The sequence below is a fragment of the Lissotriton helveticus genome, chromosome 7 (genome assembly GCF_964261635.1).
Source record: "Lissotriton helveticus chromosome 7, aLisHel1.1, whole genome shotgun sequence".
Lineage (NCBI taxonomy): Eukaryota > Metazoa > Chordata > Amphibia > Caudata > Salamandridae > Lissotriton > Lissotriton helveticus.
Genome location: NC_136068.1, coordinates 1,303,391,140 through 1,303,535,318, shown reverse-complemented (window position 1 = coordinate 1,303,535,318; position 144,179 = coordinate 1,303,391,140). Strand labels below are relative to the sequence as shown.

At 45.7% G+C, this 144,179-nt stretch overlaps 1 protein-coding gene across 1 annotated transcript; it reads right to left on the bottom strand.

The window, feature by feature from the left end:
* Nucleotides 1-46,275: 46,275 nt before the first annotated feature.
* On the bottom strand, nucleotides 46,276-132,055 carry UBALD2 (UBA like domain containing 2). The gene is made up of 3 exons (XM_078654582.1): nucleotides 131,801-132,055; nucleotides 118,978-119,040; nucleotides 46,276-47,787 (listed from the first exon to the last, which is right to left on the bottom strand). The coding sequence occupies exons 1-3, from the start codon at nucleotides 131,918-131,920 to the stop codon at nucleotides 47,458-47,460; spliced, it is 513 nt and encodes a 170-aa protein (XP_078510708.1). The 5' UTR covers nucleotides 131,921-132,055; the 3' UTR covers nucleotides 46,276-47,457.
* Between the last annotated feature and the right edge of the window lie 12,124 nt (nucleotides 132,056-144,179).

Below are 144,179 nucleotides of genomic sequence, written 5' to 3'. Positions count from 1 at the left end.
TCTTTGTTGCTTCAAGGGGCCCTAGCATCTTGGGGGGGCTGCGAAGACACACCACGAGGACCGGGTCCTAGCTTATTCCTCACTAACTACCTTCGCCCCCTGGAACATCAGAGGTCTGAAGGGGAACACCACCTGTTGACTTTGGCATTGCTGAGGAGGGTTTCTCACTGGAGGCGAGCATACAGGGGGTAGCTGTCCTGAGTGGGCCGTTAGTGGCGTAGCACTTCAAGGAGCCCATTGATCGGAGCTAGGGCGGTTACTCTTCGGGCACAGTGGGAAACAAGCCAATTTCTACGTCCCTACCAGTCCCCCCAGCTGTGTTGTGAAGCGATAATTACAAAAAGGGGGTGGTGATGGACAGAGTATCTGAGTTAATCAGAACACTCCTACCCAGTCAACAGATCAGGGCTTGATCCATCACCGTTTTTTAGCTCACTGCACCATCCCAGTTCAGAACCTGGCTATATGCAAATTAGTCTGTCCCTGGCCCAGTGCATCATGGGAACAGAGCAGACCAAACTACCAAGCCAATTCTTCACTGGAAAGGAAACAAGCTTTCGGGGTCCCTTGCTCATTGCACCATCAGGATTCAAGCAAGCCGGGCCGACAACGCCTGAAATGGCAGAAACCGGTCCCCGGAAGCTTGTTTCCTTCCCAGTACAAGAATTGGCTTGGTAGTTTGGTTTGCCCTGTTCCCATCATGCACTGGGACAGGAACAGACTAATTGGCATATAGCCAAGTTCTGAGCTGGGATGGTGCAGTGAGCTAAAAAACGGTGATGGATCAAGCCCCGATCTTTGGACTGGGTAAGAGTGGTCTGCTTAATTCAGGCACTCTGTTCATCACCACCCCCTTTTCTGAATCGTGTTGTGAAGCGGGCTCTGAGAGGTGACAACTCAGTGCCCTGAACTACTGCTCCTCTGAGTTACTAATCCTATGGGTACCCCCTGGGCCTGGACTGTGTTCAGACCTGAGTACGCACCACAGCGTGGCGAGGTAGGTGCAGCTACTTTCTCGCCCCTGACATTACATTGGAGCCCTTGTGATTATGTCCTCAGCCAGGACGAGGAAGCAAAAATCACTGAAAGAGCTTTTTGAGAAAACCTCCTCCTCCTCCTCCCCCGCTCCCCCTACTTCCTCGGCCCAGATGGTGACTCTGTAGGCTCCGCCGGTAACAGGAGATGCTCCAATCACAAAATCATTTTTGGAGTCGCTTTTCAATACCCTCCGGTCCGACATACAATCTGTGAAGACGGATTTGACTGCTGAGATGCGGGAAATTCGTAGGGACGTGGATAGTGTGGGGGAGCGAGTGGTCACCTTGGAGGGCAGGAGTGACAACGCGTCGTCGGAGCTGACCATGTTGCAACAAGAGGTACTTCGCTTACAAGATCAGCACATCGATATGCAGACCCACCTGGAGGACTTAGAAAACAGGTCACAAAGACACAACATTAGGCTACGGGGAGTGAAGCCGTCAGATGACACTAAGGACCTCTTCGCATTCATGGAGGGCCTGTTCTGCCACATCCTGGGGACCCCAGCAGATACTTCTATTGTTCTGGATAGGGCGCACTGGGTAGGCCCACCCCGCTCACCTAATGCTCCCCCACCGACATCATTGTCTGCCTACAGGATTTCAAGACTTAAGAAGCGATACTGGCTGAGGCGCGGTCTATGCACCCTATTTCCTACCAGGGCCACTCTCCAGTGCTTTACCAGGACCTTGCCTTGCTCACACTTCAACGCAGGAGGCAGTTTCGCCCTGTGACGGAATACCTCAGACAGCAAAACATCACATACTCCTGGGGGAATCCATTTCGCCTCATCTTCCGGTTTAATGATAGGCTGCACCAGATGCGCTCTCTTGCAGATACATGTCAACTGTTGGGCTTGGCGGCTCCTCAGGAGGAGGACGAGCGACGGGGCCCTGACTCGGAGCCGGAGATTTCACCCTCGGGGTGGCAGCGGCACTGGCGGAGATGACGATTTTGGAAGCCAAATAAACAGGACATTGCGAAGGGGCAACAGGAGGCCCTCTCCTCCGCTGTTGACGCACTGGCCGGGCAGAGTGTTGAAATGGGGTGACCACACTTCTCGTTCCCCCTTTCACTTCGAGATGGTGGCTCAATGAACTGTGGTGGGCGACGGGGGGTTCCGGACCGTCACTCTTGTCCACACTTTGAACCCCGATATGACGACTTCCTGGACTCCCTGGGAAGGCGGACATTATTATGAGATCACTGGTTTCCTGTTTCGACTGGACTTTTTGAGTCCGGTTGTGTTTTTGGACTTGTTTAAGGGGATGTGGGTTTTTCTTTTTGGGTTGGGGTTACCTCGTCCACCTTTTTTGTTATTTCTCCGCTGCGCCCTTCCTCCCTCCTTGATGCGGCCTCACTGGGTCTGGCTACCTTGGGTACCACTGATGCTTTACTTGCATTTGGGCCTCTTGTAGTGTAGTTCCTATATTCCCAATAGGCTCTGCGCATTGGAATAATATAAACAGCAGTGTAGACGTAGGACTGAGGTCGACTAGGTCTCTACTGACTATATTAGACTTAATTAGTTTTGCCAGCTAGCTCAGAGGTCACTAGTAACTTTCTCGAATAAACAAGGAGGAGTTTAACTTCCCTGGATAGACAAGAAGGGATTAGCTTCTGACAACCATAAAACATGACAACTTTGCTCCCTCAGAATAAGAGTGTATCTCTAGAGTCGTGTGAAAACAATAGACAGCTATTTTACTCAGTCAATCGTGTATACTTAGTTTCACCAGAGTGCAGAGAATAGAGAGACGGGCGTTTTCAATAAAAGGTGTTATTTATTGAGCAGTCTTCTTTCTCATGCAAGAGAAATGAATTGCCACAATTGCAATACTTAACAAAGAAAAGTGCGTACAGTAAAAGGAGTATTATAAGATAATACTGTAAAAGCATTGATATGGTTTCTTAGCCATATGATACTTTAAAATGGATAAAATATATACGTACATATATACATTGACTAACGTACTCAACTGGTGCTTCTAAATACGCCTACCCCGGTGTACCTGACCTAAGCCTAATACGTGAGAAGGAGTAAGTAAGTAGCAGTTTAAGTTAAGTTGGTTTTGCACAAGAATCTGAATCAAGAATTCTCTTTAAGGGTTTAGTCAGCTCCGTACCTGGGTAATAGAAAGCAGGAGGTCTGGTATCTCTTTCTCAGGACTCGATATCCCAGCAACCCGCAAGGGCGGCTGGAAACACCGGAGCTGGATTTCTCGGCAGGAGAAAAGACAGCGTCTCTCTCAGTGCGTCAAAAGGGAGGGGCGGCGTCCGTGGGCTCTCCGCATCAGCTGGGCTCTCGGGCAAGTATATAGCCGCTCTGCTCCATACCACCGTGTGTTTCCTTAAGGCAACGTTGGTATATTTATACCTGAAAGGTGCCGGGTTTGACGTAAGGTTGGACATAAGACGTCACCAAGAACTAACAGTTCTTTCTGACTCTAGGATGTCTTGTGCAAATCAAAACAAGAGCAGGGGGATTTCCCGGGCTGCTGGAGGCATGGTTTGTTTAAAGAACGTGTTGTACTTTCTAGGAGTCTAGCGGAGTAGCCATGCTGTATTTGGACTGCATGGGTTGTTACTAAATATGGATATGATTCTTATGCCTTTATAAGGATATTATTTATTATAACCACATAAGGGCATAAATCAGGAATATCGAATTAGGGTCCTAGATAGAATTACAACACCCACTCCACGATCTAATGTCCCTCATTACTTAAAACTAAGCAATAGTAAACATATACTGGTGCATGTGTTTTCCAACCCATCCAAAAATACATAATTCGCATTTGAAATGGTATATGGCAAATACACGAAAATGAGTATTGGTACTGTACGTTTTTCAAGCAGTGGTATCATTCAGTTAAAAAAGGCATATATATATCAGCTGAATGAATTGCGAAAATGTACACATGAAATGGCTCTTGATACAGAAGAGAAGGTCGGGACCATTCCATCACATAATAATATAAATGCTGTACATGTGCTAGAGGCTGAGGTAAAATATTGTCTCTAGAGTTCCTAAAATAGAAGCTCTGTTCTCTAAGAATAGTTTTACTTTAAGCAGAGTACATGTGCCAGAAAAAGGTAAATATTTTGGAATTGAGAAAAAAATAATTTCGCTCTCAAGGGGAAAAATAGTTCCAATTGTTTTCAGTAACTTTTGTTTTTTCAAAGCTGAAGGCCGAATTCAGAGTTCAGGGAACGCTGTGTGCTTGTTGCTTAAAAAGTTATTCTTTCTGTTCAGGGGAGAACATCATTTCAGACAGACTCGCAAAAAATTGGTCTACGACATCAGGTGAAAGTTCGGCCAAGTTTGAAAATGCCGAAACAGAGCAGTCATGAGAATGATTGCTATCATCGATGTCAGGATCAGCAATGCTCACTGAAGGTTGTACCTGTGTGATGCTGCTCTCATCTCATACTCCACTGCCACATACTCATAGTGGTGAAGTCTCAACGAATGCCGTCATCAGAATAGGTAGCCACTGGGGACAACACGATGCATGAGCCGTTACAGAACCTAGCAAGGTATCTGTATCCATTGGTACTGCTGATGGTAGTGTAAGCCAGATGTCCAACACGCATTCTTCTCCGCATAGCATACATCGAAGCACAGGTAAGACAGGTAAGATGCAATTTTGCCAGATAGGTCTGAATGAAAGAAACCAGGTCATATTCAGATCTCTTAGCCGGGCTAATCCAAGGACTTTAGTTATGCGGTCCCGATAGCGTATAGCTAGGATCGTTTCTTCCATCGTTGCTGGAGTCTTGTCTGCGACTTGGCTTGCCATATCGGAGCAGTAGAATCAAAAATAAAATTCCTGCCACTAGTCACAGAAGTAGAGGTAGGCCGACAAAGACAGAATGGACAAAATTGGGGAAGAGGCCCAGAACTGTTTCAAAGGGTGTTAACAGTCCCGAAAAAATTGTCTTAAATACATGTGCGATGCCACTGGTATCTGACATGTTTAGGATTTGGCTTAGCATTTCTACGAAATGCGCGGGGCAATTTGTTGATAAAAGGGTATGTATCTCTGCCGTTGTGCTTGTGACTTGCAGATCATACGTTTCCTTGGACGAGGTCAAAGGCACGGTTGTCTGTAAAAGAATAGACTTCATTCTGCTTAAAGTATCATTTTGAATAGAAGAGATATTCAAACGAGGCCATATTGCCGCCTCCATATCTGGAGTGCTGTTTGGATACAATACTTGCATACAGCAAGTGACCATGGAACTCACGCTTACGAGATAGGCTTTCCCTGGCACCATGCCACAACAGCTGTGGTCATTTATTAGAATATAGCTCCCGTTAAAAAGCTCTCTAAAGAATGGCTCTATCTGTGTTGCAGGAGTGCCGTGCAGGTGACATGAAAGGTTATTCGAAGACCCTTCGCAGGCTCCATGCAAGTTAATACCTTGACACAGAAGTGTACCGCTTAGTGATCGTTTACAATTTTTACCACTAAGAAATACCTCCTTTTTCTTTTCACTGTAACATGTGCAAGTGTAAGGTAATTTCCATGTTGACTTGATGTACCCTTTACCCAACCTTTCATACTGGGCCGCTGGTATATATTCTTGGCAATATTTAAACTGGAAAGTTGTAATCGGAATTGTGATTATTCTGTGTATTATTCATTCAATGACAGGTCTTTCTGACATTGTCAATGGTAATCACTCAAGTTTTTCAATGCTCAGAATCGTATAGTCTGCTCCTTTTTGTGCCAAACTGATTTGTTTATCAGTAAGGTTAAAGATAGAGAATAATGACGTTGTGTTGATTAAACGCCATGGTACGTAGCCTGAACGCAGATTTTGCAACGTCCAGCCAAGCTGTACAATAGAACGTAATTGGGACTGACCATGTTGTAACATTAGTAAGTCCTGCTCTATTATATCAATAGCAGATGATACGATACTGTCCAGTGGATATATTCTGGAGGACAGAGTCGTTAACCCATTGTCCACAACAGAAAGTGATTTTTCCAAATTAATACGATCGATTTCTCGTATTTTCTCTGCTGTTTCAATTTGCATTACTTTCCAAGCTTCGTTGTATGCAGCGTATATACCGGCCGCTATGAAACGTTTTTGACGCTGTTTGCGTGGTCCCAATATGAAATCACGCAAGTCAGCACCGTCTTTAAGTAAAGTGTTGCTTAATTTCTGCCAGTGTGGATTTTTGTAGCCATTCGAGGCATAGTTTCCCTACACTGTATGTTGTAACTATCCCTGGATGTTGTCTCTGCGAGTATCTTGGGTCTGGCCTGGTCATTTTGAACCCCTGTATGTTGTTCAGGAATCTATCTTGACAGTTATTTGTGTCTGTGGGCCAGATCAACCATTTTTTCCAATCAGGATGTGTTCTGTTTTGGTATAAAATATGGGATACGTCTATCTGCATATCAGTAGTGCTATTACTATCAGGTATGGGCTTTGGAATAGATGGTTTGTGTAAGTCTTTAATCTTGGCTAGGCCAATACAGGTAGTCTGTTGAATGGTGTCATTAAAGACTATTAATTGTTCTGGGATCATGCAGGCTCTAAATAATGCTTCTTAACCTTGGACCTGCCATTCTTTTGTACCCCAGATGGTTTTTGTTTCAATGTTGTTTTTCCAAAATTCAAAACCAAATGTAATCATTTTTTCATAAAATGTTTCAGAATAGATCAATTTAGTATTTGTCAACATTGTTTTCATTCCTGTCTTATTTAACATTTTAAAATAAAACGTTTCTGCATCACTTGTGTTAAACCCTGAGAAGTATGGGAATTTCTCATAGAATGTTTTCGAGCTGCTTTTAGGTGGAGTTGCACAATGTTCCCATTGATTATAACTAAAAACATTTCTAGGTTGTGCAGATTTATGCAAATAGTGATGACCAAAGTGATTATAGCAGTACATTTCTTCATAATTTGATGAACCCTGTAAATAATCATGTTCTGTTAATTTTGCTGACATTACTAAATCTGACATCATATTGTTAATATTTTCAAAGTCCCAATCATCCGAAAAAGTACTTGGTGTTACAAAGTCACTTAATGAAACCTTGAACTGATGTGGATATTTCAAGAGCTCAATCGGACCAAAAATGTCAAAATCAGTTCTGTCCCATGCTACCCCACTGGGTATTTGATTGGCTTTGACGTTCACTGATGATAGTTCTCTTTTCTCGATGTGAGATGACTTGTGAGGCTTTAGGAGCAAGTTGATGTTCTGACTTGCTGTGTCCATTGTACTGTATTTTCCTTCAATGAATTTTCCCAAACAAAGAACCATGATGAGCCAAAGCAGGAGGAAAAGTACACCTAACACAATCCAAAATTCAATCCATGGAGAAATCAGATAGGTTTCTTTGAGTTGATGAAAGAGTTCAGTTACTTTGTCTTTGAAAGTTTTTGTTGCTGGCGTTTCTTCATGTTCACTTGGATCATCAGAAAAGTCATCGAAATTGATGAAGTTGCCAGATGCAGTTCTGTCAATTGTTGGAATAGCTTTCGAATTTTCATTTGCTTTTGGAATTTTCTTTGTTTCATTAGCATAGTTTGAGGCTACATTGTTGTAGACTTGTGTTTCTTGACGAACTGTTGCAATTTGGGTTTCAAGAGGCACAAGTTCCATGGCTTTGTTGCACAGTCGTTTTTGTATTCACTGCAGATTTATCAAATCTGATTAGTCTCTCAGTTTGAACCTCTTGTATTGTAGCAAGTTTTGTTACTTTGCTATTTCTTGGGAGTCCACTTGGCCTACTACTTATTATTGGCCACATGATTGTGGTTTTACCAGGTCGATGGATACAACTCGGTTCTCCTTTTTACCAGCAAGGGGCGGTAGTACAACTGATCTTGTTCCGCTGACAGCTAAGACAGGTACTGCTTTTCTGTAAGAAGGACCAAATTCCTTCTTCACCGCGATCTTCTTTCTGACCAGATCCCCAATCTTTGGAATCCAGACAGGTCTTGCTGGGACAGGTGGTTTTTCTTCAGTGGCTGTTGGCTGTTGCTTTAACTTTATGTTGCTCAGGTTTCGTCTTGTTTCATTTAATTCCTGTAAAACAGCCAAACGATCTTTGATATCAAAGCATTTTTCTTCTACCACTGAAGTGTGACTATCAAGGTCCTGAATGTGCATTCTAGTACCGAACAATAGTTCGTACGGACCGAGAACTTTTAGAGAATACTTGGCAGATTATTAAGACTACGTTGGACACTTGTTAAATGTTGGACCCACCCATCACCCGAACCTAATACCCTCGCCGTTATAGATTGCTTTATGTCCCGGTTTTTTCTTTCCACTACCGCATTTCCCTCAGGATGGAATGGACAAGAGTACCGCAATGCAATGCCCATGCTGCTCATGGCCTCCTTATAAGCTCGAGAGCTAAAAGCAGGACCCTGGTCAGAATGTAGCATGCCAATTGCGTATGTGCCGATAAAGACTCGCAAATCTTTTATAACAGTTCTGGCGTCAGCCGAGCGCTGGCGTCTACATTTTAAGTGAATCTAGTCTTAAATATAAATGGGACGCATTTCTCCTATTGGATTTCTGCGTATAGATAGCCTTATGCTTTCTAAAAGAAGGGTCCTGGCAATACTCCGGTCGGTTCGCGACTGCGATCTCTGTTGCAGTTTGGACAGCCAATTACAAATTTGTAAAATTGCAGGCTCATCCCCGGCTACCAGTATTCTGATTGTAATTCTTTCAGAGATTCCTTGATCTCTCGGTGCCTTAGACCTCCACCCATGTGTGCATCTGCTATTAACAAGACTCTCCTGTTCGTGTTTGGAATTACCCTATCCCCCACTCCAGGGATTTGAGCAAAAGGAACGGAGTTTGCATCTATTACGTATGTATAATTGAGTGGATAGTTCACAGGTAATGCTGCACAGTCGCCTTTCAAAGATGCTTTTACCGTCAGTATTGTTTCCCTGTCTATGTATTTTTCTGAACGCTTATTTGTGGCTACGGAAGCCGGTTGAGCTGCTTCCGCTGTGGCTCTGAGAGCCAATGAATTCCCTGCAACGTGAACGCCATCACGTTGATGACTCAGCGTATGTATAAAGCTTTTTATGCTTTATTGTGACACCTGTGTCATCTTTGTAATCGTTTTGAACCCAGTTCTGCAAGTCATTATTGTAAGATTTGACGCAGTAATGCGAATCGCACACTATTAGAGTGGGAAATTCGCGATCGGCATTTTCAAGCGCCATCGTTAAAGATCTTATTTCAGCTCGTTTAGTTGAGCAGTTTGAGTGATTCAGTTTTGGTAATTAATGGTCTGAATTTACCCAAGCGCCAGCGACCTTTAACAATCGCGCACGCTGCGTTGTAGGATTTTTTCTCTACATTGTAGTGTTGTGCAAATCTGTCCATATAGATTACACATGTGTATTGTTCGAGAGGCAGAATTTCGATTGGCAGAGGATATTCTTCTTCATATTCTAGATTTTCTAGTTTTTTCATTTTCAGGTCAAAATAGTACTTCACGTCTTCTGCAGCAAGAGAATTTTCCCATTGTATCCATTTTGGATCTAATGCCACGGTAGTCAGATTGCGTGGGCTTGTTAATGCCTCAAGGGCTGATTCTGCTGTTAAAACAGTTATCCTTCTGCCTTGGGCTTGGACTCTTTCTTTTGCTACAGCAGTTTGAACCGCAAATTTTTTCAGTACAACTGAATTTCATTTCAGCTTGTGTGTACAAGTGTGATTTGTAAGCTATAGGTACCGTTTCTCCCTCATTGGAGGTCAGGTACGTGAATCCGCATCTTCCTGGGATGACTCGAATTACAAGGTTGCGTATTTTTTCACTAGTTTGTAATTTTGTTTTAGCTAACATGTCTGTTTGCAATGATCTTAAAATTTCAGTGTGTTTCTGAGTCCAATTGATTGGTTTGAAATGAGGTTTTATTAATTCATAGAGGTTTAACCCTCGCTGCATAATTTAGAATGTATGTTCTTCCGAAATTCAGGAAACCTAGTATTGATTGTAAGTTCTTCAGCGTTTTAGGTGCTTGGAGTACAGAGCACTTCTCTAAGAAGTTATCAGCTAGGCTTTTGCCTTCACTTGATAATTCATATCCTAAAAACAGGACAGTTAGATGGGCAATTCGTGACTTTTTAAAGTTGAATTTGTAACCCTCAGCTGCAAACCCAAGTATTATGGTGTTTACTCTTTTCAAGTGAGTATCCAGGTCATCATCTGTGAGATAGATGTCATCGACATACGATAATGCCTCATCATCATATATTTGTAGTAACTCTGTTACCATTGCTGAGAATAATCCCGGGCTATTCTTGAATCCCTGTGGGAGTCGACAGAAGTGTTTTTGCGACCCCATTATTGAGAACGCAGTCAAATACCTGCTCTCAGGTGCAATGTTTTGACAAAAGAATCCATTAGAGATGTCTAATGTCGTTTTGTATTTTTTGCGCACGATGTTATTCATTAGTGCTGCACTGTGTGAGTTTTGTACTGCAAATGTTTTGCAACATGAGTTAAGGTGTCTGTAGTCCAAAACTAGACGATATGAATCATCTGGGTTGGAGACAGGAAACAAAGGATTGTTCATTTGTGAGGTGCATATTTCAATCACCCCCTGATATTCAAGTTGATCTAAGATCTCCCTGACTTGCTTTTTAGCTTCTTGTTTAATTGAGTACTGCCTTTGTGCAGTAGGTTGACATTTTAACTGGATTTTGTGAGGAGGAGAGTCCTCATCCCATCCTACATGATTTTTATATAATGCAGGAGCTTGGGCAACTGCCCATTTTCTTGAATATGTATATTTTCTATGAATTGGAATATGTTTTGAGAAGGCAGGCACAATCATTTCTTCGCCATGAGGGCATTCCCTTACAAACTCTGGTGGCCAGTCTTTCTCAGCTAAGAGGATGTCATAGCCTTTCGAAAGGTTATCCCAAAAGAGACCCCTTACTTTCCTTGTCTTGTTCCCCTCTATACGCAATGGTATCTCGTATATTTTATGAGGTTTGCTAACTCTGGTATCTGCAGTTTCCACCTGAATGTATTCATTCGTGTCCACTGTCTCCAGAAGATTCATCAAGATCTTGCGAGCTATGGTCACTTCTGCTGCGCTGTCTAGCATTGTCTGGGCCCACTCTCCGTTTTTCAGTTGTGTCCTCAGTATCCTCGGCATGTTTAATTATTTTAATACTGGCTAACTTCTTTCTTGGAAATTGTAATTTTTTACTTTGATGAGCAGGTTCCTTGTCTTTGGACTTGACGTGCTCTTCCTTGTGTTCTGACCGTCCTCTTCTTTCCGATTTCTGTGAGGAAGTCTGAAAAGATCGAGAGGGACGTGTATCAATATCTTGATATCTATCAGGCTTTCTTAATTTATCCCTATCTCTAAGGTTGTATCTTTTTTCAGAGGGCTCCCTCTGAGGAGACTTGTTTCCTCGGTCCGGAGATCTTTCTCTCCGTTGAGAAGACCTTCCTCTGGACTGGAATCGTTTTTCTCTGGGAGTGGATTGCTTATTTCCATCCCAACTCTTTTTTGGAGTGTTTAGATTATTTTTAATTAATGTTTTTTCAGGATTTTCGAGTAGTTGGTGTTTTACTGGTGTCCCACCCAAACTATCTCTTCCTAGTTCTTTATAGGATTTTTTTATGATTCTGGCAAGTTCAAATGGTTGTTCTGCTATATGTTTCTTTCAATTTCTGGCGGATCGCCACAGATGCTGCTTCTCCTTTTATGTTGGCTTACAATAGAGCCGAGACCTGCTTGAAATCTTTCAGTAATTTCATACCCAGAGTTAAAGCAGGTTCTGGACCGTATTCATTTTGAATCTGTCTTAACACATCTGGTATTACCGCCATGGACGGAACACCATGTGTTTTTGTGTAAATGGAAGCAAAGACTGTGCCCCAAGTGTCACAGTCCTCCACATGTGGTGCGATCCCCATTGGAAGACAGATAGTCAGAATTCTGTGTTTCTCAGTGGGCGTAGTATAAGAAAATACTGCCTCTACTTGAGTGATTTTCTGAGCTAACCAGAATGGAATTTGTTCCCGTTTTGCGGGTGTTTTACCAAGACATGATTGTATGTTGTGTGGTGTAATTTTGTTTGTGTTCCCCTGATGAGGGGTCAGCTGTGGAATGTTAATTGCTGGTTGGACTATTGAGTCCGCATTACATATTGGACCAATTGTCTATGTATTTTAATTAGTTGTTTTAGTTGTGCTAAAAGTTCCTGGTTTGACATTTTTTCAATGTCTGGATGTGGTGTGTAGCTGGCTAGAACCGGCCACGTTGCTTCTGGTCTACCTAGTGGACCGAGCCTGGTGATGTGATTTTGATGTTTTAGGGCGCCTTTAAACCAGAGCAGGTGCTCATGGTAATTTAGTGGGATTTCAACTTCCTCGAAAGGAGTGTTTTCATCCGGAGGTTCCTCTATTTTATAATAGTGGAATTCGTGTGTTACAGCGTTTGCTGCAGGAAAGTTTATCCAGGAGTAGAATACCTCTGTCTGCCGATATTCATGGGCCTCTACCACGAATATGACTGTACCACCTCGTGATGTCAGTCCATTTTCAATAAGTTTAATAGTTATAGTTTTCCTTACATTTACCGGAATGATTATAACATTCGGGTCGTTTTCTTGGAGACTTGTGTGATCCGCTAGGAGTTGAGCTGCTATTCTAGCTGCCTCCCTTTCGTCTTCACTTTCCGTCATTTTTAGTAACAGAAAGCTTTTTGTTGTAGATCAAGTTTCAAGGGAAACAAAGATTAGGTGCACAATATTTTGGAACACTGTATCCTTCAACGTTGACTAAACCAAAAACTATACATAGAATTCTCATCCTACTAAGTTCCGGCGGATTTTAACCTCTTACCCACTCCAGACGTCTTTTGGAGTATTTACGGGAAAAAGGGTCTGTGTGAAAAAGCACGACTGAGTTACTCTAGCGTCTTGCGTTAGATTATCGCCTTACCAAACGTTGGGCGCCATGTAGTGTAGTTCCTATATTCCCAATAGGCTCTGCGCATTGGAATAATATAAACAGCAGTGTAGACGTAGGACTGAGGTCGACTAGGTCTCTACTGACTATATTAGACTTAATTAGTTTTGCCAGCTAGCTCAGAGGTCACTAGAAACTTTCTCGAATAAACAAGGAGGAGTTTAACTTCCCTGGATAGACAAGAAGGGATTAGCTTCTGACAACCATAAAACATGACAACTTTGCTCCCTCAGAATAAGAGTGTATCTCTAGAGTCGTGTGAAAACAATAGACAGCTATTTTACTCAGTCAATCGTGCATACTTAGTTTCACCAGAGTGCAGAGAATAGAGAGACGGGCGTTTTCAATAAAAGGTGTTATTTATTGAGCAGTCTTCTTTCTCATGCAAGAGAAATGAATTGCCACAATTGCAATACTTAAAGTAAAGTGCGTACAGTAAAAGGAGTATTATAAGATAATACTGTAAAAGCATTGATATGGTTTCTTAGCCATATGATACTTTAAAATGGATAAAATATATACATACATATATACATTGACTAACGTACTCAACTGGTGCTCTAAATACGCCTACCCCGGTGTACCTGACCTAAGCCTAATACGTGAGAAGGAGTAAGTAAGTAGCAGTTTAAGTTAAGTTGGTTTTGCCAAGAATCTGAATCAAGAATTCTCTTTAAGGGTTTAGTCAGCTCCGTACCTGGGTAATAGAAAGCAGGAGGTCTGGTATCTCTTTCTCAGGACTCGATATCCCAACAACCCGCAAGGGCGGCTGGAAACACCGGAGCTAGATTTCTCGGCAGTAGAAAAGACAGCGTCTCTCTCAGTGCGTCAAAAGGGAGGGGCGGCGTCCGTGGGCTCTCCGCATCAGCTGGGCTCTCGGGCAAGTAGATAGACGCTCTGCTCCAAACCACCGTGTGTTTGCTTAAGGCAACGTTGGTATATTTATACCTGAAAGGTGCCGGGTTTGACGTAAGGTTGGACATAAGACGTCACCAAGAACTAACAGTTCTTTCTGACTCTAGGAGTTCTTGTGCAAATCAAAACAAGAGCAAGAGGGTTTCCCGGGCTGCTGGAGGCTTGGTTTGTTTAAAGAACGCGTTGTACTTTCTAGGAGTCTAGAGGAGTAGCCATGCTGTATTTGGACTGCATGGGTTGTTACTAAATATGGATATGATTCTTATGCCTTAATAAGGATATTATTTATTATAACCACATAAGGGCATAAATCAGGAATATCGAATTAGAGTCCTAGATAGAATTACAACACTCTGGCTTTTGTTTACGCTCCCTCATGCTGCTAGCTCAGGCTTTGCACGACAAGTTCGGCACCACATACCGCATGCAACATTGACCCCAGACTTGTGATGGCATTTAGTTCTCTCACGATTCTCACCCTTAACGTGCGAGGCCTGAACAACCCGATTAAATGCAGGGCCATACTACACTACCTTGAGAATTCTGGGGCCGACATCTGTTTGCTCCAGGAAACACACCTCCTCGCCAAGGACCATCACAGGTTGAGGGCTAGGGCATTCCCCATACAACTGTTTTCCTCCAACTCTACGAAATCTGCAGGGGTGGCCATTCTAGTTTCCCGGACCTTTTCTGGGAGGGTTCTTCAGAAACAAGCAGAGATAAGGGGTCGCCTACTGACATACCAATTTTCACTAGGTAACATGACCTTTGTAGTGGGATCTATCTATGCGCCTAATAAGGGGCAAACGAAATTTCTTCTTACAGCGCTACGGGAAGCGGCCGCTGCGGTGGATAGGCACTTACTCCTGGGAGGGGACCTTAATCTAGTCTTTGATAACGATATGGATCGCTCCTGTCAAAGGGCCACCCAGGCCGGGGTGTTACTGTCCTCGGGCCAAGCGTTACTCCGGGAGCTGGGACTATCCGACCTCTGGCGTCACTCACACCCCCGCAGCTACACCTACTCAGGGGCACACAAAACCTATGCTCGCCTGGACTATCTCCTGGGTTCCACCTCCCTTCAGACGTATGTGTCTAAAGTTGACATCCTGACGGCCTCTCTGTCGGATCACTCTCCGGTCCTGGTTGACCTTCAACTCCCATGCCTACCACACCCTTTCAGACATTGGCGGCTACGCGACACACTGTTGCAGCTACCTCAAGTTCTTGCTCAAATCCAGAAGGCCATCGCGGACTTCCAATCGCTGAACTCTAACCTTGACACCCCCATAGCTACACAATGGGTAACCTTGAAGGCTGTTCTCCGGGGGGAATTTATCGCGATATCCTCGGCCCAAAATCGGGAGAGGGAACAAAAGAGGACTGAACTCACTCAGAGGGTTTCAGAGCTTGAACAGCTACATCAGAGGATGGGGGTCTCCAGGGCTTGGCGCCAACTTTGCACTGAAAGGAAACAATTTGCGGCCTTAGACCAAGAGAAGGCAGAATACGCAGCCCTCAGATTACGACACTATTATTATATGGGTGGGGATAGGTGCAGCCACCTCCTAGCCAATAAACTCCGAGAGACCCGGCAGAGACAAGGGGTGACCATTTGCACCCCTGAAGGCACGCCAGTCACAGAGGACCCGTCCATAGCCGAAGTCTTCAGAGATTTCTATGCAGATCCCTACACTGGGGAACCGCTTGACCTCCAGTGCAGCGCTGACTACTTGGCTGGGTCCGGCATGCCCTCCCTCTCCCCAGCACAGGCAGACTATCTAGACAGGGACATACAGGTGGAGGAGGTCATATCAGCAATGTACCGCCTTAAAGTGGGTAAATCCCCTGGCCCAGACGGCTACACGGCGGCCTAATATAAAGTCTTTTGCAGTCACTTGGCTCCCACTCTGACGCGATTGTTTAATTCCTTTGAGCTAACCGGAGCCGTTCCCGGGGAGATGTTGGAAGCGGCGGTGGTCGTGATCCAAAAGCCTGGGAAGGACGCCACGGCCTGTAGTGCATGTACACCCATCTCATTGCTTAATATAGACCTTAAATTATATACCAACATCTTGGCGACTCGCTTAGCACCCTATATGTCGCAACTGATCGAACCTGACCAGGCAGGATTCATCCCCCAACGGCAGACTAGTGATAACACGAAGCGCATACTACATCTCATAGAGAAAGAAACCCGCACACAGGGCGAATACATGCTCCTGGCTATAGATTCCGAAAAGGCCTTTGACATAGATCACTGGCCATATTTGGAGATGGTACTGATCGCGGCTCTCCGCACTCTCATTCTAAACTGCTATAGATCGCCTATGGCGACAGTTCGCGTCAATGGCCACACATCCTCCCGATTTGCGATTGAGAGAGGCACTAGACAGGGCTGCCCCTGTCCTCTTTGCACTTTACATGGAACCCTTTGCGCTCAAAATTCGCCACCACCCCCTAATAACCGGGATCAAATTTGGGGGGGATACCCACACCATCAGCCTTTATGCTGATGATGTCTTGTTGTCCCTCGCGGACCCGATAACGTCCGTGCGAGCCCTCTTCGCAGAATTACACAGGTTTTTCCAAGGGTCAGGTTTCAAAATAATCTGGATAAATCTGTGGCTCTTAGTCTCTCCCTCTCACCTACCCTAGCCTTTCTCCAGGAAGAGCACCCAATGCGTTGGTCCACGGAAGCGATTCCGTACCTAGGCACAGCTGACCACATTTCCATCGCCGCTCACACCTTTATTTGGTAACCGGGAGTTTCACTCAAATACAGAGGCCCGCTCCTTTCAGGCTTGGCGTTCCTCCTCCTGCAGGTCGCTGGGACACCTTTTAGACTTGGAGGGTTTTATGCCCTTTCCGCAGTTCAGGGAACACTATGGCCTCCCTGAGACAGAGCCCCTGTCATACCTCCAGATCGGACACTGGGTGCTTCACCCACATGTCAGGCCACAAGCACAGCGATTACTTTCCCCATAGGAAAAGTGGCTGATCACCCCCACCTCTGACAAGAAACTCATATCAGACATCTACCAGATGCTCCATCGACCCACCACACACACCTACAATGCTGGTCGCACACGCTGGGAAAGGGATCTTGGAAGGACTCTTGACCATAAGGAGTGGGAGGGCATTTACCACAGGGCACGACACTCGGCGTATCACATGGGCCTCAAAGAGACGTTGACAAAGATAGTTACCTACTGGTACTACACACCGGAGCGTATACATCGCTTTGACCCACGCCGCAGTGATCTGTGCTGGAGGGGCTGTGGGGAAAAGGGCACGCTGGAACACATCCTCTGGAGTTGTACCTACTTACAGCCATACTGGTCCCAGGTTCTGGATGACATAGATCTTCATCTCGACACTCAGCTCCCCCGGTTTCCTGCCTACATACTTCTAGGACTGCCCAACCCACTAAGTACCCACTCAAGTCCTGCAGGGGGCGTCTGATAGCAATTGCCATAGGAGCAGCTTTGCAGAACATCCTAATCCACCGGCGTACTACTCAAATTCCCAGAACATCCTAATCCACTGACGTACTACTCAAATTCCCACACTGTCTGGCTGTCTCCAACGGTTATGGATGGTGCTGGGAATGGAGAAATTGACACTAACATTGACTGGGAGGGGGCGGAATTCCCAGAGCTGAGGAGACCGTTTCTGACACTACTAGTTTCCGAGTTTTGGGAGCTGAAATGCCCCAGATACCTCAGTCCACTGCGTCAACCAGACACACCGATCCCAAATGATGACGCCAAAAAGGATCGTAAAAAGAGACGCTAAATCGAGGTGGTGCACTCCCCTTTTTATTTTTTTTACCTAGCCGTTTCTATTTCCTGGTGGACGAGGGATGGGTGAGGGGAGGTGGGTACGGAGGGTGGTTGGGGACTTCTTGTTGATATTTTCTCTGTATGCTTTTGACCCGCTCCATGCTTATTACCTTGGTAACACTGTGATTACGACCTCATGGTCCCTTTTACATCTGGACACGAGAGCTGAGGGTCTTGTTCCTGTTCTGTCTAAACTCAATAAAAAGATTTAAACCATAAACCGCACAGGTTTTTTAGGGGATATCCCTAAAACACACCGAAAGAGTGGTGCAAAAAACTTTGACAAAACTCAATAAAAGTAGCCCAAAAAAAGACAGGTGGCTCTCTGCGATGAAGGCGCGGAAAGAAAAGAACGGATGTCAGCTTGCTGGGATGGTGACTATATAGGTACCACGCACCTCACTTCTGGTGTAGAAGATGCTGATTGCGCCACCTACTGGCATGCAAAGCTACTGCTGTGGCTAGAAATTTCTATCAGATATATTTCGATTCCCAAGTAAGTTTGGTTTCACGCCCCTTAGACCTATATCAAGTCAATCATGAATCTTGGCTAACAGGGTAGCAGATCCGAACGGCCACAGAGATCACATCTCAGCATGAGCCTAATACAAGTGACTTACCTTTGGTTACACTCTTTCTGGTGGATGCTATATTTACCCACAGATCATATGTATTTTCAAAATTGGCCTACAACATCTGGAAATAGGCCGTTCAAAGACACAGGCTTGGTGGGAGTACACTTACCAGGGGTACTAAATATAGAGGCAGGTAGACTAAGCAGGCAGTGAAGTTTCTTTTCTAAATGAGAAATAAAAGATCAGGCCCTACAAGGAGTTGGAGTATAATGTTATAATTCTGCTGTCTGCCTATATCTTTTCCCCAGAATCCGAGCTTGAAAAGCCTTTAGGGCTAGGAAGACTGAGTTCCAACACATTTATGTATTTTACTGCTTCTGGAGAGTTCCATGTCCCTCCGATGTTTAGGTGTCTCATGTGAGATATTCTCCCCACTCCCCTTCACCCTCCAGAGTGTGAGATGTGGGATTTGGGGACTTGAATAGTCTTCCTATTGTGACATTTTTTTATCTTACACCACTGTCTCCTTCATAGTCTGCATGGCAATCAGTAGATCCTCACAACTTCCGGTGACCATTTCCTTACTACTCTCGGATGGGGTGCATGTGTGACCTGGCACATGAAATTGTGGTATACAGGATGCCATCATGCTCATTGGTTTCCTCACAGTTTTCAGTCAGTGACTATTCTCTCTTGTAAAAGTGAGTTTGCTCTTTCAAAGCCGGAGCCCTTTTGTATACTGTGAATGCACTTGCTTCCCTTCGCTTAGAAATACCTTTTCCTGTCCTAGTAATGGATATGATTTCTCCAGAGTTATGGACAATCCTGGTCTATGAAGCATTTGTAATACTGTTATCTTTGAATTTATAATGTATCTGGTCTGGGACTAATCTGAGGATCTGCTTGTATTGGTGGTTCATCGAAATATACAGGCATGTGCTTGAGGTTTTTTGTGGTCATATAGTTTCCATTCTTCAACAGTGGTATGACCTCCTGCAATGTGGTCGTTCTTAATCGCTAGATCTAGGCTTTATGTATTTGTTTAGCAGGCTTAAGTCTAGTATCAGTCTAAAGGATTGATCTGCTTATAGCACAAAGAAATATCCTGGGACACCCCCCTTGTTAAACTGTACTCCGAAAACCTTCTCTAAAGTGTAGTTCTGCAGGAGGTCTTGCACTTGTTGAAGAAGAGATAATGTTCTGCTGTATTTCAGTCTTTGGGGGCACTGTTTGTGGTCTTTTCATTAGCTTGAGAGTATATCTGTGTCATATAATTCAGAGTATACAGTTGGCTGAGGTGGCGGTCTCCCACTCGGTGAGGAATCCCCCATATCCCTCCACCCCCCCACTGGTAGTGTGTGTGGAGAGAGGGGAATGAGTGAGTCACTTAGCTCAGGACCCCGAGCCCTTCGGGGTCTAAATTCGTCCTCTGCCACAAAATAACGACTGTGGTGTTGAGGGGAACTGCCACTGGGGCACTGCTCCTTGCAAGCTTCCCATTGGCTAAATGGCACCTGAAGAGTGCTGGACAGGAAGGTGCCCCTACAGGACGGTCTTCAGATTGGAATTGTACCTCACTTAAAGGCACCTTGACAGTGCAATGCACTCATTGCTTTAGGGGTTTCATTATCTTTTTAGGTCTCGCGCCTAGCGTTGCAGTGCGCAGCACTGTTGCGCGAGACCTCTTGACGGGGTTCTGGAAGCTGACCACACACTTGTGTGTGTGATCAGGCTTTCACCCGCTGCTATTGGCTTGCACGTTGTTTTTTTTTTTACAGAAATAAGGCATGCAATTGGGCAAAGGCAGGAGCATGTCCCGCCTTTGCTCTGCCCATTCCAGACGGTGGCTGCACATGCAGCAGCGCGCGTTCGCCTTGCTGCCGCGCTCCCTCCCCCGCTCCTCTGTGTTGCGCGTATTATCAGCATTTCTATGGGTAGTTCTTACGTCTCTGTTCGAACTACGGTGTGTCCTTCCTTCATTTTTACCCCCATCATGTGACGCAGGTTACTTCTGAGTGTCTTCCGCGTTTTAAACTGTCTTTCTTCCGCTTAGTGTTAAACGCTGACTTAAAATCCATCGTACTGAATTCACACTCATTTGTGATACTTTGGCATACTAACAGTAAGATTTGTGAATTATTTATCTTCGCACTCCTGAAACACTCTTGGCTGATAGATTGTCACATTCCTTTAGCGCTAACTTTGAGTCCATTTTTGCACAGAGGACCCCATGTTTTATTCGACCACATTGACTTATACCTCTTACTAGGAGGCCATTGCGTCTGGTGCAGTGAGCGCACAGCACTGTTTATTACTCCTTTTTGTTTGTTTATGAACAAACTCCAGATTTTCACAATGGGTCATCATGTCCTAGTTTACAGCAAGGCTATTCATCTCCTGCTTTTCCGTATATAATAGGCATAATCCATTATTTGCAATGGTGAGTTTTTTCATTTATTTTCTCATTGTACCTAATAGCTCACCGCCACGGCCAACTCCCACACACGTTGGTGCTCGGGTCTTCCTATTATCAGTTCCGCCCCATGACACTTTCTTAGTTGATGTCAGCTAAGCCTTCATGTTTTACACTCACAGAGCTTAGGCTCATGTTTTCAATGTTCACACCAAGAGCAGGATTTTCAGGTTGGCGACTACCCCTTCAATTAGAATTCTTTCCTAGCGCTTCTTTCTTTACTTATTTTTTGTTCAAACAGGCCTTTGACTAAGCCTTCTGTCTGCTCCCGCTGGTGCCGTGCCTGAGAATCGCAGGGGCGAGTGAGTGCAGGCCTCCGCTGTGACAGCATTACTAACACCCAAGAGAACTGGGCTCATCCCATTAGCAAAAGAAGGATGAACAGCAAAGTTGGGCGAACTGGCACCTAAACTTAACCCCTGCATGTCTCGCTCAAACCCTGGCATCAGAAGCATTAACCCCCCCTCCAAGCTACAGCCCAACTCTCACTAGACTCCGTGCATCTGCAGCTACTTGACAAGACGGCACATGGCTAAATATGTCCTTGAGCAGAGATTGCGGCCAAACTGCACTATGTGTCTCCTTTCGTAGCCATTATTAAGCCCACGTCATTGGAGGAAATGAACATACTGTGCTCATAAATTTAAGACTCAGCTGGGAAATGCAGTCATAAAATATCGGACACCTCAGGGTCAAGGCTGAGGCTATATGTGAGAAAATTGAAAAACATCCTCACCCCTGCTTTCGAAAGAAGGGGTAGCAGTTCCAATCACTCTTTGTCTTGTTCTACCTAGGTAACGTTGTTCAAGTCGGCCTATTGTCCTACTTGGAAAAGCCACTGAACAATAAAGTGGAACATTTGTTTCCCAGCGATCACCTGACGTAATAATAAGGTTCCAGAGAATGTAATTCTGTTGGCCCGACAGTTTTTGGCTACCCTCTCTCTTGAGTTCATATACACATATGATTCTAAAGCCAAACCAAGACTGGTTGAGTTTTGAGCTGAGGCACAGATGGAATTATGAAACAAAATCTCTGAATCTTTTCGTAAAAGGAAGCTCGTCCCAGCGTCAGGCCTTGGCTGTCCCATTGTGAGTTGCTTGGCCGGGATCAAATTGATGCTCCAGTTAGTTAGCTCTGTAAGGCATTGTGAATGTCCTCTTGTTCAAGACTGATAGTCTTTCAGGTGAGGCCCACTATTGTACACCAACATAAGTGGTGTTATATGATCGTAGGATCTGTGTTATTTCAGTCTGATAAACAGGAGCAAGAAAATAAGCTGACACACTGGTTGTAAATCCGGCAGATTATGCCAATTTGAGTTCAAGATCATTAAGTGGGACATCTGGAAGTGATTCTAGTACAATGCACCTCACCTCCTGACTGTGCCTGCCTTCTGTCTGAGTCAAATGACATCACATCATAGCAACTGCATGTTGCAAACCTCGTTATTTGCTTTGATTGCCTGCTACGTAACACTAGGGCACCAGTCACCTGGCTGACAGTCTGCTGATAGCCCTGCAGCTGAGAGGTAATCAGAGGGGTGGAGTGTTGCACAGGGAAGAGACGATAACTAGGACATCTGTACAGATTCCTTCTGAAACAATATGTTGTATTGTCGTTTATGTTGCTTGTCCTTGCAGGCGCTAGACTTTGAACCTGTCCATTGTAGGGGTCTACAATTTGGGCCGTAGATAGATAATATAATGACGGTTGACCCCTTTTGTCGGTGGCACATCAAACTATCATTCACTCGTACTGTAAATACCTTTTTAGAAGCTGTTATCTGTGAAATGCTTCTTTGCTAACTTGCAGGTATATGAACTAAGGCTCAGATATCACATTCTATACTGTGCGCATGTGACCGGAAACATCCTGTAGATTAAGATTTTAATCTAATTTCCAAAAGTTTGTTTTGATTGTGCAGCTCTGTGCACCAAGCAGGGTTGTGCCATTCTGTATTGGTTTCCTTCTTTTTAATCGTTTCTGTTATTTTGAAGTAAGAAGTCTTTTGGTAACACTTGGTGCACTGGAAAAGAGGGAAAGAAAATATAATGATTTAGCATAGTGTCGTTTTACAAATCCCCTCTTGTTCTTCTATAAGATAAAGGATGTTTGCAAGTCCTGATCTCACTGTGGAAGCTGGTAGAGGGTTCACTTTAAAAGACCCCATCCAGCCCCTTTGAATTTCTATCGGGTATGCCTCAACTGATAGTGCTCAAAGCTTTGATTCCAGTTAAGGTTAAGCATTTGGTCAACTTTGACCTATGTGTTATTTTATTGTTAAATGTGCTGCCCATTTGTACCCTCTTATTGAACTGTACTACCCTCAATGGGTGGCACTTCTGCACGTGGATTTCTATACGGTTTTGCACTAGGCCAGGAACAGGCCCACTACCTGATCCGTGTGGGCACACACTTTAAAGACTTGCCTTATATCAACAACTTAAAGTGCCTCTCTTCTACATTGTGGGCCCACTGAAAACAAGCATTTGCAATGCAACAGGTCTCGCATTATAAAAGTTTGAGCTGTTGGCATTGCTAATAATAATGCAACACTAGAAGCTCAATGATTCAGTAATGTGAGACCTATTGCATTGCAATTGTATTTTTGTTGTTGTTTTATTTTTATATAGCACGAACTTGAGTGAAAGGTGTGTATTTATGTTGCATTGAGTACAGTGTAATTATGTGTTGTGTTATTATGTGGCACAGATTGGTAGGGTGTGGAGTGTATTTCTGTTGCATTAAGTAGAGAGTAATTACGTGGTGTGTAATTATGTAGTGGTATGTGGAGTGTATTTATGTTGTATTGAATACAGTGTAATTATGTGATGTGTAATTATGAGGTACTGAGTGGTATTATGTTGAGTGTAGTTATGTACTCTACTCAATGCAAAATAAATACACCCCTCATACCACTCAGTACCATACAGTTACAAACCACATATTTACACACTAATTAATGCAACATAAATACTCTCCACATCATAACACTCAATACCACATAATTACACAACACATATTTACAACACATATTTACACTCTACTCAATACAACATAACTACACAACATAATACTACTCAGTACCACATATGCTTGTTTCAAGGGTTGTGGTCAGTTTCAGATATTGTCCTGCAGTTAGTTTCAAGTACTGTGATCAGTTTCAGGTATTGTGGCTGATTTGAAGAACTGTGGTCTGTTTCACGTTGTGTAGTTAGTTTGAGGCAGTCAGTTGCAAGTGTTGCATTATTATTGGCAATGCCAACTGCTCAAACTTTTATAATGCGAGACCTATTGCATTGCAAATCCTTGTTTTGATTTGTTGCAAGGTTAAGTCTACTGCCGCTCTAAACAAACGTGAGGGGAATGTAGATAAAAGATGCTTGGAACTTTCGGCTTGAAACAAGTAAGTCTGAGAAATGCGTGTCTCATCAGTGTGGTCCCAGCACACATCTGTCTACTTGCAGGGTTGCAGGCTGACTTTAGGCGTCTGGTTCCTATCATCTTGCCCACTTGTAGGACTGCTTTTGCTCTCTTCTGATATTGTTTCAGGAGATGCTGCATCAGATCTTACATTTCCTCCCATTGCTAGCGTCATAGCAGTTGAGAAGTGTGTTAGAATCTGCAATCCTTCACAGAGTGGCACCCACCGTTCCATTTTTCTTATATCCATAGGCCAACTCCCCGGACAATTAATAGTACTTTCCTTATCATGGGGTTGGCCAATGGATGCAGTGTTGCTATCCTCTCTTCCTGGCTCTAGTGAGGACTATTGAGTAAAACACTATGTTGACCCTGATAGATAGCGGATCATGGATTGGGTGCTTATATTGCTTCTCGACTCAAGAAGCCCCAGCCTTCAAAGAAGCAAGTTTTCTAAAGGCATTTGCTCTCTGGTCCAAAATGCCTGGAAGCAGTGAAATATATAGATGCTTTTTCTGGTGCAGCATGAGGGTCTGCAGAAAGAAGCAGAGCCTCGCCGATTTCTTTTCGGGCTGAACTTCGTGTGCCTACAGCGCATGTTTATCAGAGAGTTGTAGACTGCTATGTCGTCCAGCAGCTAAGCCATCGAACCCAGTCTCTTCTGGGCAATTGGCGTTGAGGTCCTGCCACACCTCTTCTCATGCGGTATCGTAAAAGGCCATGTCTTTGACGTTGCAGTCATCTGCATGAAGATACTCTTCCTATTCCTCATCACGTGGTTGGTATTGAAAATAGAGCTCCCTTTGCTCTTCCTTGACCCCTTTGGCCTCCTGCGGCTTTGAAGGAATATAGAATCCTTTCAATGACTCAAAGTCTTTCTTCTTTTATGATAACAGGGCTTCCATTCCGGTCTCAAGTTGACGTTTCTTGCGCCCGTTGATAGTCAGACTTCATCTTCAGTGTCAAAGTTTTCTTCTCCTTTGCCTCCCTCTCTAGACTTCCCTCAATCGCCTTTCACCATGGATGCTGCCTCCGAGGGGTTGCCTCCTGTAGTGTATCTGGTTTTGGAGTCCTGGGGCTCTTTATGATTTTGCTGCCCTTTGACAGTGTTGCAGCATTGGGTGGTTTCTCAGAGACTTCAAGGACATTTTAGCCAGCTCGGACCAGGCACGCAAGCACTGTTACTTGCTGGTGTCTCTTGGTTTTGCCATCCTTCAACCCCTTTCTCGCTCCATTCAGCTTCTCAATGGTATCCCTAATCGAGGTACGAGTCCTCTCCAAGTGTAAGTTTGGTCTCATCAGTATTAGCACCCTCGTTGGCTAGTCTGATGTTCTTCAGTGAGGTCTCCTTCAATTGTATCACAGCTGCTTCAATTCCATTCCAATATTATAATGTGCCCCAAGTTACTGCTCTCTAGCTTTCAAAGATTTAGGCTGTAATTAAGCACTGGCTTCACAACCTTTAGCGCAGTGATCTTTCAGTAGGAGTCAGTTGCAAACTTAGTGACTATCTTTTTGTGCAAACTTGTGGCGGCCCTACAAAACATAAAAGGAGTGTTTCTTCCCCGACACACCAAGTACCTGTGTACACTTTCTCCGACTGGGTGGTTGGGTCTTAGATGTAATCTTTAATTGGAAAACCAGTCAAGAGGGTGATCCCTCTGATTTTCTGTGGAGTTTCAACTCAGTTCATCCTTTTCTCACAGTCTTCCATGACTATCTGTTGATACGCTTTCTGAATGTTCGAACTCTGCCGCCTTGCTTCCAGACACAACAGCAGGAAAAAGAATTAGAAGATGGCAACCATGCAGAAGGGCTGCCGGGACAAATGTTTGAAGTCACAAGGGGAAGAACCTGTCACCAAATGGTCCCCAATGACGATCAGCAGCAAATAATTTTTTTCTAAAATTGGAGAAAAAAAACAAGTGAAGAATTTCGGATCCAACCACTCGATGGCAGAACAGGCTTAAGAATTAGCAGAGACAGAAGGAGAGCCACCAGGCCAGAGAAAGACATAACTGGAAGCTCAATGAAGGATTTCACAGTATTAGGCGGAACAGAAAGCCTAAGTGTATGCACCACACTCATAGACCAAGCGGTATCAAATGTGCTAGGGTGCAATGTGACAACACTACAGAATCCACAGAAGAGCTCTGACCTTTAAAACTGCTCTCAAGGAATAACTGTGCACTGCAGCTGAGCTGTGGTCATGTCTTTCTCAAGTGACTACCAGGGCCAGGTGAAACAGTGACAAGCTAAATCAGGCGCTGGCAAAGCCAATACGTTTCGCCTATGCGATTGCCTTTTGTTTTAGCCATTATGTACACAAGTGTGGCTGCTGTTCAGCATGGCTAATGGTTAGTGATGTGGAGTGGGGTAGGGTAGAGTTGAGTACAGTGGAATGGGGTAGATGGTGAAGAATGGAGTAGGGTAGAATGGAGTGAGGTGAAGTGGAGTCGGGTCGATTGGAGTGGGGGAGTTGGGTAGATTATTGTGGCCGACTGGGGTGTGGTAGAATGAATTGGGGTAGATAAGAGTGGGGTAGATAGGAGTAGGGTAGATTGAGGTTGAATGGAGGGGAATATATTAGGGTAGATTGGAGTAGAGTGGGGTGGAGTAGCCTGGGATAGATTTGAGTGGGGTAGATTGGAGTGCGGTAAATAGAAATAGGGTAGAGTGAGGTAGAGTGGAGTGGGATATATTGGTGTAAATTGGAGTGGGGCAGATTGGAATGGAGTCTGGTAGACTGGCGTGGGATGGAGGGGGTAGATTGGAGTGGGGTAGATTGGGTGGATTATAGTAGGGCAGAATAGAGTGGGGTAGACTGGGGTGGAGTTGCATAGATTGGGTTAGATTGGGGTGGGGGAAATTAGGTGGAGTGGGGGAAATTAGGATGGGGTAGATTGGAGTGGAGTAGATTGGAATGGGGAAGATTGAATTAGGACGGGGTAGAATGGTGTGGGTTTTATTAGAGTATATATGAGTGGAGAGGAGCCGATTTCGGGAGGTTGGAGTGGAGTTGGGTAGGGTAGATTGGAGTGGGGTGGAGTGAGGTAGTATAGGAGTTGACTGGCATGGAAAGGAGTAGATTAGGGTGGAGTGAGGTACATTAGAGTGGGATTCGATTTAGTGGATTACGGTAGGATAGATTGGAGTGAAGTAGATTGCAGTGGAGTTGGATAGAGTGGTGTGGGTGGATGGATGGGGTGGAATAGATTAGAGTGGAGTAGATTGGGTTAGACTGTAGTGGGGTAGATTGGAAGACCTAGATTGCAGTAGGATAGTTTGGGGCAGGGTAGATGGGAGTAAGGTGGAGTGAGTTACAATGGACTAGAGTGGTGGAGATTTGGGTTGCATGTGGTAGATTGGAGTGAAGTGGATTGGGGTAGATTGGGGTAGAGTGGAATGGGGTGTGGTAGATTGGGTAGGGTGGAGTGGGGTAGATTGGGTGGTTTGGAGTAGATAGATTGGAGTGGGGTAGGTTGGATGGATTGGAGTGGAATCGAGGTGGGTGGAGTGCAGTGGGGTAAATGGGGGGAATGTAGTGAGGTCGATTAGGTGGAGTGGGGTAGATTGGAATGGAGTAGGGTAGATTGGAATGGAGTAGGGGGAGTGGAGTGGGCTAGATTTGAGTGGGGTAGACTGGAGTGGGTTAGATTACAGTGGGGTGAATTTGAGTGGAACATGGTAGATTGTAGTTGGGTAGATTGGAGTGAAGTGGGGTAAAGTGGAGTGTGGTAAAGTGGAGTGTGGCGGAGTGGGTGGGTTAGAGTGAAGGGGAGTTGGGAAGATTGTAGTGGAGTTGGGTAAATTGGAATGGAGTAAATTGGACTGAGGTAGATTGGAGTAGAGTTGTGTGAAGTGGATTGGGGTAGATTGGAGTAAATTGAAGCATAGTGGGGTAGATTTGAGTGCATGCAGGAAATTGGTGTGTAGTGGGGTAGACTGAGGTGGGATTGATTGTGTTAGATTGAATGAAGTGAAGTAGAGGACAGTGGATTAGAGTGGGGTAGAGTGGGGTGGGGTAGACTGGATTGGAGTGAAGTGAGGTAGATTGGGTTAGAGAAGGGTAGATTTACGTGGTATATTGAAGTGGGTTAGATTGAGGTGGGTTGGAGTGTGAAAATTAGGGTGGGGTATATTGGAGTAGGGCAGATTGGAGTGCGGTAGGTTGGAGTGCAGTAAATTGGGATAGACTTTAACGAAGTTGAGTGGGGTGGTGTACACTGGGGTACATTGGAATGGAGAGTACTGGGGTAGAGTGAGGTAGATTGGAGTGGGGTAGAGTGGGGTAGATTGGAGTGTGGTAAAGTGGAGTGAGATACAGTGGGGTAGAATGGAGTGTCGTAGTAGCGTGGAAAAGTGTGGAAGTGCACAGAGTGGAATATGTATGGCGTGGTAGTGCAGTGCCATTACAGACAACACATTTTTGATTGGAATGACCATTACATTTGCACCAAAATATGGTTTTACTGCACACAAACGATGTGTGCAAATGCCATCACTCAGTGCATTGATTGTTTTGATTTAATTAAAATATTTACTTCCACCACCCTTCAGAATTGAAAGGGAAAAAAGTGCTTCATTTGTACTCTCTCTGATCTTCTGAAACATCAGTGCAGTTCTTTTTCTTCCTGTTGAGTGCTAGCGAAAAAATAAAACACACACCCTCTTCTCTTACATTGATGCTCAGCGGGACGGTCACATAAATTCTCTCACTTTGAAGTCAAAGAAAGAAAAGTACACCAAGTTGCCAGCCAGAGAAATTGACATTTCACCACTGCCTTTGAATTCACAGCAAATGTGACAAGATAAAAAAAATCATTTAAAGGCCCATTTACAGAAAGAGTTCGTGGAAGAATACAGTAAGAAAATGAGTTACTTACCTGTAACTTCGGATCTCCAGAATTGGTATTTTTCATAGATTCACATGCTTGAATCATCCGGGTCGTCGTAGTAGGAGTCCCACGGTATACATATAAAAGCAGTAGATAATACTACAATAGGCTACAATGCAATAAACAGTCACTGCAATAGTCTATCCATTTTCTTTTGTAAAAACGTAAGTAGTTGCCAATCAGGCGACAGCACCCTCTAGAAAAATCCCAAGGAGGCTAGGTTCCTCAGATTTTCAAGCACAAGTGTGAAGCTTTATACCTTGAGGAAACAAGGGAAGCCTCTCAGGGGAGGAGGGTACGCCGCATGTGAATCTATGAAAGATACCAATAATGGAGAAGCATAGTTACAGGTAAGCAACTAATTTTCTTCTCTAATATTGAATCTTTCATAGATTCACATGCTTGAATCAGAGTAGCTAGCAGTTGCATAGACACACATGTATAGAAACAATCCAATATATACATATCTATCTTTACAGGATGGTGGGTAAAAATATATATGCATATACTGAAACATATATAAGATATAATGTAGCATATATTATATATATATATATATATATATATATATATATATATATATATATATATATATATATATATATATATATATATTCACTGAAAAAACCATAGGTTATAGACCATATATAGTTAGGTATTAGCATTTAGAAAACCTTATTTTACTCACACAAAACCATTGAAATTCCATATATAGTTAGTTGCACTAACTATATATCGCGCACCCGCAATCCACTGCTGATGATGTCACATATTACATCATTCATGACATGGTCAGTGACATCACTGATGACATCTCAAATGACATCTCAAATGACATCATCTAGTGTCTGTGTGTTTTTGTAAAGTTTAAATATGTTTTACATATTGAAGAATGAGTGGATGTATGGAAGACTGAGTGTGTGTGTGGCTGGCTGGGAGGTGTGTGACTCTGTGCATATCAATGTGTACTTGTATCAGTGATTGTATAAGAGAGTAAGTATGTGTTAGTATATGTGTGAAAAAGTATGGTGTTCTGTGTTTAACTGTATAGATGAGGAAATCGAAGTGTGATTGATTCTTCACAGGACTGACTAGGTGTATGAGTGCATATGATAGTGTTGTAATAATGAGTGACTGTATGTATGAGTGATTGTATGGGTGAATGAGTGAATGTGTGTGTAGACGTAGGAATCAGTGAGTGCGTATGTAGTAACTGGTATTGGTGTGTCATGATGTCATCAGTGATGTCATTTGAGATGTCATCAGTGATGTCATTTGAGGTGTCATCAGTGATGTCATCAGTGATGTCACTGAAGTATGGTGTTCTGTGTTTAACTGTATAGATGAGGAAATGGAAGTGTGATTGATTCTTTACAGGACTGACTAGGTGTGTGAGTAACTCCATGGATGAGTGGCAGTGTGTGAGTGTCTGCATAGGTGTATGAGTGCATATGATAGTGTTGTAATAATGAGTGACTGTATGTATGAGTGATTGTATGGGTGAATGAGTGAATGTGTGTGTAGACGTAGGAATCAGTGAGTGCGTATGTAGTAACTGGTATTGGTGTGTCATGATGTCATCAGTGATGTCATTTGAGATGTCATCAGTGATGTCATTTGAGGTGTCATCAGTGATGTCATCAGTGATGTCACTGAAGTATGGTGTTCTGTGTTTAACTGTATAGATGAGGAAATGGAAGTGTGATTGATTCTTTACAGGACTGACTAGGTGTGTGAGTAACTCCATGGATGAGTGGCAGTGTGTGAGTGTCTGCATAGGTGTATGAGTGCATATGATAGTGTTGTAATAATGAGTGACTGTATGTATGAGTGATTGTATGGGTGAATGAGTGAATGTGTGTGTAGACGTAGGAATCAGTGAGTGCGTATGTAGTAACTGGTATTGGTGTGTCATGATGTCATCAGTGATGTCATTTGAGATTTCATCAGTGATGTCATCAGTGATGTCACTGACCATTTCATGAATCATGTAATATGTGACATCAGCAGTGGATTGCGGGTGCGCGATATATAGTTAGTGCAACTAACTATATATGGAATTTCAATGGTTTTGTGTGAGTAAAATAAGGTTTTCTAAATGCTAATTCCTAACTATATATGGTCTATAACCTATGGTTTTTTCAGTGAATTTTCAAGGTTTTGTAAATGCTAATTCCTAACTATATATGGTCTATAACCTATGGTTTTTTCAGTGAATTTCATTGGTTTTTTAACAGCTAATATCTGTAGCTGTAAAATGTATTCTTCTTTAAATCCAAAAATATATTTCATATGTTTATGAATAATTTTTTTTTTTAATATTTTTTTTTCTTCGTTCCCGCTTCGCGAATCGGGAAGCTTCCCGTTAGCTGACCTTGATGCCGCGAAATAGACCGCGAGCCGGTAAACGTTTCTTTACCGCAACTGCCGCGTTAGAAAACAACATCGTGACGCCTCCCGTCCGCATGACGTTTCACGTTGTCGCGTGATACGTCATATGACGTGCTACGTTAGCGAACTGGTACACGAAGCGAGTCGCAAAGCGCAGGTTTCTGGAAGCAAACCGGGAGGCCCTGCAAAGCGCTTAACGTAAACACAGCAGGTCATGTGACTTGGTAATAACACTTTTCATTGGTTCATTTCACTTTTGGTTTCCTAATGATGTAAGACTAGGTCATATAATCTAAAATGAACACTTTTCATTGGTTGAGAACTCTTGTTTTTCCCAAATGATGAAAATCCCTCCTTCTTTCCTCACTCTGACTTTCATCATTGTGAGAGAAAGACCCTTTGTGATCACTGAGCAATGGCTTCTTTAGTAGCTTCAGCTGGTGCTTCCCCACCACCTCCACCACATCCAAGGAAGAGTGGACCACCTGCTCAAGTTATAATTCAACAAGAAGAGGAAGAAGAGGAACAGAACGACGAGCACGAAGAGAGGCAGTTTTTGCCTGAGGAGCCCAGGACGTCTCACCGGAAAGAAAACTTCATTTGGCAATTTTTTAAAATTCCCAAAGGTCAGAAAAAAGTAAATGCAAGATACGTAACTTGCCTTATATGTCAAGATAGACTGTCCAGAGGAACCGAGAAAAAATACAGTTTCGGAAACTACACAATGCATCGCCATATGACTAGGTGGCATCCTAACAACTACAGTGCTGCACAGTTTCGGAACGACCTAGATAATCTCCCTATTATGGCCAGAAGATCTGTTGTACCGGAAGTAACGGGACCAGAGGGCAGGGAGATGGTGCCAAATATACAAATGAGATTTGGTGAAGTAAAACACATCTGCGTATTTTGCGATGGATTCATTTGCTACGGAGAAAAAAGCATCACTCTGATCAACAGAGCTATTGACTATCATATGCAAGTTTGTACGAAACGCCCAAAATAATAAATACTTTTTTTTTGTTTTGTTGCTCCTGTTGAGCCCTTTACAATGAATCGTTTTCATTGCCCCCTCCAAGAAAAACCCAAAAAAATATAAAACTGTTCAGAAAAATTCAAAAAAAGTAAAAAAATGTTCCGAAAAATAATAAAAAAAAATATAAAACAACAAAAACAATAAAAAAAAAAAAAGTTCTTTTCAGAACTACCTCCCCGTTATTAAAAAATTGGTACAATATTTGGAACTGTGCCAACCTCTATTTCTCTTAGTTCGCTTCCCAGTTCGCTCGCCGGTACGCGAACCGGAAGCGAACCAAAAACAGTAAGTATAAGGGAAGGAAACAGACACTTATGTTAAAAGAAAGACAGCTATAGGGGAGTAAACTAGAGATACTATTACCCGTAATCCACTGCTGATGATGTCACATATTACATCATTCATGACATGCTCAGTGACATCATCAGCAGAGGATTGCGGGTTTTTTGGCAACGTGCCTTATCCACGGTTTAATAACGCTGCCTTTTACTTTATATAAGTTTTCAAATTGTATGAAATATATACCAATAGGTCGTTATGAACCTTTAGGTAGTGCTTTTCTTCATGAGGTCTGGTCGCTTCCATACACATACAGATGTTTCAAAGATGATCAAGAAGTTTATCTGAATGGAGAGGAATGCACTGAGACGCCAGATCATTCACTAATGTGTAGGCACATACAGTTACACGGTTCATGCAACAAACACCGACCAAATATGGCTTGCGTGTTGCAAGGCACGCCAGTTCCTGCTATCATCCCCACGTTCAAGTTGTTGGAAAATGGTAGTTATTTGATGCTCAATAATGAAGATTGTTCTGGGTTAATTAAAAGTATTCCTTTTATCGTAACAGTAAGTGAACGGGTTATTTGCTGCAGAAATGTTCTATTTCCTCCCACACATGAACATAGGGAGTTTTCAATCTTGCCACAAATACCAACCTTGGGAGCAGATTTCAACGGCATGGCAAGAATAAGAGCTCTTTTGTCTCAGAGAGAGGTGGCCTTGAGTTCGGCCCGTGAAACTTTCGTGCTTCACATAGCGAACACCCGTACAGAGGTGCAGACCCTTTTCAATTCAGATTTGCCTTTCCATTTCAGCAAGATGGTTCGGACTATCTTTAACGCATCCTCCACAAAGGCCCTGGCGCACTTTTTTAAAGTTGTTACCAGTGGTCTCGTGACTTCATTTGAGAAAATCTTTGGAGTCATCCCTGCTTTCTTTCATTCTATTTTTTCCACTCTGCTTCGTGGATTGCCATTTTTACTTGCATTACCAGCGGACGCTCTTGTGCTTTTTTACATTTTTAAATATGGATGTCCCTCCTATGCAACCTCCCGCCCTGCAGCTGCTGACACTGTTCCGCAATCGCATGCTAGAATATTATGGCACAATGCCGTTGGCGATATTAAGCACGGCATATGGATTATCTTTTCGATTCTCCTACTTCACCTGTGTCCAGCCTGTATTTCACTGCCTGACCTGTGATTTCGATTGGGCCATTGATTTGTGTCTCTGCGGACCGGTTTCTCCTGACGTCGACTTTAATCAGCTGATGACTCCTATCATTACTCACGAGTTGGTTTGTCCTGGCGAAAGGATTATGGCTGTGGCATTGATGCATGGACTAATTGGTCCCTGGAATTTACTGGCGGCAACACAGTCTTTCTTGGAACAGAGCTTTCTTGAAAACCCACCGAGCTGTCCTCTGATGGTGATAGAGGATCCGGTGCTGGGAGAGCACGTATGTTCTTTTCCGCTTTTAAATTGGATGGCTGAACTGTTTTCGGATGAAGACGGTGACTTCCTATTGGAGGCTGTTGCAGCTTATTTTGCATACACAGTTATGTCATAGACCTTTTTCATGTTTGATATGCTGAGTACTAGCATTTCATTGACAATTCATTGACTTATTTGTCAAGTTTTTATTATTTACCTTGCCTATTGGCTTAAGACTCGATAAAGTACTTGGCTGTTTTATTTTTCTTTAGCATTAAATTTTCCTAGTTTTTAATGCTTTACCTTGCGGACCGTCCACATATAAACTTGCAATCTGCTCTCATGAGATGGCACTTCTATTATCTTATTCAGTTCGTTTCCGGATCATGGGGAGGTGTCATCTAGGTCCTGGATATCTTTACACCGTGTTAAGTTAGCATGGGCTCATTACCGGTTTAAACGCCATTTTTCCTTTTTTGCAACTTCTGCACACGACACTTAGTTGTTGCTTTAGCTTTCAACCTAGTAGTTCATCGTGGTTTACATGAGAATAATATGTTATTGCTCTACTATCTGCTTTGCTTGTTAAACTATATCTGTACAGCGAGTGCTAAAGTTTCAAGAACAACACGATACAGAATTGTTATGAGGTCTGATCTCCACGACTTCATACTCATAACATAAGTGCAACTTCTGCCAATTCTGGGCATGAGGCGGGTTTTATATTGCTTTGCCGAACACACATACACAACACTTGATGCGGTTCACATGAAGAGAGAGCTGGTGTATGCTGATGTGATTCCTTCAAATCTAAGACACTAAAGTATGGGCACGCCCTAAACCAACACAAAGAGACCTTCTTAGCAAATAATATAATATGTGTATTAGGGAGGGTGAGATATAAGCAGCCGCGGGCCGTGGAGGGAGTTACGGTGAGGCAGGGAGGCGGGGAGGGGGAGAAGCAGGGTGGAGCCCTCTCCACCCTGCCCCTCCCCCTCCCCGCCTCCCTGCCCCACCGTAACTCCCTCCACGGCCCGTGGCTGCTTATAAGTGTTGCTAACTCTTATTCATTTACAGCATGTTAACATACTGTCACCATTCGCTTTTTATGTACTAGTAACTATGCTGGTAATTTTGCTACTGATAATATGTGTACTTGTATTATCTAAGATACTACGCCTGAGAAGACGGCATTAGTAAATAAACATTTCAAATACACATGTGTTCTTCTTAACTCCATGTTCTGGTTTCTAAGAAATATATAACGACCGACTGTTCATGAGTTCCATGTATCCTGAGGTACTATAAGTTCATATTCTGGATTGTCTAAACATTGAGAGTTTGTTATATCCAATGTGACACTGTACCTAGCTTGCTAAGGGGTTTTTGATTACTAAGGTGAGTTTTGGGACACCCTAATTCGCCGAGGTTCCAATCCTCTGTCCACAGTTCTGTGTGAGAACAGAAACCCTGCGACAGGGGCACCCCCGACCCTTGCTGGAGCTTCATCACACTTGCGATACAACTCCAGCAATGCGCCACCTTTACGGCACAGATACATCACGCATCTGTGCTGTTTTTGCCCCATGATGCGCCGCATTGTAAATGCAGCACACCATAGGTGACAGAACAGCGGCACAGAATGACTAACACATCCCTGGTGATGCGCCAGTCATCATAAATCTATCCCTATGCTTCTTATCTTGTTAGAGATGAACCGCCATATGTATCATCAAAGTTTTTTGCATTTCCTAAATAGCGAACTTTAAGGAATAAATAGCGATTCTTTACCATTCCTAGTTTGCGATGAGCTATTTGCTAATTACAAATTACCCATTCATTTCCTTCATTTCCATAGGGCGGTTGGACTCACTTTCAGCTCGAACGGCTGAATGGATTTCCACGAAACTTGGCAAAATTGTAGGGACTGGTAGCCCGATGTGCCTTTGCTATGTCTCAAGATATATGCTCCAGTGGTTTTTACGAAAATTAACTTTGAAAAATATATATTGGGCTACATTGGCCTATATATATGTTGGAGCCCAAATGTAGCCCAATGTAGCCCAATGAAGCCCACTGAAGCCCAATGTAGCCCAAAGATGGCCGCCAGAGACGAAAAAAAACAAATGTAGCCCAAATATCAGCCAGATGTAGCCCAACTATAGCCCAGTGACAGAATGACCAATCAGCTTCGCAAACCTCCGTTACGCGAAGCGGAGCGCTGTTACAGATATATATCTTTTTTTGAACGTTAATTTCTCAAAATCCACTGGAGCACATATATTGAGACCTAGCAAAGGCACATCGGGCTACCAGTCCCTAATATTTTACCAAGTTTCGTGCAAATCCATTCAGCCGTTCGATTATTATTATTATTTTTTTTTTTTGCCCCGCGGGGCCCTTTTAAAACCTCCACATCAAACCTAGGGGGTCAGCGAGGATCGACTATTCCCCCTTATGGTCATTTGCCCCTTCGCTTTCGCCTCCTCTTGTCTCTCGATCCTACCGAGAGACAAGATGTCGGCCGCTACGGACTGTTTGGAATGTTGACAGACGCCGGAGAACCAATCAGCTTCGCTTCACAAAGCTCCGTTGCGCGAAAAGTACGCGTCCTGGAGCGCTGCCCGGTCCGCTGTTACAGATATATATCTTTTTTTAAACGTTAATTTCTCAAAATCCACTGTAGCACATATATTGAGACCTACAAAAGGCACATCGGGCTACCAGTCCCTACAATTTTGCCAAGTTTCGTGCAAATCCATTCAGCCGTTCGGGCTAAAAGTGAGGCCAACCGCCCTATGGAAAACTCAATGTTAAAAACACGTTTTGGGACCCCCCTTTTTTCTCGGCCCCCCCTTGATGAACCCCCCCCACATTTTCAAGGGCTGCTCAGAAACAAAATGTGCCATTTTCCTGAAAATTTCAGCCAATTCCGTCCACAAACGCCAAAGTTATTAGACATAGAATTTTCAAAAATCCCATAGAGAAAAAATCCTAACTATATATACCTACTGGCGACCGCCAGTAGGTAATATATATATATATACAAACAAAATTGCATAACATCATTATAAGCTGGTAAAGACACATAATGCGAAGGAAAAAACACCTCCAACAGTAGAGGCTTACCTTATTGAAATAGATGACGTAGAATCACCTGTCCCCCTGCTGCTTCGCTGCAAGTTGCCATATTCGGCAATAATGCCACATGAAGGTATGAGAAATCTTCCATGTGGTGGCCCAGCAAATCATGTCCAATGGTACTCCAGCGAAAAGAGCAGTAGAAGATGAAACTGCTCTCGTAGAATGTGCCTTGGCCTTGATCGTAAGCAGTTTACCCGCCTTAGTATGACAGAGCTGAATAGCAGCAGAGACCCATCGTGCAATAGTTATTTTTGTGAGAGCAGAACCCAATCTTAAAGGCCAATAAGATACTGGCAGTTTATCTGTTCTGCATAGCTGCTTCACGCATTGCAAACAAAAGTTAAGGCATCGTTTGACATCCAAAGAGTCAACAATTTCTCAGTCGGTGAAGAAGGATGTGGGGAAAAAAATGTGCAGAATAACAGGTTCATTAAGGTGAAACTGAGATGGGACCTTCGGAATGAACTTAGGGTTTGTTCTCAGTATAACAGTCCTCTGTGAAGAGTAAGTAAGGTTCTTTTATGATTAAAGACTTGGATTTCACTTACTCTCCTTGCAGAAGTAAGCACGAGAAGCAATGCCACTTTCCATGTGAGAAACTTGAGCTAAATTTTGTGAATTCGCTCAAACAGTGGTTTCATTAATTGAGACAGGACCACAATAATGCGTCATTCCGGCGGAGGAGGCTGAATGCGGGGAAAAGTCCTGAATAATCCTTTCATGAACTGCTTGATGATGCAAGAAGAGCAGAGAGAAGATGCATCGGACGTGTGTCTGTATCGGGAGAGGCCTGCGAGGTGGACCCTTACGGACCTATACTCCAGACCTGATTTTGCCAGATAAGAGGTAAGGCAAGATTTGTTCTGGAGAAGAGGGTGAATGTCATTCCGAAGGACCAAGAACAAAAACGTTTCAATTTTAGTCCATGCATTTTAGTAGTAGAATCAGCTCTAGCTCTGGACAATATATCTCTACAGACTTGAGGAATGACTATTGTACTCGTGTTCCAGGAATGCAATTGAAGAGAAGCTGGGAGCAAATGCAGGATTTGCCCTTTGCTCATGGTTAGCAGAGTGGCTGACACTGGCAGGCGATAAGTCTTGGACTGTGACAACAGGAGTAGCTCCATGAACCAATTCTGGCAGGGGCAACATGGAGCAATGAAGAAGAGCTGGCACGGTTTCCGTTTCATTTTCATCAGCACTCTGGAGATGAGAGGGCATCAGGGAAGGCGTATGAAAAGATTCCTGATCATCTTGCCGAAAAACGCATTCCCCATGACCCTCACTGAAGTTCCCTGCTGGCGAAGAACCGGCATTTCTAGTTCCATTGAGACACAAATAGGTCTAAGTTGGGTTCTCCCCATTTCTGGAATATGGAATCAAGAATCAGCTGCTTGAGTTCCCACTCATGATTTGTTTGACATAATCTGCTCAAGGTGTCTGCCAGGTTGTACTTTACTCCTGGGAGATGATCTGCCTTGATGGTTATGTGATGCCGTAGTGCCCATTGCCAGATCCTTTGAGCTTCCAAAGACAGATTGGAGATCTCGTTCCTCCCTGCTTTTTGAGATAATGCACGCAGGTGGTATTGTCTGTGCAGATGAGGACTGAGCATGCGCGTATCCTTGGGAGAAACGACTGGAGGGATAAAAAAATTGCCCTCAGTTCCAGAAAATGGATATGCATTTTGGATAGAGATAGAATCCATTTGCTGCTTATTTGGAGGTCCCGAAAATGAACTCCCCATCCTTCCAATGGCACATCTGTGGTCAGAACGAACTCTGGAAGAGGAGAGGAATGACAGTCCCAGTTAGAGATTGTTGGCGGACTGCCACCAAGGAAGAGCATCTTTCATGATCGGTGTTATCTTAATGATATCGATGAATGATCCTGCTATCTGAAGCCATTGTCTGTCCAATTGCTCCTGAAAGAGTCTCATCCTTAGACGTGCGTGAGCACCAGGAGGTTGGCAGAAGAGATCGTGCCGCAAAAGGATTTGAGGAGACGGACAGAAGCAAACTCTCTTTTGTAGGGATTGCAAGCCAGCGATAGAATGGTATTCTGTCTTTCTGTTGATAAGAATGCCTTGTATTAGAGGGTATCCAATGTTGCTCCTAGAAAAGTTATCCGTTGAGAAGGAATGAGACAGATTTTCGATGATTGACTGCCAGCCACAGAGAGCGGAACAGCTGTAGGCAGAAGGAGATGGCCTGAGAGGCCTGATGAAGAGAAGGAGCATTCACTAACCAATAGTCGAGATATGGGAAGATCTGTAGGCCATCTAATCGTAGGTATGCTCCCACAGGAGCAAAACACTTGGTGAAAACCCGAGGAGCTGAGCGAAGGCCAAAGGGAAGCACCTTGAATTGACAGTGCATGTCTGCCACAGTGAAACAGGGGAATTTTCAATGCTTGGGATGAATAGGAATATGGATATATGCGTCCTGCAAATCCAGGAAATCCGAATGGATGAGAAGCTGTACTATCTCCTGGAGAGTTACCATTCGAAAGGATTTCTTCTGCAGGTATTTGTTGAGCCTTCTGAGGTCTAGAATGGGACGCCATTTTCCTGACTTCTTCACCAGGAAGAAATGGGAGTAGAAGCCTCTTCTTTTTTGAGAGCAGGATACACATTCGATTGCTCCCTTTTGGAGCATAATCAATGCCTCCTTCTTTGAAGATGGGGTGGTATAGATTTTTTGAGGCGGATGAGGAGGTGATGCTGTGGAAAGCTCTATGGTATGACTATATTTTATTATATTCAGGACCTATTTGTCTGTTGTGATTTTCTTGAATGAAGTAATCGAGAGAAGAGCAGGCCTCGTCACTGTTTTCTGACAAAATCTCTGGATTTAACTTGTTGTTTCTGCCTTGGCTGTGTGGAGTAAGCAGCCTGTGGTGGCGCACGGTATTGCTGCTGATGTTGGAAGGAAGGACGAAAAGAGGCGTTAAGTCAGAGGCTGGTATCTCTGATAACCACCTCGAAATTAATAGGCTCCTCTGCCATGTGCTCCACGAAAGGGAGTCTTTCTGTATTGGAGCATGCCCAAAGCTTTAGCTGTGTCAGTCTTAATAGTTTGTAAGGCGTCGTCAATATGCTTGCTAAAAAGTGGCTCACCATCAAATAGCGGGAAACATCCTTTACAACGCAACTTTTACCACGCAGTGCCTTTACGACGCAACCTTTACAACGCAAACCATTACAACGCATTGCGCTGGGGGGCGCTCTAGGATAGGGAATACGTTTAATTTACTATCCAACACCTTCCCTAGTGTCCACTGGGACTGGAGTTGGAATAGTAAATTAAACTATTCACTATCCAGCACCCCAAAGCGCTATGCGTTGTAAAGGTTTGCGTTGTAAAAACCACGTTGTAAAGGCATGCGATGTAAAAGCATGCGTTGTAATGTCATACATCCCAAATAGCATGTCCAAAATCTTGCTTTGCACCTCAGGGCGGAACGTTGTTGCCTACAGCAAACCCCGATGCCTGAGGACAGCCGCTAAAGGCCAAGGAAGCCACATCCATAAAAGCATCAATAATTTCTGATGCAGATCTTTCTCCTTTATGAGGAGCTCTATACTTTGTCAATCCTGGGCAAGACTGGGATAACTGTAGAGGGTGTCTTCATTACTTTTACACGTTCGGGCCAGATGTGATCTATAATATAATATATATAAATATAATATAGTTTTTCTGGAGAAATCATAGAGAAAACAGTCAGACTGCTTGACTGTCATTGACAAACGAAAACGAGAAGCCGCTCTATCTATTAGCCCGTGGAACCTGCCAATGTCTTCTGGTGGAGAATCCGCAGTTTGAGGAGACAGAGAAGCAGGCGTAGATATAACCCAGTCCTCCCACTCATCACCTATTTGTCCATCTTTCTGAGGTTGACTCTCCTCAATTTCTCAGTCATCAGAAGTGTCCGGATGTTGCTGGGGCAAAACAGTATCCCTTGCAGGGGAAGCCGTAGGGGAAGTCTCAGACCTATGTGGAGGAGAAGCTAGTGGCAAAGGAGCAGGTGGTGGTGGGGCAGCTGTCGAAGGAAAACACGTGTGATATTCATGCAACAAGTTTTGAAGGTCCTGAACCAAAGCCACAGGAAGGTGGACCATAGGATCACTAACAGGCTCCATATATTGAATTCTTGCATGTGGAGGGTGATATTCTTGCGGATAGTAACCTTTATAGTCATCATTATCAGCTTGATATTTCACATGAAGCTGAGAGGGACTGTGAGAAGGGCCAAACATCGCATCTTCGTAAGACTCTTCTAAAAATTTTGAAGGTGGTAAAGGTGAGACTACTGCAGGATTCTGGAAAAAACGTCTCGTAGGCAGTGCCGTCGACGAGAACATCGATGGCGGATATATAAGCATGAGTTGCAACGTTGATGGATGCTTATGACCAGGCATGGGATACAGCATTGTCACCGTCGTCGACAGCAACATTCTATGTGTTGTCGACGAAGACATGATAGGAACAGATGAAGAAATAGTCATCAGCATCGCCGACTATGCCAAAGAGGTAGTCGTCGACGTGGTTGTAGACGAGGAGGTTGTCGACTGAACCAACGTCCTCAAGGACGCGGAAGAGAAGGTCGTCATCATCGTTGTCCGAGTCGCCGTCAATGAGGTGCCCAGCTGTGTTGAAGCCTTCGTAGTCGCTGGAAGCGTCGTCGACGGCCCGTCGTCATTACCGTAGTCGTAGCCGTTGTCGACGATGTAGGTGAAATGTTCTGAAGGTGATTTTTGTGTCGATAGGGACCCAGATGATAACGCCGTTGACGATATAAGCTTTCTAGAGACTGGAATCTTCATGAATGGTTCTGAAGACAGTTTTTCATGTTTATGGCTTTTCTCTTCAGTAGGAAATGAATGCTTTCCTTTTAGTGAGGTGCCTGCATCTTCCTGACAAGACTTTTTAGAAGACTTTTTCTTAGAAACTTCAGGAGATTCAAAAGATCTTTCTCTCCTTTGAGATGTTTAATCAAAAGCCTGTGAGTTAGAGTTCTCCTCTTCCTCAGAGACGTCAGGTTTATTTTTCAGTCTCTATAGCCAAATCAATGACCTACCCATTCTATCCTTAAGGGTTTTGGTTGAAAAAGTCTAACAAATGTTGAGGGTAGAGGCAGTAGATACAGTTTTAATGGGGATCCTCAGCATGCAGTCTCTTACTGCACGATCCACATGACAGGAGGAGACCTTTCATTGAATAATCCGACATTTTGAGTAGAAATCTGGGATATTGAAGAAGAAATTGAGCAAAGCTCAGGGAGACTCCCTTTCACATGACGCGCAGTAGAAAATCTGAGGAACCTAGCCTCTCTTGGAATTGTTCTAGAGGGTGCCGTCGCCTGATTGGATTCTACTCAAGTTTGGTTCTTCTCTACAAAAGAAAATAGGCTATTGCAGTGACTGATTATTGCATTGTAGCCTATTGTAGGATTATCTACTGCTTTTTTTATGTATACAGTGGGACTCCCACTACAACGAAGGGTATGATTCAACTATGAGAATCTATGAAAGATCTAATACTGGTGTAACAAGGTTTGGGTAGAGGGAGGGACGAGCTCAAGCAGGACAGCCTAAAGCAAATAAAGCCAGAAAATGTGAGTTACGAACCACAAAGCCAATGGTAAGCAACAAGCAAAATGCATTCCTAGGTCAGCTTTCTGAATGTCCCCAAGATATCCTTAGCAAACAAGACAGCTGTGTTGCCTGGTAGGCTGTGTCCTAAAGAACCCCAAGCTCCAATCAACATAGACCAGTACAGCAGTAAAGACCTGAGGAGAGAGGAAATGGGCCGAGGCAGGGCAGTAGGAGAGAAGATGAAAGTGGCTGGCGGACAAGAGGGAAGCCATCAGAAAATGGCTGAACAAGAAAAGCCAGCGAGCAAGCCTTCAGAAGCACAGGTGGTGAAAAAGCTCAAATAGGTTGAGCAAAGACAAGAGGGGAAAACATACACACAAATGTTGCCAATATAGGTGACAGGAACCTCAGGCATGGGCTCGCCAGAGACCCCTCAGAGCTTTAGAAACCACCTCTTGACTCTAAGAGGGCTCCCAAGTACAGTAGCATCTCAGTAAAACAAAATAGACTTGAAATGGCTCTCCGGAGCGTGGGCCAATAGCAATCCCCCAAAAGACACCTCAGAAGGGGGGAGCCCGCAAGGACACTTTGAAAATAAAGTGGCAATTTAGCGCTATATTTGAGAACCCAAGGGTATACCAAAATTAGGGTAAACAAAGGCAGTTCAGGCATAGTCTAACGAAAAGTCTCAGAAGCTTGTGGAAAGAACCTGTGAGGTCTACAGTCCCTCTCCGGTAAGACTTTGAGTAAAGCCATCGAGTGTATCTCATGAAAGCTCCAATGACGGGTCCAAAAGCGCTGCCTGAAAAAATACACTGCAAAGATCTGGGTCAGCACCACGTTAAAGGCACATGAAGAAACCTTGTGCAAACCCAGTGAACAAGGACTGGCAAATTTACCTGTGGTACTGCAGGAAGCATATCAGCTTCATGAAAGAAGCTTGATTAGAAGCATGCAATGGGAATTTGGGTCAGGGATCCATTGGCGAAAGAAAGAGGAGCCACCCCATGCACCTTTAACCCCACCACTTTGAAATGCTCCTAGTAATTCAGAACCTACGTGAAATCAGCATGGGCAAAAAGAGTGAATTCCGCAACTCTAAAACAAAAGATGGAGCAAGTGAGTGCTAGGTAAAAAGACCTCAACATCAAATAGCATAGTGAAAATTGCATCAGGAAGCCTAGGATGGACCTAAGAAGAGGGGAGCCAGAAATTTGCTATAGTGAATTTTTTGTATTTTTTTGTAGGACATTAGTGACGGTGGCAGAGGCCTACATAAAAGAGTAATGTATTAGCACTCGTGCATAAACATGTTCCAGAGTACGACAATGACCTCTCTCTATCAAAGCATGTTTCTCTTGGAAGCCTGATGAAACGCTTGCCTTCATATACCCTCTTTTATATAATAAAATCGGATTACCAAAGATATCTTCACCAGAAGAAAGTAGATTTGCCATCTATGTGGTGACAAAGTGGGTGGAATGGAGAAGAGCAGAAGATAAAACCAGTTTCTGGCCTCATAAGACTCTGGCATCTTCTAGAATCTGTATTGTTTTTAGGTAGAGTCTGGGCAGCTCATGTGCTGCTCTGCGAGGCATGCTGTATTCAGATAAGGACTTGAACTTCCGCCCACTCTCCGCCCATCTTTTCAATTGGCTCCTGCTACTGTTTTTTTTCTAAATGGTTGCTTCTGATTCTTTAATAGGCTTATTAGTCCCACCTTAGTAACGTCTTGTCTGCATTTTTAACCACCCACGAGGACTCCACTTTTTACTTGTGTTGTAACTCTGTTTTAGCTACAGTCTGTGAGCAGTATTTTCTTTAATGTCTTTAATCTAGCTGCTTTTCCAGGCACGACAGGCTCTCCCAAACCCACCCTGTTTTCATGACAGCGCGGCGTCTGATCATGAACGCTGCGCTTTATCTTTCAAAAATGCTCCCTGCACAGCATGGCACTTCTGCGCGCGCTATATTCAACAAACGCTTTTTATTTTTTAAAGCGCTCCATACCAAGCTTTTACTTTAATGGCGGCCGCACCTTTCTTCAGACGAGATGAGTCTTAAAGAAAGGGGCGTGGCCGACATTAAACTGAACGTGCGGCATGGGGCACTTTTACAACAACAACAAAAAGTTTGTCAGCTTGATAAACAATTTGGTTTTTTGTAAAAGTACCCCATACCGCGCTTTCACTTTAATGGCGGCCTGCACCTTTCTTTAGATGTGAGTCGTCTAAAGAAAGGGGCGTGGCCGCCATTGAAGTGAAAGCGCAGCATAGAGCGATTTTACAAACAAGCATTTGCAATGCAATAGGTCTCGCATTTGCTAGTTTAAGCTATTAGCATTGTAAATGACCATGCCTTTTATTTATGTTTTAAAAACCAAAAAATAAAAGGCATTGTCATTTACAATACCAAAGTCTCAAATTTGCGTAGATGCTAGACCTATTGCATTGCAAATGCTTGTTTTGCTATGCTATTAGAGGAAGGGGATATGGGCAAGAGAGGACACAGTTATGTTGCTCTTCATGGAACATGCATCATCTCTTTAGGGGAGTTCCTCTGGAGCTCCAAATGCTTCAGAGCTGGAGTAGCAATACCACACCGATAGTAAACGGCAACCTCCCACTTTAAATTAACGGTGGGCTCCGTAGAATTCCCAGGCTGTTTTATTAAGCACATAAATGGGTAAAAGGTCAGTGCTAGGACCATTATGCAGAGCAAGAAGAACAAATGTAGGTAAAAGGTTGTGTAGCTACCTAAGCCTAAATTGGGGTACACTGGGGAACATAACAGTTGAGAGAATGATTTTTTTTTTATATGAACCTATAGGAAGAATTCAAGAAATGAGGGCTCACCCCTCACTGATCACAACCTACAGTCATCTTGGAAAAACAATGCCTATTACTGCCCGGGAACTAACTCAGTCATCCTAACAACTGCCTTGGTGCGCCTCATTACTGTAGTTAATATTTATAGAGCTCACTCCCAATAGGCATCATGGCACTAGAGAAACCGAGCCTACTAACTGACAAGAAAAAAACATGGAACTACTATTAAAAGAGTACAAAATTAACTAAAAATCTGCATAGGGTATTTGTTCTGGAAAAAAAAATCTGCATAGGACGGTTTGATTTAAGAAAAAGAGCATGGTAAATAAAACTACAACTTTCAAACTATTGTAGATAATGCAAAAAAGGCAAATCATCACGCAGAGCTATTCTCTTTTCCAAGTTGGTGATGCAGTTTAATAATTTCCCAAACTAATTAAAAAACATGGTACAAAAAACTCACCAACTTTCAGCAGGAAAGTGAACAAAAACACTAAATTTAACTGAAAACGCACCAGACATCGCTGGAAGCCAGCCCCACATGTAATTCTCATACAAGATGCTTTCTTGGATTCCTTTGTCCACTTCTCACACCTGCATTTCCTGGTGTTTGCAGGCATGATAGGCACCCCCACCCCCTTTCTTGGATACTTTCACAAAACAAAACCCACTGCTTCATGGACACGTCAGACACCAAGTCAGCGAAGTTTCCATCAGACATCCCTTACATGCCAGGTGTGCTGAACGTGTTATCACCGATGAACAGACCAAAGTTCAACCCACATGAAAAGCAGTCAAAGTACAACATTTTACCCAATTCAATCCGTAATCCACCAGGGTGAGAGCTAGAAAGTCAGGCACTCGGCTGCTTCAGGCCGAGGTGAATCACAAACCTTCCACACTTTTCAGTTATATAGTTCTTTTCAACAGAGTTAAAGCCAGCTGCTTCGTGCTGTGTTAAAAAAAAAAAAAAAAAAAAAAAAAACAATCAGCCCCACCTTCTTCGTGTGGGTCAGCGGGCACAAGGAGCTGACCCCCTGCTCAGTAGTGTCAATCTCATTGCGCACTTATGTCGAAGTGGTGACAGGATACGCATCAGTCACGTATGCAACCCCTGCTGGAACAACTCATCTGCAGCTAGCAGGGCACCACTGAAACCGAAGAAGGACTGCAGTAGAAAAGCAAAGGAAGGTGGTGTAACTTACAAGCATTCCTCCTGCTCAAAACGAGACCCGTGTCACGCTGCCTTTAATGGTGGTGGGGCATCCACAATTATCTTTTAAGAGTAGCTTCCTCACGCTAGGAAGTTCACACACAATTGTCACTGAAAAGCCACCTCCCTTGCAATGCAGGAAAGGTGCGAATTCCTTTACATTATATATACTTATATATTATAGTTATATCTCTTTAAAAAAAAAATCTGTTTTTCTAACCTTATGGAAGAAAACTAGCATGATCGCTTTTGAAAAAATACAAAATATTCCAGTTCATTTTTTTTTGCAGGAGGCGTGGCTTGCAAGTTGATTTCACTCCCGCCAGGCCCTTTCACCCAACAGGCCCTCTCAAGGGCTGTGTCTTATCTCTGACCGTCCATTGCGGCCATGGCTTTCTGCTGGCTGCCCCCTTGCTGTGCTCCTGGGGGCCACATAGGTTGCTGGTGATGCAGGTGGTGGTGATGATGGTGCAGACTATGCCCTGTTGGCGAGGAGGGTGGGATCCATGCAGGCTGCTGACTTGGTGGAGAGGATGCCCAGAAGGGACTAAAGCTGCCTGGTGGAGAACATGCCATAGAGGCTATAGGACTGTTACCACCCTGCAGGCTTTCCGAGGTCCGTAGCTTGGAAAACATGGCCAAGGCATCTGGGAAGTTGGGCGGCGTAGCTGGTGTGTTGCTGGGGGTACACATCTAGGGAGAGAAGACAAACACAAGTTAGCACAAACCATCCATCTGTGATGATAAACCTTAAAACATGTCCTCATGTTGAGACTGGCCATGGAGAAGAGTGGATACAATGGCTGTAGTAAGGAGCCGATAAATTGAATCTGGAATAGGAGCGCAGTGACAGGGAACTCTAATTAGGTAATCAGCAAAGGTGGTATAGGAGTGCACCCAATACCAGGTGCTACATGTCAAAGCCAACGAGCCACAACTTCCCAGCTTGCAGACAAAAAGCAGTCTAGCAAGTTTATCAACCACATATTTGCACGTCTCATTTCATTTGTATTAAACTTTCTAATTTCCCCTCAGATACCCACAGCCTGCCAGCACAGACAGCCTACTGAAGAATAGGTTTATGAATGCAGAGTTGTGGCATGATGCAGACAGCTAAGTTAAGGTATACTTAATACACTGGACTGGGAACTGTTCTCCCTCCCCTGGAAGTGCTGGAAAAGGCAGTGATTATCCTAGCCATAGTTCAAACTAGTCCAAGACAAGGTGCTGTCAAGCTCGTCCCCATTTTTTTTCTTTTGATTGTAAACAATGACAGGATTCCGCTACCTAAACCCACAGGTCGAATCGATCAGGGACTTACAAGGGAGTTTCAGCACTTTTCCAAATCAGCATCTGTCTTGCACTGAATATCGAAGGTGTTCCCCTCAACTCGTACCACCTCCTTGGAGCTACTAATAAGACTCATAACCTGGACGAGGGTTTGGATACGGAGGCTGAATAAATAATAAAAAAAACAGGGCTCAGAGCACAATAAAGAAAGATGATCGATAAAAGGAAAAAGAAAAGCCAATAGTAAAGTGAGTGAAGGCAGAAAAAGCAAGAAAGTCAACATGGCGGACAAATCAGAAGAAGGAAAAATAAAGAATAAAAAAATACAGAAAAGAAAAGCAAAAAAAACCTGAAGGGGGAAGGAGAAAAAACATTAAATAGATGGCGAAAATAAAGTATTGGCAGTAAAGAGTAAGAAAATGAGGAAAGAAATAAACTAAGGAAAAAAACAAAATGGAGGTCAGAAAAGAAAGAATGAAGAAACCATAGCTAAATAGCCACAACACCAAGAGTGAAAGAGAATGAAGTATGAACGGGATAAAGCTGGTGGCAGTGTTAAAGTGGAACCAGAGAAAAACAGGTGTCCTCTGCAAAATGGTGAAAAGGTAGGTGAGGGTAGATTAAGACAAAATGGTATCGGTATGAAGGCGAGGAAAGAGAGGAGGCAAGTAACGGAAATAAAGGAAGGTAAATGGTTAAGTATTTAAAGAAAGAAGGTCAGAAAGGAGAATAAACTAAAAGATGGCTGGAGTAATAGGGTGTGACAGAAAGGAAATCTATTTTGTGTTTTTCAGTTACACAAAGTGGGTTTAAAACCCAATGTATGCATTAGATCGAGCAGCTGTCTGTCTTTCTGGAGGATCCGTATGGTGTTGGCAAATGGCTCCATTTACGATTTCGGCAAATTCTGAGTGGATTGACATGAAAACCCTTATTAATAAAGTTACAGATTTTTTGCCAGCAATCTTTTAGCAGCGAGCTGTTGTACAGAATATTTGCCATGTCACCCGTATCTGATGCAATTCCGGCATTTGGACTGGTCTTTCATCTTCATTTTAAGTAGGCGATATGGAGTCATACATGCTTGTTGTATTACCGTAAAATTCATCTGGTCTATGGATAGTATGACTATTTCTAAAAGGGGAATCCAAGCTTTCAGCCAATTAATTTGTGTTGTATTATAGCATTGATTATTGGACATATCAAACTCCCATTTAGCTTGTAAGCAATTTTCGAAGACTGGGGACAGAGGAGAGACTAGGTTTCGGAGAGTTGATGGCCTCCATGATATAATTTAGCTATAAGCTGACAAATTAAGGGCTCAGCATTTAAGTTTGAATACAGTAGCTTTGAGTCTTAGTAAAATAATGCAATTGGCATGAGAATGCGTTTTGGAGATTAGCAAATGTGGGGGGTTCTTTATGAGAACCAAGAGGCTTGTCCCAGAAAATGCCTTTCATCATCCAGTGGTTCCAATTGAGGGTAGAGCCACTTATTTTAATGCTCTCATTTCATTTTCAAAAAAGTAAACTACAGTCAGAGTTCTTAACTTTTGTTTCAAGTCTATCTTCAAAATGGCATATTTGGTGCCATCTAGAATGATTTCGGAGCATACAGATGTTATTTCGTTTGGTGTTAGATAGGAAATGGAAAATCAATCATCCTAAAAAAAAATTCAAATTAAATCCACAGTGGATACTTGGAAAGGACGATGAAACCCACTGTGTCCCTTGCTTAAACAATGATGATTATCGAAATGTGCCAAGTTAAGTCCATCTTGGTCTTTGGGGAGGCATAATTTGAGCGAGATTCTTAGGTGTTTACCTTTTTAAATGAAAAGGTTCAAGGTTTGTCTGATTTGGAGAAACAAATATTTAGATAAGTTAATGGGGATCATGCCAAGGTAGTTTATTTTAGGCGTTCTATTTATTGTCTCACCTCTAACTTTGCAGGAGAGGAATTGGACACACAACCCTTTTAGTAGGTCGTAAATTTTATTTAGTTTATTTTCTTCATTGTGCTTTTTAGATTCAGATATGTAGTCCTGAAATTCTATACCAAGATTTTAAGAATTCAGATTGCCAGGCTACGCCTAAAATGCTGAAAATGTCTTTGGAATATAAGAGGTTTAAGGGTCTTACTTCGGATTAATCCTAGTTCAGGGAATATCCCTCAACCTTTGAGCAGAAGTCAAATGTGATCATTAAACATAAATGGAGGAGACATCATTCTTGTAAATATATTAATGTCGTCAACAGCATAGTCTTAACTTGCTTATTTTATATAGTTACATTTTCTACCCCAGATGTCCATTTTTTTTTATGGAGCTTAGTAATGGATCAATTAGTAATAAAAACAAGGCCGGGGAGATAGTCTGATAATTCTCCTCCCGTTCTTACCCTGGCTATAGGGTCAGTGTTCAAGACCATTACCATTTTAATATAGTTATTACCTAATTTAAATGTGTGTATGACAGCCCTAAGAAACAGGCGAATTACTTTGTTAAAGGCCTTTTCTGCGTCTAATACAATTACTTCCTTTGGTGTTGTGGTTAGTCGTGCTCCTTCTTTAATGAGGGAAATAAACCTAGAGTTTTCACTGGGAAGACTGTTTTTCACATATCATAAAATTGTTTCCAACCTACTGGTCAGAGTTTTGGCATAAATGTAACTGTCCAGATTTACTGAGGATATAGGTCTACAGTTTTTGGTTAGTGTCATATCTTTGCCTTCTTTTGGTAACACCAATTAAAGCCTCTGCGCCTCCAATTTCTACGATAGTGGAGAAGTGATGGAATCGATCTAAAATTGGATTATGTAAAAGAAGTCAGGAATTTTTATAAAATTGTGAGGTAAATCTGTCAGGTACAGCCGCCTTGCCAATTAAGTTGTCCAATGATAGTTTTAACCTCTTCTGAATTGGTTGGCATTCTCAGTGTCGGTCTCTAAAGAGACATTCACTCAGAGTGGGGAGATTTAGATTAGTTCGATATTGTTCACAATCTTGAATATTTATCATCTTATCTAGGCAGAATTCAGTTTAGAAATACCTGACGGTTCAGCGATCTTTTGATGTCCATTGTGGACTATGTCCATTTTGCCTTTGATGGCAGAGATATTTAGGGTGTTACGTTTTAATTTTATATTGTAGGACAGTCATTTCCCAGCTCAGTTTGCTTTTATTAACTACACTAATGTTTGCCTAATTATCCAAATACCAGCTCAGGTGTTTAAAACCTCATTATATTCATATTTCTTTCATTGAAACCAAGAGATTGTTAATTGTTTACCACGTATGTTGCATTTCAAAGTGTTTAATTTAATTTTTTACATTTTCCAGGGGTTTCATTTCTGATTTTGATCACATTCATTCTTATGAAGATTAAAACACCCTGGATGGTTATGGATATAGCAGTATACAATGGTCTTAGGGGAAGTTGGAAATTGCTAACTTTATATTTTTAATTTTCTCTTGGGTTTTCAGGATTTATTTGTTCAAGCTCCACATTTGATTTTTGTGAGGTGTTCCATGTAATGGATAGAGTTATGCAAGAGTTGTCTGAAATAAGTCTTCTTTCAAATGTTGCATAGTGTACAGATTGGAGATGATTGCCCGAGTTCAAAAGCCTATTACATTCTAGAGAAAGACTGATTAAGTAATGAGAAGTGTGGTCAGTCTGGATGTTGTATCCTCCATGTATTTTTCAAATTATATTTAGGGCAAAGATTTTTTTTTAAATGTTGTATGTCCTTTGTGGGAAAACTGCACTTTGATGATCTTTCTAAAGTACAATACACCAGTAAGTTAAACTCTCCGCTTAGCAGTATTCATGTGGCTTGAAGGATCAAATTCACCTCATTACTTAGGTTCGGCCAGAATTAGGGGCGGGGGTAATCATCAGCATTTTTTAGCATGTATGTTAAAGAAATAGAATCCCCAGACATCTTTAGCGAGTCTGGAAACGCTTTGCTTTTTCATCAATTAGGTCTGATTTGACCGTGATATTGGCTTTCTTTTTATTTTTTTATTAACTATGGTGATGCCTATTTTTCTTATGTCCGATGGAGAGCACGTAACCGTTATCAAATCCATCTCACAGCCATAGCTTCTTTCATGCTAATTTTAGTGTCATGTAAAGGTATATCTCCTTTTAATTTGTAGAGGTCAGACATGTTTATTTTTTATTTTTAACAGGGTGATTCGTGTGCTTAGAATAAAGGGATCTAACATTTTTACAGTTCATAGTTGCAACCAGTTGTCTATTGTTAGTGTATTGATCAGAATTTTAATTGGAAGCACTGAGTTTTAGCGGCAGTGAATGCGTAATACTAGCCAAGAGAGTATCCAGATTAAGCTTGGAATTTCTAGTGCTTGGGTAAGCAAGTATTGCGGTAAATGAATGCATTCAGGAATTGTGTGTGCTTCATTGGGAGTTGGTTGAGGAAAAAGGAAGCAGGAAAGCAAAATCCCCCGCACTGTCCTTGCATATAGCCCCTCCACTGCTTCCACACTCTTTTTGGCAAAAACATACCAGAGCTTTAATTGGAGCCACTAACTGTTCATACTACATTCTAATTTCTGTACATGTGTTTGTGCCGAGAGTCAAGCTAAGGGTATATCAATTTCATTTATAACGTCAAATTTCTTCTCATATACATAGCATTGTAAAATGTGCAATTTTATATTTTGCTTTATGTATACATGCTGTATTAATCTGCTAATAATATTTAGTTTCTATACAGTCGCTTTCCACCTGTGTAGATGCTTCAGACCAGTTGAAGAGCCACAGAGGTGCATTGAAAACTAAATCCATTCTAGGCACTACTATTTTTTTAAACAACTAAGAATACAACGGTATAGAGATATAAATTGATTTGATTAGAATCTCTCAATTCGGTCCTGAGAGGAAGCTGAGATTCTATTAAAAGGCTGGTGTAGATAGTAGCAAGAGAACAAAAAGTAAATGCAGGAAGTAACAAGCATTGGCAAAGCCAACAGGTATTGCCTTCTTGACCTAATTTCTTTGTCAGTGTTTTTTGCCGATGAGATTCAGCTTCAGCAAAATGGTAATGACTGGATAGATGAAGCGGAGGAGGTAATTTCAAGTTTCATCGAAATCTCGGAGGGGAACTGGTTTTGGAGGATGTTTTGAGTCTAATATCTACTTGTGAATGGGGTTCCCTGTCAGTGGGTGGCTCAAACGCTGCCATACCTCAGAGCTGAGGTCAAAGAGAAAGCGATTAAAAATTCTATAACTGCACCCAAGATGACAAAAAAACTCACGTGCAGTCCCATCTGCCTTTTTCATCTACCCCCCACCCCACACACACACCCCAGAGACCAAAACAAGATACTTTAAATAATTCAGATTCGAGGTTTAGTTCTATTTCAGAAACATCACTGATTCACTTTCAAATGTAAAGGGAACGTATTTTAGTTGCATCCTGCTAAGGACCCCTCAATCCACCATGGGGAGTTTTTCCCGTCACACCAGAAAGCGGTTATCACTTCACAAGCGAAAACTAAGTGTTGGCAGTTTCTATATTCTGTGTACTGGTAGAGGAATGTCTGGCATCTGTATGTGGAGCCCTCGGGGGCCACAGGGAGCTGTAAGAAACGGGTGGGTTCACCGGTGTCTCGTGCTGGAGAATAGGGCTTCGGTGATCAATTGTGGAGAATAGGGCTTCAGTGATCAATTGTGGTAAGTTGCAAGAGCATCCGAATTCAGCACTCAGGTTCGAGTCTTGCACAAACTCACAGGAATTTGAGCCACAATCACTTACTCTCCTAGCCTTTGACAGGAAAAAAGAATGTGTGCTAAAAAAATAAATATATATATGACCTCGTGTGATGTAACTGATGGTAATGTAAAGCGTTCAAATACCATTTGAATCGAGTTCGCGCTGTATGGAACTGCAAAACAATATGTATTTTATGGAGGTGAGGAACCACAACCTCCTGGCATGTCTGTGTTTCAGACAGGTTCTCGGTCCCGCCGAGCAGAAGCAGCCCCTCGCTACTGGCAGGTGGGCCGCCCCCTACTCCGTCTGTACAAAACGCACAAGTCTCTTGGTCCTGCTCCCTTCACTCCCACATCGGGAAACCCCGTGCATCTTCCCCACCACCACTGGCGGCGTCACACTTAAGAGAATACACTGGCCCTGGCGCTCTCAGACTGGCTGCTTTGAGCATTCATAAAGTTTATATAGGCCGTCTAAATCCCTACTAGCGACCCCTGCTTCATGAAAACGCAGGGAGGGGGTGTCATGATGTGGCTGCTGCCTGCTGTAGTACAGCACGGATAGGGAAAGTGGTCGAACCATGTAGGGTGAGGTTTAAAAGGAGGGTAAAACTGGGATTGCAGTGAAAGGTTTAAATAAAAAAAATAAGGATGAAAAACAAGCGCAGGATCGGGAGACCAAACGATGCAAAAGTCGGGAAAGTGAAAGCGCGCATGGCACACCGAATGCAACAATCGGGAAAGTGCGCATGAATGTAAGGAAAGCACGTCCCTGCCTGCCGAAGGGCAAAACTCATTAAAGAAAGTAGTGCATACAGACTTAAGATGTACCGTGTAACATCGGAAGTAAAAGGGCCTGTCATTTTCATTTATAATCTTTAATTCGGCACAATAGCGCCATAAAAGATACATAAAAACAAGAATCACAGCCAATTCTAAATGACGGATGACGTTAGGAAATCGCAACATTAAAATGTTAGTTTAAATAAGCTTAAAAGGCATCTAGTTAAAAGGGCCAGTCGCCATGGAAGGTTTCAAATGAAGACAAGGCGGTAGGTACTAAGGAAGGCGAGGAAGGAATCAGAAGCCAGCATTTAAGAAGTACAACCACACAAGCCAATTACAAATACTGGTGGAGAGTGGGCGTGGCTTCACATCCCTAACTCAATACTACATGCTGGAGACAATTTGCATTGTCATTATTGTGGTTTCCTCCATAACCTACACCATTATACAAAACGCATACAAATATATATTTCCCTATCAAAAGGGATGTTCTTAAAAAAAAAAGAAAAAAACATTAAGGAAATATTTTATACCAAGCTATTTAAAAAAACAGTTATTTGCTGACCCCCAAGGTTTGTAACAAGACCTGAGAAAAACAGAAGAGATTTCAGATGAAATTTGGTTTTTATTTCAGAACTTATACAAAACATAAGCAACTAAGTGCAATCTTTTATTTTCTCTGTCATTCAAGATAATAAGTCATACTATAGCCTTATAGCACGCCATAGCGGGCTATACGGCTATTAAAGACCTGCTCCCACGTTAAAGGCCCGAGCAGAAGGCAAGAGACTTTAGCAAGGGACCATGACTTTAATAGCCGGTATAGCCCTGCTACGAATGGCTATACGTCTATTAGAACATTCTGCCACTAGAGGGCAGAATGTTCTAACAAATAAAACAGAGGCCCCTCGAAGCTCAAGGGGATCTAAATCCCCTCGAGCTCCCAGAGGCCTTAGTAAAACATTTGAATTTGCTCTGCTGTCCTTTACCGGCCCGTAGAAGCATGGAGCACTCCATTGTCTTCAAAGAAGCTCCCAATATTCCAATGTTCTAATTATTGTTTAAATACGATATGCCTATATAAAAGTAATTTATTCAAAACTATTCACTGGTGAGCATTGGTAATACAGCTGTGACGTGTTCTTGAAGTTCTGGCCGTGAGTCACTTCTCTTTTCGGTTTAAGTATGATCTTTAATGGGGCAGGGCCTTTTGAGTTATGTTGATGCTAAAGGAATAAATGGCCAAGGCAAACCACTGAACGAATATACTGGTATAAGCAGCAACGCAGAGATGACGTCATAGTTAATTTTCCAGCCTTGGATAAGGCAGTCCGAAATGACCGGTGAGGTCATCAGTAGTGCTTCAGCATAGTCATAGGGGAAGACATTTTATTCTCACTTTCCAAAAACCCAAGAGAGAAACAGCATTGTAAATAATAGGCAAAAACAGCTGGAAACAAAAACTTTATGTAATTCCCAAGACGTATTTTCTTACTGCTACCCAGCTGACAAGCACAGACATACATTGGTCAGCAAAACAAACATTTACAGAGTTCTTGAGTGAGACGTCCGCAGTGGCAAGCCCTGAAAAAATGGTTATGTGATGTAAGGCATGAATGAGTTGCCTGTACAATGGAGTGGACCTGATTTGCAAGCAAGGATGGGGAAGTGGGGTTTGGTATGGGCAAGCAACAAGGACTGAGATGAGTGGGGACAGGGTGAAGCAACACAGACGTGGTGGGTGGGTGAGGAAAGAAGCACCACTCACAAAAGGGAGTGAGAAGAAATAGTATCTCAATCACAGCGGCAGATAGGCACTAGTTAAGCTGAATCAGTCTGTGCTTGGTCCATGCTCCACAGAAAGGAAAGAAAGTGACGCTTGGCATATGCTGGCCAATTAGGAGGCAGCAAAGAAAGTGGTAATTAAGCCAACAATCAATAAGCATTGGTTTGGATCCATGCCCTTTTTGTAAACAAGCATGCAAGGTTGCAGGCGTGACCTAAAAAGGAGGTGAGGATGTCAGAAGTAGATGAAATTGATCCGCTGGATTACAGCGATGCATGGAGGCAACTGAGACTAAAGACAGTTTACCCGAGGGGGTATTGGTACATCGCAAAAGTAATTTGGTATTGCACAATGGTAATTCTTGTGTTCAGGACCATCTTCGGACATACATCCTGTGCCTTAAGCTTACCCTTCAAAGCTGGCAAAATCTATCAATGCAATTCCATGTATGCACTACACTCATGCCATTAAAAGGTACTCAGGAAACTTTTATTTGTCTCGTTTCAGCTATGTCGGATGTCGCTAGGGGTCAAAAGCGCAGGGATGCTCTAGGGTAACCGGGCGCTATACAAAACCGATTAAAAAAATTCGTTTGAAGCATTCTAATAAAATCTTCCAATATGTCCATCACATTAAGGGTGATTCATAACCTGTGAAATAAACAGTTTGAGGCTTTTCTGATTTTTGGTGCACTTTTTAAATAAATAATTTGATTTAGAAATTTGTTAAATGCAGATTTGTTTTCTACTAATTGCACAGACGACCAGGCAACCCTCCTGCCACCACAGATATGTTTTTAGCTGTCTCTAAATGAAGCAGCCTGAAAGATGAGAGCCTGAGGTGCACATTAGCAGACTTTTCAAAGCATGCCAACAGACTCTTAGGACGTAGGTGTAGTGTCAAACAAAATAATTTACCTTAATCTGCACCGCTGTCATGGAAATGGCACGCCCATGCTGCAGTTACAACGCTACTTCAGTGTGTGATGGCGAAGAAAGACATGCCTGTGCAGCTTCCTTCCAAAACTTGCCTGTGGCAAAGAGGAATGATTGTGCAGTCTGTGTTTAGTCTCAGACATGCTGCACCACAAGCGGCACAGCAGGCACACAAAAAATTGTTAAGCACGTTTTGTGTCCTTATTCGGCACCAAGGCTCCTTTGTGTTGGAAAAGAACATGTTCTAAATTAGTTGGATTTACTATATAAAAAATGTGCGCAGCAGGGGTCTACACTAGCAGCCATCATGATGGGTATTAAGTCAACAAATGGCTGCTCTGCTGCATGCAAGAGCCTGGACATGTACTGCACAGACCACATTACAAGATGGAGCTGGGGACCAGGGGGTGCCACACTCAGTCATAGCGCAGGATACCTCGCCCAGGCACGATAGCCAAGATTAGTAAATAGACACTTCACTAATGGGAGTACTATGCTAGGAACAGGCACATTATTTAGTGTCTCCATTGCAACCCTCAGTACTAGAATACCCAATCCACCTATTGCAAGCACACAAACTATCTATACGGCTTAAAAAAGTGTATATCTCACGCAATATATAATGACATTTGCACTGTTCAGCACCCTCGGATCTCGGCAATGCAGATGCGGCGAGGAGAACAAGAATTTCAGTGTGTTAAGAGCCACATATGTACAAGTAACTTGTCACCCTTTTCCGTGGAGTGGTCGCACATAGTTTGAAAACCCCGAAGGACAGTGACGCCTGCGTACGTCTACTTAGGAATGACACAGCCCCCAACAGTTGCCATTCACTTAGCTCTCACGGCGGGCTTTATAGTAAGAAGCACTTTGGAATTCTAGAGAATGAAGAGACCCTCGGGGGAGCTCCTGTCATTGTCTGAACACGCCAGGAAGACCAACAGGAAGCAGAGAAACCAAGAGTGGTCATAACCGGATAAGCACAACAGCGGGTAGGAGTCACCCCAACACACACACACACACACACACACACACAAGAGCGAGGCTCCTTCTGTTAAACTTATTTTTAGAAGTGCTGGTGCCCAGGGCGGAGAGAGAGAAATGCGTGCTAGCAGCATGTGAGCCGAGAACAAGAGCCAAGACTATGCTCCTGGAGGGCCTGTACTCACAGCAAAGAGAACCCAATTACGTATTCAGTTATTGGCTAGCCTGGGTATCAAGTGTATAACCAGTATTACTCGGGCACTGCCCCGACAGCTCCTGTTTAAAGTCTGGACTACACACACACAAAATAAAAACTTTACAAAAAAAATCTGCAAATCAAAGGGCCAGTGACGCAAGTGGACAGTTGACCGATGGCAGAGCGCCTGAAGCCTGGGTGATAATCCCGGGCGGGACACTTCATTCGGTTTTGCGTTGCTCTTTTAAGGCAAAATTCCTGCCAAATTTCGCCAATTGCCACGGAGTGGAATTTTCTTGCCCAAGAGATCTAGAAATGCAAGCGAGATTTGGCGTTGGCGGTCACGGTCAGAGGAAAGCTTCTTGCGCATATTTCCTACTTTAGCGGCAGCAAAATCAACTCGAATAGCCGCGCATTCTTGCGTACTGCTTGCCACCATTCCTTCTAGTTTTTCAGCACAGAACACACTACCGGCGCGAAATCGCAGCACCACGTGCATAGTTCTGCCCGCTGGCGAAACTTTGTGGAATCTTGGTGAATTTTTACATAATTTCGCAAAATACCATGGAGTGAAATTCTGCGAGTTACGTCCATCCCTATTGCGTACCTAGAGTGCACAAAGTTAGCTGCAACCAAATATTCACTTATGCTGTGCATGGATCTATACTATGGTTCCTACGACCCCTACTTTCTGTGGAACCCCATGCTGTTTGTAACACTACTCGTCGAGGTGCCATCAGCAATTCTGAAGTCACTTTATGCAAATACCAGGTCTTTGGATTAAGACGGTATGAAACGTTGCTGGCTGCCCGAGGATAAGGGAAAGGCGGTCCATGTTCAGCTTCTCTTTTCCATTTAGCGCGGTGTCACTGTAGATTATGGTTTTACATTAGCTCTCAACAAAATGGCACCTTTTTTGTCAGTCTCTCTGCTGAGAGGCCAAGCTTTTCAGCATGGGATCTAAAGGCCACTAACCTGCCGAGCAGGTTTTCGTCACGCCGACAGCCAGCCTCAAGAAAGCCTGCAATGCTGCTGCAGGGGACGTGTGGCTCTGGGCAGTGCTGTCAAACCGGCCTCACACCAACAATATACTGAACTGTATTCACTCGAGTGCAGAGGGCAGGAACTGGGTACGCAGTAGGTGCTGCAGCACATCCAGATAAACTAGAACGAGTTCAGAAGGAGGATGAACAACAAAAGGTTGCTTTTCAAGTGTTTTTCCCAAGATAAATTATAATTGTAATTTAAGCAGAAAAGGCCAGATTTTTTTTCTTGAAAATTGGTACTTGTTATTTTATCATTTAGATCGATACTTACATTGTTTGAAGATCCAGATGCTTAAACAAACGAGTGGTAATTTTTAAGAAAGTGTTTGTCTTAGAAGCTCTGTTTTTAGTGCATGTCAGGCTAGCTCATACTATATTATAATACATTGTTTGTTATGTTCTACCCTATTAGGGTATTTTGCCATTTGTGCAGTATGTAAATTAATTTACAACCATACCCTTCACTTGGACTCGCATTCTAGTCTACAACTCCTTCCATCCAGTCGGATTAAATCCCTGAAAACTACGAAAAAGAAAATCTTATACTCTTTAGATTGCCCGTACAAAGGAAGTACAAATTCAGGGATGTTGCAATGGAATGCATTTTTAGCAAATGCAATTGACTGGCAACGTGTGGGTTTGTACTCTGGCCAACATGGAAATGTTTTTGGCATTGTGCAGGATGACCCGTGTTGTGCTCTACTCATTTTATATATGCTATATCTCAGGATATAATGGTGCAAAAGGAGTAAGAGATAGCATGCTTATACGCAGGTTTCAGTGGAGAGGTGTTGGGGAGTGTAGAGTGGTCTACGTGAGACATGTTTGGGGTGCGTGATAATTTGTATCACTGCAAATATGTAGCTGTGCTTAAGCGTGAAGGAGAGTCAGACTACTGTGCAGGTGCTCGTGCCTACAATCCTTAAGGAACATTTGGTTCCAGATCATGGGTAGACACGGTCGTAACAACTGTGGCGGACGTGAACGTACTATACAATTGTGTTTCTATAAAATATGGTTACAGAAAGTAAGACAAATATTTTCTAAAACACGGTTCAGCCAGAAGCTTGGGCCCTTATTAGAAGTGACCCATTAAAATCCCTGCTATGCCTTCACTGCTGAATTACCGTTACACTGGGTATTAGAAGGAGCAGAGTTAAGAGCGAGTTTATTAATCAGGGCAAGGCTTGGAGTTACTCTGGATATTATCAACAGAAGCCATCTGGTACTAAAGGTAGCATTAAGAATACATTTTGGAATATATCGTAATGAGCAAAAAGTACAAATATCAGCATTATAGAGAGACGCCTTATTTTGCAAGTCTGAGTTGTACCTGGAGTAGAGGTCAGAGTGAGTCTGCTATTATTTAAAATGAAGTTTTGAGTGGCTCGCTGTATTATCGTTATCAGAGGTCCGAAAGAAAGGCGCCTCACTTTCTATGGTAATCATTAATATTATATTTCTGACTGATTCTATGGGAGTTTTAACAACAGAATTCTTAGTACGTCACTGTATTATCAAGAGTAAAGCGAAGAGTGAATTTAGGTACTTGCGGGGATAAAGCAAGCTTATGATTCACAAAAAGGACAAATAGTACATTACATTTTCAGTGTTGAACCCTCAAATCATTAGGCATCTTATCTGAGCCTGTATAGATACCATGAAGAGGCAGAACTGAAAAAAACCAGTCACTGGTGAACGACCTGACAGTTCCTCAATAAGAGTCCGAGGTGGCTGTACCATGCCAGTATATAGTCTGATAGCGATAGGGGCAACACCAACACAAGAAATCTAGGAGTCATCCTGGACCACAAGCTCAACAGGATGGCACAAATTACGAAAGCGAGCACTGTCTGCTTCCACATCCTATGGATGCTATGAAAGACTTTCAAACCATCACGCAAGCACTCGTCACAGACGAACCATCACGCAAGCATTCATCACAAGCAGACTCCACTCAGCAATACAATAATCTGGAATCCTCAAGCACCCCGTTCACAGCCTATTCAAACTCATCGCACGCACAAAGCCTTGCACAACACCAGACCAGCAGACCTACACTCAGGCTCACTGTCACTCACACACCCCCCCAGTATTGACAAAATTAGAATAAGCGGTCACTCGTTCTCCTACATCACACCCAAAACATGGAACAACCTCCCACAACACATCAGAGCTTCCACTTCACTTGCTGAGTTCCACAAGACGCTGAAGACCTGGTTCTTCGAATAACTCTGTGAAGGCCACACGCCTACACACCGGCTGAAGCGCCTGGATATCCTCGCAGGTGATTGCAATATGCACAACAGATAGATAAAAGACTATCAGTCACAATAGTACTACGCACGCACACTTATGGACTCAACATTCATTAAATTAACAAGCTACAAAAATGTCTCGGTCAGAATGAGCTTCTTAGAAAAATTACCCAGTTAGTGTAGTTGTCTCTGCCTCTGGAGGACTCCACAGCAGAGAAAGAAACAAGCATTTACAATGCAACAGTCTCGCCTTTGCAAAAGTTAGAGCTATTGGCATTGTAAATGACAAATTTTATTTATGTGTTTGTTTTTAAAACAGATAAATAAATGGCATTGTCATTTACAATTCCAATAGCTTAATCTCTCGCAAATGCTAGACCTATTGCATTTGTAATGCAATAGTTCGCATATTTACGCGACTTTGAGCTATTGACATTGCAAATAACGTGTTTTATTTAGGTTTCAAAAACACAGACACACACAGTCGCACACACAGAGCCCCACACACAGAGCCCCACACACACAGCCACACACACACACACAGAGCCACACACACACAGAGCCACACACACAGAGCCACACACACACAGTCACACACACACAGTCACACACACACACAGAGCCACACACACACAGAGCCACACACACAGAGCCACACACACAGAGCCACACACACAGAGCCACACACACAGAGCCACACACACAGAGCCACACACAGAGCCACACACACAGAGCCACACACAGAGAGCCACACACAGAGAGCCACACACAGAGCCACACACAGAGCCACACACAGAGCCACACACACGCACACGCACACACAGAGCCACACACGCACACACAGAGCCACACACACAGAGCGACACACAGAGCCACACACACACACACACACAGAGCCACACACACACACAGAGCCACACACACACAGCCACACACACAGAGCCACACACACAGAGCCACACACACAGAGCCACACACAGAGAGCCACACACAGAGAGCCACACACAGAGAGCCACACACACACACAGAGCCACACACGCACACACAGTCACACACACACAGTCACACACACACAGAGCCACACACACACACAGAGCCACACACACACACAGAGAGCCACACACACACACACAGAGCCACACACACACACAGAGCCACACACACAGAGCCACACACACAGAGCCACACACACACACAGAGCCACACACACAGAGCCACACACACACACACAGCCACACACACACACACACACAGAGCCACACACACACACACAGAGCCACACACACACACACACACACACAGAGCCACACACACACACACAGAGCCACACACACACACACACACAGAGTCACACACACACACACAGAGCCACACACACACACACAGAGCCACACACACACACACACACACAGAGCCACACACACACACACACACAGAGCCACACACACACACAGAGCCACACACACAGAGCCACACACACAGAGCCACACACACAGAGCAAAACACACAGCCACACACAGAGCCACAGCCACACACACAGAGCCACACACACAGAGCCACACACACAGAGCCACACACACAGAGCCACACACACACACACACAGAGCCACACACACACACACACACAGAGCCACACACACACACACACACACAGAGCCACACACACACACAGAGCCACACACACACACACACACACACAGAGCCACACACACACACAGAGCCACACACACACACACACACAGCCACACACACAGAGCCACACACACAGAGCCACACACACACACACAGAGCCACACACACACAGAGCCACACACACACAGAGCCACACACACAGAGCCACACACACACAGAGCCACACACACACACACAGAGCCACACACACACACACAGAGCCACACACACACACACAGAGCCACACACACACACACAGAGCCACACACACACACACAGAGCCACACACACACACACAGAGCCACACACACACACACAGAGCCACACACACACACACACAGAGCCACACACACACACAGAGCCACACACACACACAGAGCCACACACACAGAGCCACACACACAGAGCCACACACACAGAGCCACACACACAGAGCCACACACACAGAGCCACACACACAGAGCCACACACACAGAGCCACACACACAGAGCCACACACACAGAGCCACACACACAGAGCCACACACACACACACACAGAGCCACACACACACACACACACACACACAGAGCCACACACACACAGTCCCACACACACACAGAGCCACACACACACACACAGAGCCACACACACAGAGCCACACACACAGAGCCACACACACACACAGAGCCACACACACACACAGAGCCACACACACACACAGAGCCACACACACACACAGAGCCACACACACACACAGAGCCACACACACACACAGAGCCACACACACACACACAGAGCCACACACACACAGAGCCACACACACACACAGAGCCACACACACACACACAGAGCCACACACACACACACAGAGCCACACACACACACAGAGCCACACACACACAGAGCCACACACACACAGAGCCACACACACACACACAGAGCCACACACACACACAGAGCCACACACACACAGAGCCACACACACACACACAGAGCCACACACACACACACAGAGCCACACACACACAGAGCCACACACACACAGAGCCACACACACACACACACAGAGCCACACACAGAGCCACACACACAGAGCCACACACACACACACACACAGAGCCACACACACACACACAGAGCCACACACACAGAGCCACACACACAGAGCCACACACACACAGAGCAAAACACACAGCCACACAGAGCCACAGCCACACACACACACACAGAGCCACACACACAGAGCCACACACACAGAGCCACACACACACACACACACACAGAGCCACACACACAGCGCCACACACAGAGCCACACACACACACAGAGCCACACACACACATAGCCACACACACACACAGAGCCACACACACAGCTACACACACACACAGAGCCACACAAACACACACACACAGAGCCACACACACACACACAGAGCCACACACACACACACACAGAGCCACACACACACACAGAGCCACACACACACAGAGCCACACACACACAGAGCCACACACACACAGAGCCACACACACACAGAGCCACACACACACAGAGCCACACACACACACAGAGCCACACACACACACACAGCCACACACACACAGCCACACACACACAGCCACACACACAGAGCCACACACACAGAGCCACACACACAGAGCCACACACACAGAGACACACACACAGTCACACACACACAGAGCCACACACACACAGAGCCACACACACACAGAGCCACACACACACAGAGCCACACACACACAGAGCCACACACACACAGAGCCACACACACAGAGCCACACACACAGAGCCACACACACAGAGCCACACACACACACACAGAGCCACACACACAGAGCCACACACAGAGAGCCACACACAGAGAGACACACACACACACAGAGCCACACACAGAGACACACACACACACACACACACAGAGCCACACACACAGAGCCACACACACACAGAGCCACACACACACAGAGCCACACACACACAGAGCCACACACACACAGAGCCACACACACACACAGAGCCACACACACACACACAGAGCCACACACACACACACAGAGCCACACACACACACACAGAGCCACACACACAGAGCCACACACACAGAGCCACACACACAGAGCCACACACACAGAGCCACACACACAGAGCCACACACACAGAGCCACACACAGAGAGACACACACACACACAGAGCCACACACAGAGCCACACACACACACACACAGAGCCACACACACAGAGCCACACACACACAGAGCCACACACACACAGAGCCACACACACACAGAGCCACACACACAAAGCCACACACACACACACACAGAGCCACACACACACACACACAGAGCCACACACACAGAGCCACACACACAGAGCCACACACACAGAGCCACACACACAGAGCCACACACACAGAGCCACACACACAGAGCCACACACACAGAGCCACACACACAGAGCCACACACACAGAGCCACACACACAGAGCAAAACACACAGCCACACACAGAGCCACAGCCACAGAGCCACACACACAGAGCCACACACAGAGCCACACACAGATCCACACACACAGAGCCACACACACACACACACACACAGAGCCACACACACACAGTCACACACACACACAGAGCCACACACACACACACACAGAGCCACACACACACACACACACAGAGCCACACACACACAGAGCCACACACACACACAGAGCCACACACACACACAGAGCCACACACACACACAGAGCCACACACACACACACAGAGCCACACACACACACACACAGAGCCACACACACACACACACAGAGCCACACACACACACAGAGCCACACACACACACAGAGCCACACACACACACACAGAGCCACACACACACACAGAGCCACACACACACACAGAGCCACACACACACACAGAGCCACACACACACACAGAGCCACACACACACAGAGCCACACACACACAGAGCCACACACACACACACAGAGCCACACACACACAGAGCCACACACAGAGCCACACACACAGAGCCACACACACACACACAGAGCCACACACACACACACACAGAGCCACACACACAGAGCCACACACACAGAGCCACACACACACAGAGCAAAACACACAGCCACACAGAGCAAAACACACAGCCACACAGAGCCACACACAGAGCCACACACACAAAGCCACACACACACACACAGAGCCACACACACACACACAGAGCCACACACACAGAGCCACACACACAGAGCCACACACACAGAGCCACACACACAGAGCCACACACACAGAGCCACACACACAGAGCCACACACACAGAGCCACACACACACAGCCACACACACAGAGCCACACACACAGAGCCACACACACAGAGCCACACACACAGAGCCACACACACACACACAGAGCCACACACAGAGAGACACACACACACACAGAGCCACACACAGAGCCACACACAGAGGCACACACACACAGAGCCACACACACAGAGCCACACACACACACAGAGCCACACACACACACAGAGCCACACACACACACACACAGAGCCACACACACAGCCACACACACACACAGAGCCACACACAGAGCCACACACACACAGAGCCACACACACACACAGAGCCACACACACACACAGAGCCACACACACACACAGAGCCACACACACACACAGAGCCACACACACACACAGAGCCACACACACCGAGCCACACACACCGAGCCACACACACCGAGCCACACACGCACACCGAGCCACACACACACAGAGCCACACACACACAGAGCCACACACACACAGAGCCACACACACAGAGCCACACACACACACACAGAGCCACACACACAGAGCCACACACACACACACAGAGCCACACACACACACACACAGAGCCACACACACACACACAGAGCCAAACACACACACACAGAGCCACACACAGAGAGCCACACACGCAGAGCCACACACACACACACACGCAGAGCCACACACACACACAGAGCCACACACACACACACAGAGCCACACACACACACACAGAGCCACACACACACACACAGCCACACACACACACAGCCACACACAGAGCCACACACACACACACACACAGAGCCACACACACACACAGAGCCACACACACACACAGAGCCACACACACACACACACAGAGCCACACACAGAGCCACACACAGAGCCACACACACACACACAGAGCCACACACACACACACACAGAGCCACACACACAGAGCCACACACACACACAGAGCCACATACACACACAGAGCCACACACACAGAACCACACACACAGAGCCACACACACAGAGCCACACACACAGAGCCACACACACACACAGAGCCACACACACACAGAGCCACACACACACAGAGCCACACACACACACAGAGCCACACACACACACAGAGCCACACACACACACAGAGCCACACACACACACAGAGCCACACACACACACACAGAGCCACACACACACAGAGCCACATACACACAGAGCCACATACACACAGAGCCACATACACACAGAGCCACATACACACAGAGCCACATACACACAGAGCCACATACACACACACAACACCAAGCCACCACCTTTCTTTGACAGTGTTAACTAATTTAATTTTGTTTCTCCAGAAAAGGGCTAACAGGATAATAATATGATGCTTCCTTATCTATTTAAATAGGCCTCTCACTATTGCACCAATATTAGGATTTTACAATGAGTGAAATGCATTCTGGCTACATTTCATTGTAAAGGCAAGCCAAGATACAATGGATTGTTGCAAGGGAAAATATGAGCTCCGCTATCATAGCTTATGAATCACTCAGATGAACCATGGTGCGTTCCCACGTCCAGCAGTAGGCGTGAGAGTGTACTCGTAATTATGAATGTGTGACATGACATCATAATTGACATCATACGTGACATGACTGGTCATGTCACGACATCCTTAGTGAAGTAATCAAATACATTATACACATGGTATTATTCCTAAGTAGAGGAGTTGCTGAAGTTGTGAGAATGCTCTTTACACACACTCCTGACATCCACCTATACATTCTACACAACTATTGGTAGCCACACATTTTAAGCAACTCTATAGTCAATTACATTACTAAATATTAATTGTAAGTGCATGCACGGCAATTTACAACGATATCGTTTGCTTCATCAGACAAGTGACTCCAAGGAGGAAAGAAAGGGTTAAATCACCTGCACATGCCACCGCTGCTGGAGTAAACAGAGGCAGGCAGGGGGGAGTGCTGGTGCTGGAGGGGGATTTACAGTGCGAGGTCTCTCTGCCATGAGCAACCCACAGCTGTGTCTGTGTTCTTGCAGGGTGTGGGAGGGCTCCGAGGGAAGGCACAAACAGGCAGACTCTCCTTTGAACCCCAGCCCCGCCTCCGAATTCCTGCGTGCCCTCGCACCCTCCTCCAGCGCCCCTCCCCCTTCAGACCAATTTACACATCCTCCTAACGGCTCAGAGGGAGGATTTGACTTAAAGAAATATTGGTTTAGCTCCGAGAGGCCCCGGCTTGGGGGGCACCGTTAAAGGGCCGACTGGAAGAGTTCGCATTTGTGATGTTTAAAAACACAACTTTCAGGGGAAGCCGTGGTATACAGCTATGGTTTCACAGAGAGCGCACAATGATGCGTCGTGATGAAATAATAATATGATTAATACTCAAGATACAAACAATTTTAACACCTAAATAATAAAAAAAATTACAGGTACACGTTTGTATATTAAAGGAACGAATTAGAGCGATACGAAAACATTGTAAAAGCTGAAATACAATTATTCAGATCATTATTGTTAGTAAAGGCAGCCGTGTTATTAATCATTATAATATCGTACAGTGTCATTGTTGCTAATATTATGTTACTGCATGGCGCCCCTTCTTCCTCTGGTATGGGGGTCGGGGGCACGAGCGTTGATTACACAGTCCCACGAAGCGCCTCCCGCGCTCAGTCCCATGTAGCGTCTCCTCAGCGGTTCCTGCTGTGAACCCCCCTGCCGCCCCATGTCCCCTCTCAGTCAGACTGCGCCCTCCCTCCCTTAGCTCTTCGTGATATTTCCCCGCAGCAATGATTCGCACCCTCCCTGCAGCAGGTCTCCTTCCCAGCGCCGGAAAGCAGTGATCGAGGCGCTGTGCTGGACATTTTGAAGGGCGAGCGCTCCCTCTTTACATAACTAGAACAAGAAACACCACAGCGCACTAGCTTCAACGTGGAGGTTCCAAGGCGCAGAAATATTTACATCGCCCAAAACTGTGGTAGTGACTTCGTTTTTTCCACGTTGGTTGTATTTGGAAAAAAAAAACATTTTATTTTCCCTCTGACCTGAAAAGCGCATTTGCTGTCACTTGTGTCAGAACCTAAATAATGAATTCTTCCTTTAGTGACCCCCATTATAAATTTGCACAAACACACACACCAGGGTGCAGTTGTAACGTAACACCTTGAAAATATCGACTGTGAACATCCCCCCGCCCCCACCTACCATGTATTCTTTCAGTCTACAGATGACCTTGTTCACTTTGTGACCAGGGGATCCGACTTGTACTCCCGGCTTCTCACCCGTTCACATAAGTGTGTGATCTTGAGCAAGCCTTGACTGTGTTCCACTATTTGCCACCGCAGCCTGAGTCATAGGCAGCGCGAGGACTCTTTGCACCAGCCGGCCTCTTCCACAACAGTGTGCGTATTCATGTTGAACACATTTAAACCCATCTGGTTTACAAACACGTCAGCGCAGCGTTAAATCCGTTTCAACAAAGAAGAATTAAACAAGAAATCGCGCACAAGCAGAGAACAGAGGACACTACCATCTTTCTCCAAGGTGATGCAGAAATGCCTCGGAGAAAGGCAGCGTCATGTTTGGATTCGGGGGCGAGTTTTTCTTTCTCTCCTCTTACCATTGGCTGGAATGTAAAATTCCAGCCAATGGGAAGAGGAGAGAAAGAAAGTAAAAAACACACCCCCGAATCCCAAAAAGACGGGGCTTAAATGGACAGACACCCCTCTCCTCCAATGGCTGGCCTCCGTTTAGGAAGCCAGCCAATGGAGAAGAGGGTTGGGTTCAAGCCCCACTCTGTAAAACATAAGATCTCCCCAGCGAGTCTGCGCAAGCGCAGCCTTTCGCAGGCGGAGACCTAAAAACTGGAGGCGGCCATGGGCCAGGAGGAAGGGATAAATAATATCCATAATGTGATTAATGCAGCTCAAATTCCATTCAGCAAGCAAGAAGGAACGCAAAGCATGGGCAAGCAGCTGCAAGAAGCATAGCAAGGGTATGGAGAAAGTTATCTGCTCCCAGCAGAAGAGGCTGATGTTTTCCTACTCACAAAACTGCTAACTAGTAGGCATGTTTCAGCTAAAGAGGGCGCTTGTAAAAATGCCATCACTGTTGGCAGCAATAGCACAACACTAATCCCAATAACCACTGGACTAACCACTAATCTTGGGTTCTGGAGAAGTGTACTGCCTGGTGGAAAGAGCTTCAATGCCTTGTCAGCTGTATTATGCACAAAACGCCATATAAATGAAATTACAATACACTCCTGGGGCCAGCTGCCACTTCAAGAGAAAAGCACTATAAAGACCTTTGCACTAAAAGGTCTTTCAAAACATAACACTACAACACTGAGCTCTCTGCCACTGAATTCAGTACCACACCCCACACCACTCTAGGACTCTTCACTATGCAGTACTCCACTATATGCCCCTGTAGTTTATGGAATTATTCTCTACTCCATACCACTCTACGCCACCACACCATGCTCAAGAGAGCGGAGGAAATGCATTGAATCAACAGTAACACCAGACAATATCTCACTAAGCAATACCCCCCCGACGACCTAGACTGTACATGCTGCCAAAGGTGCATTAAAGTATAGTGGATCCTCCCTTTAGGCCGATAGTATCAGGATGCGAGTCTTTGCTTGAAGGTCCAGGAAAATACAAAGATGCTCAACTACAACCTCTAGTGCAACATTGGACCACATACATTGAGGACACTACAGACTTGCTCCGACAACTCACAACTATTGCTGACGACGACGAAGAAAATTGGCTGCTATGCACAATAGACGTGGTAGAACTTAATACTTCTATACCCCACTTGAGTGGCATAGAGGCAGTTGAATGGGCTCTACTCAGACAACACAATGAAAACACTTCAGAAAGTTATGTGATCGAACTCTTGGAATTCTGTTTATCACACAGTTACTTTGAATGGAAAGAGGAGTACTATATTCAACTTAATGGAACATCAATGGGATTTTCTGGAACGCCAGCATATGTGAAAACGTTTATGACCAAATTTGAGCATGACCATATTCTGACAATTCCCACCTGGCAGGATGGGCTGATATTCTTCAAAAGATTTATAGACTAGGTCTTTCTCATTTGGAAAAACTCTGAAGAATCTTTAACAGAATGCATACGGTTGCTGAACATGCAGGATCTCAGAATTCAAATCACACATACCATACAGAAGAATGTATGATCATTTTTAGATGTTTGGATTGAACTCAAGTCCAATAAGATCACCACACGATTCGTCAAAAAACCCACGGATAAAAACAACTCATTGTTCGAATGTTTCCATCCACCATCACTCATTCGGAATCTACCAGTATCCCAATTTCTCAGGACCAGACGGATATCCTCCGAAAATACTACATGTATGGAGACTCTCACAACACAAAAGATGAATTAAATGGCAAGAGGATATCCTGAAGAATTGTTAAATAAACACATGGAGCGAGCTTTGACAGCTAAAAGAGAAGATTTACTTAAAAAAAGCGAAAAAAACATCTAATCAGGCAGTATTTGTTTCCAAATTCTCAACAGTTTCAAAAGAGATTAAAAAATCATCTGTAAATGCTGGGAACTATTAGAATCAGAAACAGAATTTAATGGGTTATTTCAGGACAAACCTCTGTTCGCATATTCAAGAGCACGCAACCTCAAAGAGTGCCTCTCAACCAAGAAAAGGCAGAAGCTACCAATGGGTAAAGCGGGCACCAAAAAATGCTGGAATTGCATACATTGCAATCATGTTATACCAGGAGACGTACTATCACATCCCAGAACAGGGGAACAAATAAGATTAAATGGCATCACAGACTGCAATTCTCAAAACGTGGTGTACGCCATTAAATGTCCTTGCGGATTACTTTACATTGGTACGACCCAAAGGAAGAAGAAAGTCCGACTGACAGAGCAGAAAAGCAAGATTAGAGATAAAAATCCCAATTCCAGCCTTGCAACTCATTGGGAACAGAGCAGACACACCTTGGCGCAACTTAACTTTCAAATCATTGAGCAAGTGTCCACACAAGATAACATGGACAATTCCTGAAAACTGTTACAAAAGGAGGTATTTCGGATAAAACGGCTTAATTCTCTAACACCGAATGGGCTTAACAACAGATTTGAAATGGCTTGTTTTCTTTAATCACACTAACATACCCTTTACGCATAGGGATGCAGTCCTGAGATGCATACATATACAGTGAATAGTAAGAGGTCTTAATGTTTGTGCAAAAACTTGATACAATATGGACTGTTGTCCTCGAATGTCTATGTGTTGTTAAATTAATATTTTATTTTCATTTGTTAACATAATCTTTATGCACAACAATCATCAGGAACACTACTTTAAGATGGCACACATCGACAGTTGCGCCTTGGGATTGATTGGGGTTCAGCTGTTGGCAATTACCACTTGAATTTTTCAGTTATGTTTAATACGGTTAAGACAGTTTGGATGGATTGAAAATGATGTTAATCTACATAATCCTGTTTGGTTATGGAGCCGTTTCGTGATATCTACTGACTGTTGGACACGGCCTCGTGGCGTGGCCCGACCCCGTCTGCCTGGAGGGCCCAGGACGACATCGGCCCTCCATTTACCTACTATCGACCCCCCTGACACGCATCTTCACGAACCATCGGCGCGGGCAGCCTCCCCGGCCACCGACAGCTCTCCCCCTCCCTGGTACCCCGGCGGAACCTGCTCGCCAACGCTGCCAGCCTGGCACCCTGACCAGGCCACCCCTTCCGGCCCGACTCCATCTTGGGACCCTCACGCCCCGAACACGTGGCCGCAGCCGTCCCGGTGCCGGCTCCAGCGAAGCCCAGACTTTGCGGCACCAGGACCCTCCTAGGTGGTAAAGTGGCCACTCGACCAGATCCCGGAGGAGGGGAGTCCCGATGGGCCTTCCACCGCCCCCGGACGCCTGGTATCGATCACTCTCCAGGCTCCCTGGGCGCTGGCGCCGCCCCCCTGCTGGGTGTCTGGACACCTTCATCCCGGCCCCCTCTGACCCCCGGGCGCGAGGGTCCGGACATCAAAGCCCTCCAGTCCTATATCTGGGCCAACCTCGGATCAAGACAGCAGTTGTATCTGGAGTCGAAGCCCTGCTGACCTCGTCGCGGCTGGTCCTGATCCGAACTCTTGCACCTGGAACTATCTCCGAGGCCCTGCTGACGCTGTCGCGGCCTGACCAAGCTAAACCACCTTCGAGGCCCTGCTGACGCTGTCGCGGCCTGTCCAAGCTGAACTATCTTCGAGGCCCTGCTGACGCTGTCGCGGCCTGACCAAGCTGAACTATCTTCAAGGCCCTGCTGACGCTGTCGCGGCCTGACCAAGCTGAACTATCTTCGAGGCCCTGCTGACGCTGTCGCGGCCTGACCAAGCTGAACTATCTTCGAGGCCCTGCTGACGCTGTCGCGGCCTGTCCAACCTGAACTATCTTCAAGGCCCTGCTGACGCTGTCGCGGCCTGACCAAGCTGAACTATCTTCGAGGCCCTGCTGACGCTGTCGCGGCCTGAACCCTTGAACTACCCACGCAACAGTGGGTGCCAAGACTGTCCCGCTACCCCCTTTCCCCGAGACCACGACATTACGGATCCCTCGATCCTTGCCGCTACCCTGCCAAGAACTTGCTTTGATTACTCACATAAAGATTCTTGTGAATATCCTTCCTGTGTGGTGTCTATCTGTAAGTAGTGTGATTGCTCTGCGGTTACGATTGTAGGAGAGGAGCCTCGCCAAGGAGGCCTCCCTACGGCGCTCGGCCTATTCCACAGAGAGAGGTGGGACTCGGGGCGGACAGTCAGACACCTTCTGTCTCCCCTGGGGTCGCCTTTCCAACATTGGTGGCAAGCGACGGGATCCGAGCCCGCGCAAATCGTACAGCGAGTAACCCGTCACTACTGACAGAGACCCACAGCCACGATGACTACTAAGGAAGCCGGAACGACTGCAGAATTCCAGAAAGACCTGTTAGAGGAGTATACCCATAAAGAACTTAAACAATTTTGCAAAGACTTGGGTATCACTACCACTGGACTAAGCACAAAGGATGATTTCAAAGAAGCGCTGCAAACCTGGGTGGAGACCAGAGAGACCCCACCCCAAACGAACGATGACATTGTCCGAGAAGTACCCGTGAGTACCGTCATAGCCCCCATAGAGGAAAGAACCGCCAACAGGGACCCGGGCCTCTCCCCCGAAGACGCCCGGGAGCGAGAGAGGAGTCGGCTCCATGAACTAGAGCTCGCCCGACTCCGGCTGGACGGAGAACTCCAATTAGCAGAAAAGAAAATGGCCCTTGAACAACTGCGATTAGAGGGAGATCTGGAAGAGAGGCGGCGGCAAAGAGAATTGGAAGAAAAAAAACTCGCATACGAACACGAGCGTGGCCTCAAAGAACTCGAAGTCAAAGCCAAACTCGAAGAGGCTGGCGCCACGGTAGCCCGGAACCCCCCACCTCCTGTCGACCCAAAGGTCCACATCCCGAAGGATATCGTCAAGGAGTACTACAAGAATGACGATATCCAGCAATGGTTCAAGGCGTACGAAGTTGCCATGACCGCGCACCGCATTCCGCGAAAAGACTGGGGTGCCGGCTTATGGGGGAGATTCATCAGCGAAGGAAGAGACACCCTGCTGGAGCTGGCCGACGACGTAATGTCCTCCTATGACCACATGAAGGACGCCCTGCTTGTCCGGTATGGCCTCACTCCCGAGATGTACCGGCAGAGATTCAGAGACTGCAAGAAAATCCCCGGTACCACGTGGGTTGAGTACGTGAACTTTTATAGCAGGGCCCTGGAAGGATGGATAAAGGGCAGCAAAGTGTCCACCTACGAGCAGCTGTTCGACCTCATCGTTTGGGAGCACCTCTCCAACAACTGCTTTGTCGAGCTCAGACAGCATCTACTCGACAGCAAGCTATCCGAGCCCCGGAAACTCGCCGCCGAGGCGGATCGATGGGTGAGCACCCGGGTCCCCCGAACACCGATAGGAGAAACCGGTCAGGGCGGCCGGGGGCACCCCCGCCAGCGGGGAGGCGGAGAAGGACAGAACCAGAGCCGCAGCTTCCCGCCGGCCTCGGGCCGGGGCCCCCCTCCAGGGTCCCCCCCGAATAACACTTCGCCGTCCCTGAAGAGGGACCCCCCAGCACGGCCGGGGCCCCACCCGAACATTACTTGCCACAGATGCCAGCGGACCGGTCACTATGCCAGTGACCCCCTCTGCCCCATGAACCAGCGTCCCGGCACCACTGGGCCTCCGACCCGCCAGTTCGCTGCTGCAGCTCTGGGAGAAGAGGGAGAAGAAGACGTAGAGGTCTACGAGGAAGGTCAAATCGAGTATGAACCGGCCGCCATGGCCCTAGCCTGCCTGGGCAATAGAAACCTGGTCCCCCAGGCCCCGCTACCGAGCAACACTCGAAAATACCGTCAGTGGGTCCACATCAATGGACGACGGACCGAAGCCCTCCGAGACACGGGAGCCAGTGTGACGGCCGTCCGCTGCCACTTGGTGACCCCCGAACAGATCATCCCGAACGTACGCTGCCCCGTGAGGGCCGCCGACAACTCCGAAACTCTATGCCAGATGGCCAGAATTCCCTTCGAATGGGGGGGGGGGGGGGTGGTGTCGGGCACCCTCAAGGTGACCGTCCGGGACGACGCCCCCGTGGACTGCCTCCTTGGGAACGACCTCGAGAGCTCTCCCTGGGCCCAAGTCGAGCGGAGAGAGCATCTAGGAATGATGGGATTACCAGAGTGGGTCTGTGCGACGACCCGATCTATGGCGGCCCGAGCCCCGGCAGCGACCGAGGCCGCCCCGACCGAAGAGCCGGAGTGGCCCGAGCCACCACCCTCTGCCATCCATGAAGAATGCGACGCCGAGACCAGGCCCTCGGAGCCCGGAAACCACCACGAGCTCCGCGACATCCCCGAACTCGCCCAATGGCGCCAAGAGGGTGGTCCCAACCGAGAACAGTTTCGGCAGGAACAGAAGACCTGCCCTTCCCTCGAGGGGACCCGCCAACAAGCCGCTGCCCAGCTACCGGGGACACCTCAGGGTCCCACTGGGTCTACTGGGACCACGACCTCCTATATAGTGAACAGAAAATTGCCGAGCTGGGGGCCAGCCGAGTGCTAGTGGTTCCCCTGCGATTCAGAGACTTCCTTTTGAACCTGGCGCACGATGTGCCCCTCGCAGGGCACCTGGGGCAGGACAAAACTTACAGCCGCCTGGTGACCCATTTCTACTGGCCCAAAATGCGCACTGATGTACATAACCACTGCCGCACCTGCCCGACATGCCAAGCTAGCGGAAAGAGCGGGGGGAAGGTGAAGGCCCCGCTCCAACCTTTTCCAGTAGTGACCACCCCCTTCGAGCGAGTGGGAATAGACATTGTGGGGCCCCTGGACCCTCAAACCTCGCAAGGGCATCGCTTCATACTTGTCCTGGTGGACCACGCCACCCGCTATCCTGAGGCCATCCCCCTCAGAACCATCACCGCTCCCGTGGTGGGGCGAGCCTTGATGGGGATCTTCTCCCGAGTAGGATTCCCCGGGAGGTCGTGAGCGATCGGGGCACAAACTTTATATCTAAGTATATGCGGTCCCTGTGGCAACAGTGCGGGGTCACATACAAGTTCACTACCCCGTATCATCCCCAAGGGAATGGACTTGTGGAGCGGTTCAACCGGACACTCAAGGGAATGATCCAGGGCCTAGAAGAGCCACTACGACGCAAATGGGATGTCCTGCTGCCCTGCCTCCTGTTTTCCTATTGGGAGGTGCCACAGAAATCCCTGGGGTTCAGCCCCTTTGAACTCTTGTACGGACACCCTGTCCGAGGTCCGCTCAGCCTGGTCAAAGAAGGCTGGGAAACTACCGTCCAAGGCGCACCACCGGATGTCTACCGGTACCTCCTGACCCTCCGAAACCAGACTCGGAAGTTTTGGGCCCTTGCAGAGGCCAACCTGGAGGCCAGTCAGGAGGACATGAAACGCTGGTACGACCAGCACTCCTCCTCCATCGAGTTCGAGCCGGACCAGCGGGTCTGGGTCATGTCCCCGGTCGAACCATGTGCCCTCCAGGACAAATGGTCGGGGCCCTTCAAGGTGATCGAGCGCAAGAGCCCCGTCACTTACCTCGTGGATATGGAGTCTCCCCGGAACTCCCTCCGGGTTCTGCACGCCAACCGGCTCAAACCTCATTTTGCCCGCACAGAACTGAGCCTGCTACTCGCTACCGACGATGGGACCGAAGACGACTCCGAGCCCTTGCCCGACCTCCTAAAGTGCACTGAGAAGGACGGCTCCGTCGAAGGGATCTCTCTCTCCCCCGACCTGACCCCCGCACAGCGCCGAGACTGTCAAGAACTGTTGGGACAATTCACAGATCTGTTCTCACTCACCCCCCGGGGTTACCTCATGGTGTGTCCACGATGTCGACACCGGGGACAGTCAGCCAGTACGACACCGGGCCTACCGGGTCCCCGACCGAGTTCGGGCCTGCATCCAGACGGAAGTCACCAAGATGCTGGCCCTGGGGGTAGTCGAACCCTCCGACAGTCCCTGGGCCAGCCCAGTGGTCCTGGTCCCCAAGGCCGCCGCACCTGGCACCCCGCCAGAACTCCGGTTTTGCGTCGACTACCGGGGGCTGAATGCTGTTACGAGAACCGACGCACATCCCATCCCCCGGGCCGATGAACTGATCGACCGCCTGGGGGCCGCCAAGTACCTCAGTACCTTCGACCTCACCGCCGGGTATTGGCAGATCGGCCTCACCCCTGGCGCCCAGGAGCGCTCCGCCTTCTCCACACCCGACGGCCACTTCCAGTTCAAGGTGATGCCCTTCGGCATGAAAAACGCCCCGGCCACCTTCCAGAGACTAGTAAACAAAGTACTGGCGGGGCTGGAAGAGTTCAGTGCCGCCTACCTAGACGACATTGCGGTCTACAGCCTCCACTGGGCTGAGCACCTGAAACACCTCTGGGAAGTCCTGACAGCCCTCCGCCGGGCCGGGCTAACTGTGAAGGCCAGCAAATGCCAGATAGGCCAAGGGTCCGTGACCTATCTGGGGCACCAAGTGGCGAGCGGCCAAGTGGCTTTCCTCCAACCCAAGATCGACGCCATCCTAGCCTGGGAACCCCCGGTCAACCAAACCGCCGTCCGAGCCTTCCTGGGGCTCACGGGGTACTATCGGCGTTTTATCAAGAACTATGGGAGCATTGTGGGGCCCCTCACGGAACTGACCTCGAAGAACCGGCCACAAAAAGTGCAGTGGACACCCGCGTGTCAGGTGGCCTTCGAGACCTTGAAAGCAGCCATGTGTACCGCCCCTGTGCTCCAGGCCCCCGACTACAGCCGAGAGTTTGTGGTCCAGACCGACGACTCGGAACACGGCATCGGGGCGGTCCTATCGCAAATGGACGCCGCGGGAACTGACCATCCTGTGGCCTTCATCAGCTGGCGGCTGCTGGCCCGAGAACAGCGATGGAGCACCATCGAGAGAGAGGCCTTCGCTGTCGTGTGGGCCCTCAAGAAACTCAGGCCCTACCTCTTCGGCACCCACTTCCGGGTGCAGACTGACCACCGGCCCCTAAGGTGGCTGATGCACATGCGTGGCGAAAATCCCAAACTGCTGCGATGGTCCATCTACCTCCAAGGCATGGATTTCACTGTGGAGCATCGCCCTGGCAGTGACCACGCCAACGCTGACGGCCTGTCCCGGTTTTTCCGCCTCGACGAAGAGAGCCCCCAGGAAGATGGGTGACTCTCCCCGCCTTCAGCTGGAGGGGACGTGTGTTGGACACGGCCTCGTGGCGTGGCCCGACCCCGTCTGCCTGGAGGGCCCAGGACGACATCGGCCCTCCATTTACCTACTATCGACCCCCCTGACACGCATCTTCACGAACCATCGGCGCGGGCAGCCTCCCCGGCCACCGACAGCTCTCCCCCTCCCTGGTACCCCGGCGGAACCTGCTCGCCAACGCTGCCAGCCTGGCACCCTGACCAGGCCACCCCCTCCGGCCCGACTCCATCTTGGGACCCTCACGCCCCGAACACGTGGCCGCAGCCGTCCCGGGGCCGGCTCCAGCGAAGCCCAGACATTGCGGCACCAGGACCCTCCTAGGTGGTAAAGTGGCCACTCGACCAGATCCCGGAGGAGGGGAGTCCCGATGGGCCTTCCACCGCCCCCGGACGCCTGGTATCGATCGCTCTCCAGGCTCCCTGGGCGCTGGCGCCGCCCCCCTGCTGGGTGTCTGGACACCTTCATCCCGGCCCCCTCTGACCCCCGGGCGCGAGGGTCCGGACATCAAAGCCCTCCAGTCCTATATCTGGGCCAACCCCGGATCAAGACAGCAGTTGTATCTGGAGTCGAAGCCCTGCTGACCTCGTCGCGGCTGGTCCTGATCCGAACTCTTGCACCTGGAACTATCTCCGAGGCCCTGCTGACGCTGTCGCGGCCTGACCAAGCTAAACCACCTTCGAGGCCCTGCTGTCGCGGCCTGACCAAGCTGAACTATCTTCGAGGCCCTGCTGACGCTGTCGCGGCCTGACCAAGCTGAACTATCTTTGAGGCCCTGCTGACGCGGTCGCGGCCTGACCAAGCTGAACTATCTTCGAGGCCCTGCTGACGCTGTCGCGGCCTGTCCAACCTGAACTATCTTCGAGGCCCTGCTGACGCTGTCGCGGCCTGACCAAGCTGAACTATCTTCGAGGCCCTGCTGACGCTGTCGCGGCCTGAACCCTTGAACTACCCACGCACCAGTGGGTGCCAAGACTGTCCCGCTACCCCCTTTCCCCGAGACCACGACATTACGGATCCCTCGATCCTTGCCGCTACCCTGCCAAGAACTTGCTTTGATTACTCACATAAAGATTCTTGTGAATATCCTTCCTGTGTGGTGTCTATCTGTAAGTAGTGGGATTGCTCTGCTGTTACGATTGTAGGAGAGGAGCCTCGCCAAGGAGGCCTCCCTACGGCGCTCGGCCTATTCCACAGAGAGAGGTGGGACTCGGGGCGGACAGTCAGACACCTTCTGTCTCCCCTGGGGTCGCTTTTCCAACACTGACCAACTGCACATTGTTGACAGTTAGAAACTTGCACTTTCTAAGATGGCGCGTTGTCTCGTGACAGAGTATCTTGCATTCGTTACGATACCTTTCCTGATACTTGCTGTTCAACCATTGCGGGTCAGAGGCGTACACTTCCGGTTCAGGAAACTCGCGTGGTTCTTCCGGATAGAAGGCTATCGGGTAGAGTTCTCAAACACACCGGTGTCTAGACGAGCGATGTCACTGCTTTGACCTGGAGGTAAGCTGAGTGTTAGGTTCTTTTCGGGTTTCTGCATCTGTGACAATTCGTTCAGCCTCAGGTTCGAGTAGCAGCCATATCTCATGTTTTTAGGCAGCGGATCGTTCCCCATTACACTCAGTGGTTTCCTAGAGGCAATGTAACAGTTATTTTCACTTAAAGTGAGTCACTGAGAACTCTGAGCATAAATCCATATGCCGATGACTCCCGCTTTTGGAGTTAGCGTAACGGGCTACATGAATATGTCTTTTCAGCCTCAAGATCAACCCCCCATGGCTACTATTATCGGACCATGATATGGTGAAGGTCTTTTACGTGATTCCTTTAAGGTATGACTAGCTGTCTATGTTGAGATCGCGGATGTCATTTCGTCAGTATAAGGAGTAGAGAATGGATTTAATATTGTTATTCTCGACTCATTATAGCACTGCAGAAGTGTCACAACATATTGAAGCGGTTTGAGGAAATTCTGCTGTTCCAATCGGTCAACTGCAGGTATTTCACTTGTTCCGAGTTTCCAAGAAACGGATGTACTGTTATGTTTTTCGGATAACATGGCAAATTGTTTGCCATCTTTGTAGCACCAGGGTCGCAGTTGATTGATTCAGATGATCCTATCGGATGCAAGAATGCTTGTGTAGCATGCCACAGATGGGTATCACCTCGGGTGTGTAGTTGAAACCTAGACATTGAGATTTACTAGCCACATTCAATAGTAAGACAAATCTGTATTAGTTGCACATCTACTGATTTATTTTCCCTTTCCATTTACAGGTTTTCCCCTGATGAAGAGACCTTTGAGTCTCGAAATGCATTGGGCACAGTTGCTTGTTTAGAAATTGTTTTTGATAACTTCATATTTCGGTACACAAATTGAATTGGTTTGTTAAAAATGCAAACTTTGCAATGAAAATATATATTGTAAGATGAAAGTAAAACAATGTTTTTGAAAGAATGTACTAAGTTTGAATATTTTGTTTAATATAATGTATATCAAATAGAGTTGTGCATGTAATGTCCAGGTTACCTAGGTGACTTGGCCACTCCACATCAGAGCTCAGGGTGACAACAGCTTTGCAGCACCATCAAAGCATTCCTCTTGAATCCTAGATCTGCCAGCCACCAGTTTCCCTCCATCTTCGGCACTTTCAATCAGCAATGGAGCTCTAATTTATATCAACAGGCACTGTTGCCAGGTTCACAGCAACCTGCGGCATTTGTACTAGTACGTATTTCAGAAATGTGATGCTCCTGCAGGGTAAATGATTAGTGAAGCGGCTGACAGAGAGCTCAGGATCAGTACATGTACAACATGAGCGATTGTCCAGACAACCCCCTACCTGCTAAGCTATTAGAAAACTTTTCTATGGTCAACACTGAATTTGGCTAACTCCTGATTGGCTTCAGACTTCACAAGTGGTACAGATTTGGCAGAGAAATCGAGCTGGAAAACATCAAGTAGAAAGAAGACAGCAAATCAAGCACAACAGTACTCATCATGGACCTTTCAGTAGCTTTCCACACCATCAATTATGCAATATAAATTAAACCCTTGCAGCAAGTGGGGTGAACAAAGCACTGCCTTTGTTGGATAAGGTCTTTCAGGGTATCAAGTCCTACCTAGCCCCATTTATTTTAAGCTGTGCCCTCGACTTTAGAATACTACATTGTCCTACACTTCTATTCAACAGCTCTCAGCCCAATGGCTTAACGTCGCCTCCTGAGGCCCAAGCTACAACTAGATTAACACACAAATCATTAAAATCTATTAAAGAAAACTTGCACAAGAGGTTTTCACAGAAGGTCACCCAGGAAAGGTCTCAAAACATCCTCATGTCAAACTCGCACAAAACAGAAGATGATGTTTTGAGTAACATTCACTGAAAACTCTCTCCATTCAGCTACAGACTACCATGCCTACCTGTTCTCAACGATGATGCGGAACCATGGCATCTACATGGAAGCCTAGTGAACAAGCATTGGCATTGCCAATAGGTCTCGCTTTGGGACCTTATACGTATTTAGTTATGCAGCACAATATCCTTGGTGCAAAAACATCAACTGTTGCATGGCTAAACACTTATAACTGGCCGCTAGGGGGCAGCGTTTGGTGAGCAGAGAGACAGGAACACATTTCCCGACTGCACATAACGGTGTAAGGAGAACGCCTTTAATATAACACTCTCTCGAGATGTATCTGGGGCGGTAAGATAGACGACCTCCTTAAGCAGCGTAAGCATGCCTTCATTTGTGTTTCAGCATGCCAATGTACATGCACTTAGTGTTAGCCTATAGGAGTATATATTTTTTTAAATATTCATACAGTATGCTTGTGTTTGTAGGTTCACTCATTGCTTTAAACATACAAAAATAAGTGTATTCACATTAATATGTCTCCTCTGTATGATTACATCGGTCTGTTTCGTGGTTAAGTTTGCACTGTATAAATCTACATGTATGCATGCATACACACACTATGTACATATTTAAATCATTAATATATGTAGCTTAACATGTACAAAACTGTGATAATGTCATGCTTTGACCCTCCAAATTATCCTTAAGGTACAAGGGAATGAGTAAGTAGAACCATCGCATTTACTATAAGGGGAGCGAAACCTTAAAGGGTTGAGAGATAGGTTGTGGGCAGAAACACGCGTGAAGAGAGATTGAGGGTGGTAATATGTTTGGATTCAGTGATGCTGTAGTTATCTGTGGCCGATCCAGTGCTTAATTTGTGCAGGTGTTTGCTTGTGTTTGGCACAGACTTTATTATTTTTTTTTTTAAACTTTGGCACATATTCACGACAGCCTGTTCCAGCCCCAGCCTATTTTTAAAAGAGCGCAGGCGCAAAGAGTTTGCAATCTGATATGAATTAAAAATACACAAAAATGCTGTAAAAGATAATCACTTTTATTCCCAGGCTGCGCTGTAGGGGATAGGCTGAGCTTAAACACATTGATATTGTTACGGTTTTCAATTAATAAGTCTACTCTGGTTCTTAAGGCACGCTATAAACAAACCAGGTCTATTGGCTTTGCCAGTGGTTGCTAGTTGTGTAAGATATTTAAGTAACAACTATGGCTTCGTAGTATAGAACATTGAAAATGCTTCCGTTTTGAAATGAAGAGACACTGTGAAAGAATTAAAACGAGTTTCTTTGAAGGTACCTCAAAGGCAGTGAAGGGAGGCACTGCTGCAGAGTTAATATTTATTGTTTCACCGTGAAGGGCAGGGTAAAAATGGAGAGCTGGACAGAGACCCGTCTCGCCACCTACATTTTAGAACTGCTGAGCACAGGCAGGACCCAGCCCACTTAAAGCCCTGGCAGGATGAGATTTGTAGAGACTGGATATTGTTTTAAGTGCTCCAAAGACAGAGCAGGCGTCAGTGCGGAGGAGATTAGGTGCAAAGGCTCACGTTCCAAAGCGGCATAAAAAAACGCCACTTTTCGTGAGGGTTGCATCCGAACGTTTTAGCCCACTTGGGCATAACCACACGCAAGCACATGAGTATGATAATTTATCGTTATATGACTTAATAGCGACAAATATGCTGTAAGCACAGAGACCCTGGTGCAACAGCGATCATTTTGGACTCAAATTAAGCTCTGGTGTTTGTATTGCCTTAATATTTAATTTTGTTGCTCTATTCAGATGTCAATAATTTGTAAAGGTATTAAATGTGATTACCAATACTAATTGCGAAAAGAATGAAATATGCTAATTATGTTGCCACGTACTGCTGACAAGCACTTTGAATCTGTCTTCACAGCTCCAGATGAGAGATGGAATGGTAGTCTGTTCATTATGTTTACTGTGTACTAAGATCACATGACACCTTTAAATACTGGATTGTAAACAGACACAATTACTCGTGAGCAAGGGAAGTGGTTCCCGAAACGCGTTGAGTGGGCTGTGAAATAAAACACCAGTTTTGAACTTATTTGCTGGCCTGGACGTCGTTCTATAAGAATAGGGAACGAGTGAAGTGTACCGCAGTTGTAAAGAACCCCCGACCCCCTCCCTCTCACGAGCACTTCCCTGCGTGTAGTTCCACAACCCACGGGTTTCCCTCACTCCCGGTCCCTCACAGTATAGCGGACTATCTGGTACTGATACTCCTCTGTATTCTTTTCTTGCATACGGAGCCCGAGTTTGGAAGACGTGGGGAGCCGACGCAAGAGCCACCCTAGACCAACCTCGCCCTCCTGCATATGACCCTGCAGCGTTCGCCAGAGAACGTATCACCAGCAGAAGCAGAAAAACATACACCCAAATAAAACCTTCTTTTACGAAGTTTATTCAAGTCTCTGCCTTTACATTGGTATTAAAGGAGAACTCCATCCGTTTAATCATACCAATGATGCTACATAAGCCATATATACAATATATACATTCTGTTTAGTAAAGCCCTCCAGTGGGCCATGTAGTTTACCTGATTCCCATCATTATTTTGCATTGGTATAGAGAGGACCCCCGTCCAATTATTCATACCAATCAAACTACGTGTGCAATATGTACAATATATACAATATATGCTATTTTAGCCCTCCAGTGGGCATTTTAGCCGTAGTAGTGTCTCTTAATTGATTCCTTACTGTCCTCTAGTGGACTGTATAGTCTCAGTTTGTTATCAGAAAAAGAGGGGGGAGAAGGGGCTAGTTCGGGGGGAGGGTAGAAAAGAAGGAAAGGGGTTTTAGGTAAGGGGAAAGGGAGGGTACAGTGTGAAATGAAGATCAATGGAATGGAGTAAATAGTCATAAGTTTATAAGTGGATGTACAGTTCCTCCGACTGATTCAATCCTAGAGGTGTCATGGTTCGAAAGTTCAGGATGTGACGTGACTCTTTTTGTCTTAAAAGTTTTTCCCGGTGGCCACCTCGATCAGACAGGGACATAGTTTCCAGTCCCCAAAATGTTAAAAGTTTCCAATTTCCGTCATGGTTGCTCTCCATATGTTTGGCTACCGCATTATTTCTGTCCTTGTTCACTGTTGCGCGGACATGCTGTAGGATTCGTATTTTTAGTTCACATATGGTACTACCTATGTACCTCAACTTACATGGGCATTCTATCATGTAGACCGTGTACTGGCTTTTGCAAGTTATAAGTTCTTTTATTTTCCAGGTTTTCTTGTTTGCCATTGTTAATTCTTTTGTTGGTTTGGCGATCTCACACACTTTGCAATTGTAACATTTTACGAATCCTTGAGTTTTTAGCCAGATTTTTTTAAGTTTATTACTTTGGAAATGACTATGGACCAATTGGTCTTTTAAGTTTGTTGCTCTTCTGTAGGTGATTACTGGATGAGTCCCCATCCTTTGTCCCACCGTGGGGTCTAATTGGAGTATCTTCCAGTTCTTTCTCAAGATTTGTCAAATTTTTTTTGGATTCTTGACTGTAATCCATTATTAATCTTATTGGCTCATTATCGGATTTTTGGTCAATTTGTTTAGTTTTTAGGCACTCCCATCTGGGTTTTTTATCAGCTTTTCCCCAACATTTGTTTATTAACTGTTTTCCATATTTCCTGTTTTGGAACCGTTTGATTGTGTTTGCACTATGTTTTTTTCATTCTGACTCTTCACTACAAATTCGTCTTAGACGGAGAAACTCCCCGTAAGGGATGCTCGAAATCAATGATGATTGGTGAAAGCTGGTTGCTTCTAGGGTTGCATTTGTTGCAGTGGTTTTGCGGTGCGGGTTCGGCCGCGGGAGCAACGCACCGCTAAGCAGCGCCACTACGGGGGAAAACAGAACCACCGAAATATATATATATATATATATATATATATATATATATATATATATATATATATATATATATATATATATATATATATATATATATATATATATATATATATATAGTGTGTTGTACAAATGACATATGATTTATAACCACAACAGGCAGGTGATAACGTGATCATAGCATCTGCACAGAGAACGATACAGTAGCAGATTAGATAGACAAAACAGATGTATGGATGGTTATGTGATAAATAATTGTAGGCAGATACGCAGACGGATGGAACAAAAGACATGGAAATTAGTCGGGTACTTTAAACAAGGTAAAATAACACGATTCCTACAGGCGTTTCTATAAAATCACAGATAGCGATTTAAGCTCTCACATCATTCAGCATCTGTGGTGGAATTGGAAGCACAGAGAGAGGCAGGCAAGGGGAGAGGGAATTGAAGTGCGGAGAGAGGCTAGCAAAGCGCGCGCCCGAGCACATGCACTCAAGCTTTAGGCCGGCCATGGCAGCATCGGATAGCACTTTTTTTTTACCCCTTACTAAATGTCGAGCAAGCAGCGCATGCGCTGCTCTAGGCTCGACCTAAAAATCTGCTACCCTGCTAGTCTTGTTCCCATACTGGACCTAACCAAGAGACTCTACAGGAGCTTCAGAGCCTGATTTTTTTTTTAAGTTAGTGGCCAGACTGATTTAGGACACTACAAGAGGATAAACATCATTTACACTACATATGCTCGATTGATTTCCAGTTGGTCACCATACTGTCTACAAGAGACTTAACCAAATACTAATTAATCCAGAAATTGTGGCCTGCTCTCAAACAAGTAAAGTAATGATATACCCCCAGTGCACACTTTACTATCATGTTTGTCTATCTGCTTACTATTCATCCAACGCACAAGGGCATTATTTCCCTTTCCGTACAGACTTCCAAAATTTGGAACTAGCCCTAAAAACATATCCACATCACCACCGACAAAGCTTGATGGAACATGCAAAAAAAAAAACAACAACAAAAAACTCCCCCACTAAATCACCAAATAGCAACAAACAGAACAGACCCGACTCATGCGTAAAGTCATAGTTCGTGGACACTTAGTTCGCTGAAAAACGTCAAAGCCAGGGCACTTTGAGACTCAGACCAAAAATGGTATAAATCAGTCAAGTTATCCTTCCCTAAAAGAGAACAAATGCCTAAATCAGACAAAATGAGAAGTGGACACTTATGAAGGAGACGAGGGGGTAGGAGGAGGTACTTCTCAAAGGCTCCAGTATACCCACTCAACTCCTCCCCACCAACACACCACTTGGGACAAGCAGATGTAAAATAATCACTATGGCTAAGAATAACACTACACCCAAAGGCCGTAGAGTTAAATTCTACTACCTGAAGCTACATACGTAATGCCAAACACCACAAGGGTCACTGTAGTAAAATCACAACTTGCACATTAAACTGTCTACATAACTTATAGCACTTAACAAGGTCACAAAAACGCAAGACGTGTCACTGCACCTACACACAGCCAACACGGAAAGACAACGAGGTGGTTTAAACCCAAATTAACCTACTTTTATAATTCACAAGACACAGAATTGCGCTTTAACCTCAACGCCAAAAACTGCAGACGCTATAAAATCTTTTTAATTCAACACCAGCCTCCGGCAAGAATGGCATCATGTCACTCTTCAAAAGCAAATACCACAAACATAACGCCAGCTACATATTCAAACATACAAAATCCGCGCATCTAGTAAATCTTTACAAATAGCAATAACACCGTGTACTAACATGTCAGGCTGTGATGTATTCCTATAGGTTCTGTATCGATCCCCCTATTCCTGACCCTATTCTGGTTAACGAGTTAACTAGCAGCCATCCCATGATGCAGAAACCGTTATCTGATTACGCCAGACCACGGCACAGGAGCGCGTTATCTGATTAGGTCATAACGCTTGCCATCTAATTAGGCAAGCAATATTCCTCCAGCCCCTGATAAGGCATACGGAGTTCTCAAAACAAATCAAACCTATGACAACCTGGGAAAAACCCTGCGGCCATTGTTTTGATTTCACCGAGAACTTCAGTAAAAGAATGCGCTAACGACCAGCTCATATGACATCCTTATTGACGTATCTATGTCCATCCTTACGTCAATCTCGGCACCTTACAGGTATAAATATTACCGATATTGCCTTAAGCAAACACACGCGGTGGTGACGAGATCGGAGCAGCGAGACTTCCCGAAGCCCAGCAGAGAGCGAAGCCCACTAGCTGCCCCGCCTTCCTGATGCGCTGAGAACGAGACGCTGCCTTTCTCCTGCCGAGAAATCCAGCTCCGGCGCTTCCGAGCAGCCCTTGCAGGCAGCCTGGAATATCGAGACCAAAGATGAGAGATACCATCCCTCAATCATCCTAGATTCAAGGTACGGAACTGAATAACCCCTTGCAGAGAATTCTTGAATCAGTCACTTGGCAAAACAAACTTAACTTAAACTACTACTTTCTATCCCCGCCCACGTACACTGGGGTAGGCGTAGTTAGAAGCACCAGTTGAGTACGATTAGTCAAATGTTTATATGTATGTATCTATTTTATCCATTTTAAACCACCATATGGCTTAGAAACCATATAAATGTTTTTACAGTATTATTTTATACTTCTGCTTTTATTGTATGCACTTTACTTAACCATAAGTATTGCAATAATATCGATTCATTTCTCTTGTACGAGAAAAGAGACTGATCAATCAATAACATCTTTTATTGAACACGCCCGCCTCTTCCTTTTCTCTACAATCTGGTGAAACTAAGAATGCACGTACTGACTGAGTAAAATAAGTTGTCTTTTGTTTTCACACGACTCTAGAGATACACTCTTGATTAGGGGAGAGCAAAGTTGTCATGTTCTATGGTTGTCAGAAACGAAATCCCTTCTTGTATATCCAGGGAGGTTCAACTCCTCCTTGTCTATTCGAGAAAGTTTCTAGTGAACTCTGAGCTAGCTGGCAAACCCAAAACTTTAAGTCTAATATCGACAGTAGAAGACCTAGTTAACGTCTGGTCTAGGTCTATACTATTGGAGGTATTATTCCAATGCGCAGAGCCTATTGGGATAATAGGAACTACACTACAAGGCTCAGCAGCAAACACAATAAAACTCCTCTCAGCACAAGATATTTCAGTATGAATTTCAAACTTCAAACCAAACACTGCTAGCACCAATGAAACCATCAGATATCCCTTTCTCGACCTCCCCCCAATAACACAAACAAGGGTGTGACCTTCACTCAGGGGGTCTTGGTGAAGTCAGCGAATATTGGTCAGTATTTTAAGTAGCTACTGTCATTTGCCACCAATTTTTCAAGGGCATCAATTTTACTGCACGCCAATTCGATATACAACTCACTTGCGTCGGTGAGCCATCAAGGTTTTCTCTTGGCAACGGGTAGGCGTACTAGATACATTGATGCTGACCAAGTCTTTAAAGCTAACTCTTGCATAAAATTTAGATGCAGAGTTAACAAGAGTTGAACAATGTTCCAACTGTCCAGACCCAACATCACTAACCACCTAACATTACACCAGGAACCGGTTGAAAGACGTTGTAGGCCGTAGTGCTGGGTGCTTCTATTCCAGGTTCAAACCACTGGTCACTGGGCATGGTTACCACGTTTGGTATGAGAGCAGTCGCACAAATTGTAGTGTAGTTCCTATATTCCCAATAGGCTCTGTGCATTGGAATAATATATCCTATAGATTTGAAGTAGGACTGAGGTCGACTAGGTCTCTATCGAATATATTAGACTTAATTGTGAGTGCCAGCTACCTCAGAGGTCACTAGAAACTTTCTCGAACAAACAAGAAGGGATTCGTTTCCGACAACCGCATAAACATGACAACTTTGTTTCCCCAAGATAAAACGTATCTTCAGAGTCGTGGAAACAATAGATAGATATTTTACTCAGTCAATCGTGCATGCTTCGTTTCATTAGAGGTGAAGAAATAGAGAGACGGGCGTATTCAATAAAAGGATTTATTGAACAGTCTTCTTTCTCATGCAAATGAAATGAACTGCTACAATCGTAATACTGGCTGTAAAGTATAATGCGTACAGCAAGAAGAGTATTGTAAAATAATATTGTAAAAGCATGGTATGGTTTCTAAGCCATAAAATACATACATAAATAACAAAAGCTAAAAGTACTCAACTGGTGCTTCTAAAATACGCCTACCCCAATGTGCCTAACCTAGGTCTGGTACGAGGGAAGAAGTAAGTATGGTGTAGCATAGGTTTAGTTTCTTTGCCAAGAATCTATCCAAGATTTCTCTTAGGGTCTAATAAGCTCCGTACCTTGGTTTTAGAATGAAGGAGGTCTGGTATCTCTTGTCTCGGGACTCAATTTCCTAACACCCCGCGAGGGGAACTTGGAAACACTGGAGCTGGAGTCTCAGCGAGAGAAAGGCAGCCTTTCTGTCAGTGCGTCAGCTGGAGGGTCGGCTTCTTTCGGCACTTGCTGTAGCGAGCTGTGTCGGGCAAGTAGATAGTTGAGCTGCTCCGAACCACTGTGTGTTTGCTAGGGCAAGTGTAGGCATATTTATACCTTGAAGGTGCCTAATTTGACGTAAAGTCGGACATAACGTCACCAAAGAACCCCAAGGGAATGGTAGTTCTTTGAAAACTCCATGACTTCTTGGACAGATCAATATTCAAGCAAGGGGATGTCCCGGACTGCTGAAGCCGAGTTTTCCAAGAAAACGTTGTGGCTTTTTGGAACCAGTGGAGTTGGCCATGCCTGTATTTGGACTGCATGGGCTATGTCTAAACATGGGCATGATTTCTATGCCTATATAAGGGCAATGTGAATTGTACCTATATAAGGGCATGAATCGGTAAATTACGCTTGGATTCTGAAACGCTACACAACAAAATCAGGGTTTCGTTTTATTTGCTTTGACTAAATACTCATGCATGCATTAATACAATAAAATCAAAATCAATCATGCCTTCCCACCCTACTGACCTTGCCTCCTTTCGTCCCCTTGCCATTATGAATCTGAACTACAGGATATTTCAATGTTCCTTGCACAGAATTTTTCTGAGCTTTAGCCTGGCTCTTCAGAGACTTTATATGGCATGGATCCCGTCGCTGCATTGATTTGTTCAAGCTGCGCCTTCCACTGGAGCACAGTGGGGTGGGTGCCCCCTACTTTGAATATTATTTGGATGCCCCGCCTCAGTGGTTGGCTCGCTGGATGGCAGGGCACTGCCTAGACAAGAAGTGCACATTTGTAACACCTCTCACCCTTGGAGGCATTTTTGTGCTGTCAGTCCCAGGCGTCCCTTTTTGTACAGACCCTTTCGGCCTCGTCTCAGGAGCGTCACACTCCCTGGCTAGAATCCTTTTGATTGTTATGTTAGTCGCTCCATACTACCCTGCGATACCACTCCTGGGTTTACCCAAGGCGGTAGGACATTTGGCGAATCGCAAGTTCTCTATGACGGACTAACATAATAACACTGGTCGATCTATTTCAGGATGGGCACCTTTCGCAGTTACCTGATCTGGTGGAGGACTGTGGCCTCCATGTTGGTCAGTTTCTTACTTATTGCCGGATATGGAAAACCCTCAGATGAATTTGGTCCATAACAGATGCTTACCCACCCATGCAAACTGATGAACTCTTTACACACCATAGGATTGAGTAGCAGGCTTGTCACTTGGCTCACTAGGGCTTTGATTAAATACACAAACGTTCCACTACAGGTCACACAGGAACCATGGGAGGGCAAATTTGGCAGTGCTCTTGATGAGAAGGATGGGTTTGGGCACCAGAATTCCAGCACAAAGTCTCCTGCAATGGTCAACTGAAACTTCTACAATCGTATGTCCAGCACAGGGCTTACCTTTCACCAGAGCGTATTAGTAAGGCATTACCCAGGGCATTGGACTCCTGCGTTAGATGTGCCTCCCTCGCAGCTAATTTCAAACATTCTCTGGGGTTGAGCCTATCTCTGGATTTGGCCTAGTCCAGTGGGATAAGGATGACTTGGGCCTTGACCGTCTTGAATTCCGTCAGAACTAGAGGAAGGGGTGAAAATAGAGGAATGGGTGAAAATCTAGCGAGGGCTTGCCCTTCTACTCGAAAACGCACTGCGCCACCTCAGGATGGAGGCAACACTTGTGGTATGACAGACGATGCCTGCTAATTTTGTCTGCTCTGGCAATGGCACTCACCAGGTCGCTGGAGACCAGGAAGATGTTCTACAGGTCCAGCCAACACAAGAAGCTTAAAGCCTCCTGAAACAAGATCCAGGGCAACCCACCACATTGCTTATTGTAGTATCAGATGACAGGCGTGTTGCCATGAGAAAATACACCAGCCTCCCTTTGATGGACAGCAGGAACTATGTTAGGGCTAAACTGATCGTCCGAAGCTCCAGAATATTCATGTGGAACTTGTTCTATGCCGGAGACCAGAAGCCTTTGATCTCCACCTCTCCCAAATGCTACCCGGGATCACTGCAGCAGAGGAAAGGCCCTGAACGCCACCCTGTCCAGAATTGCTCCTGTGAATCAATGGAAGCCTTTGTTTAAGGCTCTGGGGGACTTTGGCTTGTTAATGGTGAAACCTAATGATGTCTGGTATTTGGCAGTCAACTCAATGTGGTCTAAAACGGACTGAGGTGAGCCCACATTTAGAAGCCAGTCTTTGAGGTACAGAGCAGGCTTTAGGGTGGTGCAACCAGTCAAGGCGCAACTGGCAGACCTCGGGGTGCTGGGTTTAGAAATGACTTATGGAATTAAGAGCACCTGCTGCAGAGTTCTATGTGTGTCCAGCAGTTTTTAGGCAACAATAAAAATGTCAAGTTAACTCTGGTGATTAATGTTCTTGCTGGAGAGAGATGAGTTTTGTCTAGTGGCTGTTTTGACTCATCATAAAGCAGGGCCTACTGCAAAGAATGTATACCCTACACATCATAGAACTGCATTTTGTGTGGATACCTTAGTGGGTTACTGTTTGTCACATAAATCCTTGTTACTTGCAGTTCCTACATTACAATCCTAATATAGCACAGTGATCTATGAACTGCCAACAAAGAGCTGCACAGTATAGGTTAGAACGTTATGTTTGTCACCTGCTTTCATTATTCTAATCTTGCTAAAAAGATTTTGTTTGGATAGAAAAGCATTATTTTTAGTAAACTTAACCCCAACCACTGGTACGTTTTAAATACTGAGTTTGTGATTCTCAAGGCCAATCATTCTTAAAGGATACTGCCTACTAGTATGGATTACATGATTATTACACCTTGTAGCCTTCATTGTCTTATGTAACATTTACTTTAGATTGATTTACACACATAGGATTCATTGTCTTTGTATAAAGTGTGTCTGATGATGTAAAGTGCTCTGACACCCTACACTGGTATGAGTAGCGCTGTACAAGTGAAATGCATGTGAGAAGGGCTATGGAGAGATGAGGAGCACGCACTGTTGGAGGGTGGTAGTGAGGGAATCCTTGGGGAAGGAGGTCATTGGGGGCACCACAAAAGATTGTCGAACTGAGCGCCATCAGAGCTAAAGCCAGTCCTGATGAGGTGCAGGAATATACGTACTCACGACCTTCAAAGAGAGGCAGTGCCCACCACCTCATTTCAGTGAATACCTTTAGGGCAGAGGTAAGACCGAAAGAAAACATGGTAAATTGAAAGTGTTCCTGGCACACCTTCAATCACATTTGACGCCTGTGGAAATGTAGAACAGCTATAGGGAAATACAGGGCCTGCAAGTACAAAGAAGCCATCCATCCTCCAAGTTTCTAAGTTGACATGATCGGAGGCTGAGTAAGCAGTCAAAACCGGTTTTCCCTCAAAGAAAGCATGTAGAGGTGCAAAATAGACCGCAGGCCTCGGTCTTTTGGAACGAGGAAGTAAGGGAAGTAGCATATTCCAAGCCCACTACCCACTTAAATGGCACCCTTGGACAATAGAAGGTTGACTACCAACATCAGAATTGCAGTGGGTCTCCGAAAGTCACTCTGTTGTGAAAGGAAGACTGAGCAGAGTGGAGATTAATGGCAGGGCATTACCCCTGTGAGCAATTAGTAAGATCTACCTGTCCAATGCGATGGACCTCCAGCCGGAGACAAAAAGTCATATTCTGCCTCTTACCGCCAAAGTATGACCCAGAAAAGGAATACTAAAGCAGTTAGGTAGCAGCAGAGTAGGAAAACTTGGAGGAATGCTGTCCCTGCTGGTATGAACGGTTTCTACCAGTGCCACATCCACAGCCTTGAAAGGGCTGGGTGGTTTTTTGTGGTAAAGGTTGGAAGAGCGGTCGTTCTCTGTAAACTAGCCTTTAGAATAGCCTTTGAAATTTCTATATTGATGGGAAAATTGCTTGGCTGGTGTCAACTGCCTCAAATATTTGCTGCGATGTGACAACCCTTAAATCTCTGTAGCATTGAATCAGCCTTTTACCTCCAAACAGCTTGGAGACATCGAGGGGCATGTCCATTAAAGATAATTAAATGTCTCCAGAAAACCTAGTTGATCACATACAGGCTTTCAGAGTAGGAAGCTGGTGCCAACAGTTCTGTGGATGCAATCTGTAATATCCAAGACAGCTCCGAGTATATACTTGGCTGCATCCTAGCTATAATGCATTGTTTGGGCTAGTGACGATCCAAGGTCCCCACAGAGCATGGGTATAACTCCCCATAAGGCAAACTGCATTAGTGGATCTAAGCTTTAGACTGGTCAAAAAAAGCATTCTTTTTCCAAATGTATAAATTCTTGGTGAGTCCTTATCAAGAGTGTTGGTCAGAAAGGAAATGGGATTATACCTGCTTGTTATGTACAATCATATTGTCTGTATCAGTTGTCCAATTAAGAAGTTCAGATTACCGCGGCGTAGACCAATCCATGTCTCAGCCACGGACATTGGAATCATGCCGTAACCGAGGGCAACATTTTGCAGAAAGGGAAGCCGAATTATGTGGCACAAAAAGGCACATTATGAGGCCTAAATCAGTAAATTTTGTAATAGTATTACTTTGTTATTTTGTCCTTTTTGAACGTATTAATACTGTCTTGGAATTAGTGGCACCTTATTAGCACCAGTTTAACACTCCAATATTGCAATAAGCAACAGAAAGGTGACCAGTCAACCTTTGCAAAGGGCTTTCCACTGCACAGCAACATGTGTCAATGCGTTCTTGGTAACTTTTGAACCATTTAAGCTAGAAACAACATTTGTTTGTTAAAATCTGCAGATTATGCTGCATCTGTGAGACATGAAGCAAATCTATAATTATACGAATATTGAAACGGCTGCAAAATTTCATAATTCCAGTGGCCCTGCTCATAGCTATAAGTCGATTAACTGGTGGATCATGAGCATGGCATAAACCATGTAGCCTGAAGGGCATCATTTAGGGTTTCATTATTTGAGATTGAACCCCTCAGATGAAGCCAGATCTGGTCTCAGTCAATACATTTGGTTTTATATCTATAGTTGACACCTGCAAATTAAGTGCTTTAGCTTCCCTTCGAACCAACACTGCAAGCAAAGCACTTTCTTCCATTGGAGGTCCAGTCTACCTCGAGTCCAAATCAGAACCAACACTAGCAAAAATTCTCTGTTCTTACCCCATCAAGGCACCAATAATGAATTCTACTTGGGTTCCATAACCACTGGTTATGCTCTATAATTTTACAATGCGACATAGGCCAGATCAGCCCTTAGTTCTAGGCAAAAGATTGGTGTCGGGATTGGATCAAAGACTGATGGTGGCAGAGTCGACTAAGAAGGGACCAGTGTGGGTCTTGGTGCTGGTATAACATTTAATGCTGAAGTCAGCACGTGCCGAGGAGCATGTCCTGCAGGGCAGACCTTGTTGGCGAAAGTCTGACAGCAGACCCCTGCGGCTCTAAGAGGACCCAATGGCTCACCTGAGGTAGCCAAATGCAGACCAAAAAACGGAATCATAGCCTCTTTACAGGCCACTACTTGTTGCAGGGTTGATAATGGCCTATGAAATTTGATGCAGGCCTGGACCAACTGCTAGACTGATTCGGACCTGAGAGACATTAAAGGGGTGCAATATTTATCTTTACACATCTGCACCTTCTTGCTAAACTTAAGTGGCGGAATGGCGCTGTGGATAGAGTCCCACTTGGCAATCTTGCTATAGTGTCTAGATTTCAGAATACGGATTAAAAAGTGGATTTTTCACATGAACATCCTTGAGACCAGGACTGCAACTTGGAGTGGGACCAGGACCGCAACTTGGAGCGGGAACAGGACCAACGCTTTTACTGCTACTTCTTCCTGGGGTCAGCAACAGAATGTTGCCTCCCAATTCAGAATTGCCTCTATATGTATGATAGCACACTTGCTGTACGGCTTAAGAATCATGACCGCAGCCCAAGCACCACAGACACACCTTTTGAGGGTCTGTGACGGCCATGTTCTTCCTCCAGTCTTTGCATGGCTTGATTCCTGGTAGCACCTCACAAAAACGAAGTCTCAAGAAACAGAGTCATGGGTGACTGGTCACAAATCTGTTGCAGTCTGGGTGTTGGAAAAACTGTTCCAACTAATGTGGGGAAAACCTCTTTCAGGACAAGAAACCTCACTCACCCGCAGGTGACATGCTTCATCATTGGGTTCCCTCCTCACACCAAGGCTGCAAGGTCATTGGTGTGGGCTACAACTCTACAGACTTTCAAGAAGAGCAGACAAATTTTTCAAGGAAACTCGTGTCAAGAGGTAAAGAGGTGGATGTGAGGGGCAGAGTGCAAGCGGCGGTAGGGTGCAAAGTAAAACTGTCTTCAGAAGGTAAATGACTTAGTCTGTGGTCTACTGGGACAGGATTAAAAGAAGAGAGGACATGGGGTTATCAGCAAATATACCTCTACAGTAAATCAACATGTTTCTTCCCTCAGTTGACACCACTCTGGGTTCAGGGGCATTCTTCAGGACCAAGTAAATAGTCACTCTGCATAGAAAAGGAATCCGGTGCCGGCTTCAACACCACTCTGGGTAACCCTGCATGAACTGATCACCACCACTCAAGATTTCAGATGTCTTTATGTTCCACGATTTATTAAATTACCACGCAAACGCGTTTTGGAAGTTATGCCTTCCTCAGTGCAGGTATCGGGTGAAGTCATCACACAATTTAAAAGCCGAATGCCTGCTGCTCATTGGAGGTATTACAAGGCCATAGAAAGAGGACTGGCACGATCTCTGCAAAATACAAGTTAATAAAGCTTTTTAACAAGGTGCGATTTCAATATCTGTTAATCTTCAGTAGATCTTAAATACACTGTTCACATGCGGTTATAAATGTCTTCTTAACATGGAACCGGAATAGATTACACACTCAGTGCGTGTTCGCTTAGCCCTGCATGAAAGTTTGGTCATGCATTAAAACATACCATTCACGATTATTTCACCCCAATCGTGGCAAGCCGACACGCTTGAACTTAGCGGAACACATCGGTAAGTGTTGGTACAGTGACCTGCCCTTAAGGCTTATAAAACATCCCGCCTTGCGCCAGCAGATTATTTGCTCCTCACAGTCCCAGCTGAAACAGTGTGTGTGTGGCGATTTCAATCCAAAAATAGCAATGTCCCGTTCTGCAGTAAAATACTGATCTCCTCTCTCTCCCCAATAGCTGAAACTAGCGGGTTGATCGACCCACCGTACTGCCCAGCATCCAGTCGCTATGGGCACGGTGACAATGTATGTATGTATATATGTATTGGCCTCCAAGATTCAGTAGCCTGCCAGATATGGCAATGGCCCGGATTTGTAGGGTCTGCTGTCCATCTATTTAGGTACATAAAGATCCCACTCTCCAGGCATATAGTTGACACCACTTGCAGCACAGCTCTATAGAGTCAGTGTCTGAAAGAATGCAGGTGTCCCGGCGAGAGCGACAGGAAGAAGTACATTCTCCGATATAGGGCCTCTCTCCCCTTTAATCCCATACATGTCTTTGAATCCCAGTAGCTCAGGCCAAGCTACCAAAAGCGACGCCAAGGTTACAGTCAGGGCAACTTGTTTTCCTCTGAAGATTGCACTATTGGGCAGCATGGGAACTCTGCTGCAGCTCTACAAGACAGTTGGTCAGTACAGTTTGTCAAAGCAGAATTTAGATAATGCCAGCTGTGAGATTTCCAGTACATGTATTAGACAGTCTGTGCTTTACAGGTGACCTCACCCCCCTTCAGTTTACTAAGTTCTCACCCTTTATGACCTGCCATGTAGGGAATCAGAGAATTAGGAGATGGGTCAACCCCTGTGGCACTCCATGTGATGTGGATTACTTCCAACACAACAATGGCAGTCTGACCAGGTGTGAAACAAACATTTTAAAAGCACGCCAATGAGGGGTCTCCATCTCGATTTCCAGATATTTTTGGGCAGTGCTGTGGGCAATGGTATATAAGACTGGAGCAAGATCTAGTAGGATTAGTGCTCTATGCAGTCTTTAACAGTGTGTATGTTAATTTCGGACGTTTAGGAGGGTAGCTTCCATTCTGTGATTGGGAAGTAATCCTGACTTGTTTCGAAAAGAATTCATTTTGTTCCACACAGCACATGAACTAGGCGATAACTGCCTTTTTACAAGGTTTCGGAGTGGACAGTGGTCCTTTTTTTAAATTTTTTTTTATTGAAATTAAACAAACATACATGAAAACAAACCAAACCTCACAAGGCAAAAACATAATAGTACATTATCATGGGTCCGTGCGGGCAGAGCTCAAAGGATAGATGGATACATTTCAATCGGCTAGTACGGGGATAGGGGCGGACAAGTAAACAAGCGGAATCATTGACAATAGATGAAGAGTGTAGGTCAATTAGGGGGACGAAGACACATCAATGGTTACATCCTGCAGGGGAGTACATAGATTACCACGATAGGCGTTCCATTGGGACCAGATTCTAACCCATTTCTTGGGCCGTCCCCGGGAAAGGTACACAGTCTTCTCTCGGAACATGCACCAGTCCATGTTTTCTTTCCACTTGGATAAGGTGGGCGGTCTATGTGAACCCCAGAGCTGGGCAATGTCCCTTTTCGCGACCATATTTCCAAGGGTCGCCTATACAATCTGTCCTGAGTCGTAGTCATTAGGCTCCCAAACATTCAACAAACAACGCCTGGCCTCGGGCAGCAGGGACACACCTGTGACACTCTCCATGACATCATGTACTCCGGACCAGAACTTAACCATCTCCGGGCATTCCCACAATATGTGGAGAAAGGTACCAGACATCCCACAGCCACGCTTACATAACCCATCCAAGGAAAAACCCATTCGAACCAGACAAGGCCCAGTCACATACACTTGGTGAAGTATCTTAAGCTGGACGAACCTCAAACGAGCAGAAATGGCGACCTCCTTGGGCGAGGACAAAGCAGACTGCCAGTCCTCATCATCCAATTCCAGTCCGTCCGCACACCACGCGGCCCTGAGGCGAACCAGCAAGTCAGCTCTGTTATTGATGAGTTTTTTTATAAAATCAATGAGATCGTGCTGTCGGGCACATAACCATCCAAAATGCAGTCCTCCAGAGGGGAAGACTCAGGAATATCATCACCCGCAGCAAACACAGACAACAGAGCATGACGGATCTGGGCGTACCTAAAGAATTTATTGTCACCAAGCTCATACTCCACTTGCAGCACGTCAAAGGACTTGACAGTACCCTTCGACCACAGATCGCCCACTCTGCTGATACCAATCATATCCCATTTATCAAAGCCTTTCGTTTTCTACAAATGGCCCAAACATTCCGAATCATACAAAGGGGTGGCCCGAGTGAACCTGCCACACCAACCCAAGTCTGCATTCGCATCACGCCACACTCTCACTGCAGTCTTAGTGGGACCGGTCAATGTTCCACGGAGTCCTCCAGAGTACAACGCTCTGCTGAAGGTCCCCCCTGGCAGAATAAATGTATCCACGGAGAACGCCGGGGCAGGGCCTGGTGCGTAGGTCGCATGATTAATCGCACTTAACTGGGATGCCCAGTAATAACGTCTGATGTCCGGGAGGGCTATACCGCCATCATACCACGAAAGCGTGGGTTTAGAAAGAGCAAAACGGGCACGCCCGTCCCAGACCAGTTGTCTCTGTAGGCTCTCCACTTCACGAAAATAACCCGAGGCAATCGGGTCAAAGGAATTCTGAAGCGCGTACAAAAATCGAGGCAGAGACATCATTTTGAAAAGCGCCGCTCTACCGAGGGGCGACAGCGGCAACCTACGCCAGCGAGCCACATCGAGCGTGAGCCGCTGAAGGGGGGGTAATAAATTAAGCTCGTAGCGCCTAGTGGGGTCCAAGGAAACATAAATCCCCAAGTACTTGAAACCGGTCTCCGTCACGTGAATCGGAAATCTACGCGGCAGTGGAGGGAGATCTCTCGCCAAAACGTAGACGCAGGATTTAGCCCAATTAATAACAAGACTGGAGTTCTTCCTGAAAGGGGTCAGATCAAAAAGTACATTCTGGGACTTTTTGGGGAAGTGAGATATAGGAGGATGTCGTCCGCGTATAGCGAGACTCGATCCTCGAAATCAGGAGACCATCGGATGCCCCGCATAGAAGGTTCCCAACGGAGCCACTCCGCCAAAGGTTCAAGAGCGAGAGCAAAAAGCAAAGGGGACAGCGGACAGCCCTGCCGGGTACCCCGTCCAAGCGTAAAAACGCAAGACACTCTTCGATTAACAACTACCTGGGCCAGGGGACTCTCATAAAGAAGTTTCACCCAGGCTATGAAGCCCGGCCCAAACCCGAATTTCGAGAGGGCCGCCCAAAGGTAGGGCCATTCGATAGTGTCGAAGGCCATGGTAGCGTCAAGAGAAGCCAAAATGGCCGGTTCAGTAAGCGTCCCGGCTCTCGCGAGAACTCTGTGGAGTCTGCGCGGATTCAAAGCAGTGTTACGGTGTGGGATAAAACCGGATTGATCTGGATGGATCAAGTCCCCGATCACAGTTACTAAGCGATTCGCTAATAGTTTAGCCAAAATTTTGGGTTCGGCATTGAGTAAAGAAATAGGTCTGTACGAAGTACAACGATCCCGTGGCTTACCCTCCTTAGGAATGACTACGATAGTAGCGAGTCGTTGGTCCAAGGGGAGGGAGCCAGACTCCAGAGCCTCGAGGAACATGTCCCTTAAGTAGGGCGCCATTTTATCAGGTCGCAGCTTGTACAATTCAATGGGCAAACCATTGGGGCCCATCGCCTTACCCGAACGGAGGGAACGAATAGCCACCGCAACTTCATCCACTGTAAGTGGAGCATCCATGAGGTCTCTGTCAGCGTCAGAAAGGCGAGGCAAAGCAATGTCCCGCAACAACAATTGGGAGTCCTCTTCATCCCTATCACAAACAGAGGTGTATACAGTCTCAAAGTGGTCCGCAAAACACTGAACGATCCCAGCTGGATCAGTGACACACTCTCCATCAAGCCGCTCAATCACAGGGACCACACGATCAACCCTCTTTCTTGTCCAACCACGCAAGCAATTTACCCGCTTTGTCTCCCACATCATACAGTCGTCGCTGCTGCTCCCTATACATCACTTTCGCAGCATCAGTTACCAGAGCCTTGTAGTCTGCCTGTTTCAAAGCAAGGGAGTACAACTTCATACTGGAGACGCCCAACCGAAGATCGTCCTCCAGAGCGGCTATCTCAGATTCCAATCGCACAACCTCCACATTGGCGGCCTTCTTAGCAGCGACAATCAAGGACAGGGACTGACCACGTATAACAGTTTTAAATGCTTCCCATAGCGAAACAGCAGAAGAAACAGACCTCACATTTTCGTCGAAATAATGCTCAATAGCTGTTACAAGTTCCGAACGGGTCTTGGGGTTGCGAAAGTACCGTGGATTAATAGGAGCAACTCTTCCCTCATCGCCTGCCCCGACCTCATACCGGAGCCATAAGGGCGAGTGAGCGGAAATACCCCTAGGGAGCTGACGGATTTCTCTGATGGAGGAGGATTGGACCGCTGGCATTAAGAAATAGTCCAATCTAGAAAGGCTGCCGTGTGCCCCAGAGTGGAAGGTGTACTGCAACTGTGTAGGGTGTAGTAGTCTCCAGGCGTCCACAAGCCCAAAGGTCTCTAGCAAATCACTCAACCACATTTGTGCCCTGGGTAGATCTCTGGGAGAGTGACGATCAGAGGAGCCAGAAACAACCGAATTCAAGTCTCTACCCAAAATAAGAAGGCCCTCAGGAAGGTCCAAAAGGACTCTACACAGATCAGCGTAGGTAAAAGCCTGCAGACCAGGGGGGACATAAACTGAAAGTATGGATAATGTCTTCCCCTCCCACCTACCAGTGAGCACCGCATAGCGCCCCCTGTCGTCAAGTTTCACCTCGTCAACTGCAAAAGGGAGAGAGGACCGAATGAGAATACCAGCCCCCCTGGACCCAGAAGTAAACCCCGCATGGGCCACCAACCGATAACCGGGCCTATTCATTGCCTGACATGCATTGCCTATTAAATGCGTCTCCTGTAGGAGGACAATATCAGGAGAATGACGCCTAAGGAATCGCAAAACAATACTCCGCTTAATTCTGTCCCCTAACCCATTGACATTCCAGGATAACAGTCTCAACTCGCCACCCCCCATCCCCGAAAAGTAGACAGAGCAGGGCCCACATAGAACCCCATGATCAGTGCAGATGAGAAAAATAATACGATGCCTCGTGAGTAAACAGAAACACACACACACACCCAACTTGAACGTGTTACTCCCCCCACCCTGCACCCCTGCGTACGACTAATAAGCCACCCCAACTTGCAGTGTGCCTGTCGCCCCATTACTAAACTAAGCTACGCAAAGAATCCAGGAGGAGGAAGAGTCCCCATTCACCCCCCGCCACCCCCAGGCTGATCTAGGCCTAACAGAAGACCCAAGTCTAGACTCAGCTGAAACAGCAGAAAAGTTCAGACGCCAGGATCCACAGGTAAAATCCTCATTCCGCCACACCCCCGTCGGCGCCTTCGGGGTGCCCAGTATGTTCATCTCTTATAGGCAGAGAGTCGAGCCAGTCACTGACATTTTCGGGGCGATCAAAAAAGAATACACGTTCCCGATATTCAATCCGAAGCCTGGTAGGGAACAACATGGCGTACTTGAGACCCAAGTCCCGCAATCGCTTCTTCACTCCCTGAAATCCAAGTCTTTGTTTCTGGACAAGCGGTGAAAAGTCAGGATAAAAAGAAACGGAGGCATTTTCAAAATTCACTGGGCCCTTATCCCGTGAGGCCTGCAGAACAGCATCCCGGTCTCTAAAGTGGAACAACCTGGCAATAATGGGGCTCGGGGGAGCACCCGGCTTAGCCTTCCCGCCCGGGACACGATGAGCGCGCTCAACCGCAAAGAACTTGCTGAGTCCAGCGGGAGAAAGATAGTTGGTAATAAAGTCCTCCACCAAGAGGTCAACCCCCAGGATCTCGGGATTCTCCGGGACACCAATAAGGCGCACGTTGTTGCGACGGGCCCTGTTTTCGTAGTCTTCGAGACGACGAGCCATCAGGTCATGCGAGGAACGCAGATTGCCGATCTCAGTCTGGGCTTCTGTGACATCCGCAGTAAGACTAGAAGTCTTCAAGCCCAATGACTCGACCCTCTCATTGGTCTTCGCAAGATCCGCTCTAATCAGCGTAATGTCAACGGCCACCGTGTCGATCTTAGAGGCTAGGGCCTCGTACTGATGTCCCATAGAGGCCTGCATGTTGGCAATGGCACCCATGACGTCCTGTAAGGATGGTTCCGAAGACGCTGAAAAGACGGTTTTAGGATTATCCGAAGCGCGGCCCGCAGCGCCAGGCGACCCCTTGACCTACGAGTAGTGATCCATAATGTTCGTCTGGGTTTGGCCACCACAGAGAGGTGCCTTGGTCATGCGCTTCTCAAGAGGCGGTCCGGTGGCCATATTGGAAAAGGGACCCCGAAGGGGTCCTCGCGACCTGGTGAAAATGACCGGTCGTGGAGTGTCCAGACAGTCAACAAGACCTGATCAGATGATTGTAGGCACAAAAAAGGCCGGGTTGTGGGCAGTCAGTCGGGCCAGCACCAAACAGCAAAGTGACAACAGGCCAGCCGAAGGTGGATCAGGGCTACACCTCTGCCAATCAGAGCCGGGAGCAGAAAACGAAACCGAAAGTCAGGAGGGGTCGACCAGAGGGGACCCCCTCAGCCGCTGTTGATCCACTACTCCACGGCCTGCCAAGCAACCAAGCCCCCGGTCCGCCTCGGGGTAGGCCACAAAAAGTAGAGACGATGCAAAAGTGGACCCCAGCGTCCAAATTCGATTTTTCAAAAGGTACGAAGATGAGCAAGGATGTACGAACACAAGCCCGTCCTCGAAATCAGGATGTAGTCAGGATATCCGTGAAGGGCGGCGCGGGTCCGGGGAGCTCTGTGCTCACGCGACCATCTTGGATGCCCACAAAGCTCCTCCAGTGGTCCTTTTTTTAGTTTATTTTTTTTACGTCTGTGAATGCCCACTTATCACTATTGAACGTAGGTAACCCTGGCCGAAGCACCTTCTATAATTTTACCTAAAAACAAAAACCTATAAAAACAAACAAAAATATTCAATCCACAAATTAAAAAAAACACAAAAATGTACATTTTAACAGGAAGCTTAGAGCTCTTCATTGCACATTGCTTTGTCTTTTTTGCTCCCAATACATACTCTCTTTTTGTTGGTACATACTAGTTAGTGCTTCTACTGAAGCCACCAATCATCCATACTACTCTCTGCTTTACTTGTACTGCATCAAAAAGTCAAGGTAAGGATACCAATTTCCATTTTAACGTTCTATATCAAATTACTGCACATTTACAAAGGGTTTTAAAATTCAGTTTACATTTAGCTTTTTTAAAGTGTATATACTTCACTTATCTGCTAACATTAAATTTCATAACAGTCACGGACCCCCTGAGTAGGCTCCCAAAGACCACACAATATGAATCACTAGTTTAATACTCTATCACTGTCCGTTTTTTTCATTAGCTTGTCTGAACTGCTGGGTAGAATCCCTTAATCAGGGATGAGTTTTTGAATTAGGTGATAAGAGCAGGCCTTATGCCAGGCTTACTCAATGAGTAGCTCATGAGCTATTGGTAGCTCTCCAGCTACATACAAGTAGCTCTCCTGGGTGTGTGCGGTCTAGCCTACAAATTGGAAGCTTATACTTGGTTTAATTAATATACATTTACAAAAATCGAATGTATATTTGGGACAAAAATGTCTTTATTTTGAGAACTTATAAGCGAATAGATAAGAATGGCTGAATTTCCAAAATAGATTTAAGGCTAATTTATGAGTGATAAACCATGTGGTATTACTGAGAATTTTTATAAGTGTTATCACCTTGGTGCCAGAAGCACTGTAGCTATGTCTCTTATGCATTACCCATATAAAGACATTCCATATTGACAAAGCCCTTTTTTTTTTACATTACTGCAAGCAACTATACCAGACGCACTGAGGTCAACATAGATAATAATTTTGCACATGCAGACCATGATTGTAATCTTGTCTGATGTTGTAATTATTATAACTCTAATAACATTAGTAGATCTCGAGGAGTTTCATTGAACATAAGTGGCTCCTATTAAAGGAAAGGATGGTGACCCATGTCTTATGCAATGCAAAGGTCTGTTGGTTGGGAGGAGGATTTTAAAGATTGAAGGATTTTGAATACTTCTTTCATGGAGACCTGGGAGCAAGCGCGTACAGGTACAAGACAAAAGACCTCCATATGAAAAGTACAGCAAAGGCGAGTGAAGCTATGTTGAGATATACGGTGCTTCACCTTGCTGGTTAAAATCAAACTACAAACGCTTCTAGAAACAAGCATTGGCATAGCCAATAGGTCTCGCCTTTGGGGCCTTATAAGTCTTTAGTTATGCAGCACAATATCCTTCCTGCAACAACATCAACTGTTGCATGGCTAAACACTTATTAGGTCCCAAAGGTGAGAACTATTGGCTATGCCAATGCTTGTTTTTTTTAAAGACACCGATTTCTGAAGCAGAAACATTTGAAAATGACTATAGATGGTTAGAAACGTAAATATCAGGAGTTCAAATTTCAATTGCGCTGTCAGGGAAAAGGATTACATAAGTGAATTATTGGAGTCAACCAGACACACAAATAACTACCACAAACAGGGCCCCCTCATATACCCATAACTACATTAGATGAACAGTACATAAACAAATTCTAGCAAGACCGACCACGAGAGAAAGAGTGTGCGTGTGAATGTGTGTGTGAGTGAGTGTGTGTGAGTGAGTGAGTGATGTTTGTTTGCTTGTGATTCCATATGTGCGTGGGGGTGCAGAAGTTTGGTATTTGGATGTTTTCTAAGAAGGGAGGGCTATTATCATGCGTATGCTACGCACTGAGGGCCCTTCACATTTTCAGATGTTTGCTAGTTCCTAGCAGGGGATCAGTCTCTCAAAATGTGTTTATTGACACTGGAGAGGACAGGACATTTTTAGATTCAGACATCCAAGCACAGGGTTTGAAAATTCCCAACAAATTGTACTAGTTCTGCAGAACTAGTAACTTGAAAAATCTCCTCAACCTAACTCCAACCTACTTGACTTCCGTCTCTGAAAGCGGAGCAAATGTGACAAGATAGCAAGATTTAAAGGAATCTTTATTGCTCATTACCTTTGTGAGCAATAAAAATGCCTTTAAATCTAGTTATCTTGTCACATTTGCTCCTTTTTCACAGACAGAGGACAAAAGTTAGTTTGTTTTCCTACTCGCCAGAAAGGGCGAGTAGGACCTAAAAGCAGCTCGACCTCCTTAAATTTAGCTCGAATATGCGAGCGGTCAAGTGAAATTTTCGAGCCCTGCAGCAGAATGTGTAAATTGCCACACCAGCCAGAGTTTGACAAAATATTGTATTTTAAATCTTGGGAAGGAGGGCTGGTTATCGGATCCGTCAACAAGAGTTCAGGAAGTATGAGTACTAAATCTAACCGCTAAACTCACTATTGCAGCAAGAATAATATTTAGTTAGCCCTGCACTGCTATTGTGTGAATCGAGGAAGCCTAGATCTGTGTGCTTGCTCTTTTACGCACTGCACAGTGTTAGTAAACATGATCCAACACACCAGCTTGGCTGCTGTCAATCGGGCCCCCAATTTCAAGAGAGAAATAATGTAAGCAGTTCACAAGGGCTGGTTTAAACTCAGAGCGACATCGCTTTAAAAAAACCCAGCTTGGCGAGCCGCTGCTATGCTCTGTTTAATCCACTGGGCCCTTGATTAAGACACTCCTGTCAGTAAGATGTGGGGCTTGGAAAGAATTTTGCGAACTCCGTAGCGCTGAGGTTGGCATCACAGATAGTGAGGAAGGAAGCGTAAAAATAGAAAAGGGCAGGGGTTTCACAAACCTGATGGGAACAAACTATTACACAGCACTTCCACTTCAAGTCAAGGGTGTAACTGCAGCTGAACCACAACATGAAACGTGGTCCCGCTAATGAAACGCAATGTGTTTCAAACACAATGCACATCCAGTGGGCCCGGAAATTACGGTGGTACACTGTGCGTTTGCAGAAAACTGGGATGGTGTGAAGATCGTTGGGCTGTTTTAAAAAGACAGTCTATGGCGAATCTTGTAAGCATAATTAAAAATATGCGCCGTGTAGATAAAAGTTAGGCGCATGGCTGCCATACTGAAACATGAAGCACATTGCCTGTGAATAGGGCGCTGTGCAGAAAAAATAAAAGGTGCGTGGCCTCCAAAATCACACACGCTACCTCCCCGATAAAAAAAAAACCAATCTGAAACATGAAGAGCGGCGCCGGTGAAGTGGGCGCTGTGCTGAAAATAATAAAAGCCATGTGGTCTCCAAAATCGTATTATAGAACAAAGACTGTTTACGCTTCTGAAATGAAAGACAATGCAATTCAAACACGCATTCACACGCTACCTTCTCTTTAGTAAAAAAGTAATTATAAAAAAGGCTCACAAACACTCGCTAACATTAGAACTATGCCTTTAGGCTACCACAAGTAGGAAACCAAGTACTGTCCTGGGAAGCGCTGGCTGAAAATACACAGCCAACGATTGGTGCACGCGTGAGAGAGAGGTGGAGCAGGAGGTGAGCCAGGGAGTGGTGCGGGAGTGCGCGAGCAGTCTGCTCATTTTCAAGCACTGCACTCGTGCTTGTGGCGCGCAGCCGCTCGCTCCCGCAAGGTGGATGCCGCCACAAGCTCAAGTGTGTGCTTGCAAATGAGCAGACTAATGGCTAAAGGCCCTCCTAGAGCAGCGTGCAGCGCATGCGCGCTGCGCTGCCTAGGCGAGACCTAAAAAGTGTTAATGTTTGCATCTATGAGTTAGGAAACTGGAAAATGCTCAAATCCACAGAAAAAGCATTCCAAAACACTGAAAAATCGAACAAATAGCGCCCATTCAAACACCAGTATGACAGCGCAGTAAGCATACAACAGAACCATGCTTAGTTTTCAACTTTCAGAATCACATCCACTCATGAAAGGGTTAAATAAATTACTGTGTATGCCATTAGTAAATCCACACATTGTGCCACATGGAGCTGATCCATTACCAGTGTGGGTTGGGTGAAGTCCCTGACAGCTGCCACCTTAACATTACCACTTGAAAGGGCATTCCAAAGAGAAGTCTTCCTCCTGAGCCCATGAGTTCAAGGAGAAGGGACCACAAACACAGTCCACACCACCTTAGTTACTGTCACTAGACAAAGTGGAACTATCAAAACAGTACAAACACCACACCAAAGCTGTGAGTAGGTCGCTATGAAAGGAAACCTTTCTAAGCCGCTGTCTTTATTGAACTAATACTTTGGGAACACTTAGGCTAAAATCGGCGAATTCTATTACTTTCCCTTTTTGCGTCGGTTTTTCCGCAGAGCACAACACACTACCCCACTAGAAAACCTAGCATGAAACCAAGGCAACGGCCAACCATAATTGAGAAAGACCTGCTGCAGCAGGAGCCATTCCCAACTGTTCTGTTGTGCCACACCGATGGCACAATGCCAAGGTCACAATTCAGAAAGATGGGATAATAATATTTTCATTTAATCTCTGTGGTGGCAATAGACTGATCCCCAACAGCAGAAAACACTGCCCAAACGACCAGCAGCAAAGGGCACAACAGGTGGTTTTTCCGGATCAATGACAGTTCACAAAGCCATCAGCAGCTTATACAATCAAAACCAAAAAATATGTATTGGGAACCAATCTTTTCCAACACAATTGGTTTACCTAAGGGGAAAAAACGAAGGGAATTTTTTTGCACCATTTGCACAACTTACTATTCATATACATGGTACCAACTTTAAATCGAACATATATTTTTCCAAGAAAAAAATGGAAGAAAAGCTGGGTGGAAATCCATTTGTTTCAGTCAATATTTGGTGAGACGCTAACCATACATTTTATATATGCATAATACTAATGTGCACATCTACTATATCCCTATAGCCGCATGATTATCCACTAGAGCAAACCAGATTTTAGGGGCAAAAGACTGGTAAGAATAAAAATAACTTTACTCAAAAATTCATAAAAGCAAACTACAGGGAGGCAGGGGTGGGTGTACAGGAGAATTGGTCCCCCTGCCCCTGACTGCTCTTGCCTTGAGAGCTCAAACCAAACCCACCACTGTTTAAGAAACACGCAAAAGTGTATTCTAAGAATAGCATTGAGATTTTGGGGAGTGTAATCTTAAAAGCAGCCTATTTATGCTGTCTTTCTCGCTCCCTGTGTTATTCTAAAGCTACATGGATCATACCCCGGAGAAACTCATTATTTTCCAGGATGCTCCGGACTCTTTTGGGCTTGGACCAGCCCACTTCTTACATTATGCTAAATTAGGGAGTGTAGCAAAGGAGCTCTTGACGGATTTCCCCGTGGGGCTGTGGCCATTGGGGTACATGAAGGTTTTATTGGGTGGGGAGAGGGGCGCCACTTACCCTCTTTTACAAGGCTCTTAGGAGTGGCATGCCACTTCGACACTTTTCAGCACGTGGGGCCTGGGAAAGATATGAGAATGCCCATCTCCGATTCAGATTGGGTGAGTGCATCTGGACTTGTGCGTACTGTGTCCTGCAACAACAGATTTAAGCTACTTCATTTTCTGCAACGTACTTATGTCACTCCATGCAGCCTGAATAAAACAGATCCCACTAAAGGAGGTAAGTATGGGTGTTGTGGTGAGACTGGGGCCACCTTCATACACTTTTGAGAGGGTCCTGGATTTTTGGGGACAGGTAGTGCCACGCTTAGAGACTGCCACCGGGATTAGAATACCATTGATGCCACTGGCCTGCTCGTTGTGAGGGGTGTTGCGCCCTATAGGATGCAAAACCCTTACAGACATGCCTAGTTGGCCCTGGTATTGGCAAAGAAGCTGGTGGCCACTGGATAGATGGGCACAAGGGCCCCTCTCTTGGACCATTGGTTGTGAGGTATCTTGGAATGGGGAGTGGCAGAGGAGTGGCAGAGGAACACCACATGAGTATATTGTGCTGATGAAGCGGACGCTGATGCCATAATGTTGTGGGCTCAAATGCTGAATATGTTGCATGATGATAGTGATTTGAGCTCAGAGAGTGGTTCTGAGACAGAGATCTGATTATGTGCAGGGTTAATACATCAATTTTCTGATGACCAAATGTGTACTGGTGCTTCCTTGTATAATGCTCGACTCGTAGCCTTGGTTACACACACACACACAAACTGCTTTGACTTTGGTTGGGCTAGTAGATGTTCTCGCTTGAGAATACTGTATTCCATTTGTCTGTCACTGCCTCTGCTCTGTAAGTTGTAGTGAAAGTGTGTGTGGCACTGTCAACTTGCACTGTATGTTCGTTTGTACTTTTCTTAAAATCAATAAAATACAGGTAAAAAAAAAAGCTATGTGGATAAACTAACCTGTCAACTTAAGGAGTACATCCATGAATTCTAACTGAAAGTACGACACACAGCTGTGTTATTTTTAGGAGGAGCCTGTGGGAGCATTCACTAGCGCATGCGTCTCGCTTGCGGGACACTTGTATCTGATGATGGGGTTGAAACCCACCCATGACTTACCATTCATTGCCACTATTGTTGTTCTTCTTTGCTACCTCATCTTTTGGCTGCACTTGCCATGCGTCACTTCCTTTTATTGGTGTGGCGCATGGACAAGTACTGATTCATTAACTTTGATTGGTGTCGCTCAGTTGTGCAGCTTTTCATTTTTTGCAGTTTTATATAGCTTAAACTTGAAGGAGCACTTCACATGAGCACCGGTTACGTTAGACAAGCACACATCCATTTTTAGCTCTCGCCTAGGCAGTGAATGCGCTGTCTCTTCGAAACCTATTGTATCTACTCTGTGGGCTTCAAGCACACCTATTGTTTTTCATTCATTCTTTAGTGTGCGGTTCTGAAATCCTGGCTTTTCAGTTGTGCCCTGGCTGTATTTGTCCCTTCTTTTGGTGTTTGGTTCTCGTTCATGGCCATCCGGAAGAAAACCAACAAGAACTCGCACATGCTCATCTACGAGTTTATTATATATACCAGCAGACATTGTGTTGTGCCTGGCTATGGTCTTTGAGCTAGGGCTCATGTTCGAGGTAAGCAGAGGAGAGACCATAGACCCGCCCCGCCCCCTGTGGTTGGTGGCAAGTACACAACAGGAAAGCAATGGCCAAGGACTCTGCTTAAATCGTAGATAGGTGTTCTCCAGACAGCAGCTTGAGCAAGCTCTGCATTGGGGAACCAGTTTATCGGGGCTAATGTCTCACCTCACAGGGAAACGGAAAACACCTACCCTGGGCTCCCTTTGAATAACATGCTCTTCCACAGAATGCTGTTCTCAAGGCCAGAGTAAGCGGGAATTCAGTGAGCTATCTGTCACCTATAACCACAACATAGGCTATTGCAATGTTTCCTTTGTTGTTTTTGAGTTCACAAGCCAAAACAGGCCAAGCCAATAGTCTACCATGTTTACTTGATGTACGGGAGGGGGGGAATAATATTTGCTCAGAAATAATTTGAAAATAAATTGTTTTATTAGTGAGCCCCTGAGTTTCTAGTTAACCAATGGCACAGAGGTAGAAAAGCAGTAAAGCTCCAGGAATGTCAGAGGTATTGCTTTAAATGGCAGACATGAAGTACCTGCACTTTTGTAATTTGAAAGGGAGAGAGCCATCACTGGCAGTACTTGAAATGGAAGAGTAAGGGCACGTTTCAGAAGCAAAGTACAGTGACTTTTATTTATGCACACATGTCGGGTATGAGGCACATGATAGAAATGAATGTGATTGTTCCGTTTTTAAAACTTTAGGGTATTGGGTATGTAATATCATGTTTTAACGTGTCTTTGTTATATCTTATGTCACTAAAAGTCTTTCTTCATTATTGTATATGAAAGCACTCCCAGATATACAAGTTCAGACTAACAGTAAGAACAAAAAAAACAGAAAACACTACCAGTTGCACAAAAATATCACTTTAAATAGGTACTTCTCAAGGTAGTGCTAAAAATGCCATTAGTGTCAAAGAGTCTTTGTTAAATAAATACACTTTTTTTTTATTTTGGTAAGACTATCATATTTTTATTAAATAGCAAGAAGCCCGCACTTGGGTAAGTATGGCCATTCACCAGTGGTACGTGAAGTATCAGTGGATGTTGTAGCACCCAGCATAATGTGCTGCATGGCTGAATCATAAGATGTCGAGTCAACGCAGAGATTTTAACCATGTTCTCCAGCTCCAAAGTCGGCAGTCCTGGCCCTACACCACTTCCTTTCCTGCTGCTCCCACTGAAATTCAGGTACCATTTATGCGCTATGATGTGGTCTACGCCACAGCTTTTAAATAGCTTTTTTTTAAGCTATCCTTACCCCCTCTCAATTTCTCCTCATCTCGCCCTCTATATTGTTTTAGCAGCTCTGTGCATTCCTCAAAATTGACTGAATTTGTGTTTATTTTTAGGTTTGCCACATTTGCCTGCCTTTCCTAACACCATTCATCTTACACAAGCTGGGAGGGCACATTTGTATACCCGAAGCTAAAACTTGACCCAGCACACCTTCTGCTATTCTTTTCACGATTTCAACTTGATAGTAAAATTTAAAAAAATTAAATTGGCGTTTTCTGTGCGGACGACAATGTAATATTTGCTGCTCCAATACTTTGGGAAAATATCAAAATGTATTCTAATGAATGAAATCTTTACAAGTTTTCTCCCGAAGGTAGGCTCTGTATCAAGTCTTGAGAGATCTATGGTGTGGTGTCATACACTGTTGAAAGGGTCAGTGATGCATTACTTCACTTTGGCAAACTTTACTAGTTTTGTGATGTAACGTCAGTGCTAGACCTTGTGCTCACCCTTTTTTCTTTTTTTTCTTTTATATAGCATGAACTCGACCTGAAGGTATTGGAGTGCTTTACATGAACAGCAGTTATATTACACAAGGCACATTAAAAAAAAAATCTGCATGAGGCAATTAAGCGATTTGCACAGAATCACAGGATGTTGAGTCAACACCAAGACTCAAACCAGGTTCCCCAGTTCCATCGTCAACAGCTCTGGCCGTTACGCAACATCTGCTCGCCAGTTCAGCAGTAGTGTAAGGAGTAACTGCTGGCATGTTCACTTTACAGGGGGAAAATGCATGAATCTTTATTAAGTGAAAGCAAACTGTTTTTGAGCCACAACCTTAATGTAGGAGGACTGAAGCACCACAGCACCAGTACATTGCTTTTGGATTTGCTATGGACAGGCTAGCCACAGTAAGCTGTTTGTAGGCAAATTGCATCCTATAGCACATTTAAGAAAGGCAGTCATCGTCTTTTGGAAATAAGGTAGCCCTAAATGTTGCAAAATATATATGAATAGCCATACAAATTCATGTGTATGCACTTCAAAAGACATCATGCTTAGATAGATCACATTAACATGAGGTCTGGAGTTCCAAAGGGCTTCCTATCTGACCTTGACTGGACAAGCTTCAACAAGCTATTCTGTACCCCCTTAGAGGTCACTTTGCTTGTCCTGACTACGATATTTCTTATTCTGGTGTGCAAGTTGCTTACACAGTGCCGAGCCAGCCTTTCTGGTCTGCCCATATCTGGCCGTTTATAATTTGCATGGTGCAGACATTGTACATACATGTTATCCATATTTGGCTTGGTGCCTTATTCTAGTTCCGCTGACATGGCATTACTCAATGTATATAGCACCTAGAAACCTGTCACTCTGGGAAGAAGCAGTCTGAGAGCCCCTAAGGCTGGAGACCCGACTTCTTCCTTGCTAATTAGCAATGATGCATGCTTTTGTTACCAATAAATACATTTAACTCCGTTTCTGAGCAAACCTGCAGTGTATGGTGAGTTTCATTAATTTGCTCCTTGGAGGGTGCCAGTATTTCCCCATCACTAGTAAACCTCTGAGTTGTAAGGCATGTTGTCAAATTTAGGAGACAATTTCTCTGAGTACAATAAGCTATAAAAACAGTCAGAATTTTCAGTGCTGCACTGGTTTTTATTTTAAGGTCTTTCCGTAAACTGTATCCTCGGTATGCTGCTTGACTGCAGATGCTCTGATTTTTAAGAACTTCTGCCTCTGGTAAAGCTGTGAATAAATTACACTGGATTGCAATAGCTGCACTGCAGAGTCTGAGGTAGAGCGGTCTCTGACGGAACATCCAATCCTGGGCTTGTAGGATAGTTGCAAATTTCTTCCACTGGTGCATTTGTTTCCTGATCAAATACCCTATCAAAGCAGCCTGCAAATGAATACAAGCTTCCGGCTTGCGTTTAAGTTCTGCTTTATGCTGCATGATGCACAGCTTTCAACAGTAACGTCTTTAAACAAAGACCACAGCTTTCTTTAGAGCTCAGTAATTATGCTGTCCTTGCCTCATCCTCACATCAGCCTGGATTCTTGTGATGGCACATATTACCTTTTAGAACTTTTTCCTGGTTATGCAGGCACGATAAAAGCCTGAATTGTTACTGCAGATTTGAACATACACGCGTCTTTCTTGGAGCGCATATTTCTTTAAGAATTTTGCAACACCACAAGAGCAGAATATACTCCGTTGTAAACCAGCACAGCTCATTTTGTAGCAAGGTGCCCTCTGTATCGAACTAGGATCTCCCTGGCAGCATTTCTAAATTTTCTGAACCTACGCTGCTTCTGCCACTTCCTTACATGGGCCTGTAATAAGATGTCGTAGATTTTCGCATGTAAAACGTGGGTCCTCTCTCACCTCATTCGCCAGAGTGACTGGAGCAGGCAGGCTGCTTTGAATTGCTTTTGTAGATATTCAAAAATGGGGGTAGTAGTGGTTTCGTTATTCGCACTTCATATACAAAGAAGAACAATGTCTATTGCGAGTACAGTATAAAACACTATTAACAGTAGAAAGGTATGGTGCCATCAGGTTATGAACACCCTCCTACCCAAGGTGTAATATTGCACTCTGGATCTGAAAGACAGAGAATGTACATAAATATTGTTTCAGATAACCCAAGCACTCTAACAGTATTGAAAATTCAAATGAGGTAAGGACTTGTCTTTAAAAACAAAATATAATTTATTATCCTTAGGGAAAAGTCATGGGTTACAGATTCCTTTTCTTCAGAGACAGCCAACAGGTGTTTTGTCACACAGTGACTTTTTTAAGGCTTAGAAGTCTAGAGACTGTGGTCAATATTCAATAAGTATGATCCCTTTGAGCGTATCGGACACAGTGCTTCGAAAGGTGTAACCAAACCTCTGTATTATCACAAAAACTTGATTTATTCGGCCATGGTGGTCTGCTTAGATAAAAGAAATAGGTAGACACCGGTATGTTCAGGCAGTGATGGCAAGAAGTCAATAATAATTTTAGAATAGTCATAAGTAGCAATCCCTAACTATATAGATATCAACATACGGAAATGGTCTAACGGTCTAAGTCAATGTTGTAATAACGGAGTCCATGGTAATCTCCTGTCTGGTCACTTACGACTATTCTAGAATTATTATTGACTTCTTACCAGCACCATCTGGAAATGCTCAGGTCTTTCGTATTCCCTTGCATGTACGCTTTGCAATACCGTTGGAGTATATTTAAGGGACCCTGTTTAGGTAGAGCCTGCGAAAGCATGAACTAGCATGTGCTCTTACTTGCAAGACTTGTGTGTCTAATCGTGGGCTTAGCCCCCACCCATAGCTTACCATTTGTTGGCATAATTGCTGCTCTTCTGTGCAGCCTTCCCCATAGCTCCTATTTTTTTTTACATATTTAACTCACCCCCAACTTACCCCCGTTTCTTCTCCCCTTCCACCCTCCATCCCGTCCGTTTCTTCTCCCCCTTCCACCGAACTGTGCATCTGTGCCTTTGCATAATGCTGCTATTGTGGGTTTTTTTGCCGCAGTCCTATGCCACACCCAAATGTTTTTTATCCTATAATCTAGCTTTCTTTGATACACTTCCAATCTCTCTCCCCATTTCTCCCTTATCACTCTTGCGTTATTTCTCTCCTCTTCTCTTGCTTTTTCCCTCCTTTCCACTGTCTCATTTCCGTCTGTTGAACTCTTAATTCCCACCCCTACACCGTCTCTGCTATCGTGACCTAAAAGCGCTGTGAAGCAACCAACGCTGGCCGCTTCATAGTGCTATTTTCGAATCAGCCCGTTATGCACCCCTCCACCCCCGTTTACCACCCCCTTCACCTCCCCCCGCCCTCCGATTGTCAAAACCTCTCCGAGGGGTGAGACCTATTGGCATTGCCAATACTTGTTTCATGTGAGCAACGATACTGCACGATTCTTCGAAAGGTGGGCTAAATTGGTAAGCGGGTTCGAGCAGAGTGGTTCATAATGTTAATTCCGTCATAAACAAACAGGTCCCCGGATCTAGCTTATTACGATGACATCTGTCCAGTTGTAGAATCATTTGCTGATCAATCATCTGGGATTGTTTTCACACCGAAGACGAGATGCGATTGTTTTAATCGAATGTACAAGTATGCGTGTTTTAATATTGTATTTAGCTTTTATTAACAAAGATATTTATCCATGCCCACTGAGGCTATATATAACCAATGAAATACAACGGTGTGTCGCTGCTGAGGGAAGGCAGGTGAAGCGGCTGCGGAAACAGCGTTTTATCTGGAAAAACAATGCCCTCTTCTGCACATTAATGCCGGGTGGGGCTGTGTAAGGTTATAGGCGGGGTAAACCACTACACGCCACTCGGAAACACCAGAAGTGCGGCTGGCGAGCAGCGAGGCGATGTTCACTGGAAAAACCTCGATTCTGGACGACGCTGGCCCGCCGCCACATATCACAGGAACACGAGGAAGGAGAGGCGCGCTGCCATTTCTGGCTGTGGGATTGTAGTGTCTGCTGCTGCTGCGGCCTGGGAGCGCTCCATCTGCCTCAACATGGCTTTCACGGGGCTAGCAGCCTTGAACACAAAAGCACATTCCTGCCAGAGAGCCCTCCCCCACTGCAGGCTGCATCAAAACACAAACATCGCGCGCAGACAGAGCATGTGGGCATTCCAACACACCACAGACAGGGCTGGGGGAGGGGAACAGTGGTGACATCCAGCTGAACATACCCCCCACTGCTACATCAGCAAATCAGACCCCCGCCCCCACACAGCCGGCACACAAGGGGTCCCTGGAGGGTAACTTACCATCTGATGATGATGCTGGTTGGTGGGAATGTTCGTTTCTTGGAAAAATGTGCTCAGGGCAGTCTGCGAAAAAGCACGGGGGGAGGGAGGTTGGAGAAAAAAGAAGGCGATGAGACAATATTCAACAACACCCAGAGACTCATCTAAACCTCATAGCTTTAAAATAGGGTCGCAACCAACGCAGCAGGGTGTGCAAGTATACCTAGGCAAGACCATTTAGTTACATGGTTTGATGTGGTTGAAAACCAACATACACAAAAGGAAAATAATTAGTTTTACCGGTCCAACAAATTAATACTTTATCAAAGAAATCAAATTCCATGAGATAATCATCGCCAATACGTACGCATAGTTCATAAAATACGATATTTATTTTTAACATCACAATGGGCTGGCCCACTTAAAAAAATACGTTTCAGACTTCCGTCTATCCATGTTTAACACAATGCAGGATAATAAAATGTGTAACTCTCTATGAGGCCGAGCCCTGGGTGACAGGTTTGTGAACCAGATAAACATTCACTGAGCAGTTCGAACTGCAAATGTCCAAATCTAATTGTCACGTAATTCAGAAATGGGAATAGACATTCCAGTAAATAATAGTGAAAAATATGATAATTTCCCCTACAACTACTATAATGCATCTTAAAGCTTTTCATTTGTGCTCACTACTTAACACAGCATCGTGATACCACGCAAGAATACCATCGAGTGCTGCGCTCGAAGCCTCGAACAAGTAGTGGGTGTACAAAGAAACCACCAAAAGGAGCATTAAACCCAAGTTGGGATTTACAAACAGTGGTTAGTAACTTAGTATTTACTACAACAACAAACAAACGTGTTCCTATCAACAAACGTGCTGGTAGTCAATTTAAAGAGCTCCTAAGAACGCAAGGCTACACCCACCACCACTTCAGATCAGCCGTGTACACCAATCTCTGAAATAGCAATTAACTTGTTGACTTATCTTACTGGTTTCATAAACATGTAGTAAAAAAAAATACAAATCTTTAAGAATAAGTCTAATTTATGCAGAAAAGGCACACTAAACACTGGATTGCAACTCATTGTTCATAGTTCACTTAAGCGCACGTTGCTTTGATGCTTAGCCAATGACATACTGTTTTGCCCATGTTTGCAGTGGTCAGTTACTGTATGAAGTGATTTATACCGAATTGCACAATGTGGTGTTGTGTTAAAAGCAAAATGTAGTTCCTGGGTTCTAGGAACCACAACTGGCCAGTAGACGTCTTCGCCATATTTCTACGAGTACGACTAAAGTGCATTCGGATACTTTCCCGGGGTCAGGTGCACCCCTAGTTAACGAATGAGCCCCATTGTAACCCTATGTTAAGCATTGTCCCCGTATTCCCCAACAACCCATGCACCTGTTCAGCCGCCTGTCACCTGCATGCCTAGGATGCTTAAGTCTAGTGAAATACGCAGGCGTCCCATACTTGTCATCTATCGCTCCTGCCCTGAAGTTCCTTCTCCACATCATTAACAGACATGGTTTCTATCCCAGGAGGAGGGAAGCGCTGCAGGCGCCGTCAAGCAGACATATGGTCCGCACAAGACAATTCTTGGTCAGAGGTTGTAAATACGGCAGCGCCTGTTTGCTCGTCCTTGACGATACAGATGGGGGAAGACGGCCGGCTTGCATAATAGTTAGCTTTTTGCCTGCACAGCTAAAGCTTCAGCCAATGTCGGTCCTGCGAGTTCTGCTGACATTTTAAAACATACGCGGATGTCTCACGGATCGAATGTATACAAATAGGCCTGGGCCCTTTCTCTAAGGAGGGAAGTCAAAAAACACCAACCAAAATAACGGACACGTTTTTAATTGCAGGACTAACAAACACAACCCTGGGGCACACACGATAAGGCGTTACCTAACAACCAACAAGGGACGTTTGTATGGCCAATATCATCACGCAGGAAATGGTTTGGACATGCGCAGAGTTCTTGAGAAACCCTCCTAACACAATCCTTTCGCCAGGACTACTTACAGGTTCTAGTAAATGAGACACAGCTGCCACAGGCCATGCTAAAAACTGATTTATCTTTTACCTTAGATCCTCAGCGATTGACACATTTGAAGGGGATCCAGTGGCTCAGAATCGTCCAAACTGCCCACAAAATCCCGAATATTGTCAACTAACCCCCCAAAAATAAACACTTGTAAGTCCCAGCAATGAATTGAGGGTGTCAATGGTTAACACAAGTCTCAATGTGCAGTTAGGGAGCACCAATGGACAGTGTCTAGTGTCTTTACCAACTGGTCTATTCATTCAAGTTTTGTTTTGGTTAAAGTGAGTAGGAGAGGAAGACTTTCGGTATTTAATTTGGGCTAGTACCAACGCTGGGTTAGGCCTAGTTCCAAAGCTGGGTTAGGCCTAGTTCCGAAGCAGGGGCTGAGCTAGTTCCGAAGCAGGGGCTGAGCTAGTTCCGAAGCAGGGGCTGAGCTAGTTCCGAAGCAGGGGCTGAGCTAGTACCGAAGCAGGGGCTGAGCTAGTACCGAAGCAGGGGCTGAGCTAGTACCGAAGCAGGGGCTGAGCTAGTACCGAAGCAGGGGCTGAGCTAGTACCGAAGCAGGGGCTGAGCTAGTACCGAAGCAGGGGCTGAGCTAGTACCGAAGCAGGGGCTGAGCTAGTACCGAAGCAGGGGCTGAGCTAGTACCGAAGCAGGGGCTGAGCTAGTACCGAAGCAGGGGCTGAGCTAGTACCGAAGCAGGGGCTGAGCTAGTACCGAAGCAGGGGCTGAGCTAGTACCGAAGCAGGGGCTGAGCTAGTACCGAAGCAGGGGCTGAGCTAGTACCGAAGCAGGGGCTGAGCTAGAACCGAAGCAGGGGCTGAGCTAGAACCGAAGCAGGGGCTGAGCTAGAACCGAAGCAGGGGCTGAGCTAGAACCGAAGCAGGGGCTGAGCTAGAACCGAAGCAGGGGCTGAGCTAGTACCGAAGCAGGGGCTGAGCTAGTACCGAAGCAGGGGCTGAGCTAGTACCGAAGCAGGGGCTGAGCTAGTACCGAAGCAGGGGCTGAGCTAGTACCGAAGCAGGGGCTGAGCTAGTACCAAAGCAGGGGCTGAGCTAGTACCAAAGCAGGGGCTGAGCTAGTACCAAAGCAGGGGCTGAGCTAGTACCAAAGCAGGGGCTGAGCTAGTACCAAAGCAGGGGCTGAGCTAGTACCAAAGCAGGGGCTGAGCTAGTACCAAAGCAGGGGCTGAGCTAGTACCAAAGCAGGGGCTGAGCTAGTACCAAAGCAGGGGCTGAGCTAGTACCAAAGCAGGGGCTGAGCTAGTACCAAAGCAGGGGCTGAGCTAGTACCAAAGCAGGGGCTGAGCTAGTACCAAAGCAGGGGCTGAGCTAGTACCAAAGCAGGGGCTGAGCTAGTACCAAAGCAGGGGCTGAGCTAATACCAAAGCAGGGGCTGAGCTAATACCAAAGCAGGGGCTGAGCTAATACCAAAGCAGGGGCTGAGCTAATACCAAAGCAGGGGCTGAGCTAGTACCAAAGCAGGGGCTGAGCTAGTACCAAAGCAGAGTTTGAGCTAGTACCAAAGCAGGGTTTGAGCTAGTACCAAAGCAGGGTTTGAGCTAGTACCAAAGCAGGGTTTGAGCTAGTACCAAAGCAGGGTTTGAGCTAGAACCAAAGCAGTGTTTGAGCTAGAACCAAAGCAGGGTTTGAGCTAGTACAAATGGACGCAGAATCAAGGCAAGTGACTTCAGCAAGTGGGTCACGACTTTAAGACATAGGATGATATGCTACTATTTTTCTCTAGCACTCGAATTGAGGCATGGTTGGGAACTTATCGTAAAGGACAAGGGCACATTTGGGTTGTCAGACCCTGTTCAATAAATGCATTTTCAAGTTGGTAGTTGTGTCTCCAGACTCAGCTGGGAGCAGTAATGCATGCTTTTCAATTGGACCAGTCACGCTCGTGGCATGGGCACAATACCCCTGAACTAGGGATATCCTTGTTTTTAGAACAACTAACTCATTCTCCTCCCTTACATACACCACAGGGGAAGAGCACACATGAAATTTAAATGCAGTGAGACATGGTGGCTCTCAAACCTGATGAAAATTATAATTAAAAAATGTTCTTCCTCAAAACAAAACATGTTCGCTTGTTTGTTTTATGAGTGAACAATCAGAGCTCCTAGACGAACAATGTATAAATATCTTAACGATGATGAGGATAGCAAGGTAGTAAAATTATGTGTGTAATACACTTACCTGTAGGGACTTTCAGCCAATCTATTGTGTCATATACATTTTTCTTCCACTCACTACAGCATATAGCATGGGGCAATAGGTTTGTCAACTTCGGTCATTAGCTAACCACTGAGTGAGCCCATTCTACCATTTTAGGAGGAGCACATGTACACACAAAGTAGTCCCTTTCAGTGTCCGGGCCTAATATGGCAATGTGTGCTTTTTGAGAACAAACATTCTTGCTTTTTAAGATTTTTTGTTGATGGACGAGGGCCCTCCAGCTTCCTCAATAAAGTTCTGCACAAAGAATAACAAAACGAATCAAGCATTAACTAATTCAAAATGCTGCAATTAATGCCAGAACTACTGGCTTTGTCAATGCTCGTTTTTTTCAGACTGGTAGACTAGGAAAAAAAATAATATCCTTCACTGATTTTAAACCCTGTCCTAGATCTGCTCACATGCCTCTGCATTTCAGCAAGACAGTACTGGACTTGCTGACCTATTTTGGCAAAAAAAAAAAAATGTAAAACACAGTTTTGCACTTTTTTTTTTTAATAAAGTCACTTTTGAAACCTATGAAGATATTTGTTATTGCTGGTAAGCTATTTCATGTTCAGAACCTCAGGCTTGAAATGCTCCGCACACCATAACCATGCCTTTCAGAGTTAGGTGGTTCCATACCCAATCCATCAAAAATACAAACAACCTTTAGCGTTCACACACACTTGGCACCTCAAACATTAGTCCACGAAGCTATGTTACTGGCACTAGAATCTTTGATCTGCAGCAGGCACTCAGCCGCCTGAACTAGATCACTGCGAATGGTTACCTGCAGGTGAGTTTTCCTGGCAGGTGTTCAACTTAGGTCTATTGCCAGTTCTTCTCAATGCTTGGAAATATTTGAAAAGCTCCAAGAATGTGGTTTGCAATTCAAAATAGCTTTCACTCCCACTGGCACGCATTACCAATGCCAATCGGCCACTCCCATAATCACTGCTCGATGCATCACCAACTTTTTATTTTGGTATACTGTGTTGACGCTCGAGAATTCTAAGTCTCAATCCCCCATCACACTAAAATAAGCCCCTGGGTATGGCAGTGGGAGGTCTCGTACGACGTAGTTTATTCACATTTATGCACCCTTCCTAACAAAAACATGGGAATGGAGCCTATGGGGATTCATCCACGTGGGGTTGATTGCCATTTTCAACTTAAAAGAAAGTTTGCTTTGCTCTGGATTCCACTGAGTAATTATTGTGAATTTCACTTGGACTTCACGAAGAACCCAAATACCACTAAACTGCGAGGGCATGCAGAGTATTCCACAACATGGAACACCCAGAACAACACAGAGAGGAATCTGAAACTTTACCTGCAGAGGTTTGGGGTGTGGCCGAAAAGGAACGCTTATTCCCTTGCCCACCTGACTCACTTTGGACCTAGAGGCTGACAAATGCAGGAGGTTATGTCTGTCTAGGCACAAAGAAATCTTGGCGTGGGGAGCCCTATTTTATGCAGCACCCATTGTACCCGATGACAATATTCAGACCATGGAGGTAAGGGGAAAGGAAATTGTTAACTCTGAATAGAATTATGGGAGATGGTCAAAGTTTCCAAGGTAAAACCACAGAAGTGTCCCGTCGACATGTCCCCCCACTCTACCCCCTCACCTCTAAAGCAGTGCAGTGCACAGCAGTACACAATGCCAAGAGTACCCTTGCTTCTCCTTGATGCAAACCCCATCCCATAAGGCGGTCCACCTCATCTCTATATCATACTACAACTACTCAATTGTGTAGACGATACTGAACTCCAGAAGTACACCAATACACTACACGCTTTAGCACGAACACTACAGCATTTTCACGATCAACCTCCAAAATATGTCACTCCAACCAAGTCTCCCACTTCTGGCAAGACCTTTCATGGAGCACTTGACAAACTGAATGAATGAATTACGGACTTGTACCGCGCACAGCTACCCATTTAGAATCTCTCCATTTATGTATTGTTCCAATCATGGCGTCAGCGTAACAAAAATAAAGGGTTCCTCCAGCCTGAACCCTTCTTTCTCCCACTTGCAATGAAGGCATACACAAAACACTCACAATTCACAAACTGGGACAAAGGGTAACGCAAGTCCCAATTCTAGATACCTGGAAAGTACATACCTTGCAATGCAGGCACTGAAAGACACTGCGAAGGGTACAACACAATCAGCTAACCTGGTATTGGCCAGAAATCCAATGAAAGGCAATGTAAATAATGTTCACAGCACTAAATGACCAAACCTCAAATAAGGGTCTGACAACTTATGAGGTGAAAAAAACAGTATCTTGCCCAAAAAACGAAACTGCCCCTGTCGAAACCGGAGTATATAACAGTGAGCAACCCGATATACCCTTGAGGGCTTGGGTATAAATATATGAAAAGGTAAGAGGTGCCTCCAAAACAAAAAACAGGTGTATATGAAAACATTGATTTTATCAATTAGTTAAGAGGCAGTCAGTTTATAATACAAATATGCGAACAGGCCTATAGGGAGATCAGTAAAACATGAATGTTAAACTCTGTAGATCCTGATGGCGCCTTTCCTAATTTTTAAGTTTGTCGATTAGATAGGATGTTTTTTGTGGTGTGTTTATGTTTTATGTTGAACATTAACGTGTATTATTCAGTAGAACATATTAATATTGAGTTATTCCATTTGAGGACCATTGATTTGTCCTTCTAAGTTTTCTTTAATGAATTTACAAAAATTTACTTTTTAAATAATTCCCTTGGAGGCACCTCTTACCTTTTCCTGTCGAAACCTGGCATATGTAATATATATTCAAGAATACAACACAGAGAAAAAAGAGGCCATATACTACACCTATAAACGTCATATGTATGACACCAACACAAAAGTTGACATTACATGCAAGTTCCGCATGTACACAAGTTGTCATTTTTCGTGGCTCACTCCACTTCTTTAGGCATCTCGTGCACAATTGATATTAAAACTGACGTACATTTTGCCAATAGCCACATCTTGCAGATTAACTGAGATGTTTGAAGATCTCCCTGGCTAAAGCTAAAAGTCTAGTTGCGGAAGCCAATAATCTGCTGTAAATTATCAACAACAAAATGCCCAACGCTTACTCGTTACTAGCCAAAGATAGGTGAACTGAGCAGGGCCCCTTCGTGCCAGTAGCACAACGTACTCATCGTGAGGGACCTAGAGAAAATACTTCACAAATAAACAAGCGGTACGGTGTAACAGAAGAGCAATCGAGAAGCAGACAGGATAGGAATCATCCACTAGAAAGGTAAAATACCGCTCTGCCTGCCGTGGTTTTGAATTGCTAATTTTATACTCCTCCCAAATAAACAAAAGGATCCAAAAAAAGAAACAAGAATGGCGGCAATAAAGAAATTAATAATAGAGAAACTGAGTCAGCGGGAGGGACCATGTGATACAGTGCAAAACAACCTCCCCTAGGGATGGGATTGTTCTATGGGCTGAAAGGAAATTTCTGTACGCCAGCCCCAATGCCCTAGACGCCTTGTTTACAACAGCGGGGACGTCGATCAGGTGTGTCAACGGTAACCCGGGCCATTTGCCCATCTGACGCCGGTCTAATAATTACTGCAGCCTGTCAGGTGAGACAATATTGCCGCATGCATTGCACAACCCTCCTCGCCCACCCGCGCATGCAATGCTTACGGAACAGGAAGTACCGACCCACAACCGGCGCCTGCACGGCCAGGTTAGATTTTGAGTCAATGGGTGGAATCATTGTTTACTTTTAGAAAACAGCAGCGAGAAAGAACACAAAACGATGCACTCAACCTTTCCCACACGTCTATATTTTCAGTTAAAAAGTGCGCCAGCGCACTTTGTTGCAGTTAAAGGGATGCTTTGCATATTCATGTACAGCGCTGAAATATATGGATTTCTGGCAACAACAAAAAGAATGACAGTCTGGCCACAAAGTGACTCAGTACAAAGAGATAGGTGGAATACTTCAACTAACCTGGCCACAGGTCATTCCCGTGTCGCATTCCAACCCGCCCATTACAGGCAGGCACCAGACATTAGCAAATTAATATGCGCCTAGTACCTGTCCAGACCGAATTGCTACCCTGCGAACCCTCTCCTCTAAAAGACAACAAAAGCAACCCCAGACCGGCTTCAATGAAGGGTCAGGCTTGAAGTGCAAAGAGGACTGGGTCCCCCCCAAAGGGCTGGAGAGCAAGCATGTTTACTAGCCCCAAATTAGTGTCAAAAAAGTTATCCACAACAGATCTCCAGTACTGTAATAACTGCGACGGGACAGCAGCAAACAAGGCGACTACTACGTCTGCATGTCCTTTACATTTAAGGAGCAAAATGAAAGTCGATTGCAACATTAACTCAATTCTCTTTTAGAAGCTCAATATCAACTGTTTATGGAGTTTTTGTCAACGCACAGTCTGTGCAAACACAACAGAGTACTATGAAACAAGACCGCATCCTCTATGGTTTTGTACATGGATGCAGGGAAAGCGAGGCTCTGGGCTCTCGATTAGTCGAGACCCAAGGCATAGATCAGAAGTGTGTGTTTTAGAGAGCAATGTGTTGCAACAGAGGGCGATGGGCCGCATGAAGCCGTTCCCAGCAGTTTTTAGGCTGCACCTTTCGTGTAGAAGCACATACAGCAATTATACGTGGGTGCCCTTCAGCAAGTATCCCTCTGGGTACACATCTGTCGGTTGGGTACCCTAGAATATCGGGGCCTAGTCCCTGCGTGTGAATAGGACAGTCCCACCCCCAAATACGGCTATTCAACGGCTGGAATCCGTTTCTTTAGGTCCAGTATTTTTTTTTACAAAACACGTTCTTCATAATCTCCTTTACACTGAGTGCAGGGCTGGCTCTTAGTTGCTTTCGCGATTTATAGTTTTAGGTTTTAGTTGTGATAAATGTGGACAGTCAGACGAGCCAAGCATGTAACTTATAGGGTTACAGAGTAGATATAAATAGGTTCGAGAATTGCACTAGGCGGATCCTTGTGGCGACAGACAGCGCAAGTGCCATGTTCATAGGTCAGTCACATCAGTAAACGTCTCCACCCCAAGATCGCTGTTACATATACGCTAACTCACACCTGCTATTACTGATCTCTTATCACGAATGTGTAGGCCCTTGACAGATCCCCGTGGAAAACAGAGAAGTAATGCATGGAATTGAGTAAAGTCGAAAAACGAGGCCAATACAGCCAAAGGATCGACAGAGCTACGTGGTAACCAAACACTCATTACTTCCAATATGGGAGGGTATGCATAAACAGAACTAGAAGACGCGTCATCACTCATAATTCGTCTGCGAATTTCAGCGGTTTTATGCAGCTTTTACTTCACCTAGAGGCAGGGTATACAATGCTTGTGCAGAAGAGGAGTGGGAGGTGCGAACAAACCCCTCCTCCCCAATTTTGCTTTTTTTTATAGCAGATCTCTCAATTCTTCCACGCTGTTACTATCTGTGCCATCTAATCTACCATTTTACTTTTGTGTGACTTTTTATGGTAGCAATCCATGGTTTAGTATTTCTTCAGTTTCAGTGTAAAGAGGTTTCCTGTTCTCCTATGCTGTTTTTACTTGTAAAGTGCTCAGACCCTCATTCGGAATGGAGTAGGGCTATGAACTAAATGCGGACTAAACAAGCAGGGGGCATTGTATGGGAGAGGGAATCGGGCACAAGCAGAGAGTGGGTACAGAGATGTCACAGCACACGTTAGAGGCAAAGCAAGAAAGCATTCGGGTTCAGAAAACCCCTGTGTCATTGATCTGTCCTTGGGCCTAGTTTTAGACTTTATGATGGTCTTGGCTCAACTGAGGGGTAAATGGTCCTACTGTGAAGTACTGAAGGCCAGGTACGAGTCACAAGACTCCCTTTGTCCACATAGGCTAGCACTCCCCAGATGAAGTTTTTGCCACACTTTGCCGCAGGGACCTACAGTCCTACAATGGAGAACAGAGGAAATGTTCTCTTAGCTGAGGAGTAGGAAGACCCAGAGAATTGAAAGACATAACCGAATGAAGTGGGCCGAGAGATTCATGTTCATTGCACTATGTATAGCTGGTTCATTCTCATTTGTCACAGACTCACCAAGTTTTGTGGAAAACAGACGGTCATGCTGATGATGTCAAATACGATGAAACTCCAATGGAGGTTGGAAGGGAGAAGACCAGCAAAATGAAAGCAATACTCACATGGGCTCCCACGTCCACACACTACAGCTGCTCTCCCCAAAACCTGCATGCGCTTGGTCAAGAACACTACCACCCAGATATGGCGCACAGTCATGTCCTTTTCGGGATTAAAGGGAAGCTTACTAACATCAAACAGTACAAAAGATACTCCCTCACGACCAATATGTTATTTCTTACAATTTCAATATACATTTCAGCGTACTAACATGACTTCACTTTGGCATAGTGATGCACTTTCACAGGTACGTGACCTGCGATGTTTTAAAACATGGGACTTAATAGGCATTTCTGCATTGGTGACATTTGGAGGGATGGTAATATTCTCACTTGAAAAGAGTTACAGACCCAGGATGAACTGACTGGCACCAAGGCTTTTAGATACCTCCAGCTTCAACATGCCCTCAGATCGCATATCCCGGGGAGACTCCCTGCCGGAGTACTCCCCTCTTGAGGACAGAGTCCTAACTGAAGCATTACCGAAAAAAGACAGTCTCTCTGATATATAAAAAATTACAAAACAACTCTCCCGAACTCCTTGCTGCGGTAAGATCCAAGTGGGAGGCCGACATCGGAGACTGTGATGATGGGGAATGGAAGGTGGCACTGGGGACCTTCCAGGAGGTTTTTATACAGACAGGGTTCAGATTGATTTTTCTGCGCAAATTGCATCGATCTTACTATGCATGCACAACTTTCAGAAGCATGGGGCGCCTGAGGTGTTGGGGTATTGAGGGAACCTTTTTCCACACGTTGTGCATGTGCCCAAAGATTCAAACTTTCAGAACCTCCTTCCCCCCCGCCCACACCAGCCAGTAAAGAAATGCATTTCACATATTTGGGAAGAGGAGCCGCCATCAAAATATGCCAGGATCTGGCTCTCGTTGAGCCTTAAAGTGGCTAAGCGAAACATAGCAAGATTGTGGGGAGGGGTTGAGGTTCCGTTGGTGGACGACTAGGAGTGGAATTTAGACTGGTGCATGATCAATGAGAAGCCAATAGATCAGGGAAGAGGATGCTCACACTAATGGGAGAAAGTATGGGCAAGTTGGCTATCCTACAGAGATCTGATCTGGGGCCCACATCAGGAAGAGACGATGATGTACATGACACACTCTGTGCCTAGTCAAGAGGAGATGGGAAAATGTGCAGGCTGCCTTCATTCCGTTTCTTTTCCTTGTCTGATACCTTGAGGTCTCCGACATTAACATGCTGTATAAAAAAACGTTATATAAGGGTCTCTGTATGCTGCTTTATAGTTATATATTTGTTTATTGGTTAAAAATAAATAAAAGCTTTTTTTAAGAACGCCTGGTACAACTCGAGCGTGTGGATGCTGTAGTTCTATCATTAGGAGGCCCAATCTGTGTAATCTAGGAATACTTGCTGAGAGCAGGTTTTTCCTTCACTCTTCTGAAGAAGAAAAAAACAGGCCTCCTCAAAATCTAGTTTTGTATTTTGTGCTGGAAAGAAGAGACGTGAATGAATGGAAAATTGGAAAACGTGAAATTTAAGTGTTTACTGTTTTTATTCCCACTTTAACAGTGCTCTAGGGACTGGAGTGTGGTTCACGTCACGTGAGTAAAAGCACAACGAATAGCGAGTTCCAAAGGGGGTACAATCTCAATCGCGGCCATCACTCCTCGCTCAAATTATTTAGCCTCGTCACAGCCCCTTAACTAATCCTTAGCCGGACTTCCCCGCAGCAATAATTTGTCATTTAACCAAACTGCTTCCGGATCTCAACTACAAGCTGTAATATGCACCCCTTAACTACTACACCCCTTAACAACTACACAGATACTTGAGATTTCCCACCGCATACCAGCCTCACGCTCAACTACCCACCAGTACTACTTCGCTTGCTGCCCCTCAAACGTCATCTAGGTCTACCAAATACCTCCCCTCTACTCGCCCCTATTGTCTTACTTAAACCTTAATCCATGTTATCTCTGACATCGCTGTCACGTCTACCCGCTGATTAAGGACCCGATTTTACCAGAACCCGTCACAGATATGCCCCTTCCCCTACTAAACCACCCTTTCACGGTCCTCTCGTTCCCCCAGATAGATATTCACCCTTTTCTTCGTCCTGTCACATACCCCTTAAGCTCCCAATACAACATCCGGCATTTGCCATTCAGTCTCCTTCAAACTCCAGCCAAATTACTCCAGTTCCCAACCCAACAACCACCCTTACTGTAAGTTTTCTGGCTAGAGCCTGTCCACCGATTTTACGCTCTATGATAATCCACCAGTCAGTAATTGTTGTAAAGTCCGCTCCATTCAATAACAGTGGCCCCTACATTTCCCCTCAAGCCACGGCACCAGAATACACCCCTCATCAGTCATAGACCATCCCCCAGTCTCACCTCAAACTGCCACCCGGCGCCCTGGAGCAGCTGTCGGGCCTGTTCGGCCGCGCACCCTGCTGCCAGCACGAACTGGTTGATCATCACTTGATGCCGCAGCTCCTCCATGTTCACAGACATGGCTGCCGCCGCCCTCCACACACCGATCCCCACCGGCCCCTCTCGCAGAACCCGACCAGCCCACGGCTCCCACTTCCGACGTTCATTGGCTGAGAGTGCCTCGTGTCAGCAACATCATAGGCTGAAGATCCTGTCAGTCGATACACTGTGTCCCACAACAAACAGTGTACGCCGGCGTCCAATGGCAGCAGTACATCAGCCATTGGACGTCGGCGACGCAATGTTTGTTGTGCTTTTTTTTACAAGCCCCGCCCAACACTCTCCACCATTGGTCCATTTCACGCCATTACGTCTATTCCCTTGGTCCGTTTGGCTGAAAAGTGACGGCTGACAGTTTCCTTTCGTGCTCTCCTGATTGGCCTGTCAACTACAACGGCTAACTCGGCCCCTCATTGGACGTGGTATTTGCTGTTTTAAACTTCCTTGGCAGGTTGTGCCCGTAACTGATTGGCCGCGGAAGTGCAGAGACTTTAGTTGATGCCGTGGGCAAGTTCATTCAGGACTTTACTTGGCTACTTTATCCACTGTAAAAAATCTGAACCGGAAATGCTAGTGTGACTAAGCCACTTCCTGGTGCGTGGGTGTAGTAGTTGTGTTTTTTTTTCTTACTATCACACAGTAGTTGACCTTTTGCCGGCAATCGTATAGTACAATACAGCACTGTCTTGTTTGCCTACGTAAACAGAAACTTTTATTTTTATCATATGCAGCTTTATATACCGCGACTGTACCCAAAGGGGTTAGAGCGCTTTACAGTAGTATTCTAGCGTTACATAAGGCACATAGATTAACTGATGCGTAGCTGAATGAACACAATAGTATCAAGGGAGATCCAAAGGTCACAGGGAACAGATGATCTTTGCAGACCTTTCCACTTCTTCGATGGCTTTATGTGGCAAGTACAGCATTTTATTTATTTATTGAAGTTCAAGTTCAGGCATTTATAAAGCGCACTACTCACCCAGAGGGTCTCAAGGCGCTAGAGGGAGGGGTTCATTGTTTGTCGAATATCCATGTTTTCAGTTCTTTTCTGAAGGAGGTGTGATTCTGAGTAAGGCGGAGGTGGGTGGGGAGTGAGTTCCAGGTCTTGGCAGCCAGGAAGGAGAAGGATCTGCCACCCATGGTGGTTTTTCGGATGCGCGGGACTGCAGCGAGGGCTTGATTGGATGATCTTAGTTGGCGGGTGGGATAGTAGAAGGACAGTCTGGTGTTGAGGCATTCGGGTCCTAGATTATAAAGGGCCTTGTGTGCGTGGGTAAGAAGGCGGAACGTAATTCTTTTGTTGACGGGAAGCCAGTGGAGGTTTTTTAAGTGACCGGTGATGTGCTCTTGGCGCGGGATGTCTAATATGAGTCTCGCTGATGCGTTTTGGATGCGCTGGAGCTTTTTCTGCAATTTTGTTGTAATTCCGGCGTAGAGTGTGTTGCCATAGTCCAATCGGCTCGTGACCAGTGCATGGGTGACAGTTTTTCTCGTTTCGAGGGGGATCCAGCGGAAAATCTTTTTGAGAATGCGAAGGACGTTAAAGCAGGAGGACGATACGGCGTTGACTTGTCTGGACATTGAGAGAGAGGAGTCTAGAATGAAGCCAAGGTTACGTGCATGGTCAGTGGGTGAGGGCGCTGATCCCAAAGCGGAAGGCCACCAGGAGTCGTCCCAAGCTGAGGGGGAGGATCCTAGGATGAGCACCTCCATTTTGTCTGAGTTAAGTTTTAAGCGGCTCTGTTTCATCCATTCGGCTACTTCTTTCATACCTTCGTGAAGGTTGTTTTTGGCGGTGTTGGGGTCTTTGGTGAGGGAAAGGATTAGCTGGGTGTCGTCGGCGTAGGAGATGATGTTGAGGTTGTGTTGACGTGCGATGGAGGTGAGGGGACTCATGTAGACGTTGAAGAGGGTGGGACTGAGTGAGGAGCCTTGCGGTACGCCGCAGATGACTTCGGTGGGCTCTGAGTAGAAAGGGGGGAGTCGGACTCTCTGGGTTCTCCCGGCTAGGAACGAGATGATCCAGTCCAGGGCTTTACCTTGAATGCCGATGTTGTTGAGGCGTTGTATGAGGGTGTTATGACAGACCGTGTCGAAGGCGGCGGAGAGGTCGAGTAGAATGAGGGCCACTGTTTCACCGTTGTCCAGGAGTGCTCGGATGTCGTCGGTCGCCGCAATGAGGGCGGTTTCGGTGCTGTGTTTGGCTCGAAAGCCGTTCTGTGAGGGATCCAGGGAGTTGTTGGATTCAAGGAAGGCTGCGAGTTGGCTATTGACGGCTTTCTCGATGACTTTGGCCGGGAAAGGGAGGAGGGAAATGGGTCGGTAGTTTTTCAGTTCTGAGGGGTCTGCTGTTGGTTTTTTCAGAAGGGCGCTGAGTTCGGCGTGTTTCCATATTTCTGGAAAGGTGGCGGAGTTGAAGGAGCAGTTGATGACGTCGCGGAGATGGGGGGCGATGATGGAGTCAGCTTTGTTGAAGATGTAGTGGGGACAGGGGTCAGAAGGTGAGCCAGAGTGGATTGAGTTCATGAGGCGAATGGTGTCTTCAATGGTGACTGGGTTCCAAGAGTTAAGGTAGTTAGTTGGAAGGGTGGGATCTGAAGGGGGTGGGATGAGTTGTTCATTGGGAGTATTCTTGAAGCTGTTGTGGATGTCGGCAATTTTGTTGTAGAAGAAGGAGGATAACGCATCGCAGAGGTCTTGGGAGTTGGTGATGTCGTTGGATGCTGCGGGAGGGTTGGTGAATTCTTTGACGATATTGAAGAGTTCCTTGCTGTTATGAGAATTGTTGTCGAGACGGTCCTTAAATGCTGATTTCTTGGCGGATCGAATCAGTTGGTGGTGTTTGCGGGTGGCTGTCTTGAGGGAGGTCATGTTGTCTGAGGTTGGTTCTTTTCTCCAATTCTTCTCCAGGGTGCGGCATGTCTTCTTGGATTTTTTAAGGTCATCATTGAACCAGGGAGCCTTCTTGCTGGATGATTTCAGCTGGTGTTTTTTCAGGGGTGCTAGTTCGTCTGCACTGTGGGTAATCCACTGCCTGAGGTTGGTGGCCGCTTGGTCTGGGTCCGTTGCAGGGGTGGGAGTATTTAGGCTGAGTGATGTGAGGAGTTGGTCGGTGGTGATTTTGTTCCATTTTTTTCGGGGAATGGGTTGTGGACGGTTGTGGGTCAGGGTTGTTTTGTAGCTGAAGTGAACACAGCTGTGATCCGTCCAGTGGAGAGCTGTAGTGTGGTCGAAGGAGATGTGTTTGCTGGAGGTGAAAATAGGGTAGAGCGTGTGACCGGCTGTGTGAGTGGGGGTGTTAACAAGTTGTTTGAGTCCGAGATTGGCCATGTTGTCCAGAAGGGTGGTGGTGTTGTTGTCGAGAATGTTGTCAAGGTGGTAGTTGAGGTCTCCTAGAAGAATGTAGTTCTCTGAGGCGAGGGCGTGCGGGGTGACGAAGTCAGTGATGACGTCGCTGAATTGAGATCGGGAGCCTGGGGGTCTGTAAATGAGGGTTCCTCTAAGTGTGGTCCTGGGGTCGGTGTGGATCTGAAAGTGGAGGTGTTCGGCGGATGCAAGATTGTCGTCAGAGCTGGTTGTAATTTTGATGGTGTTTCTATGGACGATGGCGATGCCTCCTCCAGTTTGATCGGTGCGGTCTTTCCGAATGATCTTGTAAAAGTCCGGTATGGCTATGGCGATGTCAGGGGCAGAGGATGCATTCATCCATGTTTCAGTGAGGAAAGCGATGTCAGGTGACGCGGTGTCGATTAGGTCCCAGAGTTCGGTTGCATGTCTGTGGACCGAGCGGGTGTTCAGTAGGATGCATTTCAAGTCGTTGGGTTCGGAGCTGAGTGTGGAGGAAGTGAGTTTGGTGAGGGTCCTGAAGCAGTTGAACTTACAGGAGAGGCAAGAGAATGGGCCGTGGGTACGTCCTGGGGTTGCTGCGCAGCAAAGTGGGGTGCGTCCGGGGTTGAGGGCGAGGAGAGTAGCGGCATCGTAAGTTACTCTGGGGGGTTGGGAGCGGCATAGAGCAGGGGGACGGGCGCTGGGTGCGGTCCAGGCGCGGACGGGCGCAGACGGGCTTACCTTTGGCGCACCTTCGGCGTGGCCGGAGCGCGTGGACGCTGCGCGTGTGGACATCTGACATAAATGGAGAGTGGAGGGGGCGGAGCGTGTGAGGGGCAGCTGGGAGGCGGTAGCGGGGAGGCGGGCCAGGGGAAAAGCACAACAAAAAGATGGTGGCGTAGCTAGGAATCGAAACCGGGTGGGCGCAATGCAAAGCCTGTTAACGTGGAATGTACAGAACTAACAGCGTGCTCACTCAGTGTGTCCCGGTGAGAGCGCTTACAAATTAAATCAAGCTGCGCTCCAGAGCGTTCTTTAAATAAACAGTACAGTGATTTTAAAGCGCTGCCTATAAGTACTGCACAGAGCGCTATAATTAGGTCGAATCAACGATACCAAACACTGCAGGCGAGTCACGAGGCAAACGAGTATCGGCTGTGAGCTGTGGGCGCTGCACTAGGCTGGAGTCAGGAAGCGTGGGGGAGCGGCCGTTCAGGACGATGTCCAGGCGGTCATTTTTGTAAAGCGCGGACTTTACCTGAAGGTGTCAGAGCGCTGTACGAAACAACTGCATTTTCCACATACATTGCATAGTCAACAATATGGAATGGTAGACCTAAAGGCAACGCAGTGAGAATCTGGAACTCGCTTCCGCCTTAGCTCCGGACCACCACCCCCTCCCAGGCCTTCAAAACTGACCTCAGAGTTATCCTCCTTCAAAGACACTTCCAAAGTTAATTCATGCCCTCTCAATTATCTAAAGGTAGATCTTTTAGTATAGAAAATTTCTGTTCTATTACAGGACCGGAGGCTTCGTATTATGCTTCTCTTTCTTTTAATGCTACACACAGCAGCCAATGAAAATCTTTGTATATGTAAAATAAACTACATTTCCCATGATGCAAACATACATTACTTCCTGTCATAGCCCATAAGAACTAGGCAACACCGGATATAGTCCTCTTTCTTTGCTGCTCACGCAGCCAGTTAAGTGCCTTATTGCTCTAGCATGTTATGGTGTTTATGACGTATTGTCTGTTACTGATGCTTTGATGCCTCGTTAAGGGTTTATAGCGCTTGTGCGCGTTCCGCTATTTGTGTGTTTTCAATATTTGCATTACTGCTTGTTATTGCCTAGCGACCCGCTGTCAGTGGGGGTGTGCGCGGGCTTCCGCGAGTCTGCCTTGCCGTCTTCTCAGCGCGAGCATCGCGCTTCCCTCAGACGCGCCTCCGTGATTTCTGGCGGCGCGTCTGAGCTTCGGCGGCATTTTGTTTTCCCGCCGGGCGGGCCAAGGTTGCAGCGGTCGCTGCGTGTTGTTGTCCTCCTTGCCATCACTGGTACCGACCCGCCGACGGCGTTTTTTTTTTCTTACCTAGTGTGAGCGCGGAGGCCTCCCTCATTGGCCGAAGACGCTCGGAGCCTTTCCCTTTTGCTTTCCATATAGTTGCAACGTGCGTAGCCCAATTGGGCTTGTTTCTAGTAGGATTGGGCTACGCACGTTGTTACTGCCCGTTTTCCTTCGTTTTCTCTGCATTTCTCACCGGATTGTCCCCCGAGCAATTGTTCTACGCCACGCAGGTTGTGAGAGACGCTGGGCCTGGAGGGTGCACACCTCCTTTGTAATATTTCTGCTTGGTTGGCTCCATTTTACGCCCTGTGGGCTGCAAACATCCTGATACAGCCTTGGCTGAGGAGCTAGGTACCTGGTGATTTTTTGTTGTGCTGTGGGTTAGCTCCCCCCTATACTCCTCCCAGGATTCTACCCTGTTGTTGAGCATGCCCATGTACAAGTTTGGTGCTACCATGGAGGACTGGGTAACCTATGAGGAGGATGATGTTCAAGGAGAGGAGGTGGCTCCCACCTCTATTGAGGATAAGATTGTTGAGGCCCTGGACGCTTCGGTTCAGGACTCTGTTAACAAGGCCCTGGAAAAGGCATTTCCTGGAACTGTCCAACAGGCCTTGGCAACTGCGCTAAGCCTATCACTATGCAATTAGAGAAGTTCGCCAAGCGTCATGGGTTCACAAAAAGCCCAAAGCCCAAGAAGGATGAGGGACCTGCAGGCTCGCAGGCGGATTCTTGGCCCCACACTTATTCCTTGCAGTCTCTACCGGCTCCAGAACCTGGTAAGTCCGGGGCTCCGGATACAGACACTGATACTGACACTACCACCACTGGTACCTCTGATGAGTCCCCTCCGAGGAAGAAGGCTAAGAAGTCTAAGAATGTGGAGCCTTTCCCGCAAGTGTCCACTCCATTTACATTCGATCCCGCGGACATTGTGCACCCTAGATCTTCCGATTGGCTCCCGGCGCCTGAGGTCGCCCTTTATATTCATGACAATCTTAGGAAAAGTTTTGACAAGGAAGTCAGGAATAGACTCGGGTCAGAGTGTCCCAGGCCTGATATTGTGGACAAAGTAGCAGAAACCCCAGACATTGATTCCAGTATGCTGACCTTCCTCAAGAAATTTGCAAAGGACCCTAAGAAGGGCATTGACCGTGCTTGGAGAGGGTGTCAGGACAAACTCCTGGACTTAGTTGGGCCCCTAGCCAAGATTTTGGAAATCACGTTGGAGGCGCAGGAATCGGGGGCGGCAATGGATCCTCACGTGCTGGCCGGCTGGACCCAGAGGGCTATCTGCCTCTTGGGCAATGCCAACTGCGCTATATCAACTGAGTGCCGGAAGTCCCTCCTCATGAGGATGGACTCTAAACTCACCGAACTTGCGGCAGCTGAACCAGGGCCCCTTGCTGATGGCAATTTGTTCGGTGAGCGTTTTGTAAAGGACGTTGCGAAATACGTGGGTACCTTTACCACTTTAGATAAAGCCCAGTCAGGCATTAAGCGAGCTCTCCAATCTGGTGTTTTTAACAGGGTCGGACGAGGCCGGGGACGCTCTTTTGGCCGCCAGCAATTCCACGGTCCCCAGAGAGTAGACTTTTGCCGTGTTAGAGGCCATTGGGATTCCACCCTAGGAGGAACCTTCTACCCTACCAGGCAACGTTTTAATAAGCGAAAATTCAACAGGGGAACATATCGTGGTGGTTTCCAAGCCACAGAATCTTCAGGTGAGTGCTCCGGATATATTTCCACTCCCTCTCGGGGGTCATATTCGTCATTTCTTTCAAAATTGGGTTCAATTGTCTCAGGATGCATGGATTTTAGAAACTGTACAGGGTTTTCATCTCGATTTCTTTCAGGTTCCCGTTCAGGACAGGTACCCCAGACAGCTGTCTTTTTCTCAAACAGAATGCATTTTTATAGATTCAGAAATAGGAGAATTGCTGCAAAAACATGCGATAGCTCGCTGCGACGGGGGCCCTCGAGGTTTCTGCAGCAATATTTTTCTAGTCCAGAAGAAAGGTGGCGGTTACAGGTTGGTACTCAACTTGAAGGAATTCAATGGTTACATGGTTTAAAAGCACTTCAAGATGGAGGGCATCCATCTTTTAGCGGATCTCCTGAAGCAGGGGGACTGGATGGTCCGCCTGGATTTGAAGGACGCTTATCTCTCTGTGCCGATATTTCCTCCGCATCGGAGGTTCTTGCAGTTCCAGTGGAGAGACCGGTGGTACGAATATTTGGTCCTGCCTTTCGGTCTTTCGTCAGCTCCTTGGTGCTTCACCAAGGTGTTGAAGCCTGTGGTGGCCTACCTCAGGGAGCAGGGGATTCGCATGATAGTGTATCTGGACGATATACTAATAATGGCTCAGTCGCAAGACATGGCGAGTGGGCACCTGCACACGACCATTGTTACGCTACAAAATCTCAGGTTTGTGGTCAACGAGACCAAGTCCGTCCTCTGTCCAACCCAGAAGATAGATTTTCTGGGGTTTGTGATCGATTCCAACACGGCTCAGTTAAGCCTTCCCAGGTCCAAGTTACGTGATATCCAGAAGCAGCTACGCGCACTTCTGTCCAAACAGACTGTCTCGCTTCGACAGGTGGCCAGGATAGTGGGTCTTCTGGCGTCATCCATTCAGGCGATCTTTCCGGGCCCTCTGCATTATCGGGCCCTGCAGAGATTGAAGATCCAAAAAACACAGTTGATGGACAGAATGTAGAACAATGTCATACATTCACCCCAGTACAAGGATCTGGGCCTAAATCCATCGTTTTTTTGCACTCCACACCACCCTGGGTTAGACACTGGCTATATGCAAATCAGCTCTGAAGGCTGATAGCCAGAAACCGGTCCTTGGATGCTTGATTCCGGTCTGGGAAAGACATGGCTTGGTAGTTCGGACTGGACTGTTCCCATGAGGCACCATGAGACTGTTCCCATGAGAGCTGATTTGCATATAGCCAGTGTCTAACCCAGGGTGGTGTGGAGTGCAAAAAAAAACGATGGATTTAGGCCCAGATCTCTGTACTGGGGTGAATGTATGACATTGTTCTACATTCTGTCCATCATCTGTGTTTTTTGCAATTTTCACCCCGAGTGGGCTGGGTATGCTCAGACGTGAGTCCCAGGCTCTCCACACCACTGGAGTCAAGCTATCCAGGCTGATGAAGGCTGATAGCCAGAAACCGGTCCTTGGATGCTTGATTCCGGTCTGGGAAAGACATGGCTTGGTAGTTCGGACTGGACTGTTCCCATGAGGCACAGGGTCAGAGCTGATTTGCATATAGCCAGTGTCTAACCCAGGGTGGTGTGGAGTGCAAAAAAAACGATGGATTTAGGCCCAGATCTCTGTACTGGGGTGAATGTATGACATTGTTCTACATTCTGTCCATCATCTGTGTTTTTTGCAATTTTCACCCGAGTGGGCTGGATATGCTCAGACGTGAGTCCCAGGCTCTCCACACCACTGGAGTCAAGCTATCCAGGCTGATGAAGGCTGATAGCCAGAAACCGGTCCTTGGATGCTTGATTCCGGTCTGGGAAAGACATGGCTTGGTAGTTCGGACTGGACTGTTCCCATGAGGCACAGTGTCAGAGCTGATTTGCATATAGCCAGTGTCTAACCCAGGGTGGTGTGGAGTGCAAAAAAAACGATGGATTTAGGCCCAGATCTCTGTACTGGGGTGAATGTATGACATTGTTCTACATTCTGTCCATCATCTGTGTTTTTTGCAATTTTCACCCCGAGTGGGCTGGGTATGCTCAGACGTGAGTCCCAGGCTCTCCACACCACTGGAGTCAAGCTATCCAGGCTGATGAAGGCTGATAGCCAGAAACCGGTCCTTGGATGCTTGATTCCGGTCTGGGAAAGACATGGCTTGGTAGTTTGGACTGGACTGTTCCCATGAGGCACAGGGTCAGAGCTGATTTGCATATAGCCAGTGTCTAACCCAGGGTGGTGTGTAGTGCAAAAAAAACGATGGATTTAGGCCCAGATCTCTGTACTGGGGTGAATGTATGACATTGTTCTACATTCTGTCCATCATCTGTGTTTTTTGCAATTTTCACCCCGAGTGGGCTGGGTATGCTCAGACGTGAGTCCCAGGCTCTCCACACCACTGGAGTCAAGCTATCCAGGCTGATGAAGGCTGATAGCCAGAAACCGGTCCATGGATGCTTGATTCCGGTCTGGGAAAGACATGGCTTGGTAGTTCGGACTGGACTGTTCCCATGAGGCACAGGGTCAGAGCTGATTTGCATATAGCCAGTGTCTAACCCAGGGTGGTGTGGAGTGCAAAAAAACAGATGGATTTAGGCCCAGATCTCTGTACTGGGGTGAATGTATGACATTGTTCTACATTCTGTCCATCATCTGTGTTTTCTGCAATTTTCACCCCGAGTGGGCTGGGTATGCTCAGACATGAGTCCCAGGCTCTCCACACCACTGGAGTCAAGCTATCCAGGCTGATGAAGGCTGATAGCCAGAAACCGGTCCTTGGATGCTTGATTCCGGTCTGGGAAAGACATGGCTTGGTAGTTCGGACTGGACTGTTCCCATGAGGCACAGGGTCAGAGCTGATTTGCATATAGCCAGTGTCTAACCCAGGGTGGTGTGGAGTGCAAAAAAACCGATGGATTTAGGCCCAGATCTCTGTACTGGGGTGAATGTATGACATTGTTCTACATTCTGTCCATCATCTGTGTTTTTTGAGATTGAAGATCCAGCATTTACAGCAGGGTCTCTCCTACACGGACCTGATTCCTCTTTCCTCGGAGGTGCGACAAGAGCTTCAGTGGTGGCTAGGCCATGTGGAAGCTTGGAACGGTCGGGCCATTTTCGGTTCTGTTCCAGAGGTGGTCATAGAGTCCGACGCCAGCCGCTGGGGCTGGGGTGCGCGCTGCGGCGATGTTTCCACAGGAGGGCGATGGTCCCTGCAAGAGCTGGATCTCCACATAAACTGTTTGGAACTTCTTGCCGGATCGTTTGCGATCAAGACTCTGTCACCCAAGACCGTGTCATGTTGCATACTGTTGAGGATGGACAACATCTCGGCGGTGCGCTATATCAACAAACTGGGAGGTACAAGATCCTCCATGTTAGTAGAGATAGCGAAGGACTTCTGGCACTACTGCCTGAGTCGTCAGATATCGGTTGTAGCCCAGTACATACCGGGTCAGTAGAAAGTAGTGGCGGATTGGTATTCGCGCCACCTCAGGGACTACAGCGATTTGCAGCTCCAACCGCGGGTGGTCCATTGGTTGCAGAGGATATGGGGGTCTTGCCAGATCGACCTTTTTGCATCCAGGTTGAATCGGCAGATGTCTCAGATCTTCAGTTGGAGGCCGGATCCGTCGGCTCTGGCGACGGATGCATTCACGCAGGACTGGTCTCAGTCCATGAATTATGCGTTTCCCCCATTCATATTGATTCCGCGAGTATACTCACGGATAGTGCGTCAGAGGGCGGAGGCGATCCTAGTGACCCCCCTCTGGAAATCGCAACCTTGGTTCCCGAGCCTTCTGGAGATCAGTTGCGATCTTCCCAGGAGGATCCCGGAATTTCCGACGATACTCCAGGGCCCTCAGGGAGAGACTCATCCAATGGTGTTTTCGGGACGTCTGTCCCTGATGGCCTGGAGACTTTCAGGAAACGTTGGCAAATGCCAGAGTTTTCGGAGCAGGATTCAGCCTTTATCGACCAAGCCTGGGCCCCCTCCACGAGGAAACGGTACGCTTCAGCCTGGAAGGGTTGGGTTCGTTGGTGCGTGGAACAACGCATGGATGCCGTGGGGGCAGGATTACCCTGCATGGTGAATTTCCTCTCTATGAAAGCTTCCGAGGGTTTGGCTTATCGGTCAGTTAACAATTTCCATTCCGCGATTTTGACAGATCATTCTCAGATTGAGGGTAAGCCTGTTGGCATGCATCCCCTTGTTTGTAAGCTTTTAAAGGGGATCAGGGTGGCGAATCCGCCTAAGCCCAAGTACACCTCTCTATGGGATGTCTCTCTGGTTCTTGCCTTGTTCAATAGTTGGCCTCAGAATGATTTGTTATCCAGGAAACAACTTTCGGCCAAGTTAGCTATGCTGTTCTATCTTGCGGCATGTCGGCGGTCGTCGGACGTCAAGGCCTTGGACATTACAGGTAGAGTGTTTACTCCTCAAGGAGTTTCCTTCAATATTACGGCCAGGACTAAGACGATGTCTAGCAGTATTGACTATCATGCTTTCCCTTCCAATACGAAACTTTGTGTGGTGAATTGTCTCAAGGTTTATGAAGAGTGTACAAGGTCTTTACGGCCGCCAGGTGTTACACAGTTACTCATTGCCTTGCAAAAGCCTTTTAGGCCTGTTATTGCGATGGTTGAAATATGTTATGCAAGAGGCGGGGATCAATACCCAAATGTTTGGTGCTCATTCTGTACGTGGTGCCATGGCATCTAAGAGTTTTATGTTGGGATGTACTGTTCAGGACATCATGCGTTCAGCGCATTGGTCCTCAGAATCTACTTTTAAACAGTTTTATTATAAACCAGTGGGTGATATTTCCTCTGTGGTGTTTCAAGAGCGTTAAACTAGCATAATACGAAGCCTCCGGTCCTGTAATAGAATAAAAAATTAGCTAGCTATCGCGCCAAGAATTTTCAATTCTATTAAGGACACGGAGGCGAGGATTATCCCACCCGGTTTATTACACGTATTGTAATATTATGCCCACCCTGATATGATCTGTTTGACAGAATTTACGGGCGTATTTTCTCATTTTTTCAGGTTCTGAAAAGAAAATGGACTGGATGTCTTGCGGATTGGTGGAATTCTTTCCAGTTGGCTGTTCTTCCACGTTGGAGGCGATTCATGTTGGATCAATGTTGTTAATGGAC

Excerpts from the sequence above, each read along its gene's own strand:
- UBALD2 (XM_078654582.1), bottom strand. The coding sequence starts at position 131,920 with ATGTCTGTGAACATGGAGGAGCTGCGGCATCAAGTGATGATCAACCAG. Across the intron at positions 119,041-131,800 it reads GCGCCGGGTGGCAGTTTGAG|ACTGCCCTGAGCACATTTTT; the intron begins GTGAGACTGGGG and ends GCTTTTTCGCAG. Across the intron at positions 47,788-118,977 it reads ACCAGCATCATCATCAGATG|ATGTGTACCCCCAGCAACAC; the intron begins GTAAGTTACCCT and ends TTCTCTCCCTAG.